The following is a 133,580-nucleotide window of genomic DNA, read 5'->3' on the forward strand; positions in this document are numbered from 1 at the left end:
GCTGTCCATCATAACAGCATACAGGTTGCACATATCAGAAATATTCACAGAAAGACAGTCTCTAACATTAATGAATGAATAGAATACAACAGGCATACTGTTTTAGTTGCAGACTAAAAGCTGTTTATTTGGATTGATTTACAAATTAGGTGACCAGTTTTTTAAAGCCTCAAACTGGGACATTTGTGTGTTTGGGGATGTATTATCATATTCATATATATATATATATATATATATATATATATATATATATATATATATATATATCCATCCATCCATCCATCTTCAACCACTTATCCGAATTGGGTTGCGGGGGCAGCTGTTCCAGCAGGGGCCCCAAACTTCCCTATCCCGAGCCACATTAACCAGCTCTGACTGGGCGACCCGAGGCGTTCCCAGGCCAGTGTGGAGATGTAATCTCTCCACCTAGTCCTGGGTCTTCCCCGAGGCCTCCTCTCAGCTGGACGTGCCTGAAACACCTCCCTAGGGAGGCGGCCAGGGGGCATCCTTACCAGATGCCCAAACCACCTCAACTGACTCCTTTCAACGCAAAGGAGCAGCGGCTCTACTCCGAGCTCCTCACGGATGACTGAGCTCCTCACCCTATCTCTAAGGGAGGAGCCCGCCACCCTTCTGAGGAAGCCCATTTCGGCTGCTTGTACTCGCGACCTAGTTCTTTCGGTCATGACCCAACCTTCATGACCATAGGTGAGGGTAGGAACAAAAATTGACCGGTAGATCGAGAGCTTTGCCTTTCGGCTCAATACCGCCCCTGCTGCCCCGACTCTCCGGCCAACCTCCCGCTCCATTGTCCCCTCACTCGTGAACAAGACCCTAAGGTACTTGAACTCCTTCACTTGGGGCAAAACCTCATTCCCTACCTGGAGTACGCACTCCATCGGTTTCCTGCTGAGAACCATGGCCTCAGATTTAGAGGTGCTAATCCTCATCCCAGCTGCTTCACACTCGACTGCCAAGCAATCCAGTGAGAGCTGAAGGTCAAGGACCGATGATGACATGAAGACAACATCATCTGCAAAAAGCAGCGATGAGATCCCCAGCCCACCGAACCGCACACCATCCCCACCCCGACTACGCCTCGATATCCTGTCCATGAATATCACAAACAGGATTGGTGACAAAGTTTTATATATATATAAAACAGAATTTTGTTTTTATTTAGTACTGCCATGAAGATGCTATATTTGGCATAACAGATACTCACATTCCATATATGCCACACAAGACAAAATAGTAACTGAATTTACACAAATGATCCCATTCAAAAGTTTACATTTACATTTACATTTATGCATTTGGCAGACGCTTTTATCCAAAGCGACTTACAGAGCCCTTCTTACAGGGACAATCCCCCCGGAGCAACCTGGATTTAAGTGCCTTGCTCAAGGACACAATGGTGGTGGTTGTGGGGATCGAACCAGCGTTCTTCTATGCTATATAAGCATAGTTTATATTCCCTTGGTTCTTAGCTCCAGCTTTTGACACTGGAGAATTGATGGACACACACAAAGGTGTAAACATTCATTGATGCTAAAGAAGTAAACACAAGAACCAAAGAGATTCAAACTTTTTAACAGGATGATTTGTGTATATTTGAGTAAATTTTGTGTAATGTAGCATTTAGCAACAGTACTACATAAAAAAAAGATATTTTATCTCTTATATTTGTATACATCCTAAAAGGGGTGTGAAAACTTATATAACAAAAAGGGTTTGCAAACTTCTGCACTTTATATACTGTTTATATAGTTTGTGAAAATGTACATTTTATTTTATATTTTGTTTTTCACGATTTAACCACATTTGAGCTTTTTTTAATGTACAAATTCCATGTAACCTATTATATCCATATGATGTCAACTTGCATGTGTAATTATGAAATGGCTTGTCATATCAGTTACTAATTTTAACACCAAATGTACAACATTGTAACCTAAAATTCAAAATACATTCCCCACATCTCAACATTTAAGTAACGTTTTTACTACGTAAAAAGTGCAGTGTAGCTGTCTGAATGTGACACTGTCTGATTTACCTTCCTGCTCGTCGGGAAATAAAGATTTACAGTGACAGCAAAACACATCGCTTACATTTTCACATGCCGTTGCAAGAAATTAAATGGCTTCTTTCAGCTCATTGTTGAAAATAAATTTTTATTTGGCGATTTATAACTTGCGCTGACTGACAGGATGACAAAGAGCGCGAGCGCCAAGCGCATGACGTCATTGCCTGGTTAATCCAATCTGTATTTCTTGAGGTTATTTAATCTTCATAACGGAGCGTATGACTTTTGAGAGGATAAAGGGAAATCGGGACTGTAGCGCTCCTCCCAGTCCTAGTGCCTTCTGAATACAATCTCTGTCATTACGATTTATAGAGATGCAACTTATTTGTCTCTCTCTCTCTCTCTCTCTCTCTCTCTCTCTCTCTCTCTCTCTCGCTCTCTGATCTACGCAATTTTGACCAGGTGGCATATCGTAGTATATAGGCAGGTGGCATATCTCCACCTGCCCAGTAGGTGGAGATATGTAGAAATAATGCAAATTGCCAAAAACAAAAGAAGAAGAATGTGACAGTAAAAGTGAAGGTGAAAATTTATAGTAAAAAAGGACTTAAATATTGATCTTTTTCTCACTCAGACTTATCATGTTGTTTTTTAAGATAGAGATTTAACGACTGGAGTCTACTGGATTATTTTTATGCCGCCTTTATATTTTTTGGAGCTTCAAAATTCTGGTACCCATTCACTTGCATTGTATAGACAAACAGAGGTCCGAAATTCTTCTAAAATCTTTGTTTGTGTTCAGCAGAAGCAAGAAAGTCACATTTGAGATGGCATTAGGGTGAGTATATGAGATGTTGGTGATTGCCAGATGATATTGTAGGTGTAATACCTGATACATTTTGTTTACTTGTAATAAATGACATTAAACTAGTGTGCTGTTAACAGGGTTGGGGAGTAATGGGATTATGTATTTCAAATACAAAATATTAGTAGCTGTATTCCACTAAAGTAACAATTGAAACTGAAAAAATTATTTTGTTTATTAAAGAGATGACTGAATTTGTTTGTCATTTTTTCCATTTAATATTTAGTCTATTCATTTGGAAAACATTTATCTATATAAATGAAGCAATCCAAAAAGTGTTTGAACAGTGGTGAAACAATTTATTAAGATGTGTTACATTCATAAGAGCAAACAGAGAACTAAGTTTGATGAAAGTTTAGAGCAGCAGAAATAAAAATGTAAGAAAAATGTAAAAAATGTAAACGTTTAGCTTTATGCTAAGCTAAAATGCTATTTCTAGACATTTTACATGCACCTGTTACCAGACATGATAAAAAAAAAAAATTTAATAAAGAAAATACACGTTAGATAATTTTTATTTTCTCTCTAGTAAGACGTTTGATATAAGGGCAAAAAAAAAACAAGGATTTTTTTCCTGTAAAAATATCAAATAATTCTTAAAACAAGATCAGTTTGATTAATTTTGTTTTAGATGTGATAAGACTGCATACGACATTTAAAATGTGTGTTTTGTCTTACTGTACTGGCAGAGTTTTTATAGTCAAAACTAGTTAAAAAAATCTACCAGTGCTGAAGAAGTAATCTAATGTATTTATATTACATTACTGATATTGATTAATCTAATGGAATACGTTACAAATTACATTTTACAACATGTATTCTGTAATCTGTAGTGGAATACATTTTAAAAGTAAAACTCCCAACCCTGGCTGTAAAAACTTAATACATCTGATCACTTAGGCATTAGATTAAACTACATAGCAAAGAAGTGATTCTAAATTACTAACAAGTGCTCTAGTCTGATGCATAACATTTAAAACAGCTGTGTATGACCTCACGAAGTGTGTCGAAATAAGATGAAACTAATTAAGCAGCATGATTCCAAACTGCTGTCACCCCATGTAACACACTTAAAATGACATGCACAACATCAAATCAGTCAGTAAGAGGGTGCAAAATGCAATGGTACAGGAAGCGTTTCCTGTTCTGTGAATTAGCTATGCAGATGTGCACTGCTCATATCAGTTCGGCAGCCAAAAGCAACATACCTGAGTCTGCTCACAGATTAGTCTGAAAAATGTTTGTCCTGATTAAACAGAAGTTTCCATTTGTGAGGAGATGTGCTGCACATAAACGAAGATGTCTGAAGGGCTTAATGTCCTGCATATTGATTTGATTAAAATTATTTTAATTATATACAAAAATGCATTTGACGGTGTATTCAAGCTATATATTTTATAAGAATATGAATCCCATAGGAATCAAACCCATGACCTTGGCGTGGCAAGTGGCATACTCTACCAATTGAACTACAGGAACTAAATGAACAGCTCTTGTGAATATGTTTTAAAACAAATAAGGGTTTTGGTGGAAACTTTATCTATAGTTTATCTTGCATCAGGAAGAACTTTTGTAAGTGTGATCTATCAAAACTGTGACATGATTGGCAACAGTGGTGAATGTGTTGTGTTTTTTGGTGACACTAAAAATACAAACATGCAAAGCACGCATTTGCTGCACAAACTCAACAAACTTTTGAAATATTTCTTCATTTGAACAAATAAATGCAAACCATCTGCATAATGAGGTGTATTGATTTCTAAACAGTCCAAAAGTGACATCAAGCATATTGCATCTTTTCATTTGGTTTGCCTGGATTTTCCACAGTGATCACCTCTAGATATAAACACTGCTGGTCAATAAGTGAAATAATTATAAGCAGTTTAACTGGGGTTGGGTTACTTTGCCCTTGCTCATTCTAGGAACTTGAACCAATTTCTTGCTTCAGTGCTCTCACCCCTAAAGGCAAATAGTAAGGTTAATGCCAGAGATACTCAGACAGTGTTTTAAGGTTAAAGTCAGGCGTGATGAATTACACCAAAAACACAAATTGTCCATCTCAGACCCTTCTTAAAACAAATGTATTTAAAACCAAGCTCCTATGTCCTCATGCATTTCATTGGGTTTGGATTAACAAAGAAAGGTGGACTAGACACCTTTAAGCTATATCTAAGAAAATCAAGTTTTATGAAGAGAAAGTTCTATACTGAAAAGGGATGACAAAAAATAAATGTAATTTTTACTTTGTGGGGAGTCAGATGAGCTCAGGCCACTGGATGTTCTATGGCCTTAGTCATTTGTAATGGAAGCTCAATTAGCAGCTGTTTTGTGTCTGGAGATTAAAAATGAATGTAGTTTGCACAATCAATGTTCTTTATAATCTATAAGGAAAGGGCATATTCTCAAATGGGGTCACTACATTCAACGACCTATGTAGGCCAGACCATAGAGTAGATTCTTCCTCCCTTGTCAAATTTGAAAGTGCAATAAATGTAAAATAAGTGCGTAATCTTTCTCAAAAATTATCAAAGATAATTGCACCATGTCATTGTCATGGATAATTTGATGCTACATTCAGTACCTTATTTTTGAGAAGCTCAATAAATATACACTTTAATGGATTTCTGTGTCTGCTCATTAAATATTTGCTAAAAATGAAAGGAGAGAGTTCTTTGAAAGTAAACGTTCAGTCTGTATAATGCATAATTTATAAAAATAATTTGATCCCCTTTACTCCCAATTTGGGATGCCCAATTCCTACTACTTAGTATAGGTCCACGTGGTGGCGCAGTTACTCACCTCAATCCCGGTGGTGGGGGACAAGTCTCAGTTACCTACACTTCTGAGATAGTCAATCCATGCAACTTATCACGTGGCTCGCTGTGCATGTCACCGCAGAGACTCGCAGCATGTAGAGGCTCATGTTACTTTCCGCGATCCACACACAATTTACCACACACCCCATTGAGAGCGAGAACCCCTAATCACATCCACGAGGAGGATACCCAATGTGACTCTATCCTCCCTAGCAACCAGGCAAATATGGTTGCTTAGGAGACTTGGCTGGAATCACTCAGCAAGCCCTGGGTTCAAACTCACATGATGATTTAGCAACATTAAAAAATCTGTGATGGCCTCACTGCTTTAAATAATTTCATTTACTTGCTGATGGACTCTCTTACATAGCAAAACATCGCTTAATATTGCTGATCGCTTCACTGAAGTGAAGAGGGAGAAATCATCTCTCTATTATCAACAAATATGCTTGGGATCAAGCAATACATTTTAGTTGAGCTGACATAGACATTTTACTATAGATTCAGTATGTAGTCATTGTAAATTGCACTGTGAGGCTGACAAAGGTGTGTTAAAGCTTACATATTTGTGTTTAAGCTAAAAGGGGTCAAGGTCATACTTCCTACAGAAATTTTAGACTGTCAAATATAACATGATTAAATGCCTTTATCGTGATGGGAATTTATTGATGGCAAAGCAGATTTTAATGGAACAGCACTCAGAGACTGTGCAGAGTACATGTCTGTGTGGGTTCCCTCACAGTCACGACAGCCACAAGTAACATGAAGTAGACTTATTTCTAAGCTTTATTGTCTCTGATACTGTGTTCCTAAATGGAGCCTTTAAGACCTATATATATTGATTTACTTGCACTTAGGCTTAAATTTGCCTGATATTTAGAAAGCCTCAGTGTTTAAAACCCTTCCTGTTTCATAAATCACCCTTGCCCATCAGTCTCTGCCAGTACTTTTAGATATTTAGAGTGCTTTGATAAATAAGATATCCCTGCCAGAACTATATGATATTTGAGCAGAAAATCAATCAAGCACATAATGCCAGGGGTTCTTATCTCACTTTATGCAAAAGCAGCTGTTCAAATAGCTGTTATTTTATCTGCCTTATAATTAACTTTATTAATATTGGTTTATAATGCATAGTTATTCGTGATATAGAATTTAAATATGATTTGACTATTCTTCTTTTTATATATATATATAATTTCACCATGAAACATGACAATGACATTGGCTCTCATAACTTTGTGTCGCCCCCTATTGGTTCTCAAAGGATATACAGCACTAAATCTGAATCTCTTCAATTACTACAGGTTTGATGTTTTGGTTCTCGCAGGACATCTCGTTGGTCTTTTTCTAGGCTTTACAACAATCACTGTGGGCTCAGTGCAATGGAATCAAGGGAAAGACTAGGTACTTATTTTCACTTATAAATCCACCATCAATCATCATATAAATAGTTCACAAATTTGTATAAAAAGAAAGATGTTTCTTTATCAGTGTAAAAATATAACTATATTTCTAAGTTTTTTTAATGACATAATACAGAAGTAATTGCATGAAAGTTGAATGCATTGGCTTTATGACTAGTCATTGGGCATAGACTATAATCATAGTGTTAAAAGGAATAAAAAGTTAAGCTCAATCAACAACATGTTGATTACCATAAAAAAAAAAACTAAAATAATTTCAATTTGTCCCTCCTTTATTAAAAAAGGGCAATAATCTGGGTTACAGTGAGGCACTTACAATGGAAGTGAATGGGACTTATCTGTAAATATAATGCAGTAATACCCACTGTTTCAAAAGTATAGCCACTAGATGTGATTTTGATGTAATAAAATCACTTACTTTTCTGTGTAGTTCTATCCAATTTTACAATTTTGTTGCCATGACCACTTAACAGCATAAACCCCAAAACTATTGTAAAAATGACAATTTAAATAACTTTACAGCTCATTTAATACACACGTTTTAACAGTGCTTTAATAAAGTTATAACTTCTGATAAGCATGCAAAAATCAACCCCAATCTCTTCCATTGTAAGTGCCTCACTTACATATTCTTGCTGTCGAACTTGTATTGAACCTGTAACTGGCTACAAATGAATGATTCTCCAAATTCTGTTGCAAGCGTGCGCTCCAAGCGAAGCATTAAAGTTCCTTTCCTCACAGTTACTTGTGTGAGCTTGATGTGTGTGTGTTAGTGCGTGCGGGTAGGGGAATGTGGGTGTCGCTCTCGTCGCTGTGTAGAATAATTATATTGAGACAAGAGAGTCATTTTCTGACTGGTGGCTGCAGAGAAGACTCAACAACTCAAGGTTTGTAGGACTGCTGTGCTCTGTAATAGGGGTCCCGTGAACGGATTTCATCTGGGTTTTCGACAGGTTGGACTAGTGCACGAGCACAATGTGGATACAGTGTATCCAAACATGATATGATGTCTCCAGATCTGCAATCCTGAACTCTTAAGTGGACCTATGATGCTCTGTCTATGGAGAGAAGGCAAGGGTGCAAGCCACCAAAGAAGCACCAAGAACTCTCGATTTGTTGTTGTCTGAGAAATGATAACAAATGAACGACTCAGAAAGGAACATGGTTGAAAGTACCAGTAAATTTCTGTTGATCGTCGTCGGATCAGTGTTCTTCATGCTGATTTTGTATCAGTACGTGGCGCCCGGAGTGATCAACTTCGGCTCCCCGCACGGGTACCTTCTGGGCGAGGAGGACATGACCATTTTCCCCACTCCGGATCCCCACTATGTGAAAAAGTACTACTTCCCAATCAAAGACCTAGAACGCAATATAGATTTTGAAATAAAGGGAGAAGACGTGATTGTGTTTCTCCACATCCAGAAGACCGGCGGGACCACATTTGGGAGACATCTGGTCCAAAATGTTCGTCTGGAGCTGCCGTGTGATTGTAGACCGGGGCAAAAGAAGTGTACTTGTTACCGTCCAAACCGAAAGGAGACCTGGCTGTTCTCGCGCTTCTCCACAGGCTGGAGTTGCGGGTTGCACGCAGACTGGACGGAGCTCACCAACTGCGTACCGGGAGTTCTCAACAAAAAAGAGAGCAGATCGAAAAAAATGAGGTGAGTTTTGTGGCACTTTTTTTGTTTGGCGCCGTTACATTGATAGCGCCTCCAGCCGTGATCTCTGTAAATCACAAGGTTTTCAAAACATTCAATGACGAGAGGGGTTTAAACACCCATGGAGCTCCGATGCTGCAAAACAGAAAATCTCAAACGTTTGCTTCAACGTTGGCCATGTTATGATTGCACTGCCGTCGTTTCTTGGAAAATTGTCCCTGGTAAACCCCTAGTCGTGAGTGAACAATACAAACTTCGTATAGTATCCATTCTCGCGCATTTCAAGTTGTTTTGTTATTGTTACTCGAGAGGAGTTTGCTTGAGCAATTTTACGTAGATTTTTTTCACTATGCTGCGTTCCACGGAAGTTGTGATGAAACAATCCCCAAAATTAGCGATGTTCTTGTAGTATAAAGATCGGTGAACGCTAATTAAAATTACTAATCGGTTTTTAGTTAGACACGTTTATCCAAATTAACTTTCAGTACACGTAATACGGGACAAGCTCCCATTGATCGACCTGAGGTAAAGTGGCTTGGGGGCTAATTAGGACTAACACGTTATTGCCTTTAATAAGTTAGGAATTCAACAAATTGAACACACCGCAGGTGTCTCGAGACGAGTTTAAGTTCTTTTTGACGCTCCTGCGCAGGACGCCGAAAAAACAGCAAGATGAAACGTCCGAAGACATCCTTCTAGGCCAGTGGTTCTCAACCAGGGGGTCGGGACCCACTAGGGGGCCTCAGTACACTTCCAGGGTGTCTCACGAGCTCTTAAAATTATTTAAAACATGATAGATTATTACAGTTTATGTATAATTATTATAATCCAACTTCCTGAAAATGCTAACAATTGTATAACTCCATTCAACAGCTTGTTTTTATGAAGAATATACAGTTCGAGACATTTCTGGAATCAAACGTTTTAAGGAAATATATTCTAATATATTATATATATTAGAATATTATATTATGGTCTTGGAGTCTAAAAGGTTGAGAACCACTGTTCTAGAGCATAAAAAATGAGATAACACAAGTTTTAGATGGTATGTGCAAAAAGAGGCCCAGGAAATGGGACTGACAAGAATTGATATCAGTACTACAGTAGCAATTCCAATAACTCCTCCTTGGTCAAGGCCGTAACCAGGATTTTTCAAATACCGAGGTCAAAAATAACGTGTGTGTGTGTGTGTGTGTGTGTGTGTGTGTGTGTGTGTGTGTGTGTGTTTTCCTGTATCTGGGTGTGAACTGTTGAAATATAACCTATAGGTAGTTGTGGCTTCTTGTGCAACCTTTGAAATGGTGTAGATCCATTTGTAGTGTACACTACATTATATTATATAGTATACTATATTAGTGTGTATGCATCCCCTGAAATGGACTTGTGTTCTCACCACTAACTGTTATTGATAGAAAAATATTTCCATTATCAGTTCAGTTGACTCAACTGTTGATACAACACCTGTACTGCAATGTATACATACAATACATAAAATAATAAAGAATACCTTTAGCTTTCAGTAATTCAGTCTCTCCTTTTATCAAAAGAAGTAACTATTCTTCTGTGGCCAGAAGCATCCCACCTTTGCAGGACTCTTTTGGGATAACGCAACGTAGTGTCTCGCACAGCTCACATAAACTTCAATTTGAAGTTCAATTTGAAGTTTATGTGGGAGTTTGTGTGAGCTGTGCGAGACACTGCGTTGTGTTATTTAATTGGTTTAGGAAACACTCCGCTACAGATGACTACTTTCGTTTTGACATGACAGCGGTATCTGCAAGTATGTGTCACGTGACTTTCCGTTGATGCATGAAACGACACTTCAAGAAAAAAATACAGAGGACATGACCTCGGTGTCCTCGATGGTAGTTACGGCCATGTCCTTGGTTATTTCCTATGCCAATGGTTGACTTGCAGCTACTGGAAAAAATGAAAGAAAATGAGGGATTGGTACCTAAGGACGAGATGACTCAACAGTATCTAGATCAGCAGTATTGTAAGGAGATTACAATTTTTACGGATGGATCTGAAGACCCTGATTCCGGTTGTACAGTGGCTTCATTCCCCATTTTAAGACCGGGATTGCTAAAGGACAAGTGACCGTTTATCTGTTTATACACAGAAATGATAGCAATTATGATGGCTCTACAATGGCTGGAGGAAATTCAGCCATTAAATGCAGTAATGTGCACATACTCATATTCTGTAATAGTGAGTTTGTTAAGTGAAGTCAGCACTGAGGCAAGATGTGTTGTATGAGATTCTACAGAGTATGTTTTGAATTCGACAATATATATTAATCGTTCCAATCATGGGTACCAGCACATTTTGGGGTAGAGGGCAATGAGGATGCAGATCATCTGGTCAAGAATACATTAGGTCATATAAATATAAATGTAGCATTAAGTAAAGAAGAAATAAAATGAATGATTAGAGGGGCGGAGATTAAGAAATGGCAGAAGATTTTGGATGGGGAGTTAAGGGGTCGTCACCTATATAGAATTTAAAAAAAACTGGTTTGAATTGGAAGGAAAAACTATGGAAATAGGAAGGAAGACTCAATAATATCTTGACTCCGCATTGGACACACTACTCTTAATGATAAGCTTTTTTATTATTGGTGCACACAAATCTGGTAATTGCAGTACATGTGGTTTACCATAGACTGTAGAACATGTAATATTATACTGTGAAGCATACGAAAGAGAAAGATCACAATCGGTAGAAGAGCTAAGCTTATTGGAAATAGGGAACGTGTCACTTAAAACCATATTGAATAATACCCAAAACAATTTAAAGTTTATAATGAACTTATAAAGTATTTAAAAATAACTGGTCTGATTATTGGTATTTATTTATTTTTTCACACTCCAGTCCAGTAGGTGGCGGAAATTAAGCTGGTTGCCAACTGCCAATAAATGTAAAAGAATAAGTTGTTCTAGAGCATGAAAACAGCACAGACGGCGCAAAAATGTGTTCAGCGTGAATTACCCTTTAATTAATGGCACAATGGTAAATTAATCCCTTGAGCCTACACTGTAAACAAAACAACAACAACAACAAAAAAGAAGAAAGAAATATGTTAAATTACTGTTTAAAATAAATTAAGGAATTTAATGTTAAACATACAATGACCATGTTTCAGGCTTGACAGGATTATTATTTTGATGCCTGTATATTTTACTGTTCACTGCCATTTATATTATAAACTTCACATACTTCCTTCTGGAACTAAAGTAGTCTGCTTTCACTTTCAAAATGTATTGTTAATCACGAAGTAATGACAAAAGGCCACATGATGACTTAAAGTTCATCAAGAGTGGCCCTTTCAGGAGAAATAGCTAATACACTGGTAGTGCACAGTCAAACAAATGTAAATTTCACAGTTAAATGTAAATTTATTCTGTTGTTGAAGAAAATGAAAAAAAAAAAAATACCGTTACATGGTAAAACCATACTTTTTACATAAAATACAGGTACTGTCTGGTTTACCTTAAAAATTAGGTAAACCAATGAAAGTTTTTTACTGTAACACTTTTGCATTCTATTACTGTTAAAATGACTGACATTTTGCAGTGTATCTATATGAAAAATAACCATAATTTCCATGACAATACCATAATTGCTACAGTTATTTTGACTGAAACATCACAATGAATTAATATGGAAGTTCATTTAAACAGTGTAAGAAGCTTTCAAAGTTTTTCTCTTTTTAATTTATTTTTAATGACAGTAGTGGCTTACAGAGTTACCAGTTTTATTGTGGTCACAATCATTTTGTTTTTGGGTAATCTTTGTAACGGATGGTCTGCTACAACCTTTCCATTTGTAGCTGAGAGTTTTAAGTCTTAAAGCTAGGGTGTGCAATCTTTTCAGAAATTTTGTTACACTAGTTGAAAGTTCACATCCTGATAGCAATCAATAATATAATTGGTCTAAATGTAATAAATCTTCTGTGGAAGGGACAGGACTAAAAAATTGTTGTGCTAATCATTTCATTCTGTCGAATGTAATGATGGGATGTCCTTCCTGTCTGTCAATCTATATTTGCATACTGCTGCGCAACTTGTTCACACAGACAATCACACGTCATCAGCGCGGGTTCCTTGACGCTGTGCAGAGCGAGCGTGAGAATTACGTTCGTTATTATTGTAATGTCTAACCTGTGTATATGTGGTAATCTGAAACCGTTACGATCGACTCCACCAACACGTCTCTCCTCCTGGCGCTTAGACTCTGCTCTGTGTGTGTGTGTGTGTGTGTGTGATAGAGGAGGCGTGGCTTTGGAGACATCTCTGAAGTGAGGGCAGGCTCTATGCTTTCAAAGCTAGCTTGCTAACAGCTAGCCTCTCTGGATTAATTAACACATACTAGATTTATTAACTCCTACTTTCCCCCAACATCCCATTTCTGGACGTTGAACCCAAAAATCAAGTGGCTCAGCCTGTAATGTTTTAGTAGTTTTATTATCTGCTTAAAAATGAAATATTTTATTAGAGATAGACTGATATATCGGTTTAAATGATTAGTCAGTGACTATAGTTGCCGATAGTACAATAACTAGAAAACCAAAGCTATTTCATATTATTTTCATAAGGAAGCTCTCCAGTTGTGTAACCAGATAGCTAGTCAGACACACAATGGGCTGTGTTTTAGCACGTCTTCCAGGAGAGCTGAAATAACAAGCTTATTTCTTAGAATCTTACCATCCTGGACAACTTAAATGCTTCTTTCATGACTTCTCCGTGCATTTGGGAATCACTTGCCCTTAATGTGATAATGGACATGGTGACACATGTTTCAGAGCATCTGTTAAAGTGAAAAGAGAAAGAAAAAGACATCTTAGAACTTGTTTTACCTTTCACTTTCCCAGGTGGTTTTCATGGGATTCTTTGGTTGGGTGTTTTGGGGAATGACTCAGCATTCCAGTGTATTTTTAGCTAATAGCCTTCTAACCTCTTCAGCCTTTAAACTTTTTTGTTGATTATGGGATAAAATTGCACTTTACAGTAAAGACCTTTTACTGGTTTTGTGAAAACTGCTTGATCCACAGGTATTTGTGGAAGATCACAACCATCAGAGCTGAACAGGCACATTCTGTCTACGGTAGACTAGGCTGATGAAAATTGGGAATTTCATGGATGGTTATGTTCAATCACTGAGAGAGAGGGTTTAAAAGCTGGCCCGTATAGCATAATAGGTTCCCCGCTGGCTGAGTGCATCACACATGCCTTGACGCACAGTCCTAAGTGACTCGCACTACCAGGAGAGCCATCAGACATTACTAGCTGATCTCAACGGCCCCACGCCATGAGCCACAGCTTCACTTAAATATGTAGAGCACAATTCACACTACCCTGCTGTTGATGTCTTTTCAAGATGGAATTGACATGTGTTCAGTGAATACAAAGTGCTTTATGGTACACAAACAATTCACAGGGTAGAATTCCAGAGTTAATGTGACCTTGTGGTGACATTAGTAAAGTTTAAAGTATGCCTGATTATTTTTTTGGTTTGTCTTTTTCTTTAAGTAAAATCTCTTGTAAAGATTTACTGAAACACTTTCTATGATAATTGGGTTTTGGAATTATCGGTTTGTAGTTTTTATTCCTCAGTGTTCCTTTGTGGCTGGCATAGATTCTAGGATTCTACTATTAGAACACTTGGTTCTACAGTATAACAGCAGCCTCTAGAGGTGAAATAAAAACAATCACTGACACTTCATTGCCATTTGCTATATATCAATTTGTCATAATTGACAAAATTCTTCCATATTGTTATCCTCATTTCAATTCAAATCTATATTGAAGGGAGGGCATGCAAAGAAAATTGTGACTATATAGAAAAGTGAAGAGTCAGTATATGCATTGTTCCACAAACATTATATCTGGTAAATAATAATAAACCTTATACCTCACTAGACCTCTTCTGGTGAAATAGGCCACATATATACAAAACTTTTAATCTGCTGAATATATAGGCTATAAAAAGCCAAATTAGTTGAATAGCCTATGTAAAGTTGATGTAAGCTTTTTTTTTTTTTTTTCATGGAAAGCTATGCCAAAAAAATTATACAAAAATTAATACTCTCTGAAAGATATTAATGAAAAAGTGTTGTAAGATATCTCACCTGTCTCAGTGACTCTGTGTACTAGACTCTTTAAATAGCAAATAAATTGTGTACACTAGATGCTTTCGACCTGTCAATAATTTTGTATGTTCTCATAATATTGTAGTTGCGAATTGAGGCTTACTGCCATTTGTAAGCCATGATGTTCAAGATAGTTGTCTGTTGAGGGCGCTATTTTGCTGCTGATGTTTTAGGCAACAGTTTCTGCACGATGTCGGTCTCAATAAAGCTAATTTGTTCACTTTGGAGTGCGTGGTTTTGGAAAGATGGTGCATGGCTAATTCAACGGTTCAGACTCATGGAAGTAGAATGGCTGAAATCGCTTACAGCACCTTTAACTATAGAGTATGGCTGGGCGATATATCGAATATTAACGATAAAATCGAGATATGGGGCGGACTTGGAAGAGAAATCGGCAATATCGTTAATATCAAATTGGCCAATATCATTAATATCGGAATGATTTTAATGTGCTTTAATTTGGCCATTACATTTCATAAAGAACGTATCAGTAGACATATTTCCCGATCCTTCGGGGCTGCACAACTAAAATAACAAAAATGGCGAGTTGGTCATATGTGATTATTAATCCACAAAAGGCTGTGATTTAAGGACATAAACAGTCTGTGTGATTCAGAACAAACCGGTGATGCGCTTATCTGAGTGCATCAGCATGGGGTTGCTCTCAGATCAGTTCTCGTGCATAGCGAAATCAAAGAAAATAGCATATCGTGATTTAGAGCAAAGGAACGCGATTAAGACAAGATCAAACACACCTAAATTATGAATTATGAACTTTATGAATTTTCTAATGATGTGACTCATGACTATTCTATCTGTATGATGTTTTAACCTACTCCCATTAGGATTATTGTGATCACATTTCATAAGTTATACAATGGAACTGCCACAGATGAGCGCTGTAATGAGCATGTGTGAATGAGTCCAGTGTTGCCAACTATTTTCAATGGAAAGTAGCTAAAGCCTGCTCGAAAAGTAGCTAAATGTCGCCAGATGACGTCATGCGTCATTAGCATATTAATGACGTCATCGCGTCTTATTTGCATTCTGCCTAATTTGTCGGTACTGTAGCCTACTTCAGTTTATAATAACGGTTATCTCCCCTAAACCGTGCTCATACTGTTTTTATATAAGTATATAGCCGAAAAACGGTCAAATTAAATGTTTTGAATTAAAACAGAGAAGGCAGCTGATATGTGATCACTGATTGGTTCCTGCTAACACAGCGTGCACATGCGCAGCTCATTCATGTCTATGTCCGCTGGCGTGCAGTCAACGGAATGTGCTGCTCCTCTCAGCCGCTCACTGAACAGAGCAGACGCAGCGGGGAAGTAAGACCTCACGCTTGCAGTACTGGCGATATTTGGAATTTGGAAAGTTGCTAAGGTTGTCCAAAAAGTCGCTAGATTTGTCGCTAGTCGCTTTTTTGAAAAAATGTCGCTAAAGGGGTCTGAAAAGTCGCTAAAAATAGCGACAAAGTCGCTAAGTTGGCAACAATGAATGAGTCATGCATGTCCACAATACACACACACACACACACACACACACACAACACACAAACCTCTGATGCAACGCAGCATAAATATTACACCATGTATACAGAGATTAGGGTTTGCATTGGATTTTTTGTTGTTTAATATTCATTACATGCTGTTAATTAATCAACTTATTTTTATTTAATGCATTTACATCTGTTTGAAGTTTGTTTTTCTCTCACTGTGAGCAATTCAACAGGATTGCCATAAAATCTCATATAAATGAGCGCATACAAGGAGTACCGTAAATACTCATGTAAATGGGCACCATACAAATTATGGAAGTGTCTTGTCATTTAGTTCTCAGCATATATTCTCAGATTTCTCATATATTCAAATCCGCTTAAATCTTTAATATAGACACATTTCTGTTTCAAGTTACATCTTGCAAACTTTAAATAGCAGCAGTTAAGAGTTTCTAAGATTTTAAAGCAGTGGATCTCAACTTTCTTTCTTTTTTTTTGGTGAATGCTTCCCGCCTTCATTCCCTTACCCCAGCCACAGTGAGAAGTGAGACTAAACCTTGCGTTTCTTAAATTTAAGCAGATGGAGGGCTATATTTGGGGCCTATAATATGAAAATGCAAATACAGAAACCAATAATAAAAGTGGGATTGTTATATTTCAAAAATAAGTGAAAAGACCAATACTATTGCATACTGAGTCCCACTGAAATGCTCATTCTACATTACAACATTGATTTTTGTTGTTAATTTATCAACAACAGTAAGGTTATCTTTACATTTATAAAAAGTAAAAAGTTAACAGCTAATTTATGTGAATAAATTATTCTAACAGTGTGACTGAACAGTGTGAGGAAGGATGGATCTTTACTACCATGGTTTGATGTAACATGTTTTCTATAAAAACAAATTATAGCATTTTTATAATTACAAACGGTAACCTACTCTAAACAAATGTAAAAACAATAAATACAAAATATAAACATTTAAAAGTTGTAACCAAAATTTATTATATTACCCCTAATGTAGCCCATGACAAATTTAATACTTTTACATTTATGCGTTTGGCAGACGCTTTTATCCAAAGCGACTTACAGTGCACTTATTACAGGGACAATCCCCCTGGAGCAACCTGGAGTTAAGTGCCTTGCTCAAGGGCCCAACAGTGGCATCTTGGTGGTGCTGGGGCTTGAATCCCCAACCTTCTGGTCAGTAACCCTGAGCCTCAACCACTGAGCCACCACTGCCCATTAGAGCTGAAGTAGTGATATGATAATGTGTATTATGAATCTATTTCTGCCTATAGTACAGTTAGTGTTACTATAGTAAATTCAAGGGTGGTCATGTAGAATAATGTATGTGCCGAATTCAAATGGTTTCCACATCTCGCACCTTGCTTCTCACTGGTTCTTGCTGCTCTGCAATAATCAAAGGTGCTTGTTTAAAGCAGAAATTTGGTACCGAACGACATGATTTTTCAATACTCGATTGTTTAGAGGCAATTCGGTTGGTGCCTAAATGTATCAAACTCGATACCCAGCCCTACGCACACCACCAAGACAATAAGACGATATATGCCCATACCAACAGACAAACAAGATGAGAGAATGCATAGCAACGGCAAACAAAGCGATGCCATGCATTCTCAGACTAAATGAAACCTGAGTTTACATTGCAAGGCAAACACCATGAGATACACACAATGGGTGACAAAAAGAAGACAGAACACCTGTGCGAGAGTTCGGTCACACACAAACCAGAAACAAAGTGAACAAACCTCAGCACAACGTGAAGACAGCTCGTGACCTGGGCATGCAAAGTGAGCGCAATGCGCATCCATGGTCACGAGAGACAGACATAGATCACTGACATTAGTGCATGCCACCAAGATGACAAGCGAAATGCACTCACGCCAATACAAGACAAGACATGGAGCATGAGCGTCCGGATCCCGACATCAACGAAACCAAACCAGACAGGAAATCAGGACCCATAATCCAGACATGAAACAAGACAGACCGAAGAGCGCACTGCAGGGAATACACTGAAACAATGCGCTCACACAAAGACAGACAACGAAACACAAGACAGACATGGGACGATTATGCCATGGTCTTGTAAAACAAAAATCCTGAATGACAGAGTGACAGGACCATGACACAGCTGCTATGAAACTACATCACAGTGCATGGATGATGTTTGTGCTTGTCATGGAACTACTATACATTGTATGTTGTACAAGTATGTTGTTTTGTGGTTTGACAGCTTGAATGAAATTCCTATTCAAGGCTCCTATATACAGACTCATCAATGTCACTTTGTTAATTCTTGAGGAAAAAAAACCTTTGTAACTTTGGACTGCCATCTGCTGGGCCATATTAACTATGTTTGTGATACTGGTGCTTTTCCTACCTGCGACCTGGCTTCAGTAAATGTTATATCACCCTCTTGTGGTCTCCCAATGCTATTACACCACACTGTTAAACTGAAGGCCTATTGAATAATTTGGAAAGCATAAAATTTAGGCTTCTAATTTTATTATATTGATGCCTCAAAAATATATAGATACAATTACAAGTCGATCAATAATCAATATATTGATATTTTATGACATCCTATTGCTCAGGTGTTCTGAATGTTGTTGTTTTTTTTTAAGCACATTGCTGTCTGGTTAGTAGGTGGTTGCCTACTGGCCCAAATAAAATTAAAATAAAAAACTCTCCCAAGCCTATATTGTATTCTTGTCCCTAGATATAGCTCAGGTCTCTCCTACAATATAAGTCTATAGGATTATTTTTAAATTTTTAAATAGGCTTTACCATTTGTGTTATCCTTCATGTCTGAAGTGCAAACAGCGCAGTATTAGTTACATGCTGAAGCTAATACTTTGGGTCAGGGGTTTTGAAAAATACCCGACACAGCCTTCGCAAGCAGCACTAATAATTGTGTTTCTGGTTCTCAAGAAGACTCCATATTTTGCCCTATGCTTAACCCATCACCCACACACACTGTTAGTTTTTACCTAAGTACACAGCCATTGACCGCTTTAAGCTGAATCTGTCTGTAACTCCTGGCAACAGACTGTTTTCATCATCTGCATGCTATGAGAATCGCGTATCTTAATGATTATGCAGGAAATAGCAGTTAAAAGGTCATGGTAGAATCCATACATTTTTATCATTATCAAACCTCTCCTTCAATAATTACTGATTATGTTGCATTTATTAATCTATGAGTTGTTGTAGTACCACACCTCTCTACTTCCTAAACTAATGTGCAGTCACCATGAAGATTTAGTGAAATGCTGCTGGTCACAGATCTTGATCAGGCAGAATGGTGACATACATTTTAGAAAGTGCTGCTTTTGTGCCAAAAATGGGTTTCCAGCTCCACTGGGAACTGTTCTGGGATATGTCTTGGTAAAGCCTGTCTCTGGCTTGAAATGTTATAAGAAGATTTATTCTGGACATCAATGCAGACTTTTTTCATCACAGCTATTATGAAACTAGATCACAAGGCTTGGGTGTTGTGGGTGGTTTCCAGGAAACTTCTATGTGTTCTGAGTGATTTTATTGCATTGCTATGGGGTTGCTATGGTGTTGCTAATATGTTGCTGCTTACTGGCCCAGTCAAAATATCCCACCCCCAAGCCACTATGATATTCTGGTCCCTAGATATGTTACGGTTCCCTCATTCTGTGTAAATATGGGATATTTTTTCACCTGTTTTATGTTCTGCCAGATGCAAAATCATAAGTCTGATTGCTTTGCAAAGTAATAGCACACCTCTTCTGATTTGAGATTTCATTGATGTCCAAAGCACAAATTATTTAAGACATTTTTGTTGAAATCCATAACCCTGAGTACATGAGCAATAGTGTGCAGCCTTGGTTCATTATGAATTGCTTTGATGTAAATGTTTAGCCCACTAGAGTGCAATTCCTATTTTTGAAATATTTTCTGTGACTTTTCACCAACATACAGCCATTAAATTAGCTTTCAGTTCAGGATGTTCTGCATGATTAATGCACTTTGTGTATTAAAAAAGAGGAACACAGAGCAATGGGGCCGAGGGGTCAGGCGTACCCCTAGGATCAGGAGTTATAAATAGTCTCTCTATGGGTGAATCCTCTTCCCCACACTCATGTAATCTTGAAGAAGGTCCATGGTTGGTAATAATTGCAGTGCTGCTTGCAGGATGTGATTTACTGTGAGCCAGAGAGACAGGATAGCAGCCTGTGAGGGAACAGGCCAGCGGTAAGCCACTAACTACCTGTCCACTGAGACAAATGAGGACCAAAATTCTTCAAGACTTTCCCCTGCTCTTATTTTCTCGTCATGCTCCTTGCCTTCCCCATTGTATCTACTCCCCTTGCTTTTCTCTCACTTTATGGCTTTTCTCTCCCTGTCTTTCTCTGTCAGCATAAAGTGTGTTAGTTTATGCATTCCTGGCACTGTGGGATGTGCAGCAGGGTGATCCCATTAGTTTACATGTGATATTTTTACATTGACATTTCTGTGCATTTTGATAGACACTGAAATGTGTAATGTCAAAGTATTGACACAAAGGTTTTAGTACAACTCCTCCAACAGAGTCAATGGAAAAACTTTGTCAGAGAAAGACAATTTATTTATCAATAAAATCCAGATGGGACTAATTAAACTAATTTGCATTCTTTGCATTAAATTAAGTCGCTACATTAAATGTGATGTCTCTAAAGTTGTTCATACATAAAAGGGTTTACATTTTAGATGCTTTCAATACTTTTATATACATAACTATGTTTCAGTAGCTGTCTAAATGAATGAAAATGTAGCTTTATATACACTTTAAATGCTATTAATGATATTAAATGTATATCTCAATAATTATGTATTTGCTCTGAATTGCCTAAGGGTTTTTTTTTATTTTAATTTTATTTTTTTTTATTAGAAGAACCATAATTTCAACCAAATATCCATTGTAGGCAAGTTGATCCAAATGTTTAATGCATGAATTAAAAACCTAGTTAAAAATCTTGTTTAACTTGTGACAGATCCAAAGGTTAGGAATTGTACATATCTTTACTTTCACAGTGCACGAGAACAGCTCTGAGAGTGCTGAAAACAGCATATCACGAGCCCCGAAAGTGCACACAGAACATTGCGTAACCCATTCACACTTTTGTTTAATAATCACCTATAACCATCTAGTGATTTTGATGTTATTTTTATTAACTATGCAACCCTGAAAGATCATGAAATTAATCTAATGATGAGCTCTTTGGGAAATCATTGCGACTCTCACAGTATTGCTTAATTTTACATCGGCAGCAAAATCATTGTGATTATATTGTTAACATTCCTAATTTCCTAATTCCCCATTCAGCCTGATGAAACCATTTTCTTTCTTTTGATGTAAAACTGCACACTTATCACCTACCTGCTTGCTTAGTAAACTGATGCCGCATGCTGTAATACAGCTCTTTAGAGCCTTGAAAAGTGTGTACACTGTAGGGAAAACTACACTAACTGCAACTACCTGGCATGTAAGTGTAATATCAATGGCTGGACCCCTTCAAGGCATGAATTTCCTGATGCAGGCATGAAGCTGGATGTGCTCTGGTGACCTGTAGAGGCGGTGAGACACAGGATGTTCGTAGTTTAATTGAATCAGATGTTGTCAGGCTGTGAAGGCTCACAGTTCAGTGAGAGCCTTTCAGATGCACTTTGGAGGTAATTGGAGGACATTTCTCTTCAACCTTACTTGTTCTTTCAGGGAATTATCTTTAGAAATGCTTTCAGGGATTTATATTAAGAAAGGCTTTATCAATGTAACACTGATAATATTCGAATATCACACAGATGTGACACTTTCAGGCCCACCACTTTTTTGGCACAAGGAACAGCATATGCCTCATGTTCTCTGAAGCCTAGTCTCACATAGCCAGACTGCTGACTTTCAGCATAAATCTGGTACACATTGCATCTTATTATGGCCAAGAACCACCCATTAACCAGACAGGAAGGGGGCATCTAAGCCACAAGCAAAGTGACCAACCAGTCTGTTTTTAATGTAACCTATAGAGGTGAGTAAATACAAAATTGTAGGTAGCCTAACCTTACAAACAAAGCAAACCATTGTATGCTCTTGTATACTTGCTAGTAAGAGTCTCAAACTAAACTCTAAATATCTTGCAAATATTCAAAGATGCAAACTTTGGCAAATCCAGTTATGAAATCTTCCTCTGAAGCACTCATAGTACCTTTCCACCGAAATTGCGATGGTTCTTGTGCCAAGCCTGTGCTCCGCTGGTTCACGGCCGGGGAAATCTGAAGTGTATTGTAAATCGGCCAGGCTTTTCCACTTACTTGAGAGCCGAACGGTGGCATAACGGGTTACTGTCTACATGGTAGTTCCACGTGACTGCCTCAAACATAAACAAACATGGTGCATCAGTGTGTTTGTATACTGCTTTTACTCTTGTTTTTGAGGACAAATTTAAACATGCGGATTAATGCAATCCATCGTTATTACATTACTTATCAAGATAGTCAGAGACGACGTCTATGTTAAAGATGACAGGTAATGTAATTACATTATATTGTATGATCTCTGGCTTAACTTTCTAAATTCTTTAATCTGTTACAATAGATTCATTATTAACATTGGTGTTGCAGATGGTTGTATGGGGATCTTCAGGATTACCATATCGCAAGAAGAGCACTCATTTCGTTGTGTTACCTGAAAACTTTTGATGTGATGTCTGATATTTTGTGGGTTTTTTATTGTTGTTATAGAGATGCAGACGGTAGCTACTGTTGTTTGGAAAAACTTTACCTTTATGATGAAACATTATACCGCCCTCCACCCCCTGACTGGGGGACCAGCAAGCTTTTGGGGCCAGTTTTTCAGCCCCAGAATGTCCTTTTCTGCGGTGGGAATGCGTGGAACAGTTCGAGAATTTGCACCGGCCCAGGAACCCTAACATGTATGCACTACCTTCTAAAAACTTTTTCCATGCAGTCTGAAAAAAAATCAATCTGTGATCTTCTGGAAATTGTTTAAAGAAACTGAAATAGTTTAAACTTTGAGTGTCACATTAGAGCAACGCATGACCAGAGTGGAGCGTGGTAGCAGGGAGTACGCTGAAGCTGACGCTTCACTCCATAGAGTTTAATGAATTGTAGCAACACTAACGCAAGCCTTGTTGAGAGCCTTAACACTACAATTGTTGTTAAAGCCTCCATTTTTTTGGGGTGAAAAAGATCTGTGAGACAATACCAGCAGAGCTAGCCATGGCACATACAGTGTAAGTGTACACTTACTAGTGATTGACCGATATGGCTTTTTTAATGGCCGATGCCAATATCCAGAGGGCAGGGTGGCCGATAGGCTGATACAATGCTGATGTATCACACAATTTAATATAGTTAATAACAAACATAAAATTGCAAAAAAAATAATTACTCTTATTTAGCACTATATTTACTCTATTTCACACTAAACGTAGATAGGAGATTCTTCTGATTTATGATTTAGTAATTTATTTGCTCAGAAAAATTGTTAATAAATTAGGAGGATGGAAATAACAGTACACACAGTATTCCAGCAACCATGGATGGCATGTCCCCATTAGCAATTGCATTTTCTCCAAAAATTCAGAATCCAATTGTACATTCAGTGCATAGTGAATAAGACATTTACTCATAGCACACGTGAAGTGCTTTTACTTTGAAGATGCACTCACACACTCGTGCAGATCCAGCACGAGCAGCAATCTCCTGAGAGTTTAAACGGCCTGAATCGCCTGCTTGGATTGTCACAGACTGACCGTCATGAGTCAGATGAATTTTTGATCCTGATCCTAAACTTTTTTTTATTCTGGTTGATGGAATACGTGTTTAAAAGTTCCAGAAAGAGGAAGGGAGCGGGAAGCAGGGTGGCTTCCAGGTAAGTCTAGTTTTAATGGTCTCTCAGTTTCACAAACACAGTCTTTTGGGCTTTTCAGCTTAACAAACACGGCATTACCTCTTCAACTTCACAAATATCAATGGTAAGATTTCATTAGGCACGCACAAACACAACGTCACTGGACTCTCTGTCTCTGTCTCTCCGGCGTTCTTGGGAGCCTTTTCAAGCCCTTCTCCATCGTCACTGTAATGAGACATAGGTGTTAAGCATCAGTACTCGGCAGGTGATGGCCCTTACTTCTTCCTCTCTCCCCAATGACAGACACACGACCACCTCCCACTACACAGTGTGCTTCAGAGGAAGATATTAGATGAGCGCTTGGCGAGAATAAAATGGCGGGAATTTTCGTGAGGTTTGTGAACGACTTCTTTTTTTTGACGAGTTCTGCATGTTTGCAGACAATATATAATATAAGATTTATTGATTATTTTCCTTTTATCATTAGAAAAGCTACAGGGAACCGTTGAGTAGAGACTGTTAGAATACGTGTTTCAGAGAAACATTTATGAGCATTCCACAGAATGCTGGATCTGCTCAAGTTGTGTGAGGTTGGTTTATTACATCTGTTTAAATTAGATATGCACATATTTGCAGATGGTATATGATAATAGTTTTATTGATATTTGCCTTTTTATCATTAGACAAGACAGTTAAAAGTTACAGGGAACTGTTGAGGAGAGAGAGAGGGAGAATGAAACAGGTGAGGACTGTTTAAATGACACAGTGTTACACTCGTGCCTATTATTGTAGTAACACGATGGCACGTAACAATAAATTAATCGTGACTGGTCGTTTGCATTTCTTAGTCGCTACACATGCAAGCAGGCAATTCTCAGCGCCCTCAAGAAACAAATCGTCCACAGGGGAAAATATATCAGCCGATGCCAATAATTAAAAAAATCTGAATATTGGCCGATGTATTGGCAACGGCGATATATCAGTCAACCACTTATACTTACATGTTTGTTAACTACAGTAGCATAGATTTTCATAGTTGCTGATTGCTCCATGTACAGTATTTGAGATGTAAATTTTGTCATCAGCGAGGCCTGACTGTGTGCGGCCCAAATTTTCTTGACCTGCGGACATGGCCCTCGCCTGTGAGCATCATCAGCGCAAGTACCGGCCAATTGCTGGGTTTCCATTCAAAATGTTTAGCAAATTTTAAGCACATTTTAAAAATGTTTACTTTAGAAAATATTAATTGTTGCACGTTTCCATCCACTATGTAATGCACGTTATCATGAGGGAGCAGCTGAATGACCTCTCCCTGCTTTGAGGACAGTTTTATTTGAAAGATTGGAGCAAGTATCTAATTTTATTAAATGCATCCACAAGCTCTATGTTTAAAGAATTGTGTACAAAGGTCAGACCTTTCAGTGGTGCTAGTCACATCAAGCAATCGCACACTCATAACACATGCATGAATGGCCAAAACACGCCATTGTTTTGCAAATAAACCGTTTCCATCATCTTAGTGCACATTTTAACTAATGTGAAACTCTAGAAAATCCACCTCCTCCTAGCACATTAAATTAAGCGAATTTAGAAAGTTTATTTGCATTTCAAGCATTTCCATTCAGTGGGTTTACATCCAACTATTGTTATGTGCATTTTGAAGTTGTGCATAAGAAATCCTGAATGGAAATGCTTGATATGCGAATAAACATTCTAAATTCACTTAAAATGAGTTTCACATTAGAAAACAAAATCTTAAAAGTGTTCTTTGAAAGGCAATGTGGTCAGTCTGGCGCAATCTAAACCAGAACGCAAAAAAAAGAACTATACCCGGACCTCAAGTCTTTGGTGCTCAGGTGCTTGTAGGCAGCTCAGTATTAAGGTCAGTTGGTCACTGGATGTACCTTGAACCTTGAGATGCTTGCAGTGTTTGTGGCCACACATTGCATGATGGCATAGTGCACAGCCACGTCCCTATGAGCCGGGACAGCCTTAGTGTGTTAATCCAATCAGATCAGCTGGGGATTAGAGGGAGTTTTCTCCAAAGAAGACCATAGCGTTATGCTAATCTCTTTAGCGATGTGTGCTGGGGCCAAAGCTTCTCTCTCTAATGAGAGGTTCTGTATAGAGTTAGTTCCTGTGTTTATTCAGTGTTATTACATACAAAAGAGAATACATGATGATGTGACATGTTTTGGGACAGCAGTTTTCACAGAAAGGGTTTAATCAGATCTCAGCTTGTAACAAACTTGAAAGTCCTTTCTTAAAAGTGAAATTAATGTCCATACCAAACAAAGCATCACTTATATTTCCAGACTAAATCTCATTCAGCATGAAAGTTGAAATTGATGCTTACATATGCGTTGCACATTTAATGGTAAAAATTCCTGCTTGAATGCTCTCTGTATTGCCTCAATGATTATATGACTGATCTCCACATCATTTTCCAGGACTCAGTGCTGTATGAAATTGAATTCAGTGAAAGCAAAGACCGCAAGCTGGGGATTTAGGACAGCTAATTATTTTATTTAACTAAAGAGAAACATTTTATCAATTCCTCCCTTTTGGGAAAAGCAGGACTAAACCTAAGGAAACTTACACTGACCTTGCCTCACAGGAATAACACAAAGTTAAAGAAAGCTCATTGGTCGATATGGGGCTATATGCAATTACCTCGGATATCAGATATGGAAATGGCGAGATGCGATAAACCTAAGATTGATGTGTCAAATTGTTTTTAAGTAGGTCTATAGCCAGAAACTAATGACACATCAAATATGCATGTATCCTGTTCTTCCTGGGTGAAATGGATTGATGAATGGATAGATAAAATAAAACAAAATAGGTTTGTCACAATATCAGTGAAATAGTAAATCAGCAGTTCTCAATACCAAGTTTAATAGAACAGAAAAACCATTTAACTGTTTACACTCACCTTCTGTGGCTTTGCCTTGACCAGTAGTCTGAATTATTTTAACATGCTAGTACATGTTAAATCATGACAGTCTTATTTTTTTGCCACGAAATTTGATTTCCGAGGCCTCCTTTAAGTTTAGAAAATGGATGAAATTATTTCTCGAGAAAGAGCTATATAAGGTGTCTGTGGTGAATGACATCTCACTTAGCACATCTCCAGATCTATACTGGTCCACACAGGAAATGGGCCGTTCTGCACTAGATTGATTCTACACAAGGGCAAATTACAAGGTAATGAGGGGTCAACAGGTGGCATGCTTTAATTACGGCTTGATTGTCTCGAGTGAATCTGAAGGACATCTACGGATTATTGTGTCCCTTCTGTGTGTGTGTGTGTTTGTGTATATGTGTCTGGATTTTTCAAGCACCAGCTGGTCATTGTCTCACTTTCTCCTGTATTTTTAGGCAAATCCAAATCTGGAAGCCTTTCTCAAGGTGGTCTGATAATAACTTGGGGACCTATTATGTCAATGACAAGCAATCTGTCCAATTGGACAATCTGTCTTTCTCAAAGGGTGCAAGCAGACTGGAGAGGTCTAGATCATTAAAATAGTCTTATTAAAAAGGGTGACAAACAAAAGCAGTTTGCATGGGAATGGTGACAGAATCAAAGCTGTGATCAAATGGTGTGTCCCAGTAGGATTTCATTATTGAATTGTCAAGCTAATGTCAACATATGCATGCACACTTAGTGGTGTGGCTTTTTTGTGTGTGTGTGTGTGTTTGTTTTTTAGACAATGTTGGATATAATTGGTGGGACTGGATAGCACAGGTTGTCTTAGCCACATCTAGGGCCACACGGAATCTGCTCACTAATTGTTGGGGTGTATCTGCAGAATGCTTTGACATATGTTTAAATGCTTTAAAAAGAGCCGAGAGAAATACACTCTATTGGTATTTGAAAGCATGACCCAATTGCCATCTGTCCTGTATTAGATAGGAAGTCCCATATTTTGGCCGCAATGTAGATGTCCCGTAGGGGATGCCTGTTGTCCTGTATTTAGTGCAGAGACAGCTAAATGCTTAAGGGGGACCCGTTCTGTATTGAAACACTCAAAATGCTCAATTCTGTATTTGCATGTTATAATGTCAGCAAACCTAAGTGCATAATACACTTTAATGACAGCAAATGAGATGTACACACATTTGCTCAAATGCAATGACCAATACATTTACATAATATTCTGTCAGTAGATCTTAAAATATGACACAAGGGAGAGCTAACACTGTAAATCAGTTGGTTATTGGACGAAAAACTCTGGCACTCTTCCTTCTATTGTTTCAGTAAAGGGACAAAGGAATATGTCTTAAGGAATATTTCACCTTAAAATGAAAATTCTGTCATCATTCACTCATATCCTAAAGGTGATGTTCTGTAGGAGGCAGAGTGTTGGCCTTCGTCAACATTCACTTTCATTGCATCTTTTTCCCATACAACGTAAGTGAATGTTGACTGAGGCCAACATTCTGCCTTGCATCTCATTTTATGTTTCATGGAGTAAAGAAAGTGTGAGATCTAGTGAAGGTGTATTATCCCTTTACGGTGGCAAAAGTATGTGAAGGAATCTGGATATAAGGAAAATAGTTGGAGAATAAGGACAAACAAGGTTATTTCAAAGTTCCCGAATGGTTTCTATAGAGCTGCATAGTTGGCTCTGATACACTGGATTCACTCCTCTGCAGACATACACCTCCCACTGCCTCTAATATGCTCAGCCCGTCAACATGCGTACAGTAATTCCAGGCTCCCTCCGGCTGCTTTCTGGCTTTACTGCAAGTCCTGGACACATATCCTGCAATCCTGCAGTGGACTGATTCCTTTTGCATAGCGTAAATCTCCCCACACTGCTGCTAATGCCCTGAGCACTAAGCTTGGAAAGACAGCTCTTCATCAGCCCAGCCGCGGGGCTTCCAAACCACCCCGTGACACAGCTGATCCTCTGCACAAACCACATCTGTTATCCCAAAGTGTAAGATGTTAAATGAAGAAAGGAAAGGCTGAGCATGTGGAAATTGATCATTTGGCATGAGTGTAAAATGTTTGCTGTTTTTAATTTTTTCCCTGTGGTTGCTGAGCAGATGTCTTCACCCAGCGAGAATTAGGTTTTGTGAAATTTGGGCTGGCATTGTAATATTACACATCTGGATGCAGTTGTCTGATATGCTGTGCTGATGAATAGGGATTTAAACCAGCAAATTGTTTTGTATTTTCGTTGTTGGTACTCAGCATGGGATGCTCCTTAAAGGGAAAGTTCACCCAAAAATGACAATAATGTCATAATTTACTTAGCTCCATGTTGTCCAAAGCTGTCTGACTTTCTTTCCTCCATGGACCACAAAAAGAGAAGTAAGGCAGTATATTAGTCTCAGTCGCCATTAACTTGCATTTTTTCCATATAATAATAGTGGAACAAGATTGAAGAGGTAAGCAAATAATGACAGAACTTAATTTTTTGTTGGACAATCCCTATAAACTCATATTTTTGAGAGGAGGGATTGGGGTCTGGTATGCAAACCACATTGTGGAGTTTCCCACCCTCCTGATCTTGAAACATAAGCCAAGTCAGAGAGAGAGGGAGGGAGGGAGGGGAAACCAATGTATGCATAACTGGATATATTATTACCCATTTATGGACCTATTTATACCTCTGTTGGCCCTGCAGTACACTGAGGGGAAGTGAGGTCACATATGTTGAGATTGCTGCAGGCTGGTTTGCATTCTACTGTGCATGTTTTATTAATACCATGATGGAGGTCTTCAGAGTTTAGAGCTCCAGCTTGCCTCTAGCAGCTTGGGAGGATGTGGGTGGGAGCAGTTATATGTCTACCTGAACATGGAACAGAAAGGCAATAAGCCATGCTGGGTTTTATTGTAGGGAACTTTGTGGTTTGGATCTAAGGTTTGTTAATCACCAAGTGTTAGGTTTGAGCTATGTAAGCGTGCCTAGGGATTGTTGATGGTGTTGAGATTGAAAGGGAAAGAGAAAAGGGGATAGAGGGGATTGGTGGAGAAAGAGAGAGAGAGGGGTGATAGATAAATCCAGACTTTGATGAAAAGACAGGAGATTTATAGTGACCTCCAAAACTGTCTGTGAAGAGTAATTGTGAGAGAAGATTGATGGTCTGTCGCCTCCCTTCAAAATCACAAAACCTGCAATATCTTTCCATCCATCTAATAATCTAATTTTTGCACTTTCTTTATGACTGCTTTAAATGAACTGTCGACTGAAGCACATACCTTTTCACATCATAGACATACATAAGATTTAATGTATATCTTTCCATCTAAGAATTGTCAACTGGAAATCATTTTTATATGTTCTGCCTTGTTTCACTTGCAGTATTTTTTAAATGAAACACTGACTAAATCATATTCTTTTTCTAGTCAGAAGATTGACATTGCAAATCTTGTTTCCATTGTTCATGAGTGCACATATAATATATGTGAAGGTAGCGCTTTCCCACAACCAAGATCAGTGGGTGTTGGTTGGTGTAATTGTTTTGTTTGAATCGATTCTTTAGTTATGAAGATGTCATTCATAGCTGAATTGTGAAGCATTGCAAATGACTAGTAAGCTCTGAATTCCCAAGCTAATATTTTACTTTTGCAATCTGAGAACTTTATCACATTATGAACCTATTTTAAAAGCAAATTTGTTGATGGAAAAGAAAGCATCATTCACTTTATGGAGGAAGCCTCTCAATAATTTTGGAAACTTTCAACATTTGCTTCCAACATTGCATATATAAATAAGTAAAAAAGAAAGGCTAGCAAATTACAAGCCCGTGGATTGTACAAACCCAGAGAGATGAAGTACTGTGTCTGCTGCTTCATCTTCTACTGTCCTGCATTATTCAGCCATTTTCATTTAAATAACTTTGAACACCAAAACATGGCGCAGGGCCAATGGTCTCAAGAGCAGTTACGGGATTCAGTACTACTTTAATAAAATGCACTTTAATAAAATAAGTGTCATGTCCAACTGGGGATGATATAAGTGTCTTCAGGATGCTGATGTTATGGAACACGAGACAGCCAGTCTCAATGTTTTAGGATTTTCTGTGTGTGTGCTTGTTTAATTTACATGGTTTGACCCTTTATGGGTATATGTGGTTTTTAATATGTCTGGATCTTTATTGCCATTGGGAAAGTGGGAGCTTTTGTGAACTACTCCCTAAATTGACAAGTAGATTGAATTTGGGGAATGGGTGATGAAATACTATTGAAATATTAATTTTTTCACTATGGTTGAGCTGGCGGGTAGGGCCGCCCCCTCCCACATTTCCCAGTACTGCTTCACTTAAAGAGGAACTGTCAGAGATTGTTCACTGCACAGCTATTCGAGAGAGTGAGAGAGTGAGAGAGTGTGAGTTCCCATAAACTGACACATTTCTCATTGGATTAAAGTTCTATTGAAGCTGCTACTTGGAACAAAATTAAAAGAAACAAAAAGAACAAACAGTCCCAATGCAATAACATCAAGTCACTCCAGTCTTGTGATATTAAATGTTCTTTGGTGTTGTCACGTGTTATGTGTGGCTAAAGTTGGGTTAAAGGTGAAATAAATTATGGGAAGTTGTTAGATTTTTATTGAAGAAATTTTGTCGTGAGGAGGCATGTATGACAAGCCCATTAAATGAATTGTTGGAAATGCATATCCATTTCAACAGCATCTACAGACCAGTGCAAACATATTAAGCTCCACCAGTTTGTTGCTGTGAGCTTGTGCAGAGAATGTGTGCAATCATTCCTTTACAAGCAAACAAAGTGCCTCTGAATGTCTGCAAGTTTTTCACTCTGGGCTAAAAGGAAAGTTAAGACACATAACTTGTATATCAATCTTTTTTCTCTCCCACTCCTTTTCGCTTTCAATAAATAACTATAATCGGGAAGTTAAGATACAACTTGTCTATCAATCTTTTTTCTCACTCCTTTTCGGTTTCAATAAATAAATATAATCATTAATTTACTTACAGTTCTGACATGCAGTTTAGTCAGTGTGGACTCCATTTTAAAGTTGTTGAGGAAACCTTGGCTGGGATGGACAGAATTATGGTCTATGGTTTTGTGCCTTGGTGTTGAACATTTAATGTTACAAAACACTGAAAATGTTTCCTTTACACAAATTTCCAGTTGCCAATAAAATTGTTATGTTTTATCGTTCGATTAGCTGATGAAACTTAACTGAAAAGCCACATGCACTTATTCTTAATGATAGTGTAATTTTGGATATATGTTATTGTTTTTATGTAAATAAATCAATAAATGCACATTGCTAGTTTAACATTTTCAGACCTTTGTTCTTCAGACCTTTTTGTTGGACAATAAAAGCTAGCTTTATACTGTACCATGGGACCCGCATTTGTTTTTTGACCATCGAAAATGGGTAAAAATGAATAGTTTACACACAGATCCCTGAGAGCCCCATTTCTGTGGCATTTAACTACATAGGGTTTTAAATATGAAGACACCAATAGAATGTTTGCTCTGAACCAGAAGCTAAAAGGATATTAAGATGTATTTAATACTTCTGGAGTAAAAGGCACTTGGAAAAGCAACACAAAAAAAAAATGTCCCCCATTTTTGGTCTGACAGCATTGGCATATAATGGTACAGCTGATTTAAGTAACAAACAGACCTACTGTTGCAGTTGAAAATAGTCAACCCCCAAAGTCAATCATTTGTGGAGCATACTTTACCCTTATTAACATCAAATAAATGTTTCAGGTAAGTGTTCTCAGGTTTTGTACACCTCTCTATTGGAATCTTTACACATTTTTTATGAGCAAAAGCTTCCAGCTCATTGACATTCTTTGGTTTCTGCACTGCCACAGCTTCCTTGAAATACCAACAAAAATGTTCAATGGGATTTTAATTATGGACTGAAAGGGCCATTCAAGAACATTCCTCAACCCATCCCTGAACCAGATTTTGGACAACTTGGATTTATCCTTGGTGTTATTGTCTTTTTGGAAAGTCCACTGATCACCGAGCTTCAATTTACACACTGAAGGCATCACATTTTGAAAATGGCCTGATACCTGAAAGAATTCATGGCGTCATACACATAGTCAGGATAGCAATTTCCTGCAGCCGCAAAACACCCCCATAACAGGACTCAACCACCTCCATGATTGACTGTGGGGATGGTGTCGTTCTTGTCATCACCTTGCCTTTCTTACTCCAGATGTACTGCTGACCCATGGGTCTAAAACTAATTTTCAGTTTAGTGTCATATGACATAACACCTTCTTCCAGGTCTCCACAGGTCTTTTCAAATTCCTTCTAGAATATTCAAGTCAACATTTCCCTTGGTGAAGTTTTGCTTTCTTCCACACCCAAGAAGGTTGCTGTTGTACCATATTTTTTTTTTAAATGTGTGAATGGTGCTGCCAACTGCCTTGGAAATGTACTTTTAGTCACAGCCTTTCTTGTGTAATGAAATTATCTACTCTATTAGATTTTATGACAGCTTATTTTTAAATGCATTTTTGATTTTTGCATTTTTTAAATGCAATTTTGATTGCAACTCTACCTATCTCTGTGTAAAAATAAAATAATGAAACTGCCATATTTATACGTTTTTTATTTATTTTATTTTTTTTTTGCACTTTTGCTCTAAAACTTTTAGACAAAAATTGTCATTTTGACCCCTCTATAAAATAATGGTTTACTCCATAAATATTGATCCATATTATTTAATATTTTGGCTTTCTTCTTAATTTGTATTTATCTTTTTTTTTTTATTCTGACTGGTTTGGTTGTGAACATTGAGTAAGGTTTAACCTGGGTGAACACAAGCAGATCCAACCATCCATCATTTTCATAAACGGAGTGTGTACACCATAGTATCAAGCACACTTTCCTCAACCTCTGAGTTGGGTCTTTTAAAAGTTTGTTCATTGAAAAAACTGCTGAAGGTTTTCCTTTGAAGCAGCTCGGCCACTGCTGTGTACAGCTCTTTGTAGTACATTGATGTGATTGAAATCTAAACATGCAGGCTTTCTAGAAGATCAAATGACACAAGTTTTTCATCCCTCCAGTGTACCATGTTTCCCTTGGCTCATTGCTCACATACTAAAAAGTCACTTTTTCTTTTGATTTCTTGTCGTTGCCTCACTCCATCACTTTTTCTTTCGTCTGGTGTTTTTCTTAATTTGCATGGGGTTTGAATATGCACGTAGGTGCAGTGCACGTTAAAGGCCTTGAACTTCAAAGATGCATCATATCTCAGTAAAAGATTTAAAAGTCTCACATTTTCACTATTAAAAATAATTATTATAAGAATTTTTTTTTTATCATTATTGCTTTATATGAAAATAAAAAAGAGGTCTATTTGTTTCCTTTTTCCTCCGTATGTGTGTACTTGCATTTATCTGTGAATCTATGTGCGAGACAGTAGCGGGTGCCGCTGTGGGGGTCCCTGTGCTTGTAAAACACAAGAGGTGATCAGTGATTTATTGTGTCAGTTATCACCTTTTGTTTCCATGTAACTGTTGCCCAGATGGCTGTTAACTACACATTGTAAACTACACATTAAAGAGGAGTCATTCTAGAACTCCTTATGTGCAAACATGCCTTTTAATACATGTCAGAAATCGTATCATACATTTTTGGTATTTTTTGGCATTGTGCATTGCTGAGGCATTTTGTGTGCATTTGGCCTATATTGCTATGCTTGGTGTGTTCCTTAGTGTACATGTATGTGTGCATTTTAAGGATGTACATGTATACACATGTATGTCTTTTTATGTGGGTACATGTGTGATTGTGCTTATGCTGAAGCTGGCAGTTGCATCCTGTCATTATTTACTAGGGTCAGCAAACCCTGTGAGTCTTTGAGTGATGGCTTTAACCTCCTTTAGCAGGTGTTTAACGAAGGATGAGCCAAAGCCTCCATCACTTTACCTCCAGTTTCATTAAATCCTCAGACCGAAGCTTTTAACAGCAGCTCACAATGGACCGAATAAAGCAGAAATAAAATGTAAGCATCTTTTATGGAAGCAGTGGCCTTTCAAGGCATTGAGAGATGGAGAAACGGCTCAGCTTGGATTCTTCCTAAAGATTCTGCCTGGAATAGGATTTACAGAGGGCAAATATTTACTTTTTTTTATCAGGTCTGCTTTGAGCTTTCTTTTAAGAACATAAATCGTTTCTATTTGATATCTTTTTTTTTTTTTTACTGCTATGACTTGAGACTGTGTTGTTAAAGATAAATGTTACTTTGTACAATCTTCACATTGCATTCCTTCAAAGACGACGAGAAGTTGAATTGCTGTACAGCGATGGAACATGAGGACAACAGTGTTTCAGTCCGTACATGGAATGGTAATTTTTCGCATGCGCAGTAAAGAGATTTTAAGAGTTTTCATGTGTGGACGAGAAACTTTTGGAAAGCACTTGATTATGCCAGTGTGGACCATACCTGTCAACATTTGGGTTCCAAAATCTGGGAGACCTCTGGGGGGTTGCTGGATGGCAGAGGCAGACTAAATACATACAAATTGTGCCGTTGTGATTTTATGTGCTGAGTAACATAATTTTTCCCACTGTGTCCGATTATTAAAATCAGTGCGATTTCATCCAGCTGTTGTTAAATTTACATGTATATTTAGTTTTTTCCGCTGGAGCACCAAATGAGTATTCTCCTCCCATCTACCAGTGATGCTTGATTCAACTTCCCGCCTCTACTAACCGTGCAGATATCAACAGCGCAACTGGGTTGTAGGTTGCCAGGTTGATGTCACAAATGGGTTGAAATTTGTATGATGTGTCGATTGTGTGAGTAGGATGCGTTTCATACAAGATCTGGCAACTGGACAACATTGGAATAATATATTGATGTGATTATTCATATAACGAGGTTTGGGCCTTACAAATTACAGGAGTTTCCTGGGAGAAATAAAAAATGGGAGGGTGGCGGGAGATGGGTGTGAAATAAGGGAGACTCCTGGGAAAAACGGGAGTGTTGATGGGTATGGTGTGGACGGAGCATTTTGAAAACATAATTTTCAAATGTATCTGTATTAATGTGGACGCAACCTTAGTCAGTTAAGACTCATTCATATCACTGCTTGTGCAAACAATGCACATTAAATGAATGGACTAATGAGAAATGCATTCAAATTAAATTGACGCTTTCTGCCTCAGTCATTTTGCGTGTTTTCATAATGTTGTAGTTACAGGGAATTATTGAGGCATAATGCATTTTTATGCCATGTTGTTCATAATAGTTGTCAGGTGAGGGCGCTATATATACGATTTTAAAAACCGTTTCTGCTCTCAATAAAGCTCATGTTGATATTTTTGGAGTTCTTGGTTTTGGAAAGAGGGGGCGTGGCTAATCCAATAGCTCAGTCTTTTGGAAGTAGAGTGGCATAAATCGCTTACAGCACCTTTAAATAATAATAATAATTAAAAAAAATCCAAACCTGACTTTCTCTTGTGAAACACTGAAAGAAGAGATTGTGAAGTATTCAAATGAAATATTGGCATATGGTATATTTGCATATTCATAGGTATATTCAGACTGACTAGTATATTCAGTGTTTGCTTTTGTTGTAAGGAAAAGTGCAGCATGAAAATTCTTAATTATCTCTTATTGTGTTCCACGGATGACAAAGTCATACAGGGTTGGAATAAATTGTCAGAGTCATTGTATGTGTACTGATAGTGACTGTAAATTGTAGTCCTCTCTGCCTCTGTCCAGACAAACTCTGAATATACCGATTGGCCCCAAAAGTAGAGGTCAGAACAAACCAAAGCCACCATTCACATGCTAACAATGCTATTCAATTTAACAGAGTATCTCATACTAATGGATAGGGTATCGATTGTAGTTGTCATGTTAAGAAATGTCCAGGGACAGGCTTAGTTTTAAACGCAATTAAAACTCAATAATGGCTAAAGGTTCTTTCCGTCTTAGCTGTCAATAATCAAATGTTGTTTGTAAATGGGTCTCTGAAAGATAGGAAGTCAATGCAGAACACTTACTATCATTTGGCCTATTGGTAGAATATGTGTGAGGAGTGATTTTCTATTTGTTGTGTAATGCAAATTACCTTTAACGTCTAGTTTATGTTTGTCCTTGTTAAGTTTTACTGGAATAAAAGCATGAAATGGTATTTGCAATGCATTTATCTTCCCTAATATGACATTTATTATTAAAAAGAGTAGTGCCTTACTAACCCCAAAGTGAGAAGTGAAATATTTTTTTAAGCTGATATGTGATCGTGTCAGAACAATTAGGACATTGAGTGATGCAAGGAACATGAAACTAGCTCTACTCTATGTACTTCTAAATGTTAACATTTAGATTTTATGGTGTCTTAAAATGCATTTATCCCTGGCTGTAGTTTTTATAGCAAGGCTTTGGTTGGTTTAGCCATGTCTTATTCTTGGTTTCTCTTAATAACATGCTTGTCGTACACCCTTAACTGTAAGGATGTAATTAACTCAGACTCATTTCAGCAAGCAGCTGTTTGTGGTCTGTGGCGTGGGCTGGGTACAAAGCATGACAACTGAGACTCTGGATTAACAAATCACTGTGTCATGATCTAGAGACGAACACTATGATAACAATGGCCATAATGACATGACAATCAGACATGTTTTTTTAGGTCGGACAGGGAGGATAGTGGCAGGTGGCACCATGGTCCAGTGAGACACTTTTGTCTAATTTTAAATCATTCTACATGTTCTATGTCTCTTGCTTCAGGAGTTGCAACATTAGTTGTTTTAGGGCCATCTGGATCCACTCACTCTTGTCTTGTACATCTTTCTTCTGTTGAAAGGTCAGTGGTCACCAGGAATCTGAGCCTGCATGTGGGCTAGAGTGGTTACCACCATCAACATTAGTCCTAGAGGTCAAATGTCAGACATGGGGTTAGTCCTTTAATGGGGATGAAAGCAGAGGTCTTCTTTTATGGCGTGCCGCCTAATTTGATTGCTTTTCCAGGTCGGCCGGAGGCATCTTGTTTGTCACTGGTGGGGGTTAAGAATGGGTCAACTCCTAAAGCTGTGATATATCACCTGTAGGGTTGTCACGACACCAAAATGTAAGAAGTAATTAATTCAAGTGAAATTGTATGTTTTTGCAGTTACAATAAGGCTCATAATGGATGTGAATGGGGCCAGTCCATATACACCAAAATGCAAACGGTTTCAAAAGTAAAGCCTCAAGACATAAACATTATACATGTTAATATGATTTTAGTGTGATAATTTGCTTACTACCCCATTTGTGTAAAGTTATATCCAATACTGGTATTACAGGGTTTGCTGGCATAATGTTGACATGACAAGGAACTTATATTGCATAGAGCTTTACACAGATACAGTTAATAAGCTATTTTTATCGCACTAAAATCATGGCAGTATGGGTACTGTCTACGTCTTGTGGCTATGTTTATGGTCACTTCCACAGTAAGTGCCTTGTAACCTTGATTTTGTATTAATTTTTATAGTAAACAAAGGGCAAGTCAGAATATATATTAGTAATAAACATTATGCCAAAAAAAGCTGTTGATTGAGCTTAACTTGTATTTAACAGGGACAATTCCTTTTAAAGAACATAGAAACCATTAGAACAAATAAACACAATAGAACACAAATGAAGTAAATAGTGATTAAAGTTTTTCAGGTATATTTGCAGTAAGTAGTGAGCTTCACAAACATGCTTGCAAATATGCAGTGTTTGAAAGCGCACAGGTACCGAATTAAATCTGTGCTTGGTATTCCCGATACTGCAGATAAACTGGTATCATTACTTTTGTATCAACTTGTGGATGTTCTGGTACTTTTAGCATCCCTAATAACACAGTCTCTGATTTAAAGAACTCATGTATGACCATTACAATTGTAGGTTTAGGTTCCGACAAAGCAGAATTGTTCTGTTAGTTTGTTGCAGTTCTTTGTGGAGACGCAGCTTACACTCACCTTTTTTATATTCAGCATGTTGAGATGAGCTTTGCCATTTAAATCCCATTAGGTTGATTGATTGTTGATCTGCGTTATGGTAAATGGCAGTGTTGGGTTGGTGCCCCTTTTCATAAACTTAGTTTTAAATCTAGCAGAAAGGTTCACACAGCTGCTCATTTTTCATACCAGCAGCTGGCTGAGGTTCATTGTGGCTGTGGGGACCATATGGGTGAATTACCCAAAAGCCACTTGTTCATCACCTGTTTTTAAAAAAACAACACTGGCTGAGAGTACTTGAGTGGGCAGAGAGAGCAGCAGGGTGGTAACATAGCCTTGTAAAAAAAGTGCTGAGAATGTCTCCTCTGTCTGTGTGAATGTCATCTGTTTCATGAAGAATTCAAGGTGTGTTTGACTATCCCCAAAAATGCCTGCCACTTTTCTTTCTAATAAGGGCTAGTGCTGTCTGGGGGCATATGGGTTTCTTTAATGCTAAAATACAGTACTCTAGTCTTATTCTCAGACAGCCCACAGACCATTAATAGGCCATCTGATGCATATTGTGTTACATTTCATGGCCGGAAGCACCATAAAAAGTGTGTGGGGTGGGGTGGGGGGACGACGACATATCCCCCCAATATTTAGAATATTGGTTTATTTAATATGGCTTCTCAATTACCAGTTCTTATACATTTACAAAATGACAGTGATCTGTCTTTATGGAAAAACATTTTTATTTAACAGTTTTTCAAAATACATTGCTATCTTGACCTCAACTCAACTTGGGAAGGATGACGTTTTCACTTATCTGATTTGGAGACAGTGATTCACGCATTTATCTCCACACGTTTGGACTACTGCAATGCTTTATATGTAGGAATTAGTCAATCTCTTATCTCAAGATTGCAGTTGGTTCAAAACGCTGCAGCGAGGCTGATTGCTGGTATTAAGAAGAGGGAGCATATTACTCCTGTTTTGAAAAGGCTTCATTGGCTCCCTGTGAAATATCGGATACAGTATAAGATTTTGTTATATGTTTATAAAGCTGTTCACGAATTGGCCCCGGAATATATCAAGGATTTGGTGCTAATGAACTCTAGTAGATCTCAAAGGTCTTTTAATTGTCTACTGCTCTTTGTTCCAAGAACTCGACTTAAAACTAAAGGAGATCGAGCTTTTTCAGTCGCTGGCCCTAGACTGTGGAATGCTCTTCCCCCTGATATTAGAACTGCACCGTCAGTTGATGTTTTTAAAATTCGTGTGAAAACGTATTTGTATTCTGTTTGTTTTAATTCTTGACTTTGTCATTGCATATTGTATGTATGTTTTTTCTTGTTTTTGGATGTACAGCCCTTTGGTCTACGTTGTAGTTGAAGGGGCTATATAAATAAATGAGACTTGAGACTTGACGTTTTCACTTATCAATAATTCGAAGATTTTCCAGGTGATTATCTATTTATATTGGGATTTTTTCATATGCAAATAGGGCTGCCCATTGACGGGGTTGGGGAGTAACGGAAAACATGTAACAGGATTACGCATTTAAAATACAAAATATTAAAAACTGAATTCCACTACAGTTACAATTTAAATTTTTGGTAATCAGAATAAAGTTACATTCAAAAACTATTTTAATTTCTGAAGAGATTACTTTGCATTTCATTATTATTATTTTTTATGTAATATTTAGTCCATTTCAATTGGAAAACATTTATTCGTATAAAAGATGCAATCCAAGGAATGTTTGAACAGCGGTGAACACTTTCTAATAATGTGTTATATTCATGCGAGCAGACAGAGGGTGCTTTTATACTGTTATTAGTGAAAAGGTTAATATGACATTATTGAGGAAAATGACATGGTTGTTTACACTGTGGGGATTTGCAGAAAGTTTGGAGCTGCAGAAATAGTAAACTTGTTCAAAATGTCATGTGGACATTAGCTTTATGCTATAATTCTATTTCTAGCCATTTTACATGCACCTGTTACCAGCCACGATTAAAAAAAAAAAAAAAATTATATTGAAAGTCCACGTTCGACCATACATATATTTTCTTCAGTGAGATCTTTATTCAGTGCTGAATAAGAATTACTGACCTTGAGTAATCTAACAGAATACATAAAAAATTATATTTTACAGTATGTATTCTGTAATCTGTTGAAGCCTTTTGTCTTTTCAAACATATTTCTTAATACAACTTTGGTAAAGTGTGAGCGGCAGGGTAAATGAATGTGGTTTGCGCACTGGATGTGTCTGGCGGACAAAATGGCGCATTCTAAAATTTGAAATAATTGTTTTCTATGAAGGTATGTATTCACACAACACGGCTCGCCATCTCCAAAGGCTGTTAAAAATTCTGCAGCACCACGGAACTCAACGCGCATAGTTTTCCATTAAATTAGACTCAAATCATTACAATATATCGATATTTTATAACATCCTTAGTATTCATCATTCTCTCCAAAACAAGGTAATGCCTTGGACAAGATTTTAATTTGCTTAAGGTGATTTTGCTTAATAGGCCATGGAATTAGACTAAAGTTGTGAAAGTTTTCTTTTAAAGGTATTCATTATATATATTGCCCTGCTTTTGTAGCAAGAAAACTAGATTTCCTTTAGCACAAGCAGAATAATCCCCATTGATCTGATTTACCCGACCCTAAATGTCTTGGTAAAATACGAACAATGGTTGATCAATTTTAAACGTCTTAGTGGTTGGTTCTTTGACTAAATAAACTGCAATATGGACCAGAGTTTATGCCTATAGTCAAAGGTATGGTTACTCAAGACGTACAGGACTAATAGGACTGATAAACTGGTGGTTGACTCCCTGCTGGTAATCCAGAGTTCATAGGTCGGTGTGTTTGATGTCCCTCGATTCTCAGATTATCCCTGTGGAATCCTGTTAGTATGATGTTCACACTACTAATCTGAGCCAGAAACATGCAGCAGAGATCTCATATTCAAATCCACATACTGCCACCTGCTCGTAACACATTGAGATCACATCTGCAATTGAGGGAAGTGAAAAAAAACGAATAATTATTTGACCTTTATCAGATGTTATTTTTCTTCAGTGAGCATTTTACTTGCTGCTTTCTCCTTTTGTCTGTGTCTTGCTGTTTTTATCCCTCTGATTGAAAAACAGATGTGAAATTAACTTGTCACCATCTAGCAACGTCTGTAGGCAAAAACTAGCTAATTTCACAAATCAAACACCATCCTTATCCAGCTGTACTTACTTTCTTAATTTTAATAGGTACTACACCTTACATTTTATATAGGTACTTATTTATTTACAGGGATGTCAAGTCCTCACAGATGGCATTAGTAATATCTATGGTGAATCAGAGAGCTTTGATTCTGAATGTGTTTTGATGGCATTTTAGAGAGCAGGGACTAAAAGGACTTTAGGAATAGCAGCATTTATTACTAGATTTTAACCTTTTCTCCAGATAATGTGAGTGGTATTTGCCCATGCAAAACTCACCACCACAATGCTTGAATAATCTGGGTGGTTGCTAGGTTGTTGTTTGGTGGTTGCTAGGGATGTTCTGGGTGGTTGCCCACCCCCAAGTCTCTAATATTCTGGTCAAAATATAGCTCTAAGGGATTTTTTTGCATTCTTTTTTGTCCGTCATTTGAAAATCCAATTGCACAAACGGTGTGGAACAAGTTCAAGCTAAAGTTTAATACTTAGGGTTAGGGATTTTATCAAACCCCTATAACTTTAGTATGATCAATAGAATGTAATATGGTTTACTTTGCTTAAATGATATATGCTAGTGTTTCTCTGTTTGGATGAAATCGATTTATGACCAATTTTTCTCTTTCATTTTCATGTTGCTCATCTCTGCCATTCTACTCAAGGTAAGACATTTTATATATATATATATATTTTACAACCTTACCTTCTCTCCCTTGATTTTCCATCCTATTTCTGTTACTTATTGGATCGGAGGTCTTTCAAATGTATCTGATCACAGTGCCAATAACAGTGGCCCTTGGGAACACAGGGCCTTCTGTGTCATTGGGTCTGCCTTGAGACCATATGGGTCTCTGGTTTACTAACTGTGCATTTGTCTGTCATAAAACATTAAGGTTATTTAGTACTCTTCGATGTGGACGACTGCAGACAAACACACATGGTTATGTAATCGGTGTATTTTCCTTGGATTTCTTTCCTTTATTTTTTCCTTTACTACTTTCCTATTTTGGTTTGATTTTCGCTGATTGGCTAGGATTTGTTTGGAGATTTTTGTTTTTAGTGAGGGCAAAAGTTATCTTGATGTTGGAAATTTGTTGTGGCATGCCGGGTACTCCTGCCAGCAGTTATATCTCATTGGTCAAAAATCAGTCTCCATAGCGGTATAACAAACATGTTTTGATTGGCTGTGATTTCGCCACACACAGCAGTCTTTGCTTTCAATATGCAAAATAAAAATAAAGCTTGTTTTGTTGAACAGAGTGCAGGTTAAAGGGATGGTTCACCCAATCATTTAAATGCTCTCATCATTTACTCACCCTCATGCCATCCCAGATGTATAGGACTTTTCTTTTTTTCTGCTGAACACAAAAGAAGATTTTTAGAAGAATATCTTGGCTCTGTATGTCCATACAATGCAAATGAATGGTGGCCAGGACTTTGAAATTCACAAAAGCATATAAAGGCAGCATAAAATTAATCTGTATGACTCCAGTGGTTAAAACCATATCTTCAGAAGCAATATGATAGGTGTGGGTGAGAAACAGATACATATTTAAGTCCTTTTTTACTCTTAAGGTGTCCTCCCTGCCTAGTATGTGTTGCATTGTATGGACCTACAGAGTGGAGATATTATTCTAAAAATCTTTATTTGTGTTCAGCAGAAGAAAGAAAGTCATACATTTCTGGGATGGCATGAGGATGAGTAAACATCAATTACTTAAAATATACTTAAACATAAGCAAGTGCCAAAAATTAAACTTAGCATTTGATTTAACACAAAAACAGTATTCTATAATAATACAGTGACAAACATGGAGTCAGTTTAAATGACTAATGTCATCCATGATTTATATTCACTCATACTGCAGATATCTGCTTTCATTATATAATGCAAAATATAATATCATACTTGGTGTCTCATGTGACAAAAGACAATGTGGAATTGACATGTTTTTTACACCAGTCAAACTCAAGCAATGTAATTTAAACCAGTCATCTGTTAACTGCTTTCAATAAGATTGGCTTTCCACTGTTGTTGTCATCAAGTAACCAATCAGACAATGGCACATTCTCTATAGTAAATACATTGTTAGATGTTTGTGTGTCTGATATGAGCATTATTTGCCCTTGAAAGCATCTGGGATTAGGCTTGGGAACCTTTCTTTACAAAATAATGGAATCGGATGATCTTCGTGACTTGGTTCCTCTGCGTAAATTTTCCGCAGATGCGGCTGGAACATCGTACTGAAATACTCTGACAGTGTTTCCAGCAGCACATTTCTGCAGCAGCACTGCCCTCTACTGGGTCAAAAGCATAAAACACACAAACAAATGACACTTTTGAGCCAGCTCTGTTGAATCAACAGTGCGAAACCAGACTTCAGACCAGCGTTTCTGGTACGGTCCGATTCCCGAAAGAACGGTTTGTTTGAATTTACAGCGTTTTTTAATACAAGGAATTTATAAAATGAATGAATTAAATATTCCATCACATTTCTTGTTTGATTACATACATTCCAGATATAGCTTAGTTAAGATCAATTATTGGATTGGATATACGTATCTAAAAAGTCAGAAAACAAACCTTTTACAAGAATTGTATTACGTTTACTTCTGATTTGTTATATTTGCTCTGTAGAAATCTGAAAGGATCTCATCATTTGGCAACAGACTGCAGAGGAGAATAAATCCAATAAGAATTGCATACTCATTTTCAAATAATTCTTCCTCAAAAGTACTAAAAGAACTACTGGAATTGTTATTGGAACTGCTAAGGAACCGGAATCATTAAGAGGAATTGGAACCAGAATCGTTAAATTCCTAACGATTCCCACCCCTATCTGGGATATTTGGTTGTAGCAGATAATCATGCCCTTTCATAGCCTGTCCAAGGGTAAAACAAATGATATCCAATGTCTGAACAAGTTCCTCTGGATGGATACGAGTTCAAGGGTTTCATTCCAACTTGCTCTTCCCTCTACACTCAGTAAATGGTTAAGGGTTTTACTTGAAACAGTGTCTGTTGTTACTGTGCAAATGGATGCATTTGTTTCATGCAAAACAAGACCAAAAAAATAAACAGAGAACAGTTCTGCTGTCCATCATGTCGGCATCCAATTAGTATGCGCTGTGTTGTGCGTAGGCAGGCTTAGTATTACATCAAATCAAATGGATTTTGTTTGGCAACTGTTTTCTGATTTGTCGAAAGTTTTGAAAAAGACTATGTTTTGAAGTTGAGCGCAATCTTCATTCTCTTCTAAACTCTTTCAAGATATTTAATGAGAAAGTGTTCACACTTTTCTTACACACCTTTTCTGGTCTTCTTAAAATCAGTAAAGTTACAGTGGAATAACACCACCATATCGCCACCAAAATACAGCCCTTTAACTGAGGAATCAAAGCTCCAGAACTTTTGTCTCTGCCTCACTGAAGCTAAAGATCAGAAAATATGATATAAAGTGACATTTTAAGACCAGAAAGACGGTTTGCTGGGTCTCATTTGACCATTCACTAAGTTCCGTCCCACTTGGATACCATTGTTAACTCAAGACAATCTTAATAGGTCCCATAGGATTGAACATTCAGGAACATGTGCTCATAAATTAAATGGATGTTATTCTTGTGAGGGCTGAATTTGTTTCATGGCAAAGCATTTTTATCTGGCCTTTTTTTCTCAAAGAAATAGATAAATTACACAGTTACATGATTAACCATGGTGCAGTCTGTGAATCAGAATGAGGCAAATGTTTGTCAAGCCTTATTTGATAGCGAATATACCTGATAAAATTAGTGTAAATGAACAGAACTGTTCCTAACAAAAATTCTACAACATTCTCTATGGTACTGTGAACTCTTTATTTACCATCACAACTACTATGACCTGAATCAAATAAGTGAAATAATGTTAAGTTAATAATATCAATTTGCTTTAAAGCCAATGTTGGTGTCGTGGCTGATATACTGTTTCATTTGGGGATTAGGGATGACACATAGTTTATTCCACAGCATTCTCAAAACGTATTTAAAAGATTGGAAAAGAGAAAAATATCCATCTTAGATACCTTGTGTAGCAATTTAAGTGCCCTGGCAACCATGTTTTAACATATTTTTGGGATAATTTTCGTACAATTCAGTTTAAAACAGTCCAAACACACAGGACTTACATTGACTAACTTTAGAAAAGAGCAAAAGCTGGTCAGATAATATGGCAACATTTGCTAGAGTAGGATTAGGCAATAACTTTTAAACCTCCTGAGACCCCCGTGTGACTTCTGTGTGCATTTTCCATAAACACATTTTTTATTTGTAGCATCTAATAAACAAGCAAAAAAAAACCAAATCTAGAATAAATTGTTTTCCTAAAACTTTTAAGAAATACCAACCTGTAGAAAGTCAGATTTTGTTTCATCAAATAGTTTATTATGTGTCCATGAGTGTTGGGTATTCATGTTTTTGAGACATTACCGACATTAAAGATGATATTATACAATTCTGAATATATGTACTGATTATCGTTGTCCCATGTCTGCCAAACATGTTGAGTGGTCCAAACATCATCTGCAGCCTGAATTAACTTTTGGTCGGATTTTAGGAGTAAGTGTTAGCAGTATAGCTGCATAGAGAAGCTATAGGATGTAACCTTGCTCCCTATTCAGTCTGTCTGCACTGGTCTCAGAACAGTTTGAAATACACCTTATTTTCAAAATAACTCCATATAAAGCCTATGAAAGCAAAATTTTTCAGCTTCTTTATACATTTATTCTTAATGTGAAAATGCAGAGTAAATATATAGGAATGAAGTTACAAATGTGAAAGAATAGCACCTTATAGTACAGTTTTAACAATCAAAAATAGAAAAGAAATTATATTAAAATGAAGCGAAATGACCCACAGGTTTGTTATTGTGAAAAGTTATTCAAAATAATGAAGAAGTTCTTGGAACATCTGTCAAAAAACTGCTCCACAGCACTCATCCGAGTACTTCATGTTTAGAAGAAGCCTTTATTTTTGTCACACATCATACATTAGCACATATACAGTGAAATTCTTTTTCGCATATCCCAGCTAACCTGGCGTCAGAGTGCAGGGTCAGCCATGATATGGAGCAGATAGGGTCAAGGGGCTTGCTCAAGGGCCCAACAGTGGCATCTTGGCAGTTCTGGGGCTTGAACCCCCAACCTTCTGGTCAGTAACCCAGAGCCACTGCCCCATCAGTGCGCCAAAGTGCGCTTTTGTTGGCGTTGCGCCCATAGAAGCAGTTCACGGAAATCCACGCCATGGTGTTAGGTCGCATGACACCGTGAGTCAGAAGTTTAACCCTTAAATGACATGGAGGGTACTGAACAGTTTGCAGTGGGTTTAAATGAATTTGAATTATGCGTTGTGTATAGCTAATCCAAAATAGCGAGTCCTTGCATGAGGCCATGAGGTCGCACAAGCTTAAAGACAGGGCATTAGAAAAAGCAAAGGAGCAGTTTCCATCTATTCATCATTCTGTCCAATTCACCATCCGTTCATCTCTCATACTCCAACTGTTTCTCGATCTTTTGTTGTCTTTTTCTTTGTGCGAAGATATGAAATCTGGTAATTGTAAAGCCCATTTAGCATGATCCATCTGTGAACATCAAGCTCTGTGTCAGCTGCAGAGCGGATGAAATATCAGCCTAAACTTTGTGAGAATCCAATAATGATGATGCCTGAAAATTAGAATCCTACAAATCAGACCCCCTTTCACTAAAAGAGAATCACATCATCTTCCACACAACCCCTTCAGTCCCTTTTGGCTGTGCTTTACAGTTCCCACAATTCTTATTTTAACACTTATTTTTTCAGTTTTGTGTTTTGACCATGTTGTCTGGTCATCTTGTTTTTTGTCTTGCCCTCTGAATAGTCATTTATGTTTCTCATTGGTCTTGTTTAGAGGTCGACTGATATTGTTTTTTTCAGGCCGATGCCGATCTTTTGAAATCCGGGTCGGCCGATGGCCGATTAATTCTGCCGATTTATTTTGGCCGATATGTGCTTGTTTTTAACCTCTTATTTGAACCTTTTATTTGAAAGATAAAATGTAACACAAATAATTACTTAAGATAGAAAAATTTTTCAACAAATACATTTATTGAACACTTGACCAATCTGCACTTGTACACTTAAATTAAAAATGTATAATGTAAAAACATATTGTATAAATAATGTATAACAAATATATTAAATAAACAAAGCAGGTGTTACGAACTGCTCCGAGACACGAAGGTTGAAATCCAAATGCAGCTTTAATTAAGGGGCAATCCAGACACGTAATCCAATATTCAGAGCATCCAAGAGAAGCACAGGCATAACTAGGGGTGGGAATCGTTAAGGTTTTAATGGTATTACTATCTTACCGATCCTGCTTATCGATCCGGTACTTTAACGGTATTCTTAACGGTTCTTTTTGTTATATAAATATATTAAACAAAGATAAACGTTATATAGGCACAGTGATTTAATTTCAGGAAGGTCTACTAACATTACTGTTCAGGTGTGGTCTAAAAAGAAATCTAATAAAGTAATCAATTGTAAAATAATACTGCATAGTTTATCATAGATAGATTAATGCTTATTAATGCAGAAGTTATTCATTCAAGAGCTGCAAGTGATTTTCTCTTTGCCTTTTGTTGTTTGATTCGCAGTAATGGCTCAATCGTCTGCAAGTTTATTAGACTGCTTCCCCTTTAAGACCGAGTTCAGATCTAAAATCTCTCTGAATGCGAACAGCTAAATTGCATCACAGACGAATGGTTTCATAGAATTATTATACATAGAAATGGCTGGCGAGATAAAATAACTTTCTCTTTAGCAATAATAAATGTATTTTCTTAATTTCTCCAGTACCGACAGCAGAACCGATAACGTCCGAGCTTACCAAAGCCAGTCCTTCAATAGCCTATACTGCGTTGGTGTCTTTTTTATTACTTATTTATCTGCATTGAGTGACAACTCTCTCAAATATAAGACACACAAACAGAACAAATAAAAGTCTCAGATTCACTGTCTGTAATTGCAAAATTCTTGCTTCCTTATTGTGACATGATAGCAACCCTTCTGCTGTGATAATGCAACTTCAACTACGCTATCAATATCCAAAGTAGCTGAACGTCATGTCAACTATCGCGTTTGTCGCGTTTTTTCTTGAAGTTGGCAGTAACATATCAAAAGTTTTTAATTAAATATAAAGAAGTTATACAAATTTAATCCTTACTGTTTTCTCCAAGGAACTTAGCTTTCAAGGAGCTTAACTTTCCTTAGGCACTGGATGAGGTCTGCTCTCTCTGCTGGACAATGACTCTAGGGGCAACGTGCATCGAACACGTGTTCCACAACAACACTAGGCTGCCCACAGATGCGCCTGCCTAATAATCGGCTTGATATACTTGGATATTGGCCGATGCCGATTATGTTAAAAAATGCAAACTAATCAGCCGATTAATCGGCCGGCCGATTAATCGGTCAACCTCTAGTCTTGTTTTTGTCTGAATTGAGTAGTGAAATCTCTGATGTTTCATGCTTTCGCTCTGAAATGGTTAGTTAATGTAGGACAATTTGGACCTTTAGGTTTATGTATAGGACAAACACAATTTGAACCCTGGACATGTGTTTGGCAGCAATTTAGAAGGCTATGTAATCAACAGCTAATTAAAAAATAATCTCTAAGGAACTCCATCCATCAGTTGCAGTGAGGGGAAAAAAGTATTTGATCCCTGCTGATATTGTACATTCACTGACAAACAAATGGTCAGTCAATAATTTTAATGGTAGGTTAATTTGAACAGTGAGAGACAGAATAACAACAAAAAAATCCAGACATGTCAAAAATGTTATAAATTGAATTGCATTTTAATGAGGGAAATAAGTATTCGACCCCTCTGCAAAACCTGACTTAGTACTTGGTGGCAAAACCCTTGTTGGCAATCACAGAAGTCAGACGTTTCTTTAGTTGGCCACCATGTTTGCACACATCTCAGGAGGGATTTTGTCCCACTCTTCTTCACAGATCTTCTCCAAGTTATTAAGGTTTCGAGGGTGATGTTTGGCAACTTGAACCTTCAGCTCCCTCCACAGATTTTCTATGGGATTAAGGTCTGGAGACTGGCTAGGTCACTCCAGGACCTTAATGTGCTTCTTCTTGAGCCATTCTTTTGTTGCCTTGGCCGTGTGTTTTGGGTCATTGTCATGCTGGAATACCCATCCACGGCCCATTTTCAATGCCCTGGCTGAGGGAAGGAGGTTCTCACCCAGGATTTGACGGTACATGGCCCTGTCCATCATCCCTTTGATGCGGTGAAGTTGTCCTGTCCCCTTAGCAGAAAAACACCCCCAAAGCATAATGTTTCCACCTCCATGTTTAACGGTGGGGATGGTGTTCTTGGGGTCATAGGCAGCATTCCTCCTCCTCCAAACACAGCGAGTTCAGTTGATGTCAAAGAGCTCGATTTTGATCTCATCTGACCACAACACTTTCACCCAGTTCTCCTCTGAATCATTCAGATGTTCATTTTCAAACTTCAGACGGGCCTGTACATGTGCTTTCTTGAGCAGGGGGACCTTGCGGGCGCTGCAGGATTTCAGTCCTTCACGGCGTAGTGCGTTACCAATTGTTTGGTGACTATGGTCCCAGCTGCCTTGAGATCATTGACAAGATCCTCCCGTGTAGTTATGGGCTGATTCCTCTCATGGTCATTTCAACTCCACGTGGTGAGATCTTGCATGGAGCCCCAGACCGAGGGAGATTGACAGTTCTTTTGTGTTTCTTCCATTTTCTTTTCTGATCCTGAGATTAGGAGCACTCCCTTTAAGAGTGTGCTCCTAATCTCAGCTCGTTACCTGTATAAAAGACACCTGGGAGCCAGAAATCTCTGATTGAGAGGGGGTGAAACTTATTTCCCTCATTAAATTGCAATTCAATTTATAACATTTTTGACATGTGTTTTTCTGTTTTTTTTTTTTTGTTGTTATTCTGTCTCACTGTTCAAATTAACCTACCAATAAAATTATAGACTGATCATTTCTTTGTCAGTGGGCAAATGTACAAATTCAGCAGGGAATCAAATACTTTTTTCCCTCACTGTATGTACCAGAGTTCAAAAGTAGTACTACGAAGGTTTTTCAAAGATTAAGGTAAAACAACCTCTCATTTGACTAGATAGGAGTTGAATTTCAGCTAGTGTTGTGCTCTTTACACATAGACATCACATCACACTGCACACCTCAGCATTTTGTTATGTTACATGTTCATGTGCGCTATGATAGAAACTCGTTTAGGTACAGATGTTCATAAAAAAACTTGCATTGTTTAGTGCAAAAAATATTCCAAGTTCTCATGTGAACAAGCTTCTCTCATGGCGCTCATGAACGTACAATGGATGTCGAGATTTTCACTGAAAAATTACCTTAAGTCCTATTGTGTGCCTTCAGAAATATTATGCACGAGTTGCATGGACGACTTGTTTATTTTTTGGTCATTTCTTAAATGTGAGGTACTATCAACTATCAATGTACTGAAAAGATGGAGAGTTAATTTATGTAATTTTTTTTATATTATCCCATAGAAGAATGCAGGGAAATTGTGTAAATGTACCTATATCCCAAATATCAGATCAATAGGAATAGATCAAAATAAAGGAAATAGTTTACCCAAAAATTTTAATTCTCATAATTTATTCACACTCATGACATCCCATATGTGTATGACTTACTTCTTCAGAACAAACATTTTTTTTAAGAATATCTCAGCTATGTAGGTCCACTCAATGCAAGTGAATGGTGACCAAAACTTTGAAGCTCCAAAAATCACGTAAGGCAGAATAAAAGTAACCCATAAGACTCCAGTGTGTTAATCCATGTCTTCTAAAGCTATTCAATTGATTTTGGATAAGAACAGACCAAAATATAACTTTTTTTTTTTCACTAGAAATCTTGTCATCAGCTGTCTCCTTGGCAATCATGATTTCAAGCTCGATTACACTTCATAGTGCCATCTTATGCTCCATGCATGCGTCATGTTATGTCCCGTGTTTGTGTACTTTTGCTGCTGTCTTTGTTTGTGGGTTTGGTTCGTTTTCTACTAGGAAGTGTAATCAAGCTTGAAATTATGATCATGCGAGGAGTTATATTTTGGTCTGTTCTCACTCAAAACTGATTGAATAGCTTCAGAAGACATGGATTAAACCACTGGAGTCATATGGATTAGTTATATGCTGCCTTCATGTGTTTTTTAGAGCTTCAAAGTTTTGCTCACCATTCGCTTGCATTGTATGGATCTATAGAGCTGAGATATTCTTCAAAAAATCTTTGTTTGTGATGGCATGAGGGTGACTAAATGATGAGAGATTTCATTTTTGGATTAACTATTCCTTTAATCTGATCTGACAGGTACATTTACATAACATGTTTTGATTCTTTATTTATTGAAATGCCTGCTGACTTCTATATGTTAGCATTTACTGAGAGGGTTCCCAGTCGATTGGTGAGGACAATCTTATTCTAGGGGATTTTGGCACCATATCCCAAGGGGAAAAAAGGAAGGATGAGGAGATGAGGGAATAGAAGCCATGGGGAAACTGTCATTAAACTACAGCGTTCATGGCCCATCAGTTTCCATGTCTTATCTTATAAGTGAGCATGTCTCCTACAGGCTTTGCATTTACAGTAACACAGATTAGCTCCAGACATCACCCTCATTGGATGCTTCATCTTACCCTTTAGCTCCGTTATAATATAAGAGGAATATAGATTAACCCAGCCTCACTCTATGCTCATAAAGTGCAAAACATGGCCTCAAGATATGACTACATTACAGGTTGCAGGACTGATGTGGAGAAAACCTGCCTCATTGCCTGGGGTAAAGACAGATATAAAAAAACGATATTGATTTATGACTGTTAAAACTAATTTTAAACGATGCAAGGTGTATGACTGATCAATCTAATTGTGATGCTGTAGAGAGTACCTGTGAGTTGTGAGGTCATTGTACAGCTGAATAAGTTGAAAGCTGATGTTGTAGTTCTGCAGAAAGAAAACCCTTTTTTTTCCCTTTTTAGTCAGAACATATAATTAAATTTATAAACGTATAAACCATATTTATAAAATATTTGTATTTAATATTATATAGTTGTATAATTTATTATAGTAATAAACATATTTAATATTAATATAATATGATAATTATATTTTATATAATTCTATCATATATAAATAGGTTTTATAAAAAAGATATAATATATGTGTGTTATTGATTATGCTTAATTGAAATAATTAAAATTATTGTTACTTTATTATTATTATTATTACAATAAAATAAAAATAATAATTAAGTGGGTAAATTGGAGCAGATAGTGGAGGAAAAGCTGATTATAAGTGCCCAGCATACATGGAAATGAGAATGCCAAGAGTGTGCAAAGCAGCAGTGTAATCTAGGCAAAGAGTGTCTACTGAAGAAGCTAAATATATAATTTATATATACTAGAATATATACAGACCATTCAGAAAGTATTCAGACCCCTTCATTTTTTTTTCAAATTTTTTTATGTTTTAAATTAGTTTTTTGTTTCACATCAATCTGCACTCCATACCCCATTTTGACAAAGCAAAAACCAGATTTTTGATAACTTTACATATGTACTAAAAGTAGTCATTGACATTAGTATTCAGACCCTTTTCTATGACACTTGAAATTTAGCTCAGGTGCATCCCATTTCTCTGGATCATCTTTGAGATGTTTCTACACTTTGAATGGAATACACCTGTGGCAAATTCAGTTAATTTGGAAAGGCACACATCTGTCTATATAAGCTCTCAAAGCTGAAAATGCATATCAGAGCAAAAACCAAGCCATTATGTCAAAGGAACTGCCTGCAGAGCTCAGAGACAGGATTGTGTCGAGGCACAGATATGGTGAAGGCTACAAAATTAGTTTGACTGCATTGAAGGTGTCCTAAACCACAGTGGCCTCTTTAATTCTTGCATGGAAGAAATTTGGAACAACCAGGACTCTTCATAGAGCTGGCCGGCAGGCCAAACTGAGCAATCAGGGGAGAAGGGACTTGGTAAGAGAGGTGATCAAGAACCTGATTGCAACTCTGGTTGAGCTCCAGAGATCATGTGTGGAGATGGGAGAAACTTGCAGAAGGACAACCATCACTGCAACACTCCACAGATCTGGGCTTTATGGCAGAGTGGCCAGATGGAAGCCTCTCCTCAGTGCAAGAGACATGAATAAGCACCTAAAGGACTCTCAGACTGTGAGAAATAAGATTCTCTGGTCTGATGAAATGAAGATTGAACTGTTTGGCCTCAATTCCAAGTGTCATGTCTGGAGGAAGCTAGGCACTGCTCATCACCTGCACAATACCATCCCAACGGTGAAGCGTGGTGGTGGTAGCATCCTGCTGTAGGGGTGTTTTTCAGCAGCAGGAACTGGGGTACTGGTCAGGGTTGAAGGAAAGCTGAACGTGGCAAAATACAGAGATATCCTTAATGAAAACCTGGTTCAGAGCGCTCAGGACCTCAGACTGGGCCGAAGGTTCACCTACCAACAGGACAATGACCCTAAGCACACAGCTAAGACAATGCAAGTGTGGCTTAGGGGCAACTTTGTGAATGTCCTTATTGGCCCTGCCAGAGCCTGGACCCAATTAAACATCTCTGGAGAGACCTGAAAATGTCTTTAAACCAACGGTCGCCATCCAACCTGACAGAGCTTGAGAGGATCTGCAGAGAACAATGTCAGAAAATCCCCAAATCCAGATGTGCAAAGATGGTCACATCATATCCAAAATGATTTGAGGCTGTAATCACTATCAAAGGTGCTTCAACTAAGTACTGAGTTAAGGGTCTGAATTCTTATGTCAGTGATATTTCAGTTTTTTCTTTTTATTACTTTTTATTACATTTTTAAAGTTATCAAAAATCTGTTTTTTGCTTTGTCATTATGGGGTATGTAGCGTAGATTGATGTGGATTTTTTTTTTTATAATATAAAGTATTTTAGCATAAGGCTGCAACATAACAAAATATGAAAAAAAATAAAGGGATCTGAATACTTTCTGAATGCACTGTACATTTTCAGTCATTCCAGACTGATCCGATATTTGGTGAAATAACCTTTCCCTCTCTTCAAACTGACTCGAGCATTGTCTCCTCAAAGATCTTACACTATGTTTGTGTGGAAGTTCATTTAACATTAAGAGATTCTTTTTGGTGACTTTACCTTGACTGTAGATCCCAGGCTGCTTTTTGGAGTAGCCTGCAGAGAACTGTCAATCAAGTTGATTGACAGCGAGTCTATGTTTGCACCTTGTCTTTTGTAGAGGAGACTTTTCCCTCTTTCCATTCATGTGTGCCAATCTCGGTTCCTGCAGTCCATGACACTAATAAGTCTGTCATGGCGGCCTTTGAAAAGTCACAGTGCATGTGTGTGTGTGTGTGTGTGTGTGTGTGTGTGTGTGTGTGTGTGTGTGTGTGTGTGTGTGTGTGTGTGTGTGTGTGTGTGTGTGTGTGTGTGTGTGTGTGTGTGTGTGTGTGTGTGTGTGTGTGCTATCCTAGAAAATGTGGCACCTCATTCCTCAAATCAAGACTAAATAAATGCAGATCTCTGAAGCCTGCAGTGCTGCCTGAATTGAACCTGATGTGACTTCATGACCCCAGTATAGAAGGAAGCACTAATATTGTCAGACTCCTACACTGCTCACGTAGAGGAACCACCATCTCTCTCATATCCTAACTGCTCATAAATGTTACACGAGCAGCATGTGCCAAACACATACAATACTGCTGTCCTGCCAAGAACGAGTGAATGAATGGGTATGGTTTAGGTTACACTGTGTGTGCGTGCGTGCGTGTGTGTGTGTGTGTGTGTGTGTGTGTGTGTGTGTGTGTGTGTGTGTGTGTGTGTGCTGTTGTGTGACCACATGTGAAACTTGGCAGACTCTCTCTGAATTCAATAAACACAAGAAACATGGAGTTTCTTGAGCTGTGTGGCTATACAGAGCTGAAACAAAGGAATGAAGCTTTAATTCTTTAGTTTAAGTTTTTTTGGTAGTTCATCTTAAAATGAATATTCTTTCATTTTCTCACCCTCATGTTGTTCCAAACCGGTGGAATACAAAAACAAGAAATTCCAAAGTATGTACATACTTTCCTTTTCCTTACAATTAAAGTGAATGACACATTTCTGAACTCTTTTTATATCGCTCACAACAGTGGTGTGCTGAGGGTTCCTGCCAGCACAATTTGCCTCATAGAAATTAAAGTGTGTGTGTGCGTGTGTGTATGAGAGAGAGAGATTGAAGGTGTTAATTCACTAGGGCCCTGCATCTCAGCATCGGGACAGATTGGTGAGCTCTCTAAGTGGAGGTGACAGGCTGACATGAGGTGAGGGGTCTGACTGTGGCAGGATCTCCACCCCAGAGCTGCTTTGTGGCCCCCGCAAATGCTTCTCATTCTCAGCTGTCATCTGCTGTTCACAGGCAGACTGGAACGCAGGGATCTCCCCCACCCAGAGCCCTGGAGCGCAACATAACGCAGTGCTCCACCCCCTTGCCACCCGCGTGGGTCTTTAGAGCAGGAGACTGAGTGCAAGCCTTCTGAGATATTCACAGAGTACACACGTGAGTCGCCACATAGACGCTAAAACTGCCCTCTTTTTAAAGCTGATAATGGGGTAAAACCACCCCTCTCTCTCCCCCAGTCAGCCTCTAGAGCTCTGATGATGTTGCTTGGGTGGTGTGGTTCAATCCCAGAATGTAGCTTTCAAAGGGGATTTGGAAGTGTAGATTTAGGGATGAATGCTTAATGTCTCATTCATTATCTGGTAAAGAAGAATGACACTCCTTGAATGTAAACACAGAACACTTCCTGATAACCTTTAACTAATTACCTTGCTATCTAATTAGGGATATTTAATAGACTTTCATTGTTTTAAATAAAACTACTGTAGACTTTACCTAACCTACCTTATCTTTCTACTTAATATATATCATTTTAATTAATAAATATTCAAATATATAATTTTATTTTGAAGATCTCCCCTTTTATTCAGATTTAGCTAACTTCTTGGGACCCTTTTCAGCAATTTTGTCTCCAAAGTAATTTATTTTCGCACAGATCACTTTATTAGATATTAGATATATTATGAGATAATATATGATTTTGCTCAGTTGAGTGGTTATCAGAATAGTTACTGCAGCCTTTCTGTCAGCTTGAACTAGTCTGGCCTTTCTCCTTTGACCTCTCTCATCAACAAGGTGTTTCCGTCCACAGAACTGTCATCACTGGATGTTTTTGGTTTTTGGCACCATTCTTAGTAAACTCTAGCGACTGTTGTGCGTGAAAATCCCAGGAGATCATCAGTTACAGAAATATTTATACCAGCCCGTCTGGCACCAACAATCATGCCATGGTCGAAATCACTGAGATCACATCTTTCCCCATTCTGATGATTGATGTGGACATTAATTGCACTGCTGCCACATGATTGGCTGATTATATAATCACATGAATATGTAGGTGTTACAGGTGTTTCTAATAAAATTCTCAGTAAGTCTAATATATATAATATTTCCATGAAGCGCATCAACAAATGATTGTGCTGGCAGGAACACTCAGCACATCACTGTTGTGAGCGATATAAAGAGTTCTCAGAATGAAAAGATAAAAAAAATAATAAAACAGTAAGCGATTTTCCTCCATTTTCACGGTTGGGTTATCTAACCGTACTCAGGACGGTTAGTGACGTGGTGACTCTTTATTGGTCACTTGCCTAGTCTGTCCATTCTAAACCTAAATTCACAGCACCATAATGGAAAAAGAAACCGTAACCGTGGCGATGAGCCAAGATTATACAGAACGGCATGGCCGTTCCGCAATGAGACAGATGGTTGAATTATATAGATGTATAAGTTATATATATATATGAGAGCATTAATAATAATTAATACTCCATAAGAGAGCATTAAAGGGAGAGATAGTAACTGGGATTTATGTTGCAAGCCAGACTCAAACTAATGTCCCCACATGAGCTCCACAGCTCGACATGTCTGAAACATTAGAACTAGCTGCTGTGCCAGAGCTCCTACCCACACTCTGATGATTGATTTAGTACAGTCCTAAAGAGCCATATAAAAACAAGTAAATCATTATTTATATACGGTGTTATGTGAAAATAGACCTGACAAACAACATGTCACGGTCTGTTGATTTATTTCAACCATGCAGACAGGACATTTATTGACATCTGCATGGAGAATTCTCTAAAATATAACCTTGCCTTAATTGTTTTAGTGTACACTCTTTGTTGGTCCTGGCCTACAGTTAATTGATTAATGGTAAATGGTAGGAATGGATCACAATGGTCAACTAGTTTTTATGTTTTTAGTGGTGGTGCTTTAATGTGCCATGCTTGAATGCTGCTAAACGTTTTTGTCTCAGTAAAACCCTCTTGGAAAAGTTGCTTCTTTAAATACATCCTTTAAATTCACTACCGCTACAGCTATACACATTTAGATGGACGTCTTTGACAGTTGTTGCATTTTTAACTGTCCTACCATGAGCGTTATGTTTTTAGATGTCATGTTCATATTTTAAAACGTGCTTCGAGACTCCTGTATTCTGCTCTATTCTATCACACCCTGTCTTGCTGTTTTTTACCGTTAGAAATCATAACCAGCCAAATAGATCATTTTCACATTTCCAGATTTGACACGTGGAAGTAAATTATAGAGGGGTAAACATCTATAGAGGTACATATGAGACCAAAGGAAATATTATGTTTGTGTGCCAGGGTAATATTACTCCAAGAATAATCTTATACCTTTCAATGAAATAACAATATCAAATAGAAAGGTTGCAAGATTTTGAGTTCTGAAAACATTAAAAAACAGTATGTTTTTTAATAATGACCTCTTTTATTTCAAAAGATCAAGGAAAATTTGATTCTTCATTTCATGACCGATTCAAGACCGATTAGTTGTTCAAGCAACTAGTTTATTTTGAAAATAGGTATTTGCACATCCCAAAAGATAGGATTCAAACCCAGAGCTCCAACAAATCCAATGATTGTAAGTTTTCTTGTTGTACATAAGGCTGATCTATCTTGCAGGTTTGGTTGCTATTTGTCTTCTCCCATTTAGCGGAGCTCTGATTCAAGTTCAAGTGTGCAACGAGATAATGCAGAGTGTTTACAGCATTTCGCTTAGCCCGCTATCGTGAATACGCTTGTCCCATCCTCTTCCTTTGTCCACCCATAAATCAAAAGGCAGACAATCAGATAATAATTGGGTTGTTAAAGGCCAAGACTATCTTTTAGGAGATCACTATTGAGTCAGTTTCTGAAAGAAGTCCTACAAATGAACGCAGCCAATTGTCAGATTGATAGAGGGCATGTGGTTAGTCTGACCATCTTTTACACACACCAGAGGGAGAGTCGTCCCTTCCATACGAACACAGACAAACCGGGTTTTGCTCACTAATCTCGTTCCTATGGCTCTTTGTGTTGTGGTATTCCTCTTTGTTCTATGTATTATTGTTTAAGTGGTTTATCTGGAGTCTGTCGTCGGTAGTTCAAATGACTAATGCATTCTTCGAGTTACTGCATCCCTGCAGCTGCACCCATACCATTGCAGATCTCAGCTCCTTTACATCAATGAGTGACGAATCCTATCTCTTCATTGTTAATCAGATTTTTTTCTTACCATCTGCAAATGTGACAAGACATTTTGTCATTTGCTTGTTTGTTTGTTTGTTTGTTTGTTTGTTTGTTTGTTTTTTATCTGTTATGTCATGCTGGGTACCTTGCTCACAATGAAACCTAATTGGTCCAGAATTGTTCCACATTGTATATTAAGCAACAAATATACGCTGATTGGCCATCGTTTTGTCATGTCTTACATCATTTTGTTTTCATTTTTGTTCACTGTAAACATCGCAACAAATAATCACGTGTTTCTTCAACTTTGGGCACTTTCATGTCCCAGGGGTTGATATTTATTAAAACAAACATATTTTTACTTTATTTATTCTTTCATAAGGTCTCATTTGGTAAACAAGTGTACTTTATTAACAAGTCTACAAAAGTGTTAGTGAAGATGATTTAATAGATGTTTGAAGAAAACAAATAAAATGTAAGGTAAAAATCACTCTGCGTCATTTCAATATTTTATTGAAACAAAATATGCAAAAAGTGTGAAAATACTATTTAATTGCGTGCATTTATAATACATAAAATGTTAGCTGTGAAATTAGCCTTACCAAGACAAAGTCACTTCCATCATGGAGTTATATTAAAGGGTTAGTTCACCCAAAAATTGAAATTATCCCATAATTTACTCACCCCCCCCAAGCCTTCCTAGGTGTATATGACTGTCTTCTTTCAGCCAAACACAATCTAAGTTATATTAAAAAAAATATCCTGGCTCTTCCAAGCTTTATAATGGGAGTGAATGGTACTTTAGATTTTGATGCCCAAAAAAGCACATCCATCCATCAAAAAAAGTAATCCATACGGCTCCAAGGGGCCTTCTGATGCGTTTTTGTAAAACAATATCTATATTTTAAATTGGCATGGTATCCATTTAGGCTGATTGATTTTAGATTGAAATAGAAATATGGTCTTGTGCGATTACAAAAGCGGTGTATAAAAATGTACTGCAATTAGCGCTACAGTCAGCATTGTGTGACCAAGCGGTACCCCCTAGCAGTCTGGATGGCATTTTCCATTATTCATTACATCACTATAGACATTAAAAGGGCGTTTTTGTTCCTTTGGTGAAAACTTATTATTTTCCCATGATATGGTTGACATTTCTGTGGAATTGACCAACAAATGCATAATATCAATTTGTGATGTTCTATTATATACTGTACAAACATGTGACATTTGAGAAACAGAAGTGCAATTTTTTTTTTTTAGAAGTGCAAAATAACCTTTTTTTACATCAGTCATCATGCTATGACATTTAGTTATTTTTCAATATATATATTTTTTTCTTATCTTCTATTTATATTTTTTTGTGGCTCTCTTAATTTTTTTGCCTGCCTTGTGTTCAACAGATTCAATCCATTTTCAATAGAAATGATGTGTTAGAACAAAAGCTTTTGTATCTCTTTGTACATTTTTAAAACATAATTCCTGAGCAAAATGGTAAGTAGCAGAATATCGGTATCAGCATCAGCCATTAGCTTTTTGTAAAAAAAACTGTTTTGGTATTGGCCAAAAAATTTCATATCGGTGCATCCCTACAATACATAATTTAAAATGATGTGATAATTACATTTGTGGTGGGATTTGTCAGAAACAAAAAATACAAAAATTTCATATATCTCCTGAGATGTGCGTACACTATTTGACATTGTTACTAGACACATATAATATTTTTTTTTTTAACTGTGACTACTTTCTAGGAGTCCACTGTGCTAAAAGAGCCTAAAGTTGAAGAATCTTCCATTTGCTGTCAAATTATATCAAACCTAGTTAGGACATGACGTTTTGCTCTATTTTTATATGCACACTTGATTTGGAATGAATAGCTCTTCATATTAATCTTTTAAACACGTAGACCTCGGAATTGTGGCCTAGTGGTCAGCATACATCGTGCTGTGGTGCTCACAAGGAAGATGTGGGATTGATTCTGACTCTTGTAGTATTTAAATTCCACTCCGATTCCACTTCTCCCTATCATCTCTTGTCATCTGTCTACTTTCACAATGAGTAAAATGGCAAAAAGTACCCAAAAATAAGACACATGCTTTGTTTATATGATAGTGTTTGTTTTATAAAACAAAAAGAAATCACACTCTTTTTGCATTGAATCGCTCTATCCTGCTTACCCTCACAGATACACACATAGAGAGGTGAGGTAATTGTGTCCGAGCCTTAGAGGGAGGTGAAATAGAATATTGATGTTCATTATCATACTAAAGCAGCAGAGAGAAAGACAGAAGATGGGAGGAAACGAGAGAATGAAAGAGAAGTATGAGGCAGTTCTCCCCTCAGTTTGCGAGTGAGGGCTTGGTTAATGGAGTTCAGCTGAGGAGGGGTGTCAGTCTTGCTTTTGCTGAATATTCTTTCTACTCCACTGAAATGAAACCACTTTTCCCTCTGTCACTTTGATCAACCTGCTCCAGTCTTCTTCCAACGATGGATGAATAACAGGGAAATAAGATTAGTGAAGTGTGTTACCACAGAGCAAATGATAGGTGAAGGGCAGCTTCCTCTCGCTCCCCCTCGCTTGATCCCGTGACAGACTTTGAAGTTTAGTGGAATCTCCGCTTCATGTTGAGTCAGGATGGATGAGGGCACTTTAGACTGAGAAATGTTTTTGTCTCCACTCTGAAGTGGGTGAGATTACAGCATTTCTTTTTTTAATCCTTGGCGAACGGGAGATTACGAACACCAGCACAATGGAAAGGGAAATAGAGGAGAATCATTAAATCCATTGTGTGGCAATCATGACAGCAGATAAATAGACAGTGGCACATTTTGGCCAAGGTTATTGGTGTTCTATACATTTACCTTTTATCAAACACCCTTGCTTATTCTAGAAACGTATCTTTCTAACACTAAGTGATGTTGAATTGTTAGGAAAAGGTTAATTTGATGATTGTCACTATATTATACCATTCCGTTTATGAGCACAATTAAAGGGATGATATTGATAATATGTGCTCTTGTGGTGTGCTCCTGGCAACAGTGGCACCGAGAATATAATTTGATTACCATTTATTGCGAGATGCCAAGAGCTCATGCTGAAATTATGACTCAGTTTAATGGTGTCATTAATCTTTTAGCACATGGAAATGAGTCATTAGATGGGCAATGTGTCTACTGTCTTTGGCTCCATTACATTTTGGCTGTTATTGTTTATCCATAATCTTGTTTCGGAAATCGCCAGAGCTTGTTTACTATTTCCTGCATAGGCCCATTCAAATTTGATTATAATAATAATTTTCTACCAAACTCCTTACTGTGTGATTGATTCGATAGAGTTTAAATGTTTTTTCAGGTTTATTAAATGTGTGGTTTAGGCAAACTGTGACATACTCCTGTCTGATACTTTTGTCGGTTTGACACTATAGCCATCAAAAGCTCCGATTTGAGTTTTCAGCTTCTCGTTTTTTGAAGAAAAAGCTGAACGGGCCATGTGTCACCTGTCACCCCGCTGAAAACTCGACTAGCTTTCAAACCCGCTGAGGCATAGAAGTTCTGCATGCTGCCTACACAATCTGTGTGCCTGTGTATCTGTGCATGTCCATGAAAAAGTGCAGGCTAACATTTCTTGAGTGCTTGGACTGTATTTCTTATCTTCGCTGAGTGACTGTGGGTGTGCCCCACCGTGGAGTGCCAGGAGAACCGAATTCCTGTTGTCCACCAGAGAGACAAGTACATGTGTTTGACCACTGTCCTTGGTGCTGAATAACTGCCTGGATAAAAGCTTGTTTTATTTCAATGGTGCACTCTCACTCATTCAGCAGGTGGAAGTGAGGTCATTACAATTATGCATAATCATGAGAATCGAATTCCTTTTTTTACGACCCATCAGAACTGTAGTATTTTAAGCATTAATTCTGAGCTTTGATTCGCACTGAAGTACAGAAGAAAACTAAAGAAACTGTGGCTGTGTAGAAAGCATACAGTAGAAGAAATTAGCGAAAATATGTTAACTTATCAGAATTTATATTATTCAAGTACCAGTTTTTCACAGGCATAACTCAGAAAATGAAACCGTATATACAGTTGCACTATATTGTATCTAGAAATGCACACCCCAATCCTGAATGTGGCATTTTAGGTGTTAGATTGAGCTCAATTGATATGGAGTCATTTCTTGAAAAGATTGGAAATGTTTAACTCAGACCAGAGACCGACATATGAGCCTCTCAGACATCTTTAAAGGGTAACTAAACACCTGCTCAGAGTCTGACTCCACCCACTAGAAATATTTGAAAATGCAGGAAAAATGGGCAGACCCCGGTGGGGATAGAGGGAACGAACCGAGTGCGGGGCTGAGCGGGGGGCACTCGTAGTGACGGTTTAATTGACAGCTGCTGTCAGACTCTATGTTATTATTATTCCTCACACGGTCGCAAGACGACATGTACATGAATCTGGCGTGGTGAGCTGGAACCTGCTTACGTCAGCTGTCACCGCTACGTCACGAGTACCGCAACAGCCAATAGGAAAATTCAACTGCAGTAGCCACCGTTCAACCTGAAGAGGGCAGCACTCAGACGTTTTTACACCATATATTGTAGAATTAAAACACTTTATACACAAATGTCAAAAAAATTACTTGAATCAATGACCAGTACTAATAAAGCCCCATGCTTACAGATCATTAACTAAAAAAAGTTGGTTTAGGGTTTAGTTACCCTTTAATGATTACTGAATCATTCCTTTACCAGATGAAATATATGTCAGCATTGTATAATGTACACAATAGTCACCCTTACTATGTGTATCTGTTTCCTTGGATATCTGTCTGTCTGTCTGTCTGATATGTAGATCTGTCTGTCTGTCTGATATGTTGATCTATCTGTCTGTCTGATATGTTGATCTGTCTGTCGATCGATCGATCAATCTCTTTTTTTTATTTTTCCGGTCCATTTCTTTTTCCCTTTAATTTTCTTTTTGTAACGAGCAATAGTGAGACAAACAGACCCAGATACAGAGGAACAGTTCAAAGGATTTATTTACAATAAATGTGAGCAGTCATTTTGGATGTTGGGATCCAGGCACCAGCCGGGAGAGATGACAGAAGCACGCGCACCATGGCTGCGCCCGTGGCAATCCATGAAGTGTGTGATCGTAGAATGAGTGTGTGTTGTGGAAGTCAGGAATAGATTAGTGGAATCCTCTGGTGAAGCTTAGTGTGATGCAGAAAGACGGCCAGCAGAGTAGGGTGATCTAACTCCCGACATGCGGGCAAAGACGAGGTATCCTCCGTAAAAACCAAACTGACACGCAGTGAACTGGAGGCAACCACACACCCGACACACAGGCAACCAACAGATACTTGAGACAGGACCAACTAGGCAGAGAGAGTGAGGTTAGTTACTTCACACCAAACAGCAATCTAGCAAAGATACTGAGAACGTGAACGGCTTAAGAAGGGAGTGAATTAGGTGGAACAGGTGTTGCTCGGCACGCTAATTAGTGGCATGTTCAGCGTTCCCCTGGGAACAATCAATGTTCCCATGGAAATGCCGATCATGCACACCGGCCGCGCCTGCGAGACGTGAGGGAGAAAAATTACAAAACAAACCATCAGACTCACCGGAGCCATGATGTTTTTCTTCCCCTTCCTTTTCCAATTCTTTAATTCATTTTACCTTGCCTTCAATATTTTCTTTGTTTCTATAATTCCCTTTTATCCTTTGTTTTTTTCTTTCTCTTTCCTTCTTTAATTTCCATCTTTTCTTCCTTTCTTCCTCACCTTCTTTCCTCAAACCCTTTTTTTCTTTGCCACCTTTCTCCCGTCCTCCTTTCCTTTTCATTTCCTTTCCTTTTTGATTCCCTTTATTTTCCTTTCTTTTCCTTTTTTCCTTTTCTTTCTTTTTTCTTTCCATTTCCTTTTAATTATTTCCTGTCCATTTCCTTCTATTTCCTTTTCCCTTTTCTTTCCCCTTTTCTTTTTTCCCTTTCCTTCTCTTTCCCCTTCTTTTCCTTTTTTCATACCCTTTCCTTTGCTTTCCTTTTCACAGAGAGCAACATGTATTGAGAAGTGACCTCTTAATTATGTTCTTTGTTTGTTACAGTAAATATGTAAGCAAGTGTCCTCAAAACATTGTTCTACTTTTATTTCTGTTAGCATTTTATTTTGACTGCTTTTACTGGCATTGTGCGCGTGCGTGCGTGCGTGCGTGCGTGCGTGCGTGCATGCGTGCGTGCGTGCATGCGTGCGTGCATGCGTGCACGTGTGTGTGTGTGTCTGTCAGCATTGTGCATAGGTTAAAGTGAGCAAGATCGACAACTGGCCCTGAATGGGTCTCCAAGGCCTGTCTGCTTCCGTCAATCTACTGGCATATGAAGGTCTCTGTCTCACCTCCTACCAGGGGCCTTCAATACATTATAGCACAAGGCCAATCTTTCATTTGCTTCAATTTGTGTTTTTGTTATCTTTCTGCTGGGTACTCTTAGCTGTCATGTTGATGGTGGATGTGGTTTAAAATGACAGAAATGCTAAAGAATTCACATTATGGCTCCATTAGCACATACTTTATTGCATAGTGATAAAATACTGTAGATATTGCAATTATCCTGGTGTATCTCATGTGTGACAGGCAAACTGGGGAGGTCAGAAATGCTTATTAACTTCAAACTGTGTCATTTCGCATCTCTTTCAGATGCGCGCGCGCGCGTGTGTGTATGTATGTCTTAGACATTCTTTGTTTTGTTGCACTGAATTTGGGTACTTGTGTTAAAATTAAAGTAAATATTAACTGTTGTTTGTTCAAACGTGGACCAGCAGATGCTGTTCTATAATGAGGTGCTGGTGTCCCCATCAGGCTTTGTAACTACCAACAAGACATTGTCAACGAGTTTTACTAAGAAGACGATGATAGGTTAAACAACATGGCTGTATTGGTCCACCAGGTAAACCAGCACTGACTAGCATAAAAAAGACATAACCAGTCAGTTGTACTGGTTTATGCTGGTATCTTCATTACATGAAGAGGAACGGCATCTGTTTTGCACCTCGATAGTTATAAAAGACAATTTTGATGGAAAATTGATGGAAAAAATGCTGGATGACGTTGATTGTTAGTACACATTTCTGCATGTCAATCATAGCAACCTAATTAGGAGGGCAATAGGATGAATGCAGGGGTTGGTTCGAGATGCCAAAAACAGGAGCAAAAAAAAAAATTGTTCAATAGATAAGAAAAAGACCAGGGAACAAATGGTTCAGCTGGTGTGATAAAAGAGAGAGAGAGAGAGAGAGAGAGAGAGAGAGAGAGAGAGAGAGAGAGAGTCTGTCTTTGCCTCATCATCAGAACAGAATTCTGCCTTGTCTTTTTAACCCATATTTATTATTGCTATCTAGTTATTGTATTGTACTTTTGTTAATTACATTTTTTTTATTAAAATATTTTATACATTATTTTGACACTTTATCCCATATTTACTATTTCTTTCATATTTTTTCAGTAACAACTTACAATAAGATTAAATTCGGTAACATTAATTAATGCATTGTCATGAACAATATATATTTTTATAGTATTTATCTTTGTTAATATTAGTTAAAATACAATTGTTCATTGTTAGTTCCTAATGCATTAAATAATGTTTACATATACAACTTTTGATATTGAAAGAGTATTACTAAGTTGAAATTAACATTAACAGAAATTAATAATTTAATCAATAATAATAGTATTGTTCATTGATAGTTCATGTAAACAAATGTTGTTAGCTAATGTTAACAAATGGAATCTTATGAAGAGTTAATTTTTTCTTTATATTTATTTAATTTTATGTATTCTAAATTTCTTTTTAATACATATTTATCATTGCTTGTTTTTAACATTTTATATATTTTTTTACCTTATGCATTCTTTGATCCATATTTATTAATGCTTTCTTGTTCTTATTTTATATTTATTTTAAGAAATATTGTTTTATGTATTTTTGTTCCTTTAACCAATCCTTAGCATTGCTTTCTTGCTATTTTGTAGTTTTTTATTTTTAATTAATGTTTTATTTTTATTTTATGCATTGTTGGTCTCTTTAACAAATATTTACTATTGCGTTCAGTTATTTTATTTGTATTTTGTTCTTTTATTAAAAAATGTGTTTAATTGTATTGGTATTTTTTTATCTTGAACCCATATATACTATTACTATTGCTAATATTTTATAATTATAATTATAATTTATTTATATTTAATTTATATATTGTTTTTATAATTGTTTTATTTATTTATTGTAACAATTAATCAATTTATTGTTGCAATACAATATTATTATAATTTTTTTTATTACTATTGCCTTCAGCTTACCTGCAGCTGTTTAGCAGCACAAATGTAACATTATTTATCATGCAGTAAAACATGGCCAAACTAAAAGTAGGAGAGAAGATTTCAGTATAGTTTGTTCAGAACAAAGGATTCTGTCTTGCACTTCCAAGCCCCCTTCTCTCCCTCTTTCTCTCTCTTTCTCACTCTCTCTCTCTTAGCTTTCTTTGTCTGTCTGATAAGAGTCTAAACATGCCTCAGGTTAGATGCTAAATACATTCCATCCTCATCTACCAGAAACACTCACTGTTTAACCTTGTTAACCCTGGAATTTAACACTTAAAGGAGACTTTGTTTTAAAATAAAAAAATATGATTAGTTTGTAAAACAAAACAGACTGAGAAGGCAGAGTTGGCTCTGGTGATGAAAGTAAATTTGATTTTAGTCCAGACAGTGCATGTTAAATCGCAAGAATTGGAGAGATTTCTTGGAAATCTGCTGGTCAGAATGGAGTCAGTGAAGTGAAATGGAGGGATATCCCCCTCAGGCCGTTGTGGGGGTCTTTTCGCTATAAACATTCCTCACATTCTTTCTGCTTATTGGATCAGAACTGTAGATGTCCTGGTGGAGAACTCTTTTATTACACTCTTAGAGATATGCATGTGTGGTGGTCTGATTTGTCTCTCTCTCTCTCTCTCTCACACACACACACACACACACACACACACACAGACACACACACACAGACAGACAGAGAGAGTCCCTTTATTTGTCTGTTATTCCAAGGGAACAAGGTGGTTTCATCAGGTTTTGTTTAGGACTTTACTTTCAATATTATATTTTTGGCAATCTAAAATTAAGTACAGTATAAGAAAAAAGGCACTTTCAGCTAATATATTAATATATGTATACACCGATCAGCCATAACATTAAAACCACCTGCCTAATATTGTGCAGGTACCCCTCGTGCCGCCAAAACGGCACCAACCAACATCTCAGAATACCATTTTGAGATTTCAATCTTCTCACCACAGTTGTACAGAGTGGTTATCTGAGTTGCCATAGACTTTGTCAGTTCGAACCAGTCTGGCCATTCTCTGTTGGCCTCGCTCATCAACAAGACATTTCTGTCCACAGAACTGCTGATGAAAATCACTGGTGATCAGCAGTTATAGGAATACTCAAAACAGACCATCTGGTACCAACAATCATACCACAGTCCAAATAACTGAGATGCATTTTACCCCATTCTGATGGTTGATGTGAACATTAACTGAAGCTCCTGACCCGTATCTGCATGATTTTATGCACTGCACTTCTGCCACATGATTGGCTGATTAGATAATTGCATGTATGATTGTTGGTGCCAGATGGGCTGGTTTGAATATTTCTGTAACTGCTGATCTTCTGGGAGTTTCACACACAACAGTCTCTCGAATTTACTCATAATGGTGCCAAAAACAAAAAATATCCAGTGAGCAGCAGTTCTGTGGATCAAAATGCCCTGTTGATAACAGGCAATGGCCAGACTGGTTCGAACTGACAAAGTCTATGGTAACTCAGATAACCATTCAGATGTGGGTTGGCGCTGTTTTCGCGGTACGAGGGGGACCTACACAATATTAGGCAGGTGGTTTTAATGTTGTGGCTGATCGGTGTAAATAAAGTATATATACAAGTAACAATGTGGTTAACAGTCACAAAAGTCTTCTTCAGAACAATATTTTAAACTTTGTAATGTCTATCTCAACAAAGCCTATGCAATGAAGGCTATATTGAAATGGACATTACAACATTCAAAATATTGTTCTGAAGTAGGGTTGCCACGGTGTACGGTGTTGCCGGTTTTACTCTGTACAAGGGACAACAAATTTTATACCAGTGGAAACATTATGAATGGAACTTTCAATATTAATACAATAGCCTTACGCAGTGTTTCTAAATCACTGTGACGCAGCACGTGAAAGATTGTCAGGCGTGCCATGGAAAATTGTCAAATTCCACAGAATAAATCGGGGTTCCAGACTGCGAGTAATTTTGCGACCATTTTTCCTAACAGTGCGATTAAACTCTGCAAGAGTTAGCACTGGTGCGACTAAAAAGTTGGCTGACTCTCTGATTGTGCTCTGTTGTTTTTCATTGCATATGAGAAATATCAATAGGTAACATTCCATACTCTAACTGGATCAATCAGCACGGCTTAATGGACAGATCAGCGCAGAGATGTGCATTTACACGTGGACTGGTCTTGTGCGCTCAGTCGTGCAGGTCCAACCCAATCTCATGAAAAGTCGTACATAATTTACGAGTTGGCTATTTCATATGGTCTTGCATGTTGTTGGTCACATAAACTCATACAACTTCATTACGTGCAAATTCCCTGATGTCTAATGCATAAGTAACCATGTGGATGCTTCACAAATGTCTTTGGTTTAAGTTTTTCGTTTTTTAAATAAATTTAATTTCCAATGCAAAATCACTAAAGCCCTTCACGGGTGTTGAAAAGCATCTTTCAAAAAGTTGAACAACACAATTTTAATTGCTATTTATTTTTTCAGTTTTATTTTCATTTTTAGTGTAAATAAAAAAATAAAAAAACAGAATTTGAAATCAAGCTGCCTTGCGTTATTGTGTAGGCTATTGCTTAAATTAAATATACCCAATGGTACCACCTAGTGTCTAACCATTGGTAATACCGGTGTTAGTCAGTTTGAACTTGAACATCGCACTGGTGTGGAAATTATGAGACCGTGGCAAGTCTATCCTGTAGAAGACTCTTGTGTGGGTTGTAATGTAAACCACATGGTTACTTATTAAAAATATATTCTTTGGAGCAGAATGTTGGGACCCGTCCCATATGGCACATTACGGCCTTGCAGTCATCCTCCGTGTTCAAACTTTGGTGACGTCAGCAAGTGCAGACAATTTTTCCCCAAGTATTTTACTTTTTGCTCTTAACATTTTAAATCTACTTGGCAACAATGGCTGTTAGGTTAAAATGCCCCAGTTCCCCACACGTACACACCGAAACATGTGGCATCACCTTAGCACAGTGAGGTGCTGTCAGGCAATTGTGACCTTCCAAAATCTGCTCTTCTTGTGCTTAAGTGAACAAAATGTTTTTTATTTGGTTCTATAAAGATAGGGTAGTAATAATCATAATAATAAAAGCATTTCTTTATCCTCATAGCACCTCAATGATAAGTAAATTTGTTTGGTCTGTGGTTAAAGGTCAGGCCATACTAGACTCTCTCAAGAGGGCATTGTATTATGAGAAGGATTTATGAAATCCTGCATTATTCTAGCCTGAGTCCCTCTCCAGTCCTTACCTATAGTCACTCCTGGATCTTCTGTCATACATAAACATGAAGCTCCACATGCAACAATAAGCTCTAGCTTTAATAAAACTGTAGATGACTAGATCAGTGCTGTCTGCCTCTCTCTATATTGGTCTATATCTATTATCTCTGGAATTCAACTGTAAATACCTTGGACTTTATATGCACAAGTCATATTAAATTAAGTTTTCAGGTAGTGAAACATTTACTAGAGTTTTTGGACAAATCTTCTGTAAAACAAATGAGAAATACTGATTTTGTGTCCAAAGGTTTCTTTTTTTAATGCAGCTGTGGATATATCCAGCCCTGAGCCCCATGTAATAACTCTTTACTGCCGTCTACTCTGGTCCACATGATACCCGTCACAATTCACAATTATGATGACTGCTTTATAATGACAAGATGCCATGCAGGATTACTCACTGTGTTGGTTTAGTGCTTGCTCTGTTCTTGCACATTTGGCAGAGCTTAAACCTACTAGGATCTTTCCCAACTCCTAACATCTCAAGAAGTTATTTATCACCAGCTCTGATGTGGAACACCTGCATGGGTTTAAGATGGCTGCTTTACGAGACCCCAGGTAGGACCTGCAGGAGGTCGGCACATCCTGCCTGACTTATTTACCACCTCTCCAGGAGAAGACATTCTCTCTTTCTCTCATGTGAACTGTTATTGACATTTTACAAGTAGATGAGAGTGGAAGGATGGCAGAGGTTTACTTCAATTCATTGAGATCATTGATCTTGCGGTTCCTCACCTGGGCCCATCTGTCTGCGGGTAGCAAGTCACTGTTTTATTTACTGAGAATACTCTCATGCATATTTCCACACAGCAACCTTAGTAGTGGTGCTTACTAAAGCAAGAATCACTATTACTTATTTCTGTATTTTGAATTTTGCTGCTTTACTGATCCCTCTGTTGGTATCACTACCCCAGTGGCTGAAGCTGAAAGTGTTGTTGAGCGAATGAGCTGTGGTTTTTGTTGTAAATGATATAGTACAGTCAACAGAAATGCATCGTTTATAATCGCTAACCCCAACCCTAAACTTAACCGTTGAAGGAGTCAAATGCAAAGTCCCTATTATTCATTGTTGTCGAATTATATTGTTGACTGTAGTATATCAACTGTAATTTCATGCTGGTCTTTTAAGCTGGGTAAAATATCATAAAGATTGAGGGTGGGCTCTTTTGACTTGGTCCAGTTAGCAGACACCCTAGCAACCACATAACAATGCACTAAATCCCACTCATTGCATGATTGCATTGTGGTGGCGACTTTTCCAAGCATCACTCACATTTTCTTAAAAAAATTAAAAAATCGAGTCCTTTATACCCCACACACACACACACACACACACACACACACACTGGCGTCTTTATCTGTCTCTTCCTCCCACAACCCAAGACGAAAGAATTGCCGCTCTCTGTTAGTCACGCTCTCTCAGCTGTTACGGCATGTAACATGCGGCAGTGAGCACCAGGAAAAAGATGGAATTTATATTTATCCTGATGAAAGGAGTCGTAGTGCCTTTGATAGTTAGAGAAATCTAGCTGAAATCCCCCCACCCCTACTTTCACATGTTTGATACTGTCATGGGTGAAATTTTCACCAACTGCTCGTCTCTGTGCTCCGGGCAGAAAGCTTCTTTCACTCGCTTTCTAAAATTACGGAAGCATAAGGAAGACTCTCTCTGCTTCTCTGGTTTCCTTCCACAGCTTGTCTTCTCCTCTTTCTCTTTTCCTTTTCAATTTAGCCACTCCATCATTTTGAGTATGTTCACAGATGAGACTCTTTCAGACAATTTGGTTGTATTTTTGTTGAGAGAACCTCATCTCTTAATTTATTAGTGTAACTGTCAGTTGATCTCCCTGTTAGTTTTATGACTTTCGTCTCATTTCAGCACATGGTAGCTTGCTAACAGCTTATTGTCACGTTGTATCACATGCTAATGTGCATGCTGCATTATGTATGTTAACATTTTAATTTAAAGTGTGACATGTTAAGCCAGTCGTAACTGGTTTGCCGGTCTTAGCTGGTTTAAGCTAGTCTCCCAGTCTTGCCAAACTGGCGATCAGCTAATTTGATATAATTTAATCACCAGCTGTTCTTCCAGCCTGACCTACTGAAAAGTTCACAATCCCCCTCTTAAACCAGCCAACAGATTTTGGTAGTTTTAGGCCTTTTGGTAGTTCACAGGTCAGCGTCTCTAGAGAAACATTTCCAGTGTGAGACTGAGGATCTTACATTTGTTTCTTTCCTTTTACCTATAACATATTTTCAACCTGGTCTCATAGAATGTTACTATATGTAAATTTTTGCAAAATAAGTTTTACTATACGTGGCTTGCTCTATATATTGCTTCAGTTTTCTGCTGAAAAAACACAAGTTGCTACCACAACGACTTTTATTCACTTTCACGCAAATCGTGAGTAAAATGGCATATCAGTTCATAAACACATTTCGCTCTGTTCCTCATGCAATACTATCTTACGACATCAAAGCACTATTACTTTAGCGCATTACTTGAAAGTCGATTCATTATAATGTTTGCATTAAATAACCAACTACATTAACAAACACGATCAACTTGCGTGATAGCTTATCTGATAGCTTATCTTGCTACCCAAAGGATCGGGATATGAGACTAGCATAGCACATGAGTTGACACGTCAGCTAAAAGTGTCATAAAAGCTTAACAAAATGATGTGGTTGGTCAGCAATTGTGTTTTCATTTCACATTTGCTTTTATGACACTATCGGTTAGGTTTAGGGTTGTGAGATAGGCTTTGTTGATTTAAAACTCGATAAAGCATTAACCTTAACCTCATCTGTTTGGAAGAACATTAAACTCACTTGTAGCACCACACCGTGGACATATCTCCTTGGAACGCCTCCGATATTTTGCATTCATTTAGCAAAAACATTTCCAGAGTCCTGCAATATTCATGAGATCTGTCGGAATATTTTCCTTGCCACTGAATAGCATTTCAGTAGAATTATGTCCTCTGCTTGTTGGTATGATTGCATCACCGCACATACAGTGGGCCAATTCAAAATGCCTGTGTTGTAGTGGAGGCCTTATATCATATAACATTTTAAGTGTCAAGGCTTGTTCAAATGCTGATTATCATAATATAATCATACCAAAACGCTAACTATTTAATTGGCATGGATTTACTGTACCTTTGTGTCACCACCCATGTGCTACAGGAAGATAAAGCAGGCTATATTTTGGGTTAGTGCATTTTGTGCGTGTACACACATTTTCAAAAGAATTGCTTGTCTTTGTCCAAGTTTTTGTACTCCGTCCTTACAGAGTAATGGATTTTCAAGTGAATCATCTCCAAGGTGACAGACTCGAGTACAGTCTGTTGCATTTACACAGAGAGAAAAAAAACAATATCCCATTCACAACTCAGTTTCGCAGTAGCTAGGTAGTCAACACATAGCATGATAGCAGTCAACACTGCTATCATGCCCATCTGTGATGAAAGTCTGAAAAATATTCACCTGGGCTGTCTTTGAGATATCCTACTTGTCATCTTCAGATTCAAATTAGCAGTGGTACTGCTCAGAAGACAAGCATGTTAAACCGAAGAAGGTTGGAGGTTCTGGCGAGGTGAGGTAACCCTGTGGCTACAGTCAGCAGAGGTTCTACAACAATAATGCATCAATGCTCCATTACCCTAGTTATATGTGCCATTGGGAGTGGAATAAAGATGCCAACAAATAGAGATGAATGGCATTCCAGATGTGTGTGAGAGGGAAAGAGAGCATCTTCTTTCGAGAGGGTTATTTTCTCTGCTTTCTTTGTGTGAGGCAGAAAAAGTACCCCCACAGCTGTTTTATGTCTGGTCTGTCAGAATGGGTGACTGGTCTTTGTGCAGTCATCATATATTTGAGAGGCTGATTTGCATGTGGAGTCGTGTTAGACGGCAAGTTGTGGCGGTTCCTCTCTGAGCTGTCAGCCTGAGGAGGAGTCTTCCAGCATGTTCGCTGTCTTCAGCTATGACCTTGAACTTCAGACTTTCCAGCAGGCTGTAGATTCTGTCTCTCTTAAGAGCCACATTTCCTTTCCCATGACTCAGTGGGAGAGAGCAGGGCTAAGACCTCAATAATCTGATTTTTAATCAAGTTGAGGAGTGTTTTAATGAAGAATGTTTAATTTAAAGTCAATGTGTAATAGAAATATGTTATTTACTTTATACATTTTTCTGGACTTATTGTAACTGATTTATTGGTACACAGTCTTCCAATGAGAAAAAAGTTACTTTGTAATCTTTCATATTTAAAAATTACTTCCTCTGCCTCTGAAACGACTTTGCTTTAAAGCTGACATCTTCAAACCCTTTTATTTTTCAACTCCTTTCCTCAAACCACCTGGCATTTTGAGACCAATTTTCATAATCCAGTTAGTACCCAATCAATAAAATTGAGTCCCGCCCTACTTTTGTTTCCTCATTTGATCCCGTTTTACTTTTAAATGCATCACATTATGACAGTAAAATGGGTTGCAAACATCACCATGTTGTCGATAACAGTGAATACAAACTATCAAAATGATTTTATAAAATCATGAATAATAAATCTATAAAAAATAGATCATTCTCACACATTCGTCAAGAAAATGTCCTTGTCATATGTAACTCCAAATCAATAAAAAAATATTTACTGTGTGTGTGTGTGTGTGTGTGTGTGCGCGTGTGTATATATGTGTGTGTATGTATATATGTATATATATATACAATAATTTTTTCAGGACACTTAAACACATTTTACCACCTAATAAACAGATGTTCCAGATGTTTTTCTTTTCCCATTGATGATTCTCATTAGCCAAACAGTCATTTTTTATATTCACATTTACGTTTACTATATTACAGTAAAAAGATGCTGTTATTCAATGATTTTTAATCAAAATAATCCAAAAGAGAAGTACTATAATGTATACATACTTTGCTATTTAGATCATATCAAGTTGTTTAAATCAAGTTTTTAGTAATGAGAATCATAATTACCATCTTTTTTTTCTTTTCTTTTTTTTTTGTCACTTTGCAGTAATGAGAATTGGGGGGTAAAGTGTGCAAAACTGTCTTAAAAAAAATCAATGTCACAATGTAAAAACTTTTAATGGCCCTAAAAATAGCCTTAATTTTCTATATGAAAATTTCTCATTTGCTTCTTTTGATTCTAGAATAAAGCTGGACCAGGACATTTTCTTTACAGGTTTCGTGAGAATCGTCCTTTTGAGCACAGGATTTTGTGTTGACTTTTTTGAACAAGGTTGCTTTAGCTAAATCTGACACTTACAAACAACTGGAACCACTGTTCAGATTTCTAGACATCCTTTTGACTTTGCCAAAGCAACCTTACCCACAAACACACACACATATGCTAAAATCCTTCAACTAGAGCTGGCCTTAACTGGTGCTTAATTCAATTATAAAATACTTCTATAAAAGAGACTTGTACTCAATAGCTTAATTTATAAGTCTGTGCACTGAAACAGCTCAGGCTCCAATAATGTGACCTCAGTTACATGTGAGGTGCCCCTAGTCTCGATACTGGGCCCTTTCTCATTAATAATGAGGCTATTGCAGTGTGTGTTATTAGTATTGACTGGTCTTACACAGAGGAGGCAGCCAGTTATTGGCTGTTGTTTGGATCTGCCATGATGGTCCTAGATTTAAATCTCTGTGGAAACAGGAGAGTTATTAAAATGGGAGACTTGGCACTGTAGAGAGATCTCGGATGTCTCTCAGGCTCGCAAATGATTATATGCCAACATCTTCATCACCAAAAAGTAAGAAAGACAGAGATGATTAACAAAAGAGATGTGAAGATACAGAGAAGAACTAAATAGTCTCTTGTAATCAGTTTTTACAGTAAGAACTGATGACTTTTCTTAAGGTGGTTTCATCACTTTCATTATCTGAGTGCTTCAACTCCCAGTAGAGAGCTATAGATATATGTCTCTCACTTATATCTATAGCTCACCTGTCTTGCACTAAAAAACCCTGAGCCTGTGTCTTCGCTTTTGACCCCCATGACTGTGTGTGAAGATTTTAAAAAGACGAATGTATTAATTTAGACAGAAAAGGGAGGAAAAGATCAGCTAAAGACATTTTTAAGGATGCTTACACACTTCACTGTGACAGAAAAGGTGTTGATGTGCTCACAAGCATCCTCTGCTTCTGTTAGGGTCTGGTTAATATATGTACACTGCCACCATGTGTTCAGAGAGGGTACTGCACGTACAGTGTAAGGGCATTTGAGTGTTGGCTGGATTGCCGTCTATTGGCCAGAGGCAAGATGATTGCATAGCATATCTCAGCACCCAGTGATACTTTGAGAAGTGCCATGTGGATCAGCACCAGTGAAATTCAGCATCGCCCACTGTGTTTGTCTAATCAGTGATTTAATGCTCTTTTTGAATATGAAACCAGTTCTTGGCTGTTGTTTGGAGGGTCTGATTTGTTTGCAAATTTGGTCACAGGGGTGTGAAGAGGTAATGTAGGGTGAAGAAGGAATTGAGGGTCCTGAAACCCTTTAGACCTGCACAGCTGGAGCTGGTGGTGACAGCGGGGGCGTTAAAACTAGTAACTGAGAGCTAAATCTCTCTGTCTTCGGTTAGACTGAGATTACTCTGTGGAAAACCACCTGCTAGCTTGTTGGCGGCACTCCTTCTTGTAGCTCTGCCAAAAGTTTTCTTTTCCCGGTGTTCTATCACTCCGAAAAGTTTTTATTTTAATTATTATTATATTTGTCAGGAAACGTCCCTCTAGAATGCATGTAAGCAGTGTTTACAGTACGAATTGAGGACTTTCCTTGAGGTTTCATCACTTTCGAGTGCTTCAACTCCCGGTGACACATGCTTCCTGTCTCTCACTTCTATCTATGTCTCACCTGTTTTGTGCACTTAATAACCCTGAGCCTGTTTCTTCGCTTTGAAAGAATTCCAATTTTTCAGAAGAAATGCCTAGCTTCAAGTAATGATTGAGCAAGGAAATGATTCTAATACTATTTTGAAAGTAATAATATTTTTTTAGAAAATGCTAAAAAAGAAAATGTATTTATTCTTCTTCTTTTTTTTTTTTAATTTTTTTTTTTAAGTGTTAATCCAACATGGACACACGATTGCATTTCTATGAACCTTGCTCATGCTATGTTACAGTGCAAGATCAGAGACCTGTATATCAGGTATTTCTAAACACTACCAAACTTGTATGGAATGTTCCAGCGTACAGTATGATAATTTTTCAAGGTCCATCAATCAAAACCGGCATCTAGACAGACAGGAAGTGAAGTGGTGGGAAAGTATTAAGACATACTGTAGATGCCCTTGGGTCAGAGGCATTTATAGTGTCATGGTTTACACCTGTTACTTCCCATCTTTCAGAACAGTGTAATTGTTGAAATGTTAGTAGAGAAATTACTAATAGGCATAAGATCATACTGTATTGTTGTATTTTGCTGAGTTGATTTTTGTTTAACTCATAAAGAGATGAATAGTCATTTTGTAAAATATGTTAGAAATCATGAACGCACATTAAAATGAAGACTCCAGTCACATCAGTAACCTTATGAAAGCTGCTTTATTCTACATGGATAGGGTCCACACATGGGGGCTGCCATGTTAGAATCACATGACCAGCTGAATACTACTCGCTTAATCTCAGTAACCGTTCTGTTATTTGACACTTTTTCTCATTAAAGTAATCATGGCTGACTGAATATTTCATGTCTGAAAACTATTGATTTTAAACTATGCTGCATCCAAGCTGCTAAGTGTCAGTGTAAATCCAAGATTACACAAAGACAAAGGTTACTAAGTGCACCTTTAAAGTTTATGTTACTTCTTGATGTTAAAATTCTTTCTCGTATCCCAGCTTATTACGCAGAGTCAAATGTAAGTTAACCATTTCTACCGGTAGGTTGATTTCACCTAAAAGTGGTGCTATCATTGTTTGTTTGAGCAGCCCGTTCAGACTGATAAATCAGCATTAGCTCATCCAGTAGTTTTGGAATTTTGTCAAATTTGGGAAGGTACCTATCTGTTTGTACAACCAATTAAAGACAGGGGGAGTTTCCTGGAATTTGTTTGAAAATAATGATAATTTTTTTGCAGTTACGTTTGGTGACACTTCAGCTTTAAGGTTGTTTGTGTGTCAGTTATCATATTATAATGTTTCTGTAGGAGTGGGCAAAATAAACCAAAATTTATATTGTGTTATTTTGGACATTTTGGGCTGATAACGATATACAGTATATCGTATTATACACATTTGAATGGAAAAGTGATCTGTAGCATAACCTAGAATGCACATTATGTACCCTGTGGCAGCATTTGCATAACCGCGATATGATGACACATTTCAACTGGTATATCATTTTGACCGGTATATCACAGTCCCGATGTATCTGCTTTCAGATAGCTAGTTTTCATGCCTTGAAATGTGTGAACGCATAACTAATGGAATTTTCCTTTCCTTTTGTGTCTCCTATAGAAAATTCTACTACATCACTCTGCTGAGGGACCCTGTTTCTCGCTACCTAAGTGAATGGAGACATGTCCAGCGGGGGGCGACGTGGAAGACTTCCCTGCACATGTGTGACGGACGAACGCCTACGCCTGATGAGCTACCACCGTGCTACGAGGGTACTGACTGGTCAGGGTGCACTCTGCAACAGTTCATGGACTGCCCCTACAACCTTGCCATTAACCGGCAAGTCCGTATGCTCGCTGACCTCAGCCTGGTGGGCTGCTACAACCTCTCCACAGTGACAGAGAAAAGGCGTTCACAGCTCCTTCTGGAGTCAGCCAAGAAAAACCTGCGAGACATGGCTTTCTACGGTCTGACGGAGTTCCAGAGAAAAACGCAGTACCTGTTTGAACGCACCTTCCACCTCAAGTTCATCCGACCGTTCATGCAGTACAACAGCACGCGGGCAGCCGGCGTGGACCTGGATAACGACATGATACAGCGCATAGAGGAGCTAAACGATTTGGATATGAAGCTGTATGACTACGCCAAAGACCTGTTTCAGCAACGCTATCAGTACAAGCACATGCTGGACCGTCGGGAGCAGAGATTACTGAGGGGACAAGCATCTTTCCACAACCTTTTCCGAGACGAAGGAGCCAGGGGAGAGGGTACGGCACGCCTGCCTACTGAGGACTACATGAACCACATTATCAATGGGTGGTAACCACCCACCCCTCTCCAGAGAGAGAGAGACAGAAAGGAGGAACAGTAACAAGGAGAGGGGAATAAACAAGCCCAGGTGGAATACCCATTCCCAAATGGAAGAGGTCAACGTTTTGCACAATCTCTCCCATCGTTATGTCGTGTATACTCTATACAAGCTGTAATTTGGGACCAGAGAATGTTCTGTTAAAGCGTTTTGGGAAGTGCAGCATTTCATAGGCTTTTTAAACAAACTTTCTAGTATAATGCTAATAATAAATTATTCTCCTAACATCCATCCAAGTACTCTCTGGACCTCAGTGCTGTAGTGTTTCATTTCACATAAGTGTGATTGAAGTGAATGGAACGGGTATTATATTACCTGAGAATACCTGATATACACATGAAAATCTGAGAATCTATAGACTTTCGTGAAAATGAAAAGAGATTGTTTTTATATATAAATATGTATAAATCTTAGATTGCCTTTTTTAAAAACCTGATGTGAAGTGCAGCCAATTACAAGTGATTGCAAATTACTAACAGGAGTTGTAACAAGAGTATGTTTTTATAGATATATCATAATATATAACACGAGTCCCCCCACCCCCTCACATGCCCTGGATGTTGTGTTAGTGAGAAAGCCATTCCTGACAGTCACATTAGCTCTGTTTTAAACCTAGTGAGCTGTGTCCGGAGGTCCGATGCAAAGGCTGTCCCAAATGGAAGGTAACTTAAAGGAATATTCTGGGTTCATTACAAATTAAGCTCAATCAACAGCATTTGTTGCATAATATTGATTACTACAAAAATGTATTTTGACTTGCCCCTCCTTTTTGTTAAAAAGAAGCTAAAATCTGGTTTACAATGAGGCACTTACAATGGAAATGAATGGGCCCAACATTAAAATTCTCACTGTTTCAAAAGTATAGCTACAAGATATAAACAATATGCATATTTAAATGATTTTAGTGTGATAAATTGCTTACGAACCTTTTCTGTGTAAAGTTACATTTTACAACTTTTCAATGTCAACAAACCCTAAAACTACTATAAAAATGATGATTTAAACAATTTTACTGCTCAAATTATACATGGGTTTTAACAGAAGAATTAATTTACAGTAAGTGCTCTTATAAAATTATAAGTTTAATATTTCTACCTTTTTAAACCTTCCAAAAATTGGCCTCATTCACTTCTATTGTAAGTGCCTCACTGTATCCTCGATTTTTTTTTCGTTCTTTTCCTTTTTTTTTTTTTTTTTTTTTGGCGTAATCGACATGATGTCACAAATGCTGTCGATTGTATTGAACCTGGAATATTCCTTTAAGTTTTCTGCCTCTTGTTTTGGCCAAATTTGAACAGTATAGTATGTATTCTTCACAGAGAAAATAGTTCCATAAAGCACTGTAATGAGCTCTGTGAAAAAATATTTCAACTCTATTCCATGACAAGTTTAGACCTATTTTAAAAATAAAGTGTGCTGCACTTGAAGAGCACTATTTGTGTGGCATGCAAAGTTTGCGCCCTATGTGGAGCATTCCAAACCAGTCACTTAAAGGTGCACGACATAATATTCTTGTTTATGTTGCGGTGACGCCTAGTGTTGTAGATGACGGATCACGCAAAAACAGACGTTCTTAGTTACCGATGTCTTTACTAAATGTATTCATTTATTTGTGGATGAACTTGTCGAGATAAATATAATTAATCTGGTCAAATAATCTCAACACGGAGGCACTCATGAATGTGCACCCAGCACCAACTGTAGGATCAAGCAGCTATTTCTCTTAGAATGATAAGACTACAGTCTTCATCTCATGTGAGTGTACATCATTTTAAACCTATTTTAAAAAAAATACTATTCTACTATTACTATTTTCTTCTGTTGAAAGGTTTAGCAGCAAAAAAATTATTGAGTGCACCTTTAAGAGGTTCCTTGTCTATGCTATGGAAGGCAGCTGACTATGTAGGCAGGATGCAGCGAGACAGCTCTCTAGGTTTTGGAGTTATTTCTGATACCCACTGCGCCAACTATGCCCTCATGTACAATTGTTTTTATATTTTTTTTAAGCATGTGCTGTTAATACAGTGTGTACTCTACTTGTTTGTTTTTGCACATTTACATTTGCTGTGAGATTAATAATTTTACCCATAATGCAATGCAGTTCACCCTATACATTTTGCCTCTTGAATGATTTACCTTAAATGAAAACAATATTTTAACAGCGCTCTTATTTGTTCATTTTCTGGTTATGATTCACATCTTTTGCCCTTGTTAATTGTAGAGTTCACGAACATGTCAAATGTGTTAATTGAACTTGCACTGAGCATGTTGGGGCCCGACATCTCTCACAGATCTCGTCTGGTTCTGCGTTTGTTGTGGATGTCTACAGAGGCTCCTTAACTCCCATCGTTCCACCTCCTTTCAGCAGAAGCTATTGAAGCCATGTTTAGACCCATTTGATAAAGCCTTTATAAAAGAGTGAAATGGATCATATGCTGTGTCTGGATCTCAAACTGGCAGAATACTGAAGGAACCCTGCTTTAATCGAGAGAATTGAGTGGAAAAAAAAAATGTGAGAGAGAGAGTGAGAGTGTGAGAGAGAGAGTGAGTTCATGTATACAAATGTATATTTGTGGGTGTGTGAGCAAACTATTTTGAGGTGTCTCCAGTTTACTTCCCAACAATGTTCATTACTGTGAGTTTTTCTGTTATTCATAACACCTGGATGTTTAAAATGACCTATTAAAAGATATTTCCCATTTTTAAGATGTGGTGAGTTTGGTTCTTCTATTACATAGACCACGTTTACATGCACGAAAGATAAAATTATATATATATTTTACACGCATACCAATATAACATTGCTTAAAGAAAATGTATATATATATTCTTAATCATCCTCAATTAGGCCATTATATATATATAATGGCACAGCATACAATTTAATATATATATATATATATATATATATATATATATATATATATATATATATATATATATATATATATATATACACACACACACACACACACACACACACACACACACACACACACACTCTCACACCGGCCAATTTATCAGGTACACGTGTACATCTAATTATTCATACGATTATCTAATTAGCCAATCGTGTGGCAGCACAACAGTCTCTCGATTGTGAAGAGTCTTGTGCGCAAAACAAAAAACTTCCAGTGAGCGGCAGTTCTGTGGGCAGAAATGGCTCTGGCCAGGCTGATCCAAGCTGACCGTAACCCAGAACCACATTCTGAGATGCTCTTCTGCTCATTACAATTCTACAGAGTGTTTATCTGAGTTACCATAGCATTTCTGTCAGCTCAAACCAGTCTGGCCATTCTCCGTTGACTTCTCTCATTATCAAGGTATTTCCATCCACAGAACTGCCGTTTTCTGAATGATTTTTGCACCATTCTCTTTACACTCTAGAGACTGTTGTGCGTGAAAATCCCAGGAGATCAGCAGTTACAGAGATACTCAAACCAGTCTGTCTGGCACCAATGATTATGCCACGAGCTAAATCACAGAGATACATTTTTTTTCCCCATTCTGATTGTTGACCCATATTTGCATGATTTTATACATTACACTGCTGCCACACAATTGGCTGACTAGATAATCACATGAATAAGTAGGTGTACAGGTGTACCTAATAAAGTGGCCGGTGAGTGTGTATATACTGTATATATATATAATGGTATACCGTGTATTCTTAATCATCCTCAATTAAGCCACAAATATACTTACAGCAAGAACACAGACACAGTTTTCTACCTAAACACTATCCGCTATCTCCAACAACACTTAGGTGTTGGAAAAACGTCTAGGTTACGTATGTAACCTCCGTTCCACGATGGAGGGAATGAGACGTTGTGTCAGAGAAGCGACACTAGGGGTCTCTCTTGAGTGCCGATATTCACCTCTGGACTATGAAAAAAGGCCAATGAGAGTTGGCAACCAGTATTTGCATGTCCCGCCCCCGGACATTCGGGTATTTAAGCGGCGCAAATACGGGAGTTCATTCATGATTTTTCTGAGGAGCCGGAAATGGTCCGGCCACAACAGAGGCTCGGCTCAGCGACGTGGCAGGGGAGACACAACGTCTCGTTCCCTCCATCGGGGAACGGAGGTTACATACGTAACCTAGACGTTCCCCTTCTGTCGCTCTCTCCACGTTGTGTCAGAGAAGCGACACTAGGGGTCCACTTATAAAAGTGCCACGCGCTGAGCCGTGTATGTGAACTGCTGATACAGGAGCGAACAGGTATTCTTACGTGCAGGACGACCAACTGTATCAGGCTGCACGTACCCTTCCCCAATGCCCCATTTAAGCCATCAGGATTCCTTATCGTTACCCCGGAAGGGGGAACAAGGTGCTTGCTGGCAACCTGGGAACGGGCCAAGCCTGGCCGGGCCTCTTTTCTCTCTATGTTTCTCGCATAGAGCAACTTAGGCCCTAAGGCCCTTAGGCCTTAAGACACGCATTGAGGGAAGGGGGTCTTAGCCCTTATTCAGGGCGGAGAAGACCCTGCGGAGGCCACGCCTACCCGAGAGGGGAGGCAAGTTTAAGTGGCAAAACCATCAGAGGCCTGACTTAGGGCCTATGTGGAAAAGTCGGTGCGGTGGTGGATCCAGCCTATAGAGGGGGGAACATACAGCACGGCAACCGAGGCAGCCATGACTGCCTAAGGGAAGCACGGGAGTCCGCTCGCCAGAGGGGACAGAACCGTGGCGTTACACACAGGGGGAGTCCGAAGGAGGCCTTACCTGTGGAGCACCTACACCAGTGCAGGGTAGCTTGCGGTACTCGCAGTGGCTTGGGTCAGCAAGTTCCTCCGCTGAACTGCGACCCACGAGGGCTAGGGAGGAATCAACTAGTGTCCCAAACCTGAGATCTCCTGGGAATGAAGGCGCACTGTTTCCCTGGTTAGGGGAAGGGCTAGGTGCAAGCGATTCACCCGGTCAGATCGTGAGCGTGCCACCGAGTTCTATGGGCTCGGTACCTGAGAGAACACGGGACGATACTGACCCAACTCGGAGATTGTAGAATCTCGCGAAAGTGTTAGGTGTTGCCCAGCCCACTGCTCTACAAATGTCTGCTAGGGCAGTGCCCCTAGCCAGTGCCCATGAGGACGCAACAATCCTGGTGGAGTGGGCTCGGACCCGCAAAGGGGGGGGGGCACGGCCTGGGTGTGATAAGCCAGGGAAATGGCGTCGACAACCCAGTGGGCGAGTCTCTGCTTGGAGACAGCATTCCCTTTCTGCTGTCCCCCAAAGCAGATGAAGAGCTGCTCAGAGCGTCTAGTGCTCTGTGTGCGGTCCAGGTAGATACGTAAGGCACGTACTGGACACAGCAGTGAAAGGGCTGGATCTGCCTCCTCCCGGGGCAGCGCTTGCAGGTTCACTACCTGATCCCTGAAGGGTGTGGTAGGAACCTTGGGCACATAGCCCGGTCGCGGTCTTAGGATCACGAAAGTGTCTTCCAGACCGAACTCCAGGCAAGTGTCGCTAACAGAGAACGCATGCAGGTCCCCGACCCTCTTGATGGAAGCGAGCGTGATCAGCAGGGCGGTCTTGAGAGAGAGGGCCCTGAGTCCAACTGAGTCAAGCGGCTCGAAGGGGGGTCTCTGGAGTCCCATAAGGACGACCGAGAGATCCCAGGAGGGGAACAGGTTAAGCCGGGAGGGAGCTATCCTCCGGGCACCTTTTAGGAACCTGACGATTAAGTCGTGCTTACCAAGAGACTTTCCGTCTACCGTGTCATGGTGGGCCGCGATAGCGGCGACATACACCTTGAGGGTGGAGGGGGACAGCCTCCTCTCCAGCCTCTCCTGAAGAAACATGAGCACTGACCTAACTGCGCACTTCTGCGGGTCTTCGGCTCGGGAAGAACACCAGTCCGCGAACAGACGCCACTTTAGGGCGTAAAGATGCCTGGTAGAGGGGGCTCTGGCTTGGCTGATTGTATCTACGATGGTAGATGGTAGACCGGCTAGATCTTCCGCATCCCGTCCAGGGGCCAGACGTGGAGGTTCCAGAGGTCTGGCCAGGGAGGGGCTGTCGTGAGGAGTGTGAGGTCCGAACACCAAGTCCGGGTAGGCCTAGTAGGGGGCTACCAGGGTGACTTGCTCCTCGTCCTCCCTGACCTTGCATAGCACCTGTGCAAGAAGGCTCACTGGGGGAAATGCGTACTTGCGCAGCCCCGTGGGCCAGCTGTGTGCCAGCGCATCTGCCCCGAGGGGAGCCTCTGTCCGGGCATACCAGAGCGGGCAGTGGGAGGTTTATTGGGAGGCAAACAGGTCTACCTGAGCCTTGCCGAACCGGTCCCAAATCAGCTGGACCGGCTGGGGGTGGAGCCTCCACTCCCCGCCAGGCAAGCTTTGTCTTGACAGCGTGTCCGCTATCACATTGAGGTTGCCGGGGATGTGAGTGGCACACAGTGACTCCAGTCGCTGCTGACTCCAAAGGAGGAGACGGCCAGGCGAGCTGTGACATGTGGGGAGCGTACTCCGCCTTGGCGGTTTATGTAGGCTACGACCGTGGTGCTGTCTGTTCTGACTAGGACGTGTTTGTTCTGAGTTAACGGGAGAAACTTCTGCAGGGCCAGACAAACAGCCAGCAGCTCTAGGCAGTTGATGTGCCAGCGCAGCGGGCCTCGGTTCCACCGGCCTGCAGCTGCGTGCCCGTTGCACACGGCGCCCCAACCCAATTTGGAAGCGTCGGTTGTGACCAGAACGCGCCGGGACACCTGCTGCAAGGGTACACCTGCCCTTAGAAAGCAGAGGTCTGTCCAGGGTTTGAAGGTTTAGTGGCAGGCAGAAGTAACTTTTACGTTGTGCGTGCCGCGGCGCCATGCTCGTCTTGGGACTCGAGTCCGGAGCCAGTGCTGAAGTGTTCTCATATGCATCAACCCCAACGGCGCGGCCGCCGCGGAGGATGCCATATGCCCCAGGAGCTGTTGGAAATGTTGCATTTCCAACAGCGAGGCATTTCAGCACTGACTGAGCATGCTCGTTGGAGAGACGTGCTGTCATTGAGACTGAGTCTAACTCCAGACCGAGAAAAGAGATGCTCTGGACCGGGGAGAGCTTGCTCTTTTCCGGTTGACCTGAAGCCCCAAGCGGCTGAGGTGCCTGAGCACCTGGTCTCTGTGTGTGCATAGTAACTCTCGAGAGTGAGCCAGTATGAGCCAGTCGTCGAGGTAATTGAGTATCGTATGCGGCTACTCGGGCGGGGCAAGAGCTGCCTCTGCGACTTTCGTGAAGACGCAAGGGGACAGAGACAGGCCGAAGGGGAGGACTATGTACTGATACGACTGGCCGTCGAACGCGAACCGTAGGAAGGGTCGATGTCGAGGGCAAATTGAGACGTGGAAGTACGCGTCCTTCGGGTCTACCGCTGCGAACCAATCTAGATGCCGGATGCCAGATAGAATTTGTTTCTGGGTGAGCATTTTGAACGGGAGTTTGGACAAGGTCCGATTGAAAACTTGCAGGTCCAAGATAGGTCGTAAGCCGCCGCCTTTCTTGGGTACAACAAAGTAAGGGCTGTAGACACCCTTCTTCGTTTCGGTTGGAGGGACAGGCTCTATCGCGTCCTTTAATAGAAGGGAGGCGATTTCTTCGCGCAGGGAATGGGCATGTTGGCTGTGTACTGCGGAAAAATGTACGCCCACGAAGGGGGGCGGAGACCTGGCAAACTGAATTGCGTAACCGAGTCGAATGTTCCGGTGCAGCCAGCGTGACGGGTTGGACAATGAAAGCCACGCCTCTAAGCTCCGTGCTAGGGGCACCAAGGGGCGAAGTTTTTGGGCGTACCGGCGGGCTTCGCAGCGGTCGCGGAACAGGTAACGCGGCGTCGGGAGGCAACGTGGCGTCCGAGGCTCGGTGGTGAGAATAAACTCAAAGCACTTACCTTGCTCCGCGCACCCGGCGAGGCGGGTTCAGTGACTGAGGAGGAGGTCTGATGCTGGCGTCCTCTGGACTCGTCTGAACCGGCCGGCCGGGGAACAGTCGTGAGGCTGAAGGCGGGGACACCGCATCCATGGAGCGGGACTGTTGAGGCCTGAAAGCAGAGTGCCGTGAGAGCGGCATTTGCGAGCCAGGTGACCCCAGAGACAACAAGGAAATAGCTCTATAGTGTGTAGCAATTTAACAAAAATTCTCCTCCCGGCCCTCCACCGGGAATGGAGTGGTCTTACCAACTCCGGAGCTAACGTCTCGGTCTCTGGGTCTGTCATCTCAGGAGCGCCTGGGAGCCTTCTGGGTCCTCAAGGGGGTCCGTGAGGCGATGGGCATCCAACTTCTGCGGGGGCTCAACGCTGGGGCTGAGAGCTGGGCCCACTCACTTGTTAGTTGAGGCGAGCACCACTTTCTTTCTTTCTTGAAAGCCGCAGGAGGGCGCCCTCGGCGAGCAGACAGGGCATGGCCCCTGGCGGCAGGTTTGCTGCAGGGCAGGATGCTTTTTTGCTTGAAAATAGCCTTCGTCTGTTTCTTCACCACTGAGGACTGCTGGGCGAAGTCGTCAAGTGGTGTCGCCGAATGGGCCGGAGCTGGGAGGCGAGGCGTTTGAGAAAGTGTGCTTTGTCTGCCTCCCGTACTGCCTGTCCATCGTTGCGTTTCTGGACCACGGAGTGGCCATCGCCTGTTCGAGTGCAGTTCCTGCAGCACGTCAAGAACAGGACTACCCAATGCAGATTTTGAAGTGCCCTGGCCGGTGGACTTGCAGGAGGGGGCCATGGCGTGGAGGGGAGCGGTCTGGGACTGTTCTACCACCGAGGGTAGCGAGGCGGAGGAGCGAGGAAGCTGGGCTTGCTCAGCTCGTCATGCACGTCCGGGAAGGAATCCGAGGCGCGGCTGTGGCGGCGCATATGCCCGCGGAACCAATTAAGCCGGGGAAGCATAGCGGACCTTCTTGCGTCAGGCTCAGACTGGGCGGAGACCGAAGGTGGCGGCCCAGGCGAGTTATCCGCATCCGGCGCGCTGTTACGCTCTCCGATGCAGCGGTGATGTCATCATCCAATGCTTGGGAGCTCGAGGGACCGGACGGTAGGCCGTTAAGCGGCCCGCACTAATCCCGAGCTCGAGGGAAGCAGGCAAGCGTGCCGGGGAGGCGGGAGGTTTTCGGGGATTTACCCGGAAGCATCCGTTATTCTCCCCAGATCGTTCTCCATCAGCCAGCGCGCCTGCCTCAATCCCGTAGGAAGGAGGTGAGGCGCGGGGGGCGGCTGAGATGGCTCTCTCTCATTACAAGAGAAAGCAGACATCGCAACGCTGCCGCGGCTATGTTCTCACACTGAAAACATAACCCATTGGAGAGAATGCTCATCCCGAGCTCGGACAGAAACAAGCAAGCGTGCGGGGAGGCGGGGGGTTTCGAGGGGTTCACCCGGCGAAGCGGAGCCCGTCATTGTCCCCAGATCGTTTTCATCGCCGCGTCGCCTGCCTCAATCCCGTGGGAAGGAGGCGAGGCACGAGGCGGCTGAAGCGGCTTTCTCTCACTACAAGAGAAAGCCTACGACCACTAATGCTGTCATGGCTATGTTCTCGCACTGAAAACATAGACCATTCATAAAAACGCTGCCTGCGTGTGATCGCAACCCAGGAATGCAAGGCAGTTTTTATGACCGTCAGAGGTGGGGAGACATCAACCACATCCAGAAACTACACAGGGGCGGAAATATCGTCTTTAAAAAGACGCGTCCTGAGAAGGACGTTCAACGCCGCTGTGTTTTGCTCTTTAGAGCGAAATTACTCTTTTAGAATAACTCTTTCGAGTTGTCTGCGCTGTCGAAGCACCCAGGGGTAAGAATGCACAGCCGTGCACGAAGGAGAAAGCCGCTGTTATGCGCCGTCAGATCCAACAGCATGCAGAGCGTCAGAGGATTAACCAGGAACTTGGTGTGTAACTCGCAGCAGAGTTCATGCACGACCATCGGCTCCGAAGAAATTTTCTGAATGAACTCCCGTATTTGCGCCGCTTAAATACCGAGTGTTAATTATCTTTTAGAGAGTATGTGACTAGTTACATGTGGTCCCAGGAATTGGCTCTGTTATGACTAGAACATTTCCTGAACAATTTTGTTTCATCACTCTTAGTCTGATTTCAGTGACAAACAGTAAGGAACCTCAAACTGATGTTATTAAAATGTCTAATTAAATAAAATGTCATACTATAAATTTAGTCCTCAGCTGCAGATATGCAGTTGACACATGCACGATTGCACATACTCCATACTTTAAACAACAATTTTTCAATGTAGTGATTTCACAAAATATCAAACCAAGTGGCATTTATATTAAAGATATATCATACATATTTTAAGCAAAATATTGCATGAAAAAAGTTTGTTAGGTCACATAATCAATCAGAGGGTATATTTAAGTATTTGAGAACTTCTGTCAACTCATACCTTAAATTTTTTTAATATCACAATTCCTTATAAGGGCTTGTCTGGCCAATAAGTCCCTATTCTGATTATTTTTAATTCTAACATGATTTATTATTGTTCAAAACCTTTTCAGAACTAAAACATGTATTCCAATGTTGGGTCAAAAATGCATATTCCAGTTTTAAGTACCTTCCAAAATAAATTAATTAAATAAAAATCAAACTATAGCGAAGCTTATTTCTCTCTAGCCATTGCCTGTCTGTGTTTCCAATCCCCTGAGAGAGAAGCTGAAATAATGAGAATAACGAGCCCCTCGTATTTACCTCTCCACTGGGCATGTTCCACTGTTACCACAACGATCCAACTCTACAGATCTCTATGGATGGGCATTTACCTCTTTTTATGTTTTTATTGTTCTTTGTGTGACTGGTTAGATTTGTGTTTGTGCTAGTGTAAGACACAAAAGTCCATGATGTGGACTACAGGTTTGTTTTGATAGCAGAGGAAGCAAATGCATGTTGCTGCTACGTCATTAAAGGAATAGTTCACCAAAAATTAAAATTCTCAATGCCAGTGAAAAAAATTTAAAGCTCCAAAAATCAGAAGGCAGCATAAAAAGTCATTCATAAGACTCCAGTGGTAAAATCTAAGCTATATGATCTGTGTGGGTGACAAACAGATCAATATTTAAGTCCTATTCCTTTAATGTCTCATCCTTCTTCAATATGTGAATTAAATGGGAACAGTATGTGTAATAAAAGTAATAAAATAAAATTATTTAAATGGCAATAGATTTTATGCTATTTAACTATTTGTTGGAGCTGTGGCATTATAGGCATGTGCACCTTCAGAACATCGGTTTGAATCTGGCTTATGTCATGTCCTGATAAGCGAAAATTCCTCAACTATCCTGTAAAACACAAAAGCAAAAAAGCCCATAAACTGGAGAAAAAAATCAAGGTAAAAGAATGGAAGACATGTTTTGTTGTTGTGTAACACTACAGATATGCTACATTAGAGTGGGTATATATCTCAACTAAATCCATGTCTGCTGTGCTATGCTTGTAATTTGAGATGTTTTTGCTTTGTTTGGAAACCTTATACAATAATGTTCCCCTATGATATTGAAAATGTCAATACACGTGAGATGTACTGATGTGATACAGCTTCTGTTGCATTTCTACTTACAAAACAAAAACATCTCAAATTACAAGCATAGCACAGCAGACATGGATTTAGTTGAGATATTTACCCACTCTGATTGTTTCCAGTCAAGTTTTGCCGCACCTGATCGGTTATTTACTAATGCAGCTTTCTGTCAAGTATGGGAAAATACATCTATAAAATGACCAGAGCGACTGGATCCAGAGGACAAAAGCTGATCTCAAGGCAAGTGCAGAATGAATGAGTGTATTAAAGTAGACAGTCTCAGTGGAAGGAATTCGGCAGCTGAGTGTATATTTAGCTCATTCAAATTACATATGTCTCGTCTTTCTCATCACATCCTAAGTGTGCCCATGACATAGATAATTTACACATTCTTTCACCCAGATTCCAGAGGCGCCCCAAAAAAGATTGAATTTCCTCACATGCACAGAAGCAGGCTTTATCCTCAAGACAACAGACCAAAACGAGCTGTCTGACCCAAGACATTTGTTTATAGAATCACTTAGGGTCAAATATACTTGGGATTGAGTGTTTCTGTATGTTTTTTACACCCCATCAGAATTATCAACTAAATGAAACTTACTAAAGCTGTTGAGACGTGGCTGCAATGATGACTGTCTGTGACATGGGACAAGTACAACCATAATAGCCATAAGCAAATCATAAAATGTGCCACTATTGGAATAATAGGTCTGTAGTTATCAATAGGAAGTCTCTTTATAAAAGTGATTGGTATGTCAAAGGCATTATTTTTATTCAAGATTTATTAGATGCAGAAGGGAATTTTTTATCTTAAAATGAATGTATTAATAAATATAGTGTTATAACTACAATTAAAAGTTATTATAAAGTATGTAAAGCTATACCCACTGGTTTGTTAAGAATAATTCAAAGTAGTTTATCTGATCCTGTATCTAGGCCTGTTGTTTCTCTGCCTTCGTTGAAAATGTGTAATTTGGAACTAGTTGATAATAAGTGTAGTAACAAACTTATATATAAAGTGTTGAAACATATTATCACTGGGGATTTTCTGTGTTATTTTCTAGGAGATGTTGAAGTTTCACTAAGAGATCAATCTTTCACGTTTTATCTTGCATACCCTGTTGCTCCAAAGGTTAAGGAAACTCATTACAAAATCCTATTTAGGATTTACCCTGTAGGTGATTTTTTTACAGAAAAGATTTAATTTCGAGGTGGATCCTTGTGTTTTCTGTTCTTTCTTCCCTGAAACACTTAATAACCTTTTTTTTCATTGTGAATTTACTTCACAATTTTGGCTTGACATATATAAATGGTTATCAGTAAAAATTTAGACAATTCCTCCTATTGTTCTACAAGATATCCTTTTTTATAAAAACAGTTTGAATCCACAAATATCTGACATGGTTAATATTGGTATTAATATGGTATTGTTGCTGGGTAAATATCATATTCATACATGTAAATGGAAAAAAAAAGCAAACCCTCCTTTAATTGATTTTTCTGTGATAGGATATGTCAAAGTATTTGTTGTTTTAGTACATCCTTGTTTTGTGTTTTTATATATGTATATGTATGTATTTACACTCACCTAAATGATTATTAGGAACACCATACTAATACTGTGTTTGACCCCCTTTCGCCTTCAGAACTGCCTTAATTCTACGTGGCATTGATTCAACAAGGTGCTGAAAGCATTCTTTAGAAATGTTGGCCCATATTGATAGGATAGCATCTTGCAGTTGATGGAGATTTGTGGGATGCACATCCAGGGCACGAAGCTCCCGTTCCACCACATCCCAAAGATGCTCTATTGGGTTGAGATCTGGTGACTGTGGAGGCCATTTTAGTACACTGAACTCATTGTCATGTTCAAGAAACCAATTTGAAATGATTCGAGCTTTGTGACATGGTGCATTATCCTGCTGGAAGTAGCCATCAGAGGATGGGTACATGGTGGCCATAAAGGGATGGACACGGTCAGAAACAATGCTCAGGTAGGCCGTGGCATTTAAACGATGCCCAATTGGCACTAAGGGGCCTAAAGTGTGCCAAGAAAACATCCCCCACACCCTTACACTACCACCACCACCAGCCTGCACAGTGGTAACAAGGCATGATGGATCCATGTTCTCATTCTGTTTACGCCAAATTCTGACTCTACCATCTGAATGTCTCAACAGAAATCGAGACTCATCAGACCAGGCAACATTTTTCCAGTCTTCAACTGTCCAATTTTGGTGAGCTCTTGCAAATTGTAGCCTCTTTTTCCTATTTGTAGTGGAGATGAGTGGTACCCGGTGGGGTCTTCTGCTGTTGTAGCCCATCCGCCTCAAGGTTGTGCGTGTTGTGGCTTCACAAATGCTTTGCTGCATACCTTGGTTGTAACGAGTGGTTATTTCAGGCAAAGTTGCTCTTCTATCAGCTTGAATCAGTCGGCCCATTCTCCTCTGACCTCTAGCATCAACAAGGCATTTTCGCCCACAGGACTGCCACATACTGGATGTTTTTCCCTTTTCCCACCATTCTTTGTAAACCCTAGAAATGGTTGCGCGTGAAAATCCCAGTAACTGAGCAGATTGTGAAATACTCAGACCGGCCCGTCTGGCACCAACAACCATGCCACGCTCAAAATTGCTTAAATCACCTTTCTTTCCCATTCTGACATTCAGTTTGGAGTTCAGGAGATTGTCTTGACCAGGACCACACCCCTAAATGCATTGAAGCGTTTGTGATTGGTTGATTAGATAATTGCATTAATGAGAAATTGAACAGGTGTTCCTAATAATGCTTTAGGTGAGTGTATATGTATGTATGTTTATATATATATATATATATATATATATATATATATATATATATATATGATATATGTGTGTGTGTGTGTGTGTGTGTATATGTGTATATGCATATATTTATGTATATGTGTGTATGTATATATATGAATCTATATATATATCCTATTCGGTCTTGAATCTTGCTCCTTGTCCTTGTTCCTTTAAGTTTGTTCTGTGTCTTACGTTGTTGAATGCTCCCTGTTTTGTGATGTATAATTGCAATAATAATAATAATAAAAAAATAATAAAAATAAAAAAAACAAACAAAAAAAAAATACCTCCATTTGAAAAAAAAAAAAAACTTCATAAAATGTGCTCTCTTCATGGACACTAGAGGGAAGCAAATCACTATAAAGGTGTTGGTTTGCATGAGCACATTGGTTTTGCTGTCATTTTTTTCATTAATGTTACTCATGTAATGAGTGTTATGGATCTTCACCCCATTGAGCTTTTGTGGGATCAGCTGACTGTATGGTGCGTGAGAAGTGCTCGACAAGACAGCCACATCTATGGCAAGAGCTACAGGAAGTGTGGGGTGAAATGTCACCTGAATATCTGGACAAACTGAGAGCTAGAATGGCAAGGATCTACAAAGTGGTCATTGATGCACATGGAAGGATTTTTTGATTAGAACTCTTTGAAGTAGTTTAAGAAGTTCTGAATTTTTTTTCAATTTGTAATTGTTATTGTTAACGTTATTAATGTCCTGACTATGTATTGTGACTGTTGAATGCCACTTTGGTGAATAAAAGTACCAATTTCTTTCCATAAGAGCAAAATCTGTACATTATTCCAATATATATTGGAGTTCTTGGTATATATATATATATATAAGTTTAGTTTAGACATACACCTTGAAAACTAGGCAATGAAAAAAGCTATTATTGATGCCACAATAGCAGGGCAATTACATCGAAATTCATAAATGTGTTGATTGTATACATTTATAACATCTAAAACACATATGAGAACTTGCCCCAAACTGACAAGAAAAAAATATCAGTATTACATGGATTACTCTTTCTTTAATGTATGGCAGTGAGGTTTGTGTTTACTTTATAGTTTACCCAACAGTTACAGCAAAAATATATTGGAATTGTAGTTTGGAAGGGGATTCCATTTAAGGGGGTAAAAGTACTACACTTGCAGTACCACAATTGTTATGGCTTTCTTGTTAGTACTGATCAGGGAGTTCTATTGAACTCACATGAGGGTAATGACCAGTTATTACCAGTATTAACCTCAGGATGGCGCAGTAGGCTAATATTTTTCTCGTGTGAGATTCCATTATAGGACTGTATCCTGAGTGTGTTTGTGTTATGTTTATGAATTCGGCACGGATATAACATTCTAGCATTTTATATATCATTCACTTATCTATTAAAACAATGTGTTTTCTGTTTTTTTCTCTGCATCCCTCTATTCCTCGAGGTTTGATGTGAAGGGTGAACGGCTCGCTTTTTTAGCAACTGAAACCGTTTACTGTAGTGTACACCAGTGGATCTCAATCAGGTTGAATATTTTCTTCGACAACGGAGGGCCATGGAGTCAAAAAAGTTGAGATTCATTGGTGTAAACTATGTACCAGGAAGCGGATGGGGTCAGTAGCCTGTAAGGTTAAAAAACTTACCTCAAAGTCATAGCAGTTGCAGAAATGTGGCAAAACAGTGAAAAATAGAGTAGGCCTAATATCCAAAACTATTTTTAGTTTTATTTTTTTATTTTACAAATGTATATAAAAAAACACTCATGAACAGCTATTAACTTAATTCGGGTATTTCAATTTTGCAAAACCAGCAATACGATCAACATCTCCCCAGTCCAATATCAGTCACAAGATGAAAAGGTTTTTTGATCAAATTTGAGGTAAATGAGCTTTAAAGAATCACAACCTTGTGGAGTTTTATAGCCATGGGCACAACCATTTTCTGGAATCATCAGCTAATAAATTACTAAACTCATGGGAGAATATTTTATCAATCATTTCCGAATCTGAATGCAAATCCGATTAATACACAATTATTCAAATGTAATATATGCATGTTATTATAGCAGTATTCAAACCACAGATTGTTTAAAAACACAAACAACCCCTTTCCATCGTATTTGTTATGTTCCTACTCCCATGATGCAACACTACAGTACAGGTATAAATAATCAATTCAAGTTTTTATCGGATCTTTGAACAGTTCCAAGATGTCTGCCATTGTGCTGCAAATAAGTAATTGCATAAGTCCAGTTTAATGCTGCCTTCATGTGCTATCAGAATGATCCTATTTTCAACTTCTGAAGTGGTAATTATGAATATGTCATGTTCAAATGCTTTGTTGTTGGAAACAAAAGGAAACATGAACGAAGCTAGTTTCACATACATATTTCTTGAGGAATTTTATTTTGACACCATAATACATATTACTCAGTTAGCTTGCTGGCGATAATGGAATTTCGGTTAAATACAAGCTAATTTCACGGTGTAAAAATGTACAACATGTATCAAATGGTTGCTGATATACATAAATGAAAATGATTGAAATGGCAAGCGTTAACAATTAGCTGTATTTAGAAAAATTTATAAAACCTGTCATTCACTACAGAAACCTTAAACTCCTCCACCAAATTGAAAGTTTACATCTCCCCTGATAGCAAACGTACATCACCTAAACAAGTGTTTTTACATCTGGAAGATGTATTTTTTTATGTTGTTTGCTCATCTACAATACGTCTAAAAGACATTTCCTCTTGGATGTCAATAAGACATTCAGTAGATGTATTTGAGATGTTTAAAATTAAGAATGTTTGTAAATCTGAACTTTTTAAGATGTTTTGCAGATGTTATTTAGAATGTGATGCTTTCCAGATGAAAATATCTAAAGCAAACACCTCAGAGACGTACATGTGCTATCTGTGTCCTCCCTGCTTGGAAACACGGGCATCAAGATTTTCTTTGAGTTTCCCAGGAGTAATTATGACTTGAGGGGTCGTTCATATGCAAATTCCGAGTGGGAAACTCGTATATATGATAATTCTGAAAGCACATAAGGGAAGCATAAATGCAAACCGTTTTTATTGAAATAATGTAGAGAATATTCTTGTGCATTGGCCAGTCTGATTCATACGCTGGTGTGTGTGTGTGTGTGTGTGTGTGTGTGTGTGTGTGTGTGTGTGTGTGTGTGTGTGTGTGTGTGTGTGTGTGTGTGTGTGTGTGTGTGTGAGTGTGTATTTATCACTTTGTGGGGACCAAATGTCCCCATAAGGATAGTAAAACCCAAAATTTTTGACCTTGTGGGGACATTTTGTCGGTCCCCATGAGGAAAACAGCTTATAAATCATACTAAATTATGTTTTTTGAAAATGTAAAAATGCAGAAAGTTTTCTGTGAAGGTTAGGTTTAGGGGTAGGGTTAGGTTTAGGGGATAGAATATAAAGTTTGTACAGTATAAAAACCATTATGTCTATGGAAAGTCCCCATAAAACATGGAAACACAACATGTGTGTGTGTGTGTGTGTGTGTGTGTGTGTGTGTGTGTGTGTGTGTGTGTGTGTGTGTGTGTGTGTGTGTGTGTGATCCATTTTAGCAGCATCTGGCAGTGGAACAGATGTTGCAACACTCTCACGGTGAAATCGTCAGGATTCGTGCAACTTTTCTAAATTTGGCTAATTCATATGATATCGTGCGACTGCACTCATTTGAATTCCGACAACTTTCACAACAGCCAATGACGCCACTGGACACGATTCCATCTAATACGCGACAATTACTTGCTTCTGTAACACAACAGCTTGCTATCATGTTTACACACTCTACTCACTGGTTAAGTTTAGATAATGGGTTTGGGTAAGGGCATAATATTAATAAGTATGTCCTTAACGCCTCATGCGCGGACCTTGCGTTTACTTCCGCATTAGACATCCGGGAATTTGCATGTGATGAAGTCCTACAAGTTTTTTGTGAACAACATTGTGCGAGACCATACGAAATAGCCAACTCGTAAATTATGTATGACTTTTCATGAGAACACTTATGTCAGTGCATCATGATAGCCTTTTTAACACTGAGCCTCCATTGTTTGCTTTAAGGGAAATATGGGGAACAGAGAATCTCTGTGACACTAATATCAACACAAATGGCTGACAACAGCCTACCTCATATTGTTGAGCACGAGTTGAGTCAGCTGAAGTCCTCCATCTGTTTACCTTCATTTCAATCAAATATTATATTAATGTGAACTCATGAATTTGTGTTTAGTGTCAAATCCCAAATGCTCAAATCCTGCCCTTGAATGAAATGTATGACGTAGGCCTGAATTTTCATTACTTTGGGGATTTTACAGGCTAAAACATCAGCTATCCAAAAGTAGAATGCATTTAAGGTGCAGTAAATAAAGGAAAAGTCTAACGGTATTTTGTCTCGCACAAGTTGTAGAAGTTCAGAATTTGAGAGGCTCTTAAGCCGCGCTTTCAATGTACGATTTTTGTTCAGATAGTCCTGTCGCAGACAGATTTCCAAGGTCTGCTACAAAAATGCCGGATCTCCACCAAATCACCGATGCTTGTTAATATGAGCAGTTCAGTTACATGATCTAAGCCAGTCTTGAGTAGATACAGATGCTGGGATATTTTCACGTCATGCTTGATATTATCTCCACATGATCTTGTAGTGTGAGTGAAGTGCGAACTGCTCCAGCCAATAACATCTTATCATGCATTTTTGCATCAAGCCACAATTTGATCATAATTATGTTTTATTGTAATAAACTAAAAAGTAAGAATTTTTAACAAATATATATATGGTCTGCACACTCTACTTGACATTGTGCTGTTATATTTTCCTTAAATTGTTCCCCCCATAACAGATACAAAGAGCCTGTCTAAGTCTTTCCAAACATTGTTGCTGACTTATTTTCTTTTTTCATCTCTTCTTTTGTTTTCTGACAAAATATAAGCACAGACAGCATTTGGACAAGCTGATTGTGACCCTCCATTCCTGTATAAATCTTATGATCACTCTAATTTTTCGCTTGAATGTATGTGAGAAAACAATGTTTTACTGTTGGCTGGGGTTGCCTCTTCTGTGTTGTGCACCTCGTCTGCATTCTGTTGTGTAGTATGAGTGCTTCAAAGACAAGAAGATGACAGATGACAACAAACTGTGTTGTGTAATGTAAGCAGTACTGCGATTCAGGTAGTCTGACTCTGACAGTTATGATGTTAGAGACCGGCTTTACACACCCAGCTGGTTTATAAGGATACAGTCTTCTTAAAAAAGGCTACACTTTGGCACTTTCTAACAGTTATACTTTAGTACATAAAAGGAATGTTTTCGTGTCTTCTTGCTTATTCACGCAAAATATATCTCAATAAAGTATCTCCACAAACCATCTGGGTGTGTAAGGGACTCTCAAATCCTGAACTTCTAATGTGTGTAAATTACACTTCCTGGAATCAGGCATGGCTGCATTGTGTAAGATTCTGGGAAATCCCTAGAGAGAATATGGCTTTTGTTTATTCAACAACTGGTAAATTGTTACGGCATATTCTACATTATTTTGCATTAACGTGAGAGAATAATTTGAGGTTGGGAATTTTGACATTTAAAAACAGGTTTTCAGTCACATTTAAAGTGTATTTTGCTAAATAGTTAGCATTTTAGAATAGGTTGCTTAAGGTTTAGGGGCATGAACCTGTTGGGTTTGAATGTTTAATCCTGAAACTTCATGAACATTAGACACAGGGTTCTCAAATGGTGAGTTGTGACAAAAGAAAAATGGTCACAGGTCTGTTCTGACAGAGAAAAAAATGCTAAATGCAAAAAATATATAATGTTGCATATTTCTAAGATCATGTATAATTACGATAGCAAAAAAACAAACAAAAGACGGGCCAATCAACTTCAAAAAGTCAATTTATTTTTTTTGTATAGCGCTTTTCAACAACACACATTGTTTCGAAGCATCTTTACAGAAAATCATGCTTTAACGGCTGAGTGAATTAAACCATAATATCTATAAAGTCGATGAGTCATCATTGTGTAGTTTGTTTAAATATAATTGTAAATTGTGTATAAAAATAAGTTATTAAATAATAATATTATTTAGAACCCCAGTGAGCAAACTGAAGTTGACTGTGGCAAGGAACACAAAACTCCATAAGATGTTGGTTAATGGGGAAAAATAACCTTGGGAGAAACCAGACTCACTGTGGAGGCCAGTTCCCCTCTGGCTAACATCATGAATATAATGTAAATATTAATTATTTATGGACAGTGCAAGTCATGGTTTAAAATTAGTCAACTAAGTAAGTGTTAAGGGAGAGTGTTTAAAAAATGTTTTTTTTTTTTTTATAAACTGTAAGATTAATGACTAATGTTTTTTAAAGTCCATCCTGGATTAACTGCAGAAGATCACATAGATGCAATTGTCCTTTGTTAGTTGTCTGATAAAGGCTTTTTTTGGCAATTCATTGATAGTCTATGTATTCCATTTCAAGAGTGTAGTCCATTGATAAACAAAGGTGATGCAGGCAGAGATCTATGAGATGTATCACAGTTCAACCGGCAGGTCATTTCAGTGAGATTCATTGGGGTCCATCCTAAGTCCAAGGTTCAGGCAGAGGCATATGAAGAATCCGTTGTCTTACAGTTGGAGTTGGCATCAGTTCATTCTCCAATGTCCATCATATAAGTAAAAAGAAAACGTTTCATAGTTTGAGATAACTATTAGTATTTACAGCATCCTCGAAAACCACACACTATTCAAAGTAGAAGAAAATACAACCGAGACTTCATTAAATATTGGTTAGGAGTTTGATAATGTGCTGGGTTATCACTTGACGTTTAAAATCTGGGTCCTGAAGCAAACCCAGTTGAAATGTACTACATTGAAATCATCTGCTATTGTGCATTTGTGCATCTGCAATTACACGTTGATCAGTGCCTATTTGCAATGAGGCTGCAAGACTACAAGACTTCAACTAGCTGGTGAGAGCGAGTGGAATGGGATAGACAGAGAAAGATACTGATACATGTATCTGTCCTCCCCTAACTCATGTGTCTTTCTATTGGTAAACCTGTGGGTGTTTGCTAGGCTAATGATTCCTGCTGAAGCTAATGAAGAGTGAGACTGGAAGATTCATCTGTGCTGAAATTGCTTCTCACACACTATTGGATTAACCTTAGCATCCAGCTTCCCACGTTTGCAGTCTCCATATTCTGGTCCGTGGAAATGGCTCAGCTCCCTCCTTCAGTGTAAGTCTATGAGATTTCATCATTTTTATAGTCCACCAAGGGCGTATATTCTGGTGGGGGTAAGGGGTAAGTGTAACCCCCAAATCTACACCCTTGTAGTTCACCGTGTGAAAATAATAGGATACAGTCTTACAGACTAGGCTGTTTTGAAATTAACTGAATGTTTTAATTAATGCTTTTTAAAATTGGATAATTAGATAAACATCCAAAATCAAAGATCAAGAAACCATAAAAAAGGAACTAAATCAGGTCAGGCCAGAGAATTACCAATTTAAGCTAATAAAGGTATAGTGCACCCAAAAATTAAAGTTCTCTCATCATTTGCTCACCCTCATGACATCCCTGGTGTGTAGGACTTTCTTTCTTCTGCTGAACACAAACAAAGATTTTTAGAAGAATATATCAGCTCCTTATGTCCTTACATTGCAAGTGAATGGTGACCAGACCTTTCTAGCTCCAAAAATCACATAAATTAAACATTGAAATAATCCACAAGTCTGTATTAGTTAAATCCATATCTTCTGAATTGATATGATGTGGGTGGGAAACACATAAATATATTTTTCAACTCACGATTCTCCATTTTCACTTTCCTGAGCACTCATCTCCCAGAGTTCTTCTTTATGTGTTTTTGGTGATTATTCATGCATATCGCCACCTACTGGCAGGGAGGTGAATTTCTATGGAAAAAGGACTTAAATGTTGATTTGTTTCTCACCCACACCTATCATGTAGCTTCTGAAGACATAAATGTAACCACTGGAGTCTAATGGATTACTTTTATGCTGCCTTTATGTGATTATCGGGGGTTCAATGTTCTGGTCACCGTTCACTTTCATTATGAGGACCTACAGAGCTGAGGTATTCTTCTAAACATTTTGTGTTCAGTAGAAGTAAGAAAAACAAACACATCTGGGATTTCGTGAGGTTAAGTAAATTATGAGATAATTTTCATTTCTGGGTAAACTAACCCTTTAACTTTACTAGCAACACACTTATTATTATTATAATTTTTTTCTCTCTCCATTCTATTACAGAATTCTGGCATAAACGTGACAGGGAAATAGTGCCAAAAGATTGATAAAATCTTTTTTCTTCCCTGCTGAAAAATTCTGATCAGACATTTAATAGTGAAGTAAGCGTTCGCCTCAGCCCTTACCTCTGAATTCAGACCTGCATTATTCTCATTTCAATTACAGATCACATTACCCTCATCATACCTCACTAGAATACCAAGTCATAGGATGATTACCTTTCTTCCTCCCTATCATCTGGAGAAAAAATTTACTTTCTTTCTATAGCTACTCTTGGAATGCTACTCTTTTGTCTTGAGAATGTTGAGTGGTTTAGCATTTAGAGCAGTCTTTAAATAAATTAAAGAATGGAGGACAGAGAGAGAGAGATAGAGCGAGAGAGAGAGAATGTAGGCACGGTTGGGATAAGTGACAAAACCTGACTGAGACTTTACCTCTGCAGAGAACAAAGAGAACTGAAAAAACAGAATGAGATTCATGTAGAATTGTGCAACATACAGTTTCAAGTACATTAGGATCGATCCATCTATCTATCTATCTATCTATTGTGTGGGCAGTGGTGGATCACCAAGATGCCACTGTTGGGCCCTTGAGCAAGGCACTTAACTCCTGGTTGCTCTGGGGAGATTGTCCCTGTAATAAGTGCACTGTAAGTCGCTTTGGATAAAAGTGTCTGATAAATGTCTTTCTGTCTGTCTGTGTTGGATGTATTCTATTACAAAGTAAATTGTTACTGTAATCAAACTTCTTTTTAATTAAAAAAGTAATTTAACTCATTAAATTTTAAAACTCATGTAATCAGATTACATTTACTGACTTTCAATTAAAGTAATTACTTTTAAATACATTACTTGCACGTAAGTAAAATGTACTATATAATACATTTAAAATATGTTGTATGAATTCAGATGTACGTCTATGAGCATTTCCGTGACAGCTGAAGGGTAAAACATGTCATTCAGTTATGACTTAACAATTTAAAACTCATTTAGAATGCTGATAAATCTAAACATATTATTTTCAAGTAAAAAGAAAACAGTAAATAATCTTTGAAAGGAAATGTGATTGAGTTAGTGAAAGAGTATAAATACCTTGGTATTATTATCGACTATCTTTTAGTTCTCACATTACTCAGCTAAAGGAAAAACTGAAAACAAAGCTAGGGTTTTATTTCAGAAATAAGCTCTGTTTTTCATTTAATGTAAGAAAGAAACTCGTCTCTGCTACATTCCTACCAATACTTGATTATGGGGATGTTGTGTATCAATTTGCTCCATCTTATCTTCTTTCTTCTTTGGACGCTGTGTATCATGATGCTTTGAGATTTATATTGAATTGTAAATCCTCAACACATCATTGCACACTGTATAATAGAGTAGCTTGGCCTTCTTTGTCAATTAAAAGAGAAACGCATTGGTATACAACTATTTACAAGGCTATCTTGGGGTTTTTGACCTCGTATCTCTATTGTTTGATCCAACGGAACAGTGTTGGGAAATGTTCCCTTCGTTCTCAGAATTTTTAGATTCTTTCAGTTCCCCGTGTTCGAACTGAATTAGGAAAAAAGGCTTTTAGGTAAGCAGCTCCGTTTGACTGGAATTCTCTTCAAGTGAAACTGAAGTTACAAAACTTGGTGTCTATGGAACATTTTAAGTTTATCATTCATCAACTTGAAGATGAATCAATGACTTGTAAGTGTTTTTAGTATTGTAAATGTCTGTTTTAATTGATGTAAATTAGGCTGTGTATTTCTTATTTGACTTATTTGCTGTCCACCTTGGCCAGGACACTCCTGTAAAAGAGATTTTTAATCTCAGAGAGGTTTTTTCTGGTTAAATAAAGATTATAAGCAACAATGAATGAGAAGGAAATAAAGACATTTTGGATATGAGAGGAAAACCAAAAACATTTTTATTGAAAGTGATTTAGAAAGTAATATAAAAGTAAAATAAGTAGTAAAGTGATTACTTTTTAGATGAAGTTATCAGTAAAGCAATCAGATTACATTTTTAGAGAATGAATTAGTAATTTTTAGAAGATAACCTATTTTGAGTAACTTTCTCAAAAACGGTTGTCACATGTTAAGGCCTACTTATCTTCTCCATGTTATAAACCTTGTAAATATGCAGATAAGAATGTTAGCTTAGGGTTTGCAGATGTAGAGTACTTCAACCTTCAAACCATCAGAACTTGAGGAGTTTTCTCTTAATCACAGCACTGAGGGGAGGGAACCTTCCATGAGGGTTAACATGTAAACTGTCAGTATTACATTAACTCTTTCTTTAAACAGTTACTATATCACTTAGTATATCATGAAATAATTTTTAGAATAGAGTATATATGCTTGCATGTTAAATGTTTTATGGTCCTACAAGCCATTCCTCTGCATCAAAAATCCAGATATGGAATTTGAGGAGATATAAGAGGAATAAGTGATTGACAGTGTGAAACAAGACATTGCTGGATTTTCAAAGATGTTGCGTTATTCTCTGAAATTATGGAACAAAAGAATAGATGTTATTGAATAAATGGCGAAGAAGGGGTGTGCAGGGTGACAGGATTGTCTCTAATACACTGCATGCTGATGTTGATGGCAGTGGCAGGTCGGAAGGCGATCGTTCAGTGTGTGTGTGAGAAAACAGCAGGTGGGTTCATGTTGGGGTCAGGGTCAACTCACTGTCTCTTAACGGAGCTTAAGTTTGCCTTTGGGGACTGCATAAATTTCTCCACATCCCCTTTTACATAACTTATTCATTCTGACAAGAAATGCCCCTCTCTATGGTCTAGATACTAAAAACATCTGACACTCGGCTACAGCTGCAGTGTTTTTCTACTTGTGCATTTCATATTTGCAAATGTTTTAAATAATTATGGTTGGAAGCTTGAGTATTTTAGTGAGATTTGGTGACATTGGATTGAATTATGTTTAAAAAGAATTCTATAGAAAAATGTAATGCTTTGAGAAAGTTACTGTATGTGTAATACAAATGAAATAAAACCTAAAGGCAAAACATTTTTTGAAACAAACTAAATTAGGTTACCATGTTTTTGCTAGGTTTTAAGACTGAACTTTGGATCCTTGGGGAATATTTGTGTGGCAGTGGGGGCATGGTCGAGCATCCGTCCGGAGAGAGAGAAAGTGGTAAGGGTGCATACACCTGAGCCACATTATGATTAACACCTGTCTCTAATTCCAGTGAGTTTGGGGAGAGCGGTATATAAGGGATCACGCCAGCGGCAAGAAGGGGAGAGAGATCCAGACTTAAAAACGGAAAAGTGCTGTGACAATGGTTAAGCTGTAAAGCCATTTTTAAATGTATTAAAATTAAAGACTTACCTGTAAGTGGAAAACCCAGTTCCCTGTGTCCTCTTTTCCCTCCTGTTGTGAAGTGTGTTACAATTTGACAGTCGCATCTCCTCTTTGGTGAATTATTTACTCAAAAACTAACGTCAGACTTAACTCTAAATTCTGTACCGAAAAAGAGATGCTCTTTGCGGAATGTGATATGCATTTCTCTCTTTTTTGACATTGCGATTTTCCTATTTCATCCCCACATTTCCCTTTCTCTATTTCTCTGACCAGAGAACAGACTTGTAACCTATAACCTCCTCCCAAAAGGCAGCAACTGTCTGCAAGCCACGTCATCTGAAAACCCTGAATAGCATATACTGTAATAACAAAATAAAAATCAACTTTAATAAGTGTACTTTGGATGAAAGCAACTTGACATCTTGGTTCTATTTGACATCATAATTGCATATACCAATACACAGTTAGTACAATTCAAAACTCAACCATCATGTCTGTAAAAAAAACAAAAACTTTACTTTGACCAGGGACCCTACAGTCTTGAGATTAGCCAGTACACTGTAAGTACTGATTTTAACTGTTAAAACTCTGCTGAAAAGACCAGCATGCTGTGTTTTTGATGGTGTTGTGATGGTGTTCCCACCAGGCTCCTTAAATGAATAGTTCATCCAAGATTGAAACTTTTGTCATATTTCAGGTGTTCAAAAAATAGGTTTTGGTGAAAAACACCCTGAAATTTTGCAACGCTAAAAACCAAGTGAACACTCATGCAACTCGAGCTTCTCTCGTGCACAAACGAATATGCATTTTCATTGAAAAATACTTACATTTCTGGTTGTTTCTCTCAAAAACCAATTGTTTTTGTTGTTAAGAAGACAATGAATATGATGCTCAAATTCGTATGGGCTACTTTCATGCAGGGCCAGTGTTTTGCATAGGCATTCTAGGCACGTGCATTGAAGTAAAGAGAAGTAAATCTGGCATTCAACGTGAGGGCATATGGTAGGCTATGTTCGAATGAAATTGATTGGTGCAGAGGTGCAGGATTATGGTGAAATGTTAAAGGATGACCTGAAACAGCCCAATTGTGTCGATCGCTTGGTAGTAATGGTTTGTTTGGTATGAGTGGTACAATGTAGGTAATTGGGAAAGACGCACAGTTGCGGCACTTGGATAGCACACAGCACTGTTTGTGATGTAGTAGGAGCTGTTGCATGGTCCGAAAGATGCCACAGTTACGGTGCTTGTACGGTGTGTTGCGCTGTTTGCAGTGTAGTGGGAGTTTGTCGCATGGCCCGAACGCCACAGTTGCGGCACTTAGATGGTGTTTTGCACTGTTTTCAGTTTGGTGGGAGTTTGTCGATTGACCCAAAAGACGCCACATTTGCAGCACTTGGACTGTGCGTTTGCACTGTTTGTAATGTATTGGGAGGTTTATTCGCACTGCCTGAATGTCACCATGTTTGTGGCACCTTGATGGCACATTGTGCTATTTAGGGATGTATGTCAATAATAAACATGGTAACATGGTAAACATAGTGTCTGCCAATGTCAGAGCATAACTGCCATAACATAATTGAAATAAATCACGTTTTAAGAATATTTAGATAACGTTACAGGAAAACAAGACAAAAATACTTGTCATGAAAATATTTTTTTGCCATGAATGAACTTGAACTTTGTTAATAAAACACAATTTAAAGTGAGTCACTATGAACTGTCATTGATGTGCCGCAATATTTACAAATATTTATTATTTTGTGTACTGCATTAGACAGCAAGACATACAGGTTTAGAACAACATGAGTGTGAGTTAATTGTGACTGAACTATTCCTTTGACTAGCTTATCCAAAAATATTTCCTTCCTTGTTCAACCAGCTTCACTAGAAAGATCATCAAAACTTAAGTTTTGTTGGTGAAAATCATGGCTATGTTGGTCTACCAACTAGACAATTACTAAACTAGCTGAAACCTGTCTAAACTAGCCTGGAAATTCATGTTGGCACCATATAAACAGGTATTTTCACTATGGAATATCTGTGGTGTGGGAAACATGGTATGGAATATCAGCTTTTTGAAACATTTGGACTCAATCTGGAAGGAAATAATAAACAATAATAAGGAATAGAGAAGAAAAATAACACATGTAGCAGAACAATGAACAGTTACTCTAATAGCCATTGGCTATTTTGAAGTACCATACATGCTGTTATTTAAAGGTGTGAGAGTCCACATTAACTTTCGTATCAGGTGGAATTTCTGCAGCAAGTGGCAGTTGTCTTTGTCAGTCATAATCTGACAAGCCCCCACAGAAATGGCTCTTAATTGCAACATCCAAGAAAACATGTGAAACAAAGGTGAGATGGATGAGAGCAATTTTATCAGCATGGCTTCCTCTCCATGGTTCCTCAAAGAGACCTTATTTCAGTGAAGAGCATCTGGCAGAGAGAGTGGACACTGCAGGTGGCCCTGTCTGAGAGGAGGAAGGATGGCAGGGATGCACATCCATTGAGAAGAAAGCCCCCGCTTTACTGATTAAACTTCCCAGGTTCCAGTTCTGTCTCAATGATGCCATGTCAATTACCCACAACTCTTTCCACCACCTGCCGCCTACTATCGTCAAATTGCTTGCAATTAATGCAATTTTCCTCGTTGGGCCCAATAAGTGGTGAGCCGGGGAAGCCTCACATCATTAGCTCATACTCCGAGAATTGGGCAGTGAACATAGGTAGCATGCCCTTTGTGACTTGATTTGCCATTCAGCCTTGCTGTGTTGCCTACATGCAGACTAACAGTAATTTAATCAGCAGAACACATCATTTTTTGGTTGTTTTTCCACTCTTTGTTGGTAGAGTCTGACCCTAAGCGTGTATTGATTTGAAAGCTGATGAGTGTGTGTTATGCCAGATTGTCTAATGGGTTTCACAGCTGTTTGGCGTTTGCAGTGTGAGTATTTTACATTTTGGATTGACATGTTAAACATATTGATCACAAGCTTATTGATCATGTTTGATTAGTTTGCCCAACAAAGCAAAGGAAAGAACAAGGTAACACATGGTGTTATATCAATATGAGCAGTTTTGGAATTAGAACACCAGGAGAACAGCTTGTGTTATTATAGTGTCTAAGGTGACCTGTGACCCTGGCCTTGCATTGCTTTGTTTCAAAGCACTAGAATATGCATAATGTGCATATGTCTGTTAAAGTTCCATCTATCCAGGCTTACTTGGTACACTGTAAAAAATGTCCGTAATTTTAACGTTAAAAGACTGTAAAAATGCTACAGTAAAAAACATATAGTTACTGTAAAATACACATAAAAATCTTTTAATATATTTAAAAAGACAATACTAAAATGTTGTAAAAATAAACATTTTTATATGGAAAAAGTATGAATTTCCTGTATAATTAATGGTTAAAATGTATATTCTGTTAAATAAGACAGTACATTTACTTTTAACTGTAAATTATTGTAAAAATTACGGTTAGAAAACAGTAATCGGGCATTCCCAGAATTCCCTGTATGACCCATTACATTTCACTATATTTTATGGGAATAGTTATGTTTCTTCTTATTTTAAATATCAGTTATGTACTTTGGGGTGTCCTGTGTTAAATCGTATGTAGTTTAGCTAATGTATATTGTATTTTAATTTCACATGTGTTACACTGATGGTGTTTAGTGTTTGTGTGTGTGACACTGAACACTGTCTCTACATGTTTATTGGCCATTGCTCCTGGTAAGGCCACTATTGATGAACTTCATGTCACCATGTGCCCTTCTGTAATTATTATAGAGATTAATAATGCATTATTAAGTGCAAAGCATATTTTTACAGTTTCAGAAGGTTAATATATTACGTTTATCATTTAATAATTTAAACAACGGTACTGCACTGTAAAATATACAGTAAAAACCACAGTTTTAAACTTACAATTTACAGGTTATTCAGTAACCTTGTTTACATTTTAACTGTATTTTTTCACAATTATTCTGGCAACCACAGCTGGCAATATTTTGTTTCGTTTTTTTTTTTTTTAAACAATAGGATTTTTTTAGGGCTGTCAATCGATTACAAGTTTTAATAAAATTAATTACATGGTGTCCTGATTAATTAATCACGATTAATCGCATATACAAATATTTGCTGAGAAAGCCCCTCATATAAATATAATTCAATATATAATGATTATACATATTTATATCAATATATAATTATACACTGTTATCTTTAAATATTCAAAAATTATATATATATATATATGCCATTCACAGCAATCAATTTCACAAGTGAATTTGTCAATCAGTTGGAGTTTTATTATGAGGGCTTGTTTAAGGACCCGTCAATGTGCACCTGCGTCAGACATTTTATTTTTTTTTAGAAACAAGCCAGGGGTATACATAGTACACAATACTACAGATATATTTTACAGTAATGCCAATACATTATATTCATTACATAGTGTAATGGTTTTCAATGCTTTGGAGTTGTTGGAGGTACAAAGAGTATTTAAATAATATTTCAATTCTTTACAAAAAAAGTGCAAATAGGGGCGTTATAGACATAAATTTACACTTATGAATAAAAACACTTATGAAAAATAAACAGATTAATCAGAAAATATTAACTTATTAAAACTGTGAAAACCAAATAAAACGTCTTTATAAAGCAAAGAAAAACTAGTTAAAATAGAGGTACGTACAAACAAACAACATTTTCTCCAAAATACTATAGCATGGACACATTCCCAAAAAAGGTGAGGGGCAGATTCATCTTCAGCATTACAGAAGGAGCAAAGTGGATCTATTTCAGGGAGCATGTTTCTTAAATAAAGATTGACTGGGTAAAAACGGTGTAACAGTTTAAATGACACCTCTTTAACCTTGTTGGTAATTCAATATTTGTGAGGTAAAGACCGTACGACCTGCGTCAGACATGCTTGTGTCGCATCTCGGGTGTGTTGCGTCATAAAATAAAATGTTTAGGTCACTGTGTCAAGTTAAATATAGTTTAAAACTCAATCTTTAAACACATCTTGAGATCCCTTAGTTCGCATTTGCGCTCCTTCAAGTGTTTTGAACGCAAGAACGTAACGCATGTTTATGTTTTGTGTCCGCTGAAGTGTTGTTAATGTTTTGTTCACTGTAATAAACTGTATGTTGCTCACACAGCTGAAATTTCACTTACTGCCCTATGGAGTAAACAGGTGGTACTACTAGCTTGGATTTCTCAGGAATTTCTCAGGAAAGCATTGGTATTAATTGCGTACATTTTTTAACGCATTATTTTTTATACAATTAATCACACTTTATTAAAGCGTTAAATCGACAGCCCTAGATTATTTTTATTTTTTTTACACTGTACCCTATGCAAGATAACACAGGAACAATGAGGGGAAAAAAGATTCAACAACATACTAGTTCTTTCTTGATCAGCAAGCTTTAATATTTTAATAATGTCTTTTGTGTTCTAGGAGGGAAGACTTATTTGAGTTTTGTGTGATTCGATTGAACAGACCAAATTTAAGCATGAGCGGCTGACACAGAAAATATATATTTTTTTACCTACAAGAATCATGTATTGCAGTTATCAAAGATACAAATATTAATTAATTGATGTATTTATTTATTTACTTATTTATTTATTTTAATGGAATGTGTTTATTCATTTTGGAAGTCACATTCAAAATCTACTTGGGATTTAAATTAGTTTGAATAGGCAATTATGGGTTTTCACCAAGGAAGGTGTTTGAACCTTTACAAATTTGCTGGTTAGCACATCAGCAGTCAAGAAGACATTTTTTATGTCAATGTTAAATATGATGACTGCAGAGGTAGTATGAAACGAGACTCAATCAGAGAAGAGTATTTTCACAAACAGGCTTTAGATCAAGAGAGACAATGGGCACAATTACCAGGCTGAGTTAGAGGATTTTCTCTGAACTGTCTCAGGTGACAAATCAGGTTTAGACTTACTTCTCAGGGCCAGACATAAAGCACTTCATCATGCAAAGAATGAGAGAATAAAAAACAGAGAGTGGGAGGCTAATTACATGTGTACTATCAGCATAATAATGAATAATAATAAAAAAGAACAAATTCAAAATCTGATTGCTTGAAATCCTACTTCTTAACAACCTAAAATATTGCATTAAGAACATATGTAACCCTTTTTATTTTTCATTTTATAAGTATTTCACTCCATCACAAAAGGAAAGTGCAGGGATCCTTTTGAAGCGATTACATTCTTTCACTTTCCTCTGAATTATAAGTACCACTGAAGGTTGTCTTTCATCAATGTAAATAATTGAGCCTTTTTTGTACCATCAAGTATACAGTGGTCAAAAAGACTGAGACCACATTGAAAATCCTGGATTCAATATTCTATTTAAACCTGTAAATAACAAGAAAGGGATTTAGGAATTTGAAAAGTTATAATGTAAAATGAAGGGAGAAAAAATAAGATTGTGCATTATTTCAAGGTCATAAATCAAATTTAAGCAAATTTCTGACATTCACCATGTTAAGTAAAAAGGTTGGATTTACCTGGGCTATTGAAGCACATATGATGCTCTTATATTCTAAAATTATGCTGGATGACATGGATCAGGTTTTGTACAATTTTGTAGATTCTATGCCAGCCCAAAAATGAAAATTATCTCATCATTTATTCAACCTCATACATCCCAGATGATTTTCCTTCTTCTGCTGAACACACACAAAAAAAAAAAAACATTTGCACAATACAAAGGAAGTCTCCAGTGGTAAAATCCATATATTCAGAAGCGACTTCATAGTTGTGGGTGAGAAACAAGTAAATATTTAATTTTTTTTTTTTTTTTTTTTTTTTTTTACCACAAATCTCCACTTTCACTGTCACATCTGAAAGTCATGTGATATTGGATCACAGGATATTGCTGATGTAAAAAAACATCACCATCACTTCTTGATCGAAATCTATACAGGCCCCATTTCCAGCAGCCATCACTCAAACACCTTATCCTTGAGTAATCATGCTAAATTGCTAATTTTGTACATGAAAATCACTTGCCATTATATAAATCACAGTTGAAAGCTATTTGGTTCGTTAAATGAAGCTTAACATTGTCTTTGTGTTTGTTTTTGAGTTGCCTCAGTATGCAATAGACTGGCATATCTAAAGGTCAATATTAGGTAAAGAATTGCAAAAAAGAAAGAGCTTTCTCTAGAAACTCATCAGTCAATCATTGTTTTGAGGAATGAAGGATATACAATGCTTGAAGATGCCAAAAAACTGAAGATTTCATACAAAGGTGTACACTACAGTCTTTAAAGTCAAAGGACAACTGGCTCTAACAAGGACAGAAAGTGATGTGGAAGGCCAGATGTACAACTGAACAAGAGGATAAGTACAAAAGAGTCTCTAGTTTGAAAATAGACACCTCACATGTCCTCAGCTGACAGCTTCATTTAATTCTACATGCTCAAAACCAGTTTCATGTTAACAGTAAAGAGAAGGCTCTTATGGGAAGAATTGCAAAGAAAAAGCCACTTTTAAAACCGAAAAACAAAAAGGAAAGGTTAGCGTGGGCAAAGAAACACAGACATTGGACAATAGATAATTGGAAAAGAGTGTTATGGATCTTCACCCCATTGAGCTTTTGTGGGATCAGCTAGACTGTAAGGTGCATGAGAAGTGCCCGACAAGACAGCCACATCTATGGCAAGTGCTAAATGAAGCAAGAAATCTGGAAAAATTGACAGCTAGAAAGCCAAGGATCTGCAAAGCTGTCATTGTGTTATTACTTGTGTGGGACAGGAGGAGGCAGACGAGTGGTTAGGATCCAAGTGCGGTTTTATTGGATAAGAACAAAAAATAAACAAAATCAGGAACAAAGTAAAAGGTCCACGATGGGAAAAGGAAACTAAAGTACAGGCTGGAACACAGGAGGGGTGCAGGAGTGACTGGGCAGCACACATCCACGGAGGGTAGGGTAAACCTGAGACGACAGAAGGGTAACCTCGGAAGAACAGACCAACTGGCAGGGAACACGAACGGAGAGAGGGAGTCATAAACGACATAAGCGAGAACATGAAACGTCAACATTCAACACGAAACGTTAACGGATGACAAAGGCAAGGGGAAACAGCGGGGTTTAAATAGAGACACGGTAATGACAAAATGACGGACAGGTGCGGACAATAACATGCAGACAGGGCCGGAAACGACGGGAAGAAGGGAAGTGTAGTGGAAAACAGTGGAAAACGGGCGGACAACAAGGAAGACATGACAGGGAGCGTGAACGGTAAAACAGAAAACCCGGGCGGACAGCAAGGGAGCATGACACGGAAAGTGACTAGTGACGGGTGAAACAGAAAACACGGGGCAGAAGACACGAAACACGGTGCAGACAACACGAAACACGGTGCAGGTGAGCGAGACCGTGACATAATCCCCCCTCAAAAAGACCGGATTCCAGACGGTCTTAAAATGAACAAAAGAAACAATAAAAAGGAATGAAGAACCCAGGAGAGAGGGGGTAGACTGGGGGGAAAACAGACAGACCAGGGGGAGAACAAGGGGAACAAAGACAGTTCAAGGGGGTGTAAGGGGTGCTGAGACTGGCCAAGGGGGCAATTAGGCAGTCCACGGGAGGCAGGCAGACCAGGGAGGTCGAGAGGGTAGACAAGCAGACCAGGGAGGCCGAGAGGGCAGGCAAGCAGTCTATGGGGGTGTGCGAAGGGGACCAGGTCCGGCGGCCTGGGGGGCGTCAACCGGGCAGGGGCAGGTTCAGGAGGCCTGGAAGGCGGCCACAATGTGGGGATAGGCCTGGGGGGCTCGGGAGCTGGCCACGAGGTGAGCACCAGATTCAGATTAGGAGGTCTGGGAGCGGGCCATGGAGCAGGAGCTGGTTTGGGTGGCCCGGGAGCTGGTCTCTGGGCAGGGGCAGGTACAGGAGACCTGGGAGGTGGCCGCAGGACAGAGGCTGGCGGAGCCATGTGAGGCGGAGCCAAGGAGGACTTCGGAGGCGGAGCCGTAGAAGACTTGGGAGGCGGCGCCGAAGGAGGCATAGGCAGGGCTGTGGGGGGCTCAGGAGGTGGAGCCGAGGGAGGCGATTGCGTAGAAGGCCCAGGAAGTGGAGCCAGGGCAGGCCCAGGAAGTGGAGCCAAGGGAGGCTCAGGAGGCGGAGCCGAGGGAGGCGGGGACAAGGAGGGCTTCGAAGGCAGAGCCGTAGAGGACTTGTGAGGCGGCGCCAAGGAATGCTCAGGGGGCGACGCCGAGGGAAGCTCAGGAGGTGGAGCCGTGGTAGGCGGCACCAAGGAGTGCTCAGGGGGCGACGCCGAGGATGGCGCAGGAGGCAGAGCTGGGGAAGGCGCCGGAGTCGGAGCCGAGGGAGGCTTCGGAGGCCGAGCCGGGAGAGGCGGAGCCGGGAAGGACCTAGGAGGCGTCGGAGGTGAGGCCGAGGGTGGCTCTAGCGGCAGAGCCGAGGGAGGTGGCACCGTAGGAGGCTCTTCAGGCGGTGAGCTGGAAGGCTTCGAAGGCAGAGCCGAGGAAGGTGGCTCCGTAGGGGCCTCTAGAGGCGAGGTCCTAGGAGGCTCTGGAGGCGGTGCCGCGGGAGGCTGAGCCGTAGGAGGCGGAGCCGTGGGAGGCTGAGGAGGTGGAGCCATAGGAGGCTCGGGAGGCGGAGCTGTAGGAGGCGGAGCCGTGGGAGGCTCGGGAGGCGGAGCCGTAAGAGGCTCGGGAGGCGGAGCCGTAAGAGGCTCGGGAGGCGGAGCCCTGGGAGGCTCGAGAGGCTTGAGAGGCGGAGCCCTGGAAGGCTCGAGAGTCTTGAGAGGCGGAGCCCTGGAAGGCTCGAGAGGCTCGAGAGGCTTGAGAGGCGGAGCCCTGGAAGGCTCGGGAGGAGGAGTCCTGGGAGGCTCGAGAGACTTGAGAGGCGGAGCCCTGGAATGCTCAAGAGGCTTGAGAGGCGGAGCCCTGGAAGGCTCAAGAGGCTTGAGAGACTTGAGTGGTGGAGTCCTGGAAGGCTCGAGAGACTTGAGAGGTGGAGCCCTGGAAGGCTCGGGAGGAGGAGCCCTGGGAGGCTCGAGAGACTTGAGAGGCAGAGCCCTGGAAGGCTCGAGAGACTTGAGAGGCGGAGCCCTGGAAGGCTCAAGGGGCGCTGGCTCTAGGACGGGCACAACCACTGGCGCTGGCTCTTGGACGGTCATGGCTACTGGCGCTGGCTCTTGGACAGTCATGGCTACTGGCGCTGGCTCAGGGACGGTCATGGCTACTGGCGCTTGCTCAGGGACGGTCATGGCTACTGGTGCTGGCTCAGGGACGGTCGAGGCTACAGGCGCTGGCTCAGGGACGGTCGAGGCTACAGGCGCTGGCTCAGGGACGGTCGAGGCGACAGGCACTGGCTCACTGACGGCCGAGGCGACAGGCACTGGCTCACTGACGGCCGAGGCGACAGGCACAGGCTCACTGACCTCTGAGGCGACAGGCACTGGCTCACTGACCTCTGAGGCGACAGGCACTGGCTGGTTGACCGTGGTATGCGCTGGCTTGGGTTTGCTGGGCGCTGAGGGCAGAGCCACGGGGGGTTTGGGGCACGGGGCTGCGGCAGGCGGAGGCTGGAGAGCAGAGGCCTTTCCCCTTCTCCTCTTCCTCCGGGCTGATGCAACTGGCAATGCTGGAATGCTGTTCCTGGTCGGCGTGGCTTCACGCTCGCTGGCTGTGGCTGACGAGGGCTCAGGTTCGCTGACCATGGCTGACGAGGGCTCTGGCTCACTGACTGTGGCTGATGAGGGTCCGTAGACCGGGCAGGCGTGGGTTTTGGCTCGCTGACCGGGGCAGGCGTGGGCTCTGGCTCGCTGACCGGGGCAGGCGTGACAGGCAGAGCCCGGGACGGCTGAAGAGTCTCCACAGTGGGTGGAGAGGTGGGGTCCTTCTCAGCATGGCCCACAGTGAACGATGAGCTGCATAACAGTAAGGTCACCTCCAGGAAGTCGCGGAGAGTCCAGCCGCGTGATGCCGGCGGCAGCTGCTCCTTCAGCCAGCCACTCAGGTTGTCCCTGAAGAAGACCACAAGGGAGGAGTCCGGGAAGTCCGCGACAGTCGCAAGTCTAAGGAAGTCGTGGACGTGGGCCTCAATAGGACGGTCCTCTTGCTTCAGGCAGAGCAGGTGGTATCTGGCACGTAAAACCGCTGGATCCATAGGTGGTCGTGCGTTCTGTTATGACTTGTGTGGGACAGGAGGAGGCAGACGAGTGGTTAGGATCCTAGTGCGGTTTTATTGGATAAGAACAAAAAATAAACAAACTCAGGAACAAAGTAAAAGGTCCACGATGGGAAAAGGGAACGGAGGTTACATACGTAACCTAGACGTACAGGCTGGAACACAGGAGGGGTGCAGGAGTGACTGGGCAGCACACATCCACGGAGGGTAGGGTAAACCTGAGACGACAGAAGGGTAACCTCGGAAGAACAGACCAACTGGCAGGGAACACGAACAGAGAGAGAGAGTCATAAACGACATAAGTGAGAACATGAAACGTCAACATTCAACACGAAACCTTAACGCACAACAAAGGGAAGGGGAAACAGCGGGGTTTAAATAAAGAGACACGGTAATGACAAAATGACGGACAGGTGCGGACAATAACACACAGACAGGGCCGGAAACGACGGGAAGAAGGGAAGTGTAGTTTTCACAGAGACAGTGGAACACGGGCGGACAACAAGACATGACAGGGAGCGTGAACGGTAAAACAGAAAACACGGGCGGACAACAAGGGAGCGTGACACAGAAAGTGACTAGTGACGGGTGAAACAGAAAACATGGGGCAGACGACACAAAACACGGGGCAGACGACACGAAACACGGTGCAGACAACACGAAACACAGTGCAGGTGAGCGAGACCGTGACACATTGCTGCACATGGAGGATTTTTTGATGAGACAAAATGAGAACTCAAATTGTAATAGTAATTTTTGATGTTATTAATGTCCAGACTATACATTGTGATCAGTTGAATGCCACTCTGGTGAATAAAAGTACCAATATATTTCCATAAGAGCAAAATCTGTACATTATTCCAAACTTTTGGCCACCATTGTATCTTTTGATGATATGGATTTAACCACTGGAGTCTTATGGATTACTTTTATGATGCTCTTATTTGCTTTTTGGACCTTCAGATTTCTGGCCACCATTTACTTGCACCAAAAGGACCAACCGAGCTGAGATATTCTTCTAAAAATCTTTGTTTGTGTTCAGCAGAGTAAAGAAAGTCACATACATCTGTTATGGTATGATGGAGAGTAAATTATATGAGAATTTGTATTTTTGGGTGAACTATCCTTTTAATAGGTATGCACTTGGTATGGCATAGAATCCATAGTACATGCTGTATACATTGTATTTATTTATCATGTTTCCCCCAACCCCAGTAACACACACACACACACACACTTTTTCTCTTAAACATATCCTCATTCACATTCATGACATTGGTTGAGCAACAGATAACCATCTGTAGCTGTGTCGGATGGCAAGGCATTGAATTTTACCTCTTGTCAAATGCAGAACCGCATTACACTTCAATGCTCATTTCGCAAAGAGAGCTAAATATCACACACCAGCACGAATCATCTAGGTATCAAGGGATGAGAATGTAATTTCGGAAGAGGTAAATGTCTGGCATTATCCAAGCTTAACCAAAAGGTTTCATCATCAGGGGAAATAGAAGTGCTTCTAAAAGAGAAAGCAAATATTGACATTTTCAAGGGGAAAACTCTGATGGCTGTCCAGGTGTTTGATTTATGCTTGACTTGCCTCTGATCAATGAAAGATGTCCCCTCTGTCTCTGATATTTCGATTAGATTCCTAACATACATTGTAATTCATGTGTTTTTTGGTGCCACAACTAAAGTCTATTTCTGTTTTTATTTGTTTTTTAGAATCATATGATCTAAGCATTTTTTTTAAGGAGCGCTCAGTAATTATTTTCTAAATAAAAATTATTCCTAAAGAAATTAACAATAATTCTTAAACATATGCATAAAATCATGGTCACATGAGATGAAGATCCCAGTCATATCTGTAACCTTATAAAAGCTGTTTTATTCTACATGGAGAGAGTGCCCTCATGGGGGCTGCCATGTTAGAATCACATGACCAGCTGAATACTTCTCACTTAATAGCTGCCCTATTATTGGAATCTTTCACTCACTGATTAAATTAATCATGCTGACTCTGAATAGTGAATTTATTCAATGGCATCAGTAACTAAAATCGATTGCATTTGAATGATTATGCAAGTCCAAGACGACATAAACACACACACACACACACACACACACACACACACACACACACATGTTGTGTTTCCATGTTTTATGGGGACTTTCCATAGACATAATGGTTTTTATACTGTACAAACTTTATATTCTATCCCCTAAACCTAACCCTCACAGAAAACATTCTGCATTTTTACATTTTCAAAAAACATAATTTAGTATGATTTATAAGCTGTTTTCCTCATGGGGACCGACAAAATGTCCCCACAAGGTCAAACATTTCGGGTTTTACTATCCTTATGGGGACATTTGGTCCCCACAAAGTGATAAATACACGCTCACACACACACACACACACACACACACACACACACACACACACAATAACTGAGTGCATCTTTAAAGAAAAAAATCTTTGCATTTCTTTCTCAGTATTGCTACAGACTCCTTAATTATTTTACAAACTTCCTTGCTGTCAGTTATCTAGCCTACATAGGCATCCCAACCAAAACCCAAAAATATATAAAACAAATTGTAACAAAAAATATTAGGTTCTAAACTATACTAAGTAAAACACCGCTTCTTTTGTAATATACAGCAGAGCACACTGTGTGGAAAATGGCAAAAACAATTATACAAATTTAAACGAAAATAAAATTGAAAATATAGAATAAAAAATCTTTATTTCCAAGATTATTGGACAGCACTAAAATGCAATATGATAAAGTAATACTTTGCAAGACATGTCCTTGTACTTGTACAGGCTTAATGAAAAAGCAAATCCTAGACTGATGAGGATCTTCCCACAGTTTCCCATCAGCTTCCTGAAAATACTCTTATCAAGCAGTGCACTGGTGGCCTGACAGGGACATACAGCACCTCGGCAGTCAGCCTAGGAGGCTGATGAAACGAATTGTGAGATGACAAAGGCAGCAGAATGATATTTGACAAGCTGCTACCATCTCGACAGCATACAGTGTGTCCTGGTGGGATTTCAAGGTGATTTCTGCAAATGAGGACTGACCGAGAATGTCTACCTCCTGAAATAGCCTGAAGACATCAGCTTGTGGCTGTTAGTTAGCCAGTTAGCCAACCACCTGACAATTACCTGAAATATACACCATCTTCATATAATCTCCATGTGTCTTGTATTGACCAGCTTTCTGTCCGTTTATATAATCACATATACAGATTATATCTCTATTTCCATCACTTTCTTTTATATGCAGTTTTCCTTTTTTATTTAATCACATAAAAAAAATGCTGTTTGTTGACACCAAATTAAAAAAAAAAAATCTATGCTATTTTTATATTCGGTAAACTTCAATGGAAACACATTCACCTAATAAATTCCTAAAGTCATAAGAATTAATAATACGTTCATAAGTAGACTAACCATTGAACGAAAATATCATCACATAGCTTCTCAACAGCTGAAATGTAAATTTAATGCAATTGAATAAAAACCCATTATTTCTTCACCTGTGACTAAAATTTCGATTTTCATTTCTATTTAGCACCAATTCCCCAGACATCACCATTTTGTGCACTTGAACACATACAAATATTTTTGTGCAAATTGTTTTTGCGATGTCCCCATATTTACACAAATATCGGTTCACAACTTGGACGGAAACCCAGCTAATGTTTGTTTGCATAAACCAGGAAGTCTGAAATACCTAGAGAAAGCTATTAGTTAGCATTCCCTTTTATCTCAATGGCAGTTGTATGGCTTCCATGTGACACTCTCATAAGTATGTGACCTGCATACTGGCATCTTTGCTTATGAGCATTCATTTCTGGGCACATGTTTTGTGAGCTAATCACCTGAGCCATTAATGACAGGTGACTAATCACTCTGGAGCTTCAGGAAAATGGCCTTCTGAAAACACTGATTGGCTAAAGGCACCAGAAGAGTGCATACAGTCCTAAGGCCATCACCAGACGGTGATGGCCTATTTTTAATTGTGACTTCAAAGGCAGCAGACAGACAAAAAAAGTAAGTCCATTTTACATGTATGCATTTAGCAGATGCTTTTATCCAAAGCACCTTTCAGTGCATTCAGAGTACACATTTTATCTGTTAGTGAGTTACCTGGGAATCAAACCCATGACCTTGGCATTTTCAGTGACCATTGGAACAACAGGAACCCATTTCACGCTTTTAAATGCCCTCCACAAGAATCAATCACTAGCAAAACATCTACTATAATACAATCAAATATGTACAATTTATATATTGCTTGCTTATATATCTATCATATTATTTATTTATTTAAAAAAAAAAACAGCTACATTTGAATGGCCATCCATGAAGATGCTTTGTCTACAGAACGGTTTGTTTACTGCATTTCCCAGCAGGGGCACTATAGTTCACCAAAGGAATTGAGTTTCTTTCCCATGCATCCACAGGTGGTGATGTGTCAATCTGTCTGCAGTAATGTGTTAAGGCCTGATCATGACAGCAACTGAGCATCCATAGAGGCCAGATACACCAGTCTGAGACAGAGGGGGTGTGATCAGATACCTTCCATGTGCACTGATGGCCAAAAAAAAAACAGAATGAATCAGCTCCAAATGGAAAGCAAAAAGTTGAAGAAAAAAAACCTGCCAGCTCTGTGACCATCAGATCTGGAGCCTGGACATTAGTTTATGGCTGTGCCCAGAATGATAAGGCCTGAAAATGGCACAAACAGAATTGGTAAGGCCAACAAAATGTATCCTTCGGTGATAGACACAAGAGATGTAATAAAACATTTCCATATCACATATGTCTCTAGTCTCTATACATGCATGTAGCTTTGTGGCAGTACAGATCATGTGAAATTAAATGCAATTATTACACAGCTTTCTGTAATACTTGTTTCTAAATGGTCAATCTCTGCATTCTGCAGTTATGATGGGCAAGCAATTTCCTATATTTTACAAGTTTCATGCCTCTTGTCATGTCACAGAATATTCCTTCTTGCATATTATGATAATTTTAACTCAAATCAATATTTCATGTCCATTGATTTATGTATTTGGTAAGTAGCAGTGAAATAACTGGGATAAAGGACAGTACAGTTAGCCTTTTGTTGTAGCCCACTCGCCTTAAGATTTGACATGTTTTGCATTCTCAGATGCTATTCTGCTTCCTACAATTGTACAGAGTGGTTATATGCTGAATTGCCGCTCACTCAATGTTTTTTTTGTTGTTGGCGCCATTCTGAGTAATATCTAGAGACTGTTGTACATGAAAATCCCATGAGATCAGCCTTTACAAAAATATTCAAACCAGCCTGTCTGGCACCAAAAATCATTCCACAGTCTAAATCACTGAGATCATTTTTCCCCATTCTGATGGTTGATGTGCAACATTGACTGAAACTCCTGACATATATCTGCCTGATTTTATGCATTGCACTGCTGCCACACAATTGGCTGATTAGATGATCGCATGAATAAGTGGGTGTACAGGTGTTCTTAATAAAGTGCCCAGTGAGTGTCTACTCCACTATTCAAGATTACTATTCTTTATAAAGTTGCTTTGGAACAAGATGCATTGAAAAAAAGCTCTATATAAATACATTGAAATAGCACAATTTAAATATTTCTGCCAACATAAGCCCTTTCAATTACTTGTGGGTGAAGTAATAATGAGATTCAAGTAGACAAAATAGAGAAATTTCACATAAAAATGTAAGTCCAGTGTCTAGGTAACAGTTTGATATAAACAGGCAGGAGAAACGTCTCTGTGTGAAAGTCCTGAGCTCTGTACTGGAGGCCTCCCTTCTCGCCTCTGTAATTGCCATCAGTTTTTTATAATCAGGTTAAATTGGGTGTAGAGAGAGTCCTGTCACTGACCCTTCCCAGACCTTTCTTCTCTCATTAAAACTGAGGGACCTGAGTCTCTTCTCTTCTCCAACACACTCCGCCTATAGCTAAATTTAGCTAAATGTTATTTTCATTCAGCTCTTTGTTTTTAGAACTATTTTGCCAGCAATATTGCTGACATGATGATATATATTATAACAAAATTGTTTTAGACTGCTATCATGTTAATAATCCAAGCAAGAAGACGCATGTCTTGAGGATCACACTAATTGTGAGTAACAGCAACTGAAATGGTGATTTATTGCAAACTGTGGACAACCACAGCAAAATTGGATTTATGACCATTTTGGCTGCAGTTGATTTTATGGAAGATATAAAACAAAATATGATGTGTTTATACAAAGCTTACAGTACAGAGAAATCTCAACAAGACATTCAGCTTCACATTTTTCACACAGATGATCAGTATTTTGATACTAAAGTTGCTCTCACTTTGAAAAATGTTATCATCATCAATTCAAATGGAAATGAATAGGAATGGAAAATTGGAATTCCCAATGTATGTAGAAAGGAAGTCCCGCCTTATAGATAAAAGAGCCAATTACCTTTTAGATAAAGATATCGCCTATCAATCAACTTAGCCATACAAGCTTCTTTTTTTTTTCGGAATCTGAGGTAAAGAAGCCCAATTTCTGATACCAGTGTTGTGAGATTTTACTGCTGATTTGAAATATGTTCTTTGATTGGAATCTTGACCAACCATTTTGGAGATTCGGTCTTTCCCAATTCAAGCAGATAGGAGCCATACTTGTCAGCCGCTTGTTTACATAGAAAAATAGCTTCTTGGGAACGTTTCAAAGATGGCCGCTGAGTGGCATGACTTGCTAAAAAGACTTTGATTTCACCCAACATAAACCTTACAGGAATTGTTCACCCAATAATGAAAATTCTGTCCCTGATTTCGTTCCAAACCAGTATGATGTTATTTTTTCTGTGAAACACAAAAAGAGAATATCAGAGACTCCTTTCTTTAAATATTGCCAACTATAAATAATAAAACTACATCAAAGCACCATGAAAGTAGTCCATATGACTTGTGCACTATATTTCGAGTCATCTCAAGCCTCATGATGACAGATGGAAATTTATATCATTATCCACAGATTATCTTCACTTCCATTGTAGTTCGCATCTAAAATGCTGTGTTTGTATCTGTAATTAAAAGATTGTGTCCTGTTTGGTTATTACACAATGTTTTATAAGAGCTGTGTAAAGACTGGCAGTAAAATATCTAGCAGCAAACAGGTTTGGAAATTAAGGGGAGTAAAAAAATGAAAGAATTTTCATTTTATGATTAACTATTCCTCTTCACGTTAAAAAGTCATAAACTGACATGGTCATAGGATTAATCAAGATTATTTCTTCCTGTTTAATAACTTGATGATTGTCAGCCAGCTTCCTTTGTTTGGTGTTAAACTATTACTCAGACCATCATGTTCTTTCTTTTAAAGACAGATTAGCTCAAATTGTGCTTTTGGACCTGGGTAATTGCTTTCTGGTGAGCTCTGCGGGCCGCTGCACTAAATACCTGCACACTTCCATTCGCACTATAATCACACACACATCCTTCCTTTAAACAGTATGTCAAAATCAAGATCCCAGTTTATTATTCCCTCCTTTCTAATTTGCCCAGCACCTGAGGGGTTAATCTTGAATCCTAAATATGACACACCCGCCACCTCTTTTTTTAACTCTTCATGGCTTCAAGGTGACTGTTGATTATTTTCACAATTTTTTTTTTAAATGATTTGTGTGTCAGGGAGAGGAGAGAAAAGTGTCTATCATACAAAATCACGTTTTCTCCTTGGAACCAATGGGTCAGTATTGTCCCAGTGGAGTTGTGGGCAGATTACATAAATTAAGTTCAGCCTCAATTTTCTTTGCCCTACAAAGAGCAGGTCACCTTGAACAAATTCAGGCTCAAACTAACATGCAAGCTAATAATCGCTGTGTCTTACTAAGAAAAATGGAACGCCAGTAAACTCGACATTATCCATTTTACCGCCGGTCATAAGTCCTCAGCCGGGGTTTGCCACCCGAGGCGTTGTCTGACATTATCTTCATTTTATGATGACTGAGTGCTCAGATTGCAAGCTACACTGATCTAGAAACTACAAGATTTCCAGATGTGTCATATATTTGCTGTGTTTTCTTATGGGCCCTTCTCATTATTTTTGGAAATACCAAACAAATCAGCTGGGCAGCCAGGAAGTTGCAAAAGGGGAAAGAGAAATCCGACTGACCTTTCCAGTCACCATGCTTCATTGCAGTTGATGCCTTATGACATTATCTGGCAAAAGTCTGCAAGGAAAGCAATTGGATGAGGTAAATCATTAAAAGCTTATGGTGATGGATATCTGAAGGGACTTTAACTCTGATTTGTCACAGTAGTAGAACATCCTTGCCTTGGTCAACACGTTAAAGAAGTGACTGAGTGATGGAAATAAAGAAACAGGAAGATAGAGTTGTGCAACGAAAGATAGAGCATTTATTACGTTGCACCCAAAAGGTGATGTATATCATAGTACTAGTGTTGTATATCATGAATAGAGAGCTGTAGGTTTAATCTCAGTTATTCCATACTTAATATTCTGAACTTCGTTAAGCATGCATGTTCTTTGACAACTTAAAATGAATAGTTCTTAATCTAAAATCTGACTGGATGAATCACATTCATAGTCATGTAAAATACATGGTCACCAGTGACCACACATTAGTTGAATTCTAGATCAATGCACTAAAGTTACTATAACCATTAGAATAGTAAACACTAATAATGTATATTACTTTTATCCAACCTATTATTATTGAAGCAATATCAAACAAGCAAGAGTGTTGTTGTTTATAAGCAAGAAGTTATTATTGAGTAACTTACGTTTTAGATACACTATAGCCAGTATATTATGCACAACCATCCTCAACACCACTTATAATACAGGCCTGATCTCAGGAATATAACATGGCTGTGATGAAATTTCTGCAAAATAAAATTACGTGGTTCATTGCACGTATTGTGGCAGTTCAAAGGTTAAATGTCCTCTGTGTGGCGCTAAAAGAAAGGTTAATGCTCTATTGATTTTAAATCAACAAAAACTGCCAACCTACCCTAAACCTAAACCAAACCGATATTGTCATAAAAAGCAAATGTGAGATGAAAACTCACAGATGAATTTTCTGTTTTTTGATAATTTTCTATTGAAGCTTTAAATCAACAAAGCCTCCCTTCCATAATCCTAATCCTAAACATATATCAACCTTACCGTGTTAAAACAAATGTGATATGAAAAATGCAATTAGTGAAGCAACCACGTAATTTTGTATTGCTTCTGTGATACTTTCAGCTCATATGCCGACTTGTGTGCTCTTCAGGACTCATTCCCCATTCCTTTGATTTGCAAGTGCAACTCTATCAGTTGAGCTACCATGCAATTTGATTGCACCTAAACTAGCTTGTAAATGTAGTTGGTTATGTAATGCAAATATTAAAATGTATCGCCTTACAAGACATGAAATGCAGTACATACTAAAGTTTTTAGATGCATAAGATAACATTGTGTGAGGAACAGGGGGAAAGTGTGTTTATAAACTGATAATATGCTGTTTTACTTGTGATTTGAGAGAAAGTGAATAAAAGTTGTTGTGTAGCACCTCGAGCACCTCAAGTAAAATTGACGAAACATAAAAAATAATTTTGGAAAAATGTAGGTACAGCATAATTCTATGAAACCAGGTTGCATAATAAGCCACTCGAGGCATAATGTGATCTTATAATGTGTAAAAGCGTTTAGAATTCCCATTGTCCTTAAAAACATCTCTTACATTTATTTACATTTATGCATTTGGCAGACACTTTTATCCAAAGCGACTTACAGTGCAAATATTACAGGGACAATCCCTCCGGAGCAACCTGGAGTTAAGCGCCTTGCTCAAGGACACAATGGTGGTGGCCGTGAGATTAGACCTGTGACCTTCTGATTAACAGCCCTGTGCTTTAGCCACTAACCATAAATCTACCCCTAAACCTAACCCTACAAACTAAACCTAACCCTTCCCCTAACCCTAACTCTACCTCTAACCCTACCCCTAAACCTAAGATTAGTGGTAGGGTTAGGTTTAGGGGTAAGGGTTAAGGTATGGTTAACTTTAGGGGTAGGGGTAGGTTTAGGGGTAGGGTTAGGTTTAGGGGTAGGCTTAAGTTTAGGGGTAGGGTTAAGATTAGGGGTAGGTTTGGTTTAGGTGTATGGTTAAGATTAGGGGTAGGGTTAGGTTTAGGGGTAGGGTTAAGGGCAGGGTTAGGTACAGAGGTAGGGTTAGGTTTATGAGTAGGGTTAAGTGATGGGTAGTGTTTGGTTTAGGGTTAGGGTTAGGGTTAGTGGTAGAGTTAAGGTTAGGTGTAGATTTAGGGTTTGGGTTAGGTTAGGTTTAGGGGTAGGGGTAGGGTTAAGTTTAAAGGTAGGGTTAAGTTTAGGGGTAGGGTTAGAGTTATGATTAGGGTTAGGTTAGGGTTAGGTTTAGGGCTGGGTTAAGATTAGTGGTAGGGTTAGGTTTATGGTAGGGTTAGGGACAGGGTTAGGTTTAGGGTTAGGGTTATGTTTTGGGTAGGGTTAGGTATAGGGTAGGGTTAGGGTTAGCGGTAGAGTTAGGATTAGGGTTAGGTTTAGGGGTAGGGTTAGGGGAAGGGGTAGGGTTAAATTCAGGGGTAGGGTTAGGTTTAGGTGTAGAGATAGAGATTGACTTAGGGTTAGGGGTAGAGTTAGGTTTAGGGTTAGGGTTAAGTTTATGGGTAGGGTTAGGTTTAGTGTTAGGCTGCTTAGGATAGGGCTAGGCTTAGGGCAGGATTAGCTTAGGTGTAGGGCTAGGCTTAGTGGCAGGGCTAGGCTTAGGGGCAGGGCTGTTTAGGGCAGGCTTAGGTCAGGCTAGGGTTAGGCCTATGGCCTCGCAGGGCTAGGCTTAGGGTAAGGTTAGTTTTAGTGGTAGGGTTCAGTTTAGGGGTAGGGTTAGGTGTAGGGGTAGAGTTAGGGTTAGGGGTAGAGTTAGGTTTAGGGGTATGGGTAGGGTTAGGGCTAGGGTTAAGAGTAGGAATAGGTTTAGGTGTAGGGTTAAGTTTTGGGGTAGGGTTAGGTTTAGGGGTAGGGTTAAGTTTAGGTTTAGGGTTAGGATAGGATAGGACAGGGTTAGGTTTTTGGTTTTGGATAGGGTTAGGGTTAGGTTTAAGGGTTAGGGTTAAGTTTTGGGGTAGGGTTAAGGTTAGTGGTAGAGTTAGGGTTAGGGGTAGAGTTAGGGTTAGGGTTATGGGAAGGGTTAGTAGTACGGTTAAATTCAGGGGTAGCGTTAGGTTTAGGGGTAGATTTAGATGTAGTTTTTTTGGTTAGGGCTAGGGTTAAAGTTATGGTTAGGGTTATGTTTAGGGGTAGGTTTAAGTTTAGTGGTAGGGTTAAGTTTAGGGGAAGGGTTAGGTGTAGGGATAGAGTTAGGATGAGTGTTAGGGGTAGGGTTAGGTGTAGGGCAGAGCTAGGGTTAGGAAGGGCTAGGCTTAGGGTTAGGGCTAAGCTTAGAGTTAGGCTGCTTAGGGCAGCTTAGGCCTAGTGGCAGGCTGCTTCATGGTAGGCTAGGCTTAGAGGTAGGGGTTCAGGTGCTGGGTCAGTGCAGATCTATGGTCAGGCTTAGAGGCAGGGCTATGCTTAGGGCACCTGCTAGGGTTAGCGGTTGAGTTAGGTTTAGGATTAAGGGTAGAGTTAGGGTTAGGTTAGGGTTAGGTTTAGGTTTAGTGTTAGGTTTAGAATTAGAGTCAGGGTTAGGGCTAGGGTAGGGGTAGGGTTAGGTTTAGGGTTAGGGTTAGAGTAGAGTTAGGGTTAGGAGTAGAGTTAGAGTTAGGGTTAGGTTTAGGGGTAGGGTTATGTTTAGATGTAGGGTTAAGTTTAGTGGTAGGGTTAGGGGTAGAGTTAAATTCAGGGGTAGGGATAGGTTTAGGGGTAGAGTTAGAGGTAGTGTTATGGTTAGGGGTAGAGTTAGGGTTAAGTTGTAGGGTTAGGTTTAGTGGTAGGGATAATGTTAGGGGTAGGGTAAGGTTTAGGGTTAGGGTTAGGGTTAGTGGTAGGGTTAGGGTTAGGTTAGGGTTATGGTTACGGTTATGTTTAGCGGTAGGGTTAAGTTTAGGGGTAAGGTTAGGTTTAGTGGTAGGGTTAAGATTAGGTGTAGAGTTAGGTGTAGGGGTAGAGTTAGGATGAGGTTTAGGGGTAAGGTAAGGTGTAGGAGTAGAGTTAGGGTTATGGGTAGGGTTTGGATTAGGGTAGAGTTAAATTCAGGGTTAGGGTTAAGTTTAGGGGTGGTGTTAGATTTAGTGGTAGGGTTAGGTTTAGGTGTAGGGTTAGAGTTAGGTGAAGATATAGGGTTAGGTTTAGAGGTAGGGTTAAGTTTTGGGATAGGGTTATGTTTAGGGGTACGGTTAGGGTTAGTGGTAGAGTTACATTTAGGGATGGGATAGCGTTAGGGTTAGGTTAGGGTTAGGTTTAGGGGTAGTGTTAAGTTTAGGGGTTGAGTTAGGGTTAGGGGTAGGGTTAGGGTTAGGGTTAGAGTAGAGTAAGGTTTAGGGTTTGAGGTAGAGTTAGGGTTAGGTTTAGGGGTAGGGTTAGGTTTAGTGGTAGGGTTAAGTTTAGGGGTAGGGTTAAGTTTAGTGGTAGGGTTAAGTTTAGGGGTAGGGTTTGGTTTAGGGGTAGAGTTCAGGTTAGGTTTAGGGCAGGATTGCTTAGGGCTGGGATAGGCTTAGGGCAGGTTAGGTAGAGCTAGGTTATTGGAGTTAGAGCTAAGTGTTGGGGTAGTGTTCTGTTTAGGGGTAGGGTTAGGGTTAGGGTTAAATTTAGGGATAGGGTTAGGTTTAGTGTTAGGGTTAGTTTAGGGGTAGGGTTAGGTTTAGTGGCAGGGATAATGTTAGGGGTAGGGTTAGGTTTAGGGTTAGGGGTAGGGCTGGGTTAGGGTTATGGTTATGGTTAGGGTTATGTTTAGTGGTAGGGTTAAGTTTAGGGGTAGGGTTAGGTGTAGGGGTAGAGTTAGGATGAGGTTTAGGGGTAGGGTAAGGTGTAGGGGTAGAGTTAGGGTTATGCGTAGGGTTTGGTTTAGGGGTAGGGTTAAATTTAGGGTTAGGGTTAAGTTTAGGTGTATCGTTAGGTTTAGTGGTAGGGTTATGTTTAGGGTAGGGTTAAATTTAGGTGTAGGGTTAGAGTTAGGTGTAGATTTAGGGTTAGGTTTTGAGGTAGGGTTAAGTTTTGGGGAAGGGTTATGTTTAGGGGTACTGTTAGGGTTAGCGGTAGAGTTAGGTTTAGGGGCTAGGTTTAAGGGCAGGGTTAGGTTTAGGGGTAGGGTTAGGCACTGGGTTAGAGTTAGGGTTAGTATAGTAGTAGGGTTAAGTTTTGGGGTTAGGGTTAGGTTTAGGGGTAGGGTTAGTGTTAGCGTTAGAGTTAGGGTTAGGGTTGGGGTAGAGTTAGGGTTAGGGTTAGGGTTAGGGTTAAATTCAGGGGTAGGATTAGGTTTAGGGGTAAAGTTAGAGGTAGAGTTATGGTTAGGGTTAGGGGTAGGGATAGGTTTAGGGTTAGGGTTAAGTCTAGGGGTGGGGTTATGTTTAGGTTTAGGTTTAAGTTTAGGGGTAGGGTTAGGGGGAGATTAAGGGTTAGGTTTAGGGGTAGGATTAAGTTTTGGAGTAGAGTTAGGTTTAGGGGTACAGTTAGGGTTAGCAGTAGCTTTAGTTTTAGGGTTGGGGTAGAATTAGGGTTAGGGTTAGTGTTATGGGTAAGGTTAGGTTAGGTTTAGGGATAGGGTTAAGTTTATGGGTAGGGTTAGGTTTAGTGTTAGGTTTAAGTTTAGGTATAGGGTTAGGTTTAGGGGTACGGTTAAGTTTAGGGGTAGTTTAAGTGTTCGGAATAAGGTTAGGGTTAGGTTTATGGTTTTCATTAGGGTTAGGTTTAGGAGTAGGGTTAAGTTCATGGGTAGGGTCAGGTTTAGGGGTAGGTTTAGGTTTAGTGGTAGTGTTCAGTTTAGGGGTAGGTTTAGGTTTAGTGGTAGTGTTCAGTTTAGGGGTAGGGTTAGGTGTAGTTGCAGAGTTAGGGTTAGGGGTAGGGTTAGGTGTAGGGGTAGAGTTAGGGTTAGTGTTGGTAGTTTTAGGGATAGGGTTAAGTTTAGGGGTAGGGTTAAGTTTAGTGATAGGGTTAAGTTTAGGGGTAGGGTTAGGTTTAGGGGTAGGGTTAAGTTTAGGGTTAGAGTTAGGTTTAGAGGTAGGGTTAAGTTTAGGGGTAGGTTTAGGGTTAGGATTAGGGTTAATTTAGGGTTAGGTATATGGTTTTCGTTAGGGTTAGGTTTAGGGGTAGGGTATAGTTTAGGGGTAGGGCCAGGTTTAGGGGTAGGGTTAGGTTTAGTGGTAGTGTTCCATTTAGGGTTAGGGTTGAGGTGTAGGGGTAGAGTTAGGGTTAGGGGTAGGGTTAGGTGTAGGGTTAAATTCAGGGGTAGGGTTAGGTTTAGGGGTAGAGCTTAGAGGTAGTGTTGTGGTTAGGGTTAGGGTAAGTTTATGGTTATAGCTAGGGTTAGGTTTAGGGGTAGGGTTAATTTTATGGGTAGGGTTAAGTTTATTGGTAGGGTTAATTTTAGGGGTAGGGCTAGGTGTAGGGGTAGAGTTAGGATGAGGGTTAGGGGTAGGGTTAGGTGTAGGGGTAGAGTTAGGATGAGGGTTAGGGGTAGGGTTAGGTGTAGGGGTAGAGTTAGGGTTAGGAGAAGGGTTAGGCTTAGGGGTAGGGTTAAATTTAGGGTTAGGGTTAAGTTTAGGGGTAGCGTTAGGTTTAGTTGTAGGGTTAAGTTTAAGGTCAGGGTTAGGTTTAGTGGTAGGGTTAAGTTTAGGTGTAGGGTTAGGGTTAGGGTTAGGTGTAGATTTATGGTTATGTTTAGAGTTAGGGTTAAGTTTTAGGGGTAGGGTTATGTTTAGGGCTACGGTTAGGGTTAGCGGTAGGGTTAGGTTTAGGATTGGGGTAGAGTTAGTGTTAGGTTAGGGTTAGGTTTAGGTTTAGGGTTAAGTTTAGGGGTAGGTTTAGGTTTTGTGGTAGGGATAAGGATAGGGGTAGGGTTAGGTTTAGGGTTAGGGTTAAGGGTAGGGTTAGGTTTAGGTTAGGTTATGGTTATGGTAAGGGTTAGGGTTAGGTTTAGGGTTGGGGCTAGGGCTAGGCTAGGGCAGGGCTGTTTAGGGCAGGGCTAAGCTTATGGGTAGGTTAATGTTTAGGGGTAGGGTTAGTTATAGGGTTAGTGTTAGGATTAGGGTTAGGGTCAGGGGTAGTGTTAGGATTAGGATTAGGTTAGGGTTAGGTTTTTGTTAGGTTTAGGGGTAGAGCTAGGGTTAGGGGTAGGGTTGGGTTTAGGGGTAGTTTTAAGTTTAGGGGTTGTGTTAGTTTTATGGGTAGGGTTAAGTTTTGGGGTAGGTTTAGGTTTAGGGTTAGGGTTAGCGGTAGAG

At 39.1% G+C, this 133,580-nt stretch overlaps 1 protein-coding gene across 1 annotated transcript; it reads left to right on the top strand.

Annotated features, from left to right (window-relative positions):
- The first annotated feature begins 7,665 nt into the window (after positions 1-7,665).
- LOC127634428 (heparan-sulfate 6-O-sulfotransferase 1-B-like) lies at positions 7,666-83,727 on the top strand. Its single transcript, XM_052113982.1, has 2 exons — positions 7,666-8,795; positions 80,288-83,727. Exons 1-2 carry the CDS (start codon positions 8,275-8,277, stop codon positions 80,988-80,990), a joined length of 1,224 nt encoding a protein of 407 aa, XP_051969942.1. The 5' UTR covers positions 7,666-8,274; the 3' UTR covers positions 80,991-83,727.
- Positions 83,728-133,580: the final 49,853 nt, after the last annotated feature.

Source organism: Xyrauchen texanus, chromosome 41, assembly GCF_025860055.1.
Source record: "Xyrauchen texanus isolate HMW12.3.18 chromosome 41, RBS_HiC_50CHRs, whole genome shotgun sequence".
Classification (NCBI taxonomy): Eukaryota; Metazoa; Chordata; class Actinopteri; order Cypriniformes; family Catostomidae; genus Xyrauchen; species Xyrauchen texanus.

Coding starts and splice junctions, on each gene's coding strand:
- LOC127634428 (XM_052113982.1), top strand. CDS start 8,275: ATGAACGACTCAGAAAGGAACATGGTTGAAAGTACCAGTAAATTTCTG. Junction 8,796..80,287: donor AGCAGATCGAAAAAAATGAG/GTGAGTTTTGTG, acceptor TGTCTCCTATAG/AAAATTCTACTACATCACTC.